Here is a 144,179-nt window from a genome sequence, read left to right as displayed (position 1 = left end):
TTCAACAGCTTCCTAATTTGTTCTACACTACATAAGTTTCCTAAGACGTTCACTTAGACAGGCTTTAAGAACTACTGCTTTTACTGAGGTTACAATGAAAACAATGGCCCCAAAAGTAGTGTTAAAATGCAGCACGTTGTTCTAAAGGTGAGTAGAAAAAAAGAATAAAAAAAACAGCCGTGAAAAGACAGGTGCAGCTTCAAAGCAAAGCGAAATCAAGTGCCTCTATGGAGGCTAATAGCCGCAACGATTAAGCACCCAGCCCCTTCACGGAGCTACAAGTGGTGACGCGTGTTACACGTACCATCAGAGGCTCGAGACAAAAGGGGGGTTCTCGAAAATATTTGGGAAAAAAAGGGAAAACCAGAAACCCCGGGGGTAGCCGAACTGTGGCTCCCTATATCGCGACAGCTTTTCGGCACCAACGCCTTCCTTCCCTTCCGCCCAAAACCACCGTCAATTCCCACAGGCGAAGGGAGTCCGATCTCCCGTTTTCCCCTCTTTTTGCCCAAATTCCCCTTCTTTTCAACGTATTTCTACGTTTACACACCCGACCGTTTCTCACGTTTATTCTCCAGCCAAATGGTTCGCGCGTTCCCTGTCGGATTGCTCCTTTTGCTTTCAGGGTGTTTTTCTTTTGCATTCTTTTCTTACTACTGCACAAGCTGTTCCTTACAGTTGGCATTTCTCTTGTTCGTTTACTTCATGAATTTAAGATCTTTTTATTCTTTTGCTTCCCATCTTTGCCTGCTGCTCACTCCCTAAACTTTTATTTATTACGTACACCTCCACTCTTTTTCCTATCTATTTTATTCCCACGGTTTTTTTTTTCTCCACATTCGAATTAAAACAATAATGAAAGTGACTGCGTCTTGGTTGGGGTCCATTTCAACCCTCCGTCTTTTATTCAAGCGTGGGCTTTTTTTTCCCGTTTACTGGGTAAAAGGGGCAAAAGAGAATAGCAAGGCGAATTACGCATGTAGTACTCACATACGAGTCGTGTGAGGGACGTCGGTTTTTTTTTTCTTTTTTTTTCTTTTGAGCGAGTCTTTCAATAAAGCACAGAATTTCACGCCTTCTTCATCCCGTATACACCCGCCTGCAACTTCTCCCACTCCTCTAAATTTTGGAAGTGTTCTTGCGGCTGTTCAAACACGACGTGGTGTCGTGTTTTATTCGTGCAGATAGACTTGGGAGCCGCAGCTTCCTCCCCTTTTTCCTTCTTATTTATTCGCGGGGATGAAAGATCCTTCCTCGTATTCTAGATTATGTATGCCTCTTCGGTGTGAGCCGCGTGGTGCATTCTGGTTCGTTAGCGAGCCTGGTGTCTGAAGGATATACGGGAACAGTTCGCGGGACAAAGCTTCATGAGGTAAGGCAGCTGTATTTTGAACAAAGCACTGTCCATAGCGTGCGAGTACAGTAGCCAAATACACATACACAGCGTAAGACATGGAACTGCGTACACAAAGCAATGCTTATTTCTGATTAGCCATGCACCAATGTCAAGATGTCCGTCTGGCCATGATGACCAGGATGTTAATCATCTGTACCTCGACTGTTCGAAACACGGTACTCATGAAAGGCGACTCGAACAAGAACTCCACACGCTGGAGTCGGAGCGAACGTTATCGAAAATACTATAGGTCCATGGCCATTTATAGGATAAGCTGCAAAGCAATGGAAGAGCTTCAGCACTTTCAGCTTCAGTGTGTGTGTGTGTGTGTGTGTGTGTGTGTGTGTGTGTGTGTGTGTGTGTGTGTGTGTGTGTGTGTGTGTGCGTGTGTGTGTGTGTGTGTGTGCGTGTGCGTGTGCGTGTGTGTGTGTGTGCGTGTGCGTGTGCGTGTGCGTGTGCGTGTGCGTGTGCGTGTGCGTGTGTGTGTGTGTGTGTGTGTGTGTGTGTGTGTGTGTGTGTGTGTGTGTGTGTGTGTGTTTTAAGACACTGGTATTTCTTATGAATATAGAGAAGGCTACAGTGAAAGAGTCCGCCGAAATTTTATTTGTGGTATATATATATAACACAAATAAAATGGCGGCGGACACCTTCACTGTAGTCTTCTCTATATTCATAAGAAATACCAGTGTCTTACACACACACATACATATAGAGAGAGAGAAGAGACACAACTTAGCTAGCAGTTGTGTTAATTTTATTTCCAATGGTGTCGACCGATGCACCAGTCTTCGTCAAAGTTTGCGACCAAGTGCGGCCAAGCGCGACACATGCGTCGCACTTGTTTGTTTATGACGCGTAGTTCGCTCATGATCATGAAACAAGTCATTGCTGCGCCTAAACCAACGAGAATAAGGCCACAAGGGCACTTTACGTTTCTTTGTTTCCTGATCTATATAGTCTCGTTGGTTCCGCTCCGGAGAAACTTGCTGCGAGGTGATTTCTCCAAGATTGCCCGAGCACATGATAATCGGAGTAAGGCACAGGTAATGTAATACATGCTTGCCAGCACTGCGCACTGCACGATTACCTTCGTCGAGTCTCACTCTCCTTTACCTACCGCCCTCTCCCGGCAGCCTATACAAATGCGCTTCCGAGAAGAATGCAGCGACGCGCACAACAGACCGCAGCACGAACCACGCAGTGTCGTCCGGTAGCGATGCGAAGATGCGCCTGCAACCAACGTTGCTCGAAAGACAATTATGCCAGCCACACGAGCGGCGTGTACGTACACGCTGGCGCGCCTGCTGTTCCTGTCTCTTTCGGCGATACGGCGCGGCACGTTGCATACTATAGCTGGCTGCAAGCGCGAGCAAGCACTTTTCGGGCGTAGACCGAAACTTGCGCGCGAAAAACAAGAGAGATGGTGGCTCGAAAAAGAGAACCGGCGCTGGAGTTCCTCCTGCACAACCCAGCACGCATTGGAGTTGTGCTACGGTGCGTGTCGGCAATGGCCATGCTCCTTTCTGTTCGCTTTTCGCGCGAAAGACACCAAAGAAGAGACCGCTGGAAGGAGAACGCCCGCTCCCGATGTTGTTGTCTGCAGCAAGGGAGGGGGTGGGGGAAAGGATCGTAAAGTGAATGACGCAACAGCTGTTAGGAACCATCTTCGCCAGGAGTGCGCACTTCCCAGGGAGGCAAGTGCGTAACGAGAGAAAAACACTGAGCAAACGATGTGCCTGCTTTGCAGCAAAGAGGGATGGTTACTGAGCGAGAGTGACTGGATGAGCAGGTATGTATATGTATATACGTGTGTGGGTCAGTGAGTGAATAAGGGAGTGAGTAAGCGGGTAATTCGGTGCAGTTGCGCGACAGAGTGAGAAACTGACTTTGTTGGCAAGTCGGCTGAAGATCGAGAGGCTTTCAGTTAGCGCACATATTAGCCAGTGGTCGAGTGAGTGAGTGAGTGAGTGAGTGAATGATTGAGTGTGAGTGAGTGTGAGTAAGTGAGTGTGAGTGAGTGAGTAAGCGAGTGTGTGAGTGAGTGAGTGAGTGTGAGTGAGTGTGAGAGTAAGCGAGTGTGTGAGTGAGTGTGAGAGTGAGTGAGTGTGAGTGAGTAAGTGAGTGAGTGAGTGTAAGTGAGTGAGTAAGTAAGTGTGAGTGAGTGAGTGTGTGTGAGAGAGTGTGTGAGTGAGTGTGAGGTGAGTAAGTGAGTGTGTGAATGAGTGAGTGGGAGAGTGAGTGAGTGAGTGTGTGTGTGTGAGGGAGTGAGCGTGTGAGTGAGTGTGAGTGAGTAAGTGAGTGTGTGAATGAGTGAGTGTTAGTGTAAGTAAGTGTGAGTGAGTGAGTAGGTGAGTGAGTGAGTGAGTTAAATTAACATTGAGCGAGTGCGGCGCAACAATGCCGCAGTAATTAGTCCCTGCAACTCTAGGTTTCGAGATGTAAATGTAAACTCGATATTGAACCAGGTTTCTTTCATTAACTTCATTGTCTTTAATATGACTAATTTTGCTGCATGTTGCTGGTTCGTGTCCCCGATGTGCGACGCCACCAAAGCAGTGGCGTAGCTAAGGGTTGGCAAGCCGAGCACGTGAACCCTCCCTCCATTTTTTTTTTTCTCGCTTTGGCATACATAGTGCAAAATGACCGTCGCCTGCCCGGCACCCTCCTCAAATTTACCCCCTACCCCTAAAAAAACATTCGGCCTCCGCCCCTGCACCGAAGGATTTCCTTGGCTACATGACCGCTTGTGACAATTTCAAGAAAATGAATTAAGGTAGCTTTGCACTAGCTGTTCCAAGTCTTAAGGAAGGGCGGAGCTAGGCAGCCTTCGTTCTTTCTCCTCGGCATTTTTTCAGTTGCTACTCTCTCTCTCTCTTTGCTCTGTCTTCCCAGATTTTTCCGCAGTTTTTTTTTGTCTTTGACTATTCATTTTCTCTTCCCAATATTTTACTACTTTTATTTCTCTTTCTTTTAGTTTCTCGTATGATTCCTTTTTTTTTCAACTTTTATACGCGGTTTTACTTGAAGTCATGCGCATCGTCAAGGTGATCGAAGAGCAAGAGGAAACATGCTTCTCTTTGGTGCGAGCACGCACTACCAACGGCTATGCTAGATGTGATTCTGCCTGCGTTAGGCCAAGCGATCACGACAGCATACGACAACCTGTCCCTTTAAAGGACTCCACACTTAAAGCCTTTGTTGTTGTTTTTTTTTTCAAGTTTGTTGCAAGTGTAATTCATGTGTATCTTCAGCGTGAAGTTATCTCTTTACTCTCACCTTTAAGTTTCCTTAGGAAACTTTAGTGGTCGGGAGCCAACAGCAACAAGTGCGAATGATATCCTCTTTTTTTATCTGTACGTTCCCTCTATCTAAAAGCAATTAGCGAAGCCCTAGTACACACACTTCTGCAAAAAAAAAACACAGTAATTTTTCTATAGTCATGGATTATACCATCCAAAAAATGGCAGGAAAGGAAGGGGGAAGTTTGCGATTAAAAAAAGTTCGTTAACAGTGCAAAAAAATCAGTTGTTGTTTTAAAGATGACAAGTCCACTTGCTGAAACGTCGCCTCGATCCCACAACTCCTGCTTGCGGATTTGTTGTTTAATGCGAAGCATTTCTCAGCGAACTTCGGCGACATTAAGCGTATCTATCTATCTGTCTGTCTGTCTGTCTGTCTGTCTGTCTGTCCGTCTGTCTGTCTGTCCGTCTGTCTGTCTGTCTGTCTATCTATCTGTCTGTCTGTCTGTCTGTCTATCTATCTGTCTGTCTATCTATCTATCTATCTATCTATCTATCTATCTATCTATCTATCTATCTATCTATCTATCTATCTATCTATCTATCTATCTATCTATCTATCTATCTAGCCGCCTACGTCTTTTAGCTCTCCTGGCCATTTTCTTCTCTTTCCTCTCTCTCTCATCTTTATGCCCCCTTCCTATTCCCCCAGCGTAGGGTAGCAAACTGGGCATGTGCCTAGTTAACCACCATGCCTTCCCTCTTGTTGTTTAACCTCCCCCCCCCCTGGCCGTTTTGATAACGGTATCAATACCGAAATTGGTATGGCGTATTATCACTGTATGACGAGCATAAGTGACTAGTCATAACATGAAAATCATGACATGTATGTCATCACTGTCATGATTTACATTTAGTGGTTTTGCTGCTCTTGCGGCGGTATTGTTCACATGCCATAATGCAAAACTTGTATGGTATGACATGACTGCATGGCGAACATAAGTGACGGGCCCTAACGTGGAAATCATGACATGCCTGTCATGTGCGGCATCACTACATGCCACGCTCATGATGTGCTCTAGGTCGTTTCGCTGGCTTCACATATACTAAATTTGGTATTACGTGCCATGAATGGATGACGAAGGTATATGACTGATGCAAATATGATAATCATGAGATGCGTGTCATGTAAGAACATGACTACATGCCACGCTCATGATACGCTCGCGGCCGTTTCGCTAGCTCCATATATGCCAAATTTGGTATCACGTAGCGTGAATAGACGACGAACGTAAAGGACACGTCCAAGCATAATAATCATGACATGGAAGTCATATATGACATAATTTACGTCCGCCTCGTAACGTTTTGCTCATTTTAAACTGACATATCAACCTTTTTCATTCGTGCTTCTCATATCATCGATTCCCACTGTACGCGGTGTCTGCCAATTTTTTTTTTTTTGTTAATCACGTTATATCATTGTTGCACCTTCCCCAGAAAATCGGAGCATTCTTGACAGGACAAATGAGGAAAGACGCTACGGAAGATGGGGGGGGGGGGCGGTGAGGTAAGGGGACATTAGGGCTAGTACAACGCTACTCGGAGCATGAGTCTGTGTGCATATATACCATATGCTACGGTGAATGCCACCAAACGCAATAGCCCTGCCCCAACTTACTGCGATGTTTCATACAAACGGTGGTTCACTCCTCAAAATTTGAACATGTCGAGAGGAGAACCGTCCTCTCCAGGACCCTTTTGTACGAAGCTTCCGAAATGTCATTTGATAAACAAACCCGCCGGGATGTTTTGGCAGTTAGAACGTACCACTCTATCGGGGCGCGTAGCATTTCTTTTGGAATCGTGCGTTGTGCCGCACTGTCTGCCTCTCTCTCTCCCTTTCACTCTATGCACGCTGCGTTAAAAATCAGCGTGAACGTGGTGAAAAGATAGGAGACCTGGCGTGTTGTCGTCAGTTACAGCCGGCCTGCGAGAGTCCTGAGCCGTGATTAATGGTGCCCAAACTCTTGCTTCTCATACCAATCTCGACTCTCATGAACGGACTCGGGACTCTACTGCCGCGCGCAGGCGAGGCGCTGCGGTGTATAGGCAAGAGGCCGGGTTCTGTATGGAAGAAGAGGTGGAACTGGAGAAAGAGTCTGACAGCTGAGAGGAGAAGAAAAAGAGACACGCTAAAAAGGGGGAGTCCGGGAAAACAAAAGGCAGTTCGCGCGTTATAGTCCAGGCTCAGTTTCTCGCAAAGAGCCGTTCGCCCATGTGGGGGCCCAACTAAATTACTCATTTGACTGCGCTGTAAGAGAGAGTCGGGAAGCGACGTGGTGGTCGCTGCTTTTAATTGCGGCTTCACAAAAATAATGACATTTTCCCCCCTACGATCACGCACTCCACCTATTCTCCCGTTTTTTTTTTTTTGCCTTAGGACTGTTTTACTGTTTTTGCAGTGAAATATGCAGTAACACGCTTTCGCAGTTGACCTTTTTGTAGCTGCTGCATATACTTCTTGATTCTATGCATATACCCGGTCGTTTTCTCACCATAGTTAGTCGATACAAGGCTCACTGAGAAAGAGTAAATGAAATACCATTCTTTCAAAAGGTACTTCATAATTCTATGTTTCGCGTGCAAATGTACATACAAAAACGAAAGAACAAATAAGGAAGCCCTGAAATTGACGCAGGTTACACAACGTAGTGTATAAAGGATCATATTCACCGTCTTCGATATTATATTATACGCCATTCGGAATGATGTTAATAAATTAAACTAAAAAGTCATGATAAAAGTAACACAACACAGCAAAGTGAGCGCGGTACCACGAAATAAAGAAGTTCACAGGCGAATGAAAACGTCAGAAGTCACCGGTGAACTACGATGCTTTATTGGAGCTTTATACTCGCCCTTCGAGAATGTATGGAGAGTCCAGTGACTATTTTCTTCTGTTCACGTGGAATTCGCGTGGCGAGACATACCTATAGTACGTCACTTTAATCAGCTTGACTGATTGCAGGTGGTGTTGGACATAAAAAAGCAGGTGGGCAATCTTTAATTCCATAAATTACACATACAGGAGGACCATGAAGAATCTCAGGTGGATTTAGGGTTTGTTCAAGTAATTGTTGTACTTGTTTCTCTAATTATATACCTCATGTAACCACAGTCCTCAGAACTACATTTTCAGTACCGGGGGCAGCATGTTAGGGACTCCAACTCCCTACAGCCACTGCTTTCACAAATGCCCCCTCTGCACAGCGTTTCTGGGGAAACCATTTGAGACTGTTTGAACCAGGAGCATAAAGTTAGAAGCAACTCCTCTTGCTCAAGTTAGCTCACACACAAACACACACACACACACACTCACTCGCACTCGCTCACACTCACTCCCACTCAGCCCCTATACGACGTATGACGCCTCGGCTCGAACGATGTTTATTCGCAGGAGGGAACAAGCACCACGGGTCTAGTCAAGAAGCTCCCACCCAATACCGATGATGATTGTGGCCTCCTGCTCCCAAGGGGATGAAGTTCATAATAGGTGCACTTCGTCCACACTGAGAGAGAGATAGAGAGTGAGGGAGCGAGCGAGAGAGAGAGAGACATCATCACGTGTGTGCTTGTGCGGGCTTGTGTTTTCAAGTATTCATAGGCACGCGCACGCACGTAATGATGTCCCTCTCTCTGGTTCACGTAGCTCTGTGGGTACATCTTGAATATACGTATACCACGGCGCAACCCTTCCACGGCACGCTTTCTTCCTCAACGCGGGCAAGGAGAAAAAGGCGTCGAGTTTCTGGCGGCTCCTTTTCCAAGACACATGACGTTGCAGCAGTCACCGGACGATCAATCTTCTGGAAAGAACCTTTCTCCCTCGGCGTCGAAAGCGCTCTTCAGCGCCACGATGCGGCATCTCTTTTTTGCCGCGTCGCTCACTCAGCGCGAACACTATGTTGACAGTGGTATGTTGACGAACCGGCTCATTGGCACTCGTGATTGACACGGCACTAGGGCGTTGAAATTCACTCAGGGCGTATAAACTATCTTACGTACGAGTTCCGATGCCACCATTTTTTACTGTTAATCTTGCTGCTAAAACATTAAGACACGGGTATTTCCTATGAATATAGAGAAGATTACAGTGAAAGTGCCCTTTGCAATGTTATGTGCGGTATATATATACATATACATATACAAGTATATATATATATATATATATATATATATATATATATATATATATATATATATATATATATATATATATATATATATATATATATATATATATATATATATATATATATATATATATATATATATATATATATATATATAGAGAGAGAGAGAGAGAGAGAGAGAATTGAAAGTTAAGGGGTAGTTGGAATGCTTGCATGATTGATGCAACGAAGTCGTAATGAACAGAGAGTGCACAGGATGAGTGCTGCTCGCAATTGGCAGATCTATTTATAAAAAAAAACGAAACGCAAGAACAGCGCTGGGCATAGCAAGAGATATGGTATTAGCCAAAGCGGTGTTTTCTGCTCCAGAGACGCTATCTAGAATCTGCCCTCTTCATGAGATAAAATAAATGTAGGTAGTGAAGAGAAAACTGAAGGCTATAGAAAATCAAAGGCATGTCCACATATGTACCTTGTAATCGTGGTGCTATGTACCGAATTCCTCTGATATGCGGCAAGCCGTACTTGGAACAAAGCGGCCGATGCATTAACGTTCGCTCAAAGGAGCATTATCAATCCTTGAAAAAGCCTAACACGCCCCATCTAGCATCACACTGTAATACTTGTGGCTGTTCTTTAGTGTTCCTAGATGCGTGAATGCTTTCTAGGCGCCAGTGGCGTAGCTTATAGAGTTTTTTTTTAATTAACAAGAGGGGTGCTCTGGCACTGAGATAATTCAGCCACCATGATAATGATGGGTAGTACACGGATTAGCTATAATGGAATAATTCAGCCACCATGGTAATAATGGGTAGTACACGGATTAGCTATAGTGGGATAATTCAGCCACCATGGTAATGATGGGTAGTACATGGATTAGCTATAGTGGGATAATTCAGCCATCATGGTAATGATTGGTAGTACACGGATTAGCTATAGTGGGATAATTCAGCCACCATGGTAATGATGGGTAGTACACGGATTAGCTATAGTGGGATAATTCAGCCACCATGGTAATGATGGGTAGTACACGGATTAGCTATAGTGGGATAATTCAGCCACCATGGTAATGATGGGTAGTACACGGATAAGCTATAGTCTTCGTGCTTGTGGGCTGCGAACGCACTTGTGACTTTGTGTATTGCTGTGTTTCGCTTCTGTTTGGAATGAAAGAACAGACCGTTGTAAACTTCGTGATCCGATTTGAATTGGCGATTATAAAAGGCTAAGGTGGTGCAGTGCAACTGCTGAATATTGGCTGATTTTCGTTTCGTGACAAAGCTGCTCCAAGCCACGGAGCCAGGAGAACGAAGGTTAGACAAATCCGTGTACTACCTATCATTCCTATGCCCACTGCTGCACCGTGGGTTTCAGCTCCCATAGACACTAGCGCCAGAGTTCTCTCTAGTGTATTTATAGGAAATTCTATGGCCTAGCCAAATGATGGGGCAGGTAGGTGACCTCCTACCCAAAAATATTTCAATTTTGCTTGCGTATACATACACACGCTCGCATACGTACGCATGCACGAGCATACCAAAATTGACCCCCCCCCCCCCCTAACCCCACTAAAAAAAACAAAATCTGGCTACGCCCCTGGTATGGGCACAATGGCAAAACTAATCCATGAATTAATCGAACCTTTTCGCAGTAAATGAACAGGAGATGCATGCGTGAGCCATGCGTTCATTTTCTTGACATAATGGAGTTTGCTTATCTGCTCGACTCACGTAATATGAAGTGACATGTCTGAATTTTATTAAGTATGTACACGTGTCGCTGTTAATGTATTGCTTATGCGCATGTATGCCATGCCCGGCACTGTTTTCACGTTCTTTATTTATATAAGTCCTTCAGTTGCGATACGGCACTCATCCTGTGCCCTCTGGGCGTCTTACGTATTCGTCTTTGGCACTGCAGCAACCATCCAAGTATCACCTGTGTGTGGATCGATATTAGCATGTCAAGGACTCAGGTGTTTCTCTTGTATGAGTGAGTTGCGTACATTTTCAGCAAATTGACTTAATATCACTAACATTTCCCTTCATTTTTGGAGCGTGTGCTTTCTGCTTATGTTGAGCACCTTGCTTTGAAGATGTTTCACAACTCGTCATGAAGAAATATTGAGCTCTCTTTTTTCGCTTTTGCCTTTCCAGCAGAGTCCCTATTTGGGACAGCTGTTACAATGCGTGTGTACGTCATTTAGAGCGTTGCATTTAACGGCCCGATGCTCTCCGCTATAACGCCCACTGCATCTTAAACACCACGGGCACCACCGCCACCAAACACAAAGTCATACTTTTCACTCGGGACGCTTTATTCACTGCACAGACGAAACGAGGGCATGCTCTATCTTAATGCTTCTATAGTTGAGTGGGTAACTGCTGCGACCAAGGTAAAGCTGCGTATAAAAAAATGTTATGGGCCCGTATTCACAAAAACAGTTTTTATGCTCTAAATATTCGCAAGAGAAAATTTTAGCCGGTCGCCATGTTGGGCAAATCATTTACTACAGCAACTGGCCAATGGCAAGCGGGACTTACGAAGAAGAAACTTAATTGTGCATTCAGCCCGAATTGTTCTTGCTCATATCCCGCACAAAAAAAAAACTTCTTAACGAATTGAAGAAAAATAATAACGTAAGGACCAAAGGGTGCCCGTATTGCACGTTAGAAAGTAAGGGGGGGATGCTGAGAGTGGAGGCCATAAGCTATATACAACAAAACGGAACAGGGAAAAATTTCCTCGAGTAAAATCACGCATTCACACATGCGGGTCCATCAGGTCGCGAGGCAATCGAACTTGGTCGCTCTAATTAAAGTTTAATTGCCTTTAATTAATCGCACCCGAGGCCCCACTGCGGAAGCTCGATGCCACCAGTGTTCCGGCAGGCGGAAGGGAATAAATTCCGCGTTAAGCGAGCCGTGCCTCCACTTCCATCCAATGGTCGTTCTCCTGTATCGAGCCTCGTGTCTGAACGTCGCGTGGCGGCAAGTGTGTGTGTGTGTGTGTGTGTGTGTGTGTGTGTGCAGTGTGTGTACGCGCGGGCGTGTAACGACAACACCGTTTGTTTGATTCGTGGACGCATTCGCGCGGTGTCGAGGACTTCGCGGCGAACGCTCATGCTCGCCCCGCTCATTTCACCCGTGTACAGCCACGCCATCACGGGGACATTCCAAACGTTCCCGATAGAATTCCTTCTGCTCGTACGCCCTGCGTGGCGTGGAGTGCAATGGAAACCATTTGGTAAGCTTCATTAACGTGAAAGGGAGAGAAACAGAACTGGATGAAGAAATTAAAAAAAAAATCACACCATACCCACGTGGCGAATGATGATGAGTATAGGGTGAAGCTTCGGATAGTTTTATTGGCAAACCGTGAATCCGTCCATCCGTCCCTCCGTGTGTCTGTTTGTCCGCCCGTCCTTCCGTCTATCTGTATGTCCGCCCGTGCCTCCGTTCCTCCGTCTGCCTGTCTGTCCATCTGTTTGTCCTCCCGTTCCTTCGCCTGTCCGTCTGTCCGTCTGTTTGTCCTCCCGTTCCTCCGCCTGTCCGTCTGTTTGTCCTCCCGTCCCTCCGTCCCTCTGTCTGTCCGTCTGTTTGTCCTCCCGTCTGTCCGTCCGCCCGTCCCTCTGTTCGTCCCTCTGTTTGTCCGCCCGTCCCTTCGTCCCTCTGTTTGTCCGCCCGTCCGTCCGTCCCTCTGTTTGTCCACCCGTCCCTCCGTTTGTCCGCCCGTCCGCCCGTCCGTCCGTCCGTCCGTCCGTCCGTCTGTCTGATTGATTGATTGTTTGTTACTCCCACTAGCGCCACCTGCTGAGTCATCCATGAACTAGGTGGTAACGAACCGGTCACAGTAGAAGGACAAACCCACGGCTTTAGGAGATTCGCCCCTGAAGAGTCGATTGCCTTCCACCAATCAATATTATTGTGCTGTAATATCTACACAAACATGCAACCGTGCGTAAGATGCGGTCTGAACGGTCGCGCTAAGTTTCGTTAGATGTCATTTAAGTGTGACGTCATGAGCTAGTTGGTTGAACATATCACAGAAGAACAGCGCGAAAGGTGAAAAAAACCTACCCCGCCTGGGTGGCCTATAGTGGTTATAGCGCTTGGATGATGACCGAAAGGTCGGGGGATCGAATCCCGAACGTGGCGGCGACATTTGCATGGAGGCGACATGCTAGAGGGTCGGGCTTCTGATGCAGGTGCACGCTAGAAAAACAGTAAATAATATAAATTTGTGAAGCCCTCAACTATGGCGTTCTTTATGATCATATAATGATTTTGGGAAGTAAATACCAACAATTTTATTTATAGATGTGCCTACAAACTACCTACTACTATATTCGCTACAAGTGTATATTTCAGCGCGCATACTAAGTAGATTACAAACCCAGCATAGAAGCATTGTTCTAAAGGACAAGAGTTAAACCTCTTCACACGATCACCTAAACAATTCTTATTCGCATGGTAGAGAGAGATTCTGTACTAGAAAAAGAGATTTTAGCTGCCGTCTATATACGACTGGCATGCTATGTATAGGGATGAACCGCTACGTTGCATGCACCGGCTATGCCAAAGTATGCCAAAATAATGTGCATGTTTGTGAAATTACAGGCTACCAGAAAGGAAACTTGGGCTAGTTGGCAATAGTTCATTTCCTTGCGCTGTGAGATTAAGAAAATTAGAGACTATCACACGTTTCTGTGCCGTTCAATGGAGTCACCTTTCGTACAAGCACAGTCCTCCACGTATTCCCCTATTGAATGCCAACCACTGATGATTTTAAATTACTAAAATGAAGGATTCACTCTATAGTCTACGGGAGTGATCGTCTTTCCCGCTTTTGGTTTTTCCAGAGACTCATGATTGTCGTGAGGAAAAAGAAGCCGCCAGTCTCAGCATTTTCTTATGGTTAAAGCAACACAGATAGTGCAAGGGCAAATTGACGGCCGATATAATGAAGTAGATGAAATGTAAGAGTACACGCGAAATGATTCACTGGGTCAAAGAGCACCCAATAAAAACAGCGAGGCTGAGCATTAGGCAGATTTAATTCCCAAGCCAAAAAGGCCAGCATATCCCGAAATGTATATACTTTGAGACCCTCTAAGAATATTGAACATATAACATTTATCAGACATCAATTTTTTTTTCATCTGGAGCCAGTTTACTTTTCTGCTTTGTTTTTATTACTAGTTTCACGCCATTGGTTTACGTAGGAACGTTATTTTTAAACATGATACTCGGCAGTATGTCCAAATTAGGCGGTGGGCACACACCACAAAAATTCGTTGCATGGCGGCGCGAGCCCTTTGCGTTAAATCATTTACACTTAAATTGAAACTTGTCTAATGACCAACCGTGAATGGAGGAAAAAAAAAAAGTGAGGTATTCAGTTTACAAAAAAGCATCCTAAACAAAACTCGTTGCCACAAGGAATCCCGCATATTCTCAAACAACTGCGGGGTTGAACCAGCCCAACGGCTCAGATTTGGTCTCTCCGTTCTCGACACTAATTCACCTCCGGGCCAGCCGGTGTGGAAGAAAGAAGTGAGCCGGAAATAAAATGTAAAAAAAAAATAACTTGAAAGGCACTAAACAAAAATGAACCTCACGAAACAATGAAGAATTAAGTCTGTTCCGATGACTGAGACGAGACACGACATGGCCATATTCGAAAGAGATTTAAAAAAAACGAACGAATATAGTTCGAAAGCAGAGTAAAGACGTGATATAGTCTACTGATCTGAAAGTATTAAGCATGGTACAAAAGGTCGTCAAGCTCTTTGCCGTGAGTGTGGGGGGAGTGGTTCTACTCGCGCTCCTCCGGAAAGCCATGGCTTCTCACGCAATTTTCCCGCGCGCCTTTTGGTGAAAGAGGGAGAGGAATACGTTGGTACGAGGCTATATAATTAAAATCTAGACCGCAACCATGCATGCACGAAAGTATTTGTATATGCTTCAAACAACGATTAGAAAAAAAGAGGGCTATAGAGAAAAAGAAAAAAATAAAGAGGAGAGAGAGGAGGAAAGAAAGAGCAAGCGAGAGCAAAACACGTGGAAACGGAAGTTACTGAAGACCGTGAACAGGCCCACTAGTAGCGTCTCTTTCTTAAGCTCGTTTCAAAGGTAGAGACGGAAATTTGCATTTTGACAAAGGAAAGTATAGGCTCAATCACGAAGCCGGTATGGTAGAGGAAAGCGGGAGAGGAGGAGAGAAGGACATAGTTCTCTCTACACGTACGGGAACAGCGGCAAAATAGCATCCGCAAGACGGCGCCACTGGAATAATTTACGTAGAAATGACGTCAGGTATCCTAAGAGAACGGTGTAGACCAGTGGAGTCATTATGTACACAAAGATCTTTGGGAAAGGAGGAACTTGCGTTTATTTAAAACCGTGTTTTAAAAATTGAACACCGTAGAGGCATAATAAAGGGGGAGATGGAAGAGAAAGACTTTTTCCCCTAGAATACTCAGTATAAAACGCGGGGCTGATTCGAAGAGTGCGTGGTGAACAACGAAGGGCTAAAATTTAAAAATAAAAAAAACGACACAAAACTATAGGTGAACGAATAACATCGAGGAATTAAAGGGTGGGAAGCGAAACCAAAGGCAAACAGCGAAAAGGAGAGGGTATCGTATTCACTCTTGCAGCTCTCTGGCGGGAACGTGGAACCGGGGTATGCACCGATGAGCGAGAGAGAACGGTAGTGACATCTTTTGTCTTATTTACTGTGCTTTCCAGCGGACGCACTCGCTCTCACTCTGTATTCCGTCTCTCTCTCTCTCTTGCTGCACATCTCGCTCGCGTGAATAACGCAGAGCAGCGCGGGCGTGTGCAGTCCGCCTGCGTCAGTCTTTGCGGGTCCAATCCTTGACAGTGATAAATGACTGTTCATTCGAGAAGGAAACGCTCCGGTTTTGCGCGAGTCTCTCTTTATTCTTCGTCTTCTTCCTTCTTTTTTTTTTTCAAAGTATTCATTCCTCTCTTCCACGCATCGCATCCTGTTCGCGTTTTCTGTTTCTTGGCTTTCGGCGGCTCTGATCTTCTTGCATGCCACGCTTGCCAAGTGAGCATGCGGTGCAGTTGCGTTGTGCGTGTGTGTTCCTGTGCTGGGGGTATGGAGGGGGAGGGAGGAGTGCGCGTTCTCTTTGGCTTTTCGCTTATCTTGTTTAGTTAGTTTTTTTTTTGTTGTTGTTTTCACTCTCTCCCCAAAAATCCCTTCACGTTTCGGCGACGTTCTCTACGTCGTATCCTGTCCATCTCGGCTGAGTGGCAAGTTTCTTTGCCTTTCCCTCCCGTTGCTTCAAATGTGGCCACAAAGGCTTCACGATCGTGCCGTGTAACGACTTCATTTACTGGTCGGCCCTAACGAAGGAGCTTTAAATTATCTCATTATACATGTAAACAGACATGTATTGTCATGAGCAAAATGAGCGGGAGCATCGAATTCGTGTTTATGCGACGATAACTCGCAATGTACAGATATGTATGTGACGCACTGGATTGTCAGATATATCTCTTCGATTGAAAATTTTTTGGCATGAACACTTGCGCATGACAACTGCGTTTAGGTCGTTATAACCTTAAAAAGTAATGTCAATGTTCCAGCTCATATTAATCACGACTGGACATCCTGTTTAGAACTATAACCCCGTTGTGGTGGTCTAGGGGCTAAGGTACTCGGCTGCTGACCCGCAGGTCGCGGGTTCGAATCCCGGCTGCGGCGGCTGCGTTTCCGATGGAGGCGGAAATGTAGGCTCGTGTGCTCAGATTTGGGTGCACGTTTAAGAACCCCAGGTGGTCGAAATTTCCGGAGCCCTCCACTACGGCGTCTCTCATAATCATATGGTGGTTTTGGGACGTTAAACCCCACACATCAATCAATCAAACCTGTTTAGAACTATAACAGCGAATACTCTCCCGTTGGTGCTGTTTCAGCTGTTTTCGCGAGTAGGCTCGAAAGATTCACGCTGCAAGATAACTTCACCACATCGCGCATAATGCCCCACTTATGCATTGGAATCTCCCACTGAACTCCACTCGACGTCCACAGAACCTAGATTGATTACTCCAATTACAGCTGCCATCAAAGACTTCGCGACGTGATACTACAATGCTGTGTCCGTTGTGGGTCAGCGTAGCCTTTACCAATTCATTCAGTTATCGCATTGGTATGGCTGATTCCCCCGTCTGTAATAACTGCGATTGCGCAGAAACTCTCGACCATGTCCTGTGTCATTGCGCAGACTTTGAAGAAGATCGCCGGACTCTCCAGTGTGCCTTGAAGAGACTGGGTGATTGACCTTTCACTCTGGAAAAGATCTTGGGTGCGTGGCTTCCAAGTACTTCGGCCCAGAAAGCCACACGAGCCCTTCTAAAATTCTTGAGGGTAGCATCACTGGGTGAGCGTCTGTGAAACCTGAACTGTGTGTGTGGTGTGTGTTATGTGCAACGTGTATCTCCTCCTCCGCTCTCTTTTACACTCTTTCCCCTCTTCCTATTTGTAGGGTAGCAAACTGGACCTAGTCTAATTAACAAAGATACCTTTCTAATATGCTTTCTATCTGTCCCTTCTTAGTCTCCTTCCCCTGTGTAGGGTAGTAAGCCAGACTCGCCCCTGGCCGACTTGCCTGTGGGTCATTTTTCTCCTCTCTCAGTCAATTATATTCGGAAAGATAGCATCTTCCCTGGGATCCTTCGGTACACATGATTTGTATCTGGCAGCAAGCTCCGATATTGAAACCTCTACGCTTCGCGCACCCAGCATAATCCACATCAGCTAGCTCAGTAGCAAAATATACCAAGTAACGAGATGAAACGGGCAACAAAAAATAAATAAGTAAATGGTTCACTATTGATTGATATGTGGCGTTTACCGTCCCAAAACCACCATATTATTATTAGAGACACCGCAGTGGAGAACCACCTGGTGTTCTTTAACGTGCACCCAAATCTGAGCACATGGGCTTACAGCATTTTTGACTCCTTCGAATATTCAGCTCCCGCAGCCGGGATTCAATCTCGCGACCTGCGGGTCAACAGCCGGGTAGCTTAGCCACTAGACCACCACGGCGGGGGAATAAAAAAATTAAATAAAAGAAAAAAGAAAAAAGAAAGGAGAGAGAGAAAACAAAGCAATAAAACATTGTACTTGTTTTGGTTTTATGGTGTAGAATGCAGCACATAAAGACGACACACAAAAGAAGGAGGACACAGAACAAGCGTTTTAGTTTACAAAAAAAAAAAAATTAATAAAGCCGATGTGTACGCTTTAATGCACACTTTGGAGGAATGGCAAGTAGTCATAGCAGGAGACACCAGCTGACAAAAAAAATAATAATGAAATGGTGCCGGTTTAGGAAATGCTTGCGAAATTCGGAGGCCTTACAGGTAAACATCGAGTGTGTGGGCGTGATGGAGCGTGGTGCAGCGCGACGCTATGAAATAAGCACGCAGAACCAGCAATAAGTCCCGCGTGGTAGAATCTAATTCCTTAATAAAAAAAATTCAATATAAAAAAACAGCCGCAAAGTGATAGCTGTGGGTGCGCGTGCCCGAGGCGACAAGGGCACGTGTCGCAGCGCGTCGTCGAGATTTCGTGATAGGGACGGCGAAATAGCGAAAGCCGACGCAACGCGGTGGCTTGTAGACTGATGGCTGTGATGGTTTTTCCCTTGGGTTTAGCGACGTCAGCGCCGCGTAGCGGACCGCACCTCGATGTCTGCGCACCGCGGATATATGCCACGAGTCGGTGCGTCAGACACACAACCGAGTCTTGAACGACGACGCAAAAAAAGAAAGCTCAGTTTTTTCGCAACACTCATCGGCTCCGTGGCAAAGCAAACAATAAGAAGCAGCATTTCCTGCGCCTCGATTTTCCTCGCAGACCCCACAAAATGCCATGTTGGACCAAAGAACAGGTATGGATACAGTATGGTTGAAGAAAACGTGGTCACCAAATAAAAAAACACAAAAAAATCATTGCATATTCACGGAGTGAATGATGATGAGTGGGGTGAAGCGTCCGTCAGCCCGTCCGTCCGTTCGTTTTTGCTTCCGTCCGTCTGCACAACCATCCGTGCGTCCATCCATCAGTCCATGCGTCCGTCTCCCCGTACGTCCGCGCGTCCGTCCATCTGTCCGTCCGTCTTCTAGTCTGTCTGTCCGTCCGTGCATCCACCTAGTGAACACTCCAAGTACCGCCATCTCCCATCTCGCATTCTGGTGGCTACGTACGACAACGACGGAGGATGGAAGACCCACACCTTCAGGAGCTTCGCCCGTAAAATGAATGCTGGTGATGAAACAAAGCTAGGCGTTACTGTTAAAAATTTTTACGCTGAAGTCGCCGACTGGTGTAAAAGGTGGACAGACGGACGGATGCACAGAAAGAAGAACGTATATGCGGACAGTTACACGGACGCCCGGGCGAAGAGATGTACGGACAGAGTATACGGTCTATTTTTAAAGCATATGCGCGCTATGAACGCTCTATGTATGGTATATGCAACATCTGTGTTTCTGTCCGAAGGGAAGCTACGACAACGGCGCAAACGGACATCGTGAGATACTGAGAAACTTCGCTCCTAGAAACACAAAACAACTTAATGCACATTTCGACGCCTGGTTCCTTGTTCACGAAAACGAATGTATCGGGAGCATTGGGCGCCGAAACATCAATTTCCTTGTGTTGTGTTTCTTTGTGCTTTTAGTTGGCGAAAGCAACTTTTCTTCAGCCATGCTTTCTTCTCGCCATACGACTTTTCGTCAAACCCGTGGCCTTATTCGGAAAGACGTGCATCAACAGCCATCCAGCACGGCAGCCTCAAAGTGGCATTCGCAAGGCGTTTAACGATACGGCAAATAGGGGGAAAGGAAAGGGTGAGTGGGTGAGTCCAACGAACGGGAGAGACAAAAAGAAGAGATGCAGTGAGTGTGGGAGCCGAGTTTGTCAACAAAAACGTCAACAGCACGCACGTGTTTCTTTCCGTTTAACTCGAAAGCTTTTCGCGCGACCGGGCGCCGTTGCTCAACGACAGCAACATGCACGCGATGCAACCCTTGAAGCGTTCCTCGGAGCTCAAAAAGAGGCAAGCGGACGGGGCCCTGCGACACGGAGACGGGTGTGCGGCGACGACAAGGGGAACATTTTGCGAGTCAAAGTGTCTGCGTTCGTGCGTGCGGCATCTAACACTCGTCCTCGCTTGCACAACCAATGTCGCGACGCCGTTTCTAGATCGGAGTCGTTTTTGTTGTTGCTCCGGCAGCTGATGCCAGAGCGCGTCAGCGCTACAGAGGAGACCTCCGTTGGCAGCTGACTATGACAGCCCGCTGTCAGCCCTATGCCTAAAACTGTTCTCGCTGCCAATCTTTTTTTCCTCGTCTTCTTGGTGCCGCCCTAAAGCATTTAGCGTAGCTTGGGAGAGGCTAACACGCTTAAGAAACGTACCAACTCGACTCTCGTCGGCATTTTAACACGAGAGTGTTTTATGCCAGAGTCTACCACGGCTTCGCTGACGTATTTCCGTCACGGACATGACGTTAAAAAATATATACTAACAGACTGCAAGTAAAAAAAAAACAAAAAAAAGATGCTGTCGCGCGGTATCGAACCAGCAACCTCTCGATTCTCAGCACGTGATGCTAATCACTATGCCACGAAGATTTTTTTTCTTTATTGCCTTCTTGACTACAGGTCAAGCTAATGTGACAAACGCCATCACACGTGTTTCGTGTGTGATAATGCACAGATGTTAACGACAAGTCATTCATATACACTATGCACCATTTGGCAGCCTTCAGAGCTCTGAAACTTTAGCACGTTTTGGTTATCCGTAGCAAGTTGGCCCACCGGGCTCGCGTTGGGCGCGCTCGCGTTAGGTGCGTTGGGTTCGCGTCGATGGAGCACCGCCTCCGCAGAGCGTGGTCTCTCCCGCGCGTGCGCGCTTAATTATCAGACTCGTAATTCGGCAGAGGACGAATGTCACTTCGCTCGCTGCCGCTGCCACTGCCGCGTTTACGAAACGAGTGTGCTGCCGACAAACAACAAAGTAAGAATTGTGACAGTTGTTCGCGCTTGTCGTGTGTATACTTGTGCGCTCGATTCGTGGGTCTTTCTTTATGTCTGAGCAGCGCGCTTTAAGTGTCGAGTCGTGTGGAGCAGTTGTTAATCCGCTCTCGTTCTGTGTGTGCTGATTTCGTGTGTGCTTTTTGCTTGAGGTGCGCGCTGCAAGCTTCGAGCTGCTTGCGTTCCTAACGTGACTTCGCAATTTGTTGCTGTTGCTGAAAATGCACAATAAACGTTCAACTACCTCTGTGAAGACACGTTTCACTTTCGTGTTACTCTAATTTTCAGATATAGATATCAGCCACATTTTTTTTTTTCATTTATATAAATGGCCTATCAGCATTCTCTTTCTTTCGCGCCTTTTAAGATGAATGTGCTTAACTGTATAAACATTCCCAGCAACGCCAACTCTTTTTATCAGCGCGAAAATTTCACGAGAATTCTCAACAATAACAGGCTCGTTCTCCTTTCAGAAAAGATCATGTGACGCCGTTACTAGTTTGCAGTTTAACGCCTGGGAGTTTTAACCTGCGGGTGTCAAATCCTTAATGTGCTACACAGAACGCAAGCATTTATTTCAACTTAATAAATAATTGAAATATCATTGTTAGAAAGTTAACGCATAGGAGCACTCTTTTAGCAGCCGCATCGGTGCTTGGCTGCTGATTCTGATGTCTCGTATTACAGTCCCACCCGCGAGGGCCGTATTTTCGATGGATGCAGAAATGCTTAGATTTGGGTGCGCGTTAAATAATTTCCGGCGGTCACAATTTCCTGGGCCCTCCACTACAGTGTGTCTAAAGATCATGTGCATGGTTGTTGCATTCAAATCTTTATAATTTTTATTATTGTTGTTTTAACTGTGTATTGTTTTTTTCCGATTAAATTAAAATCATACCTTCGCCTTGTTAGCAAAGATAGAGCACACCTAGTGTATAAGTTATGAATCGATGTCAGTGTATCGATATTGTGTATCTTTCCTAATTTTTTCAAGATGTTTCCTAAATGCTCTCGTTTCAGATCAAACTTGCTTATGAGAAAGACCACCTCCGTCGGGCCTAGAGCTGCAGAGACACATGTGCTCTCCACCTTAGCTATATTAAAATTTTATATCTTTCTGCTTATAAAAAAAAATTTGGGAATCATCATGACAAATCCACGCATCAAGCAATGGCTCAGTGTTATACTGGATGAATTAAAGAAACCTTTATTTGAAAGAAAAAGACGGCTCTGAGCCACAGTTTGGGAATATGGAAGGAAAACAGTAATATGTGAAAGCCAAGTTTACGCTTCTTAAGCTCTTAGAATAGGTTGTGCAATGGCTCCTGCTGTGCATGTTTACCGATACTCAGTCGTCATACTTGTCGATAGGCGTAAACAGCTTATCTGTATGCCAAATTCAGAAATGCCAGCAAACGGGCTATCCCCTGCAAGCTGACGGATAAGGCAGAACAAACTCACAGTAATGTTGCGTAACAGAAAACTTTTTATCGACTAAAAAGCTAACATATAACAATGGCTCAAAGACGCGAGGTTTGATATCACAATTTTTTTACGATTCGAGGCATGCGTGCCGTTTCGAAGCACTTTTTCGTCTGATGTATCATGTTATACGTCTGAATTAAATGTTTTAGAATTTCCTAAAACTTCTCGCGGTCTCCGAATGAGACCATATTGTGTGAGATAAAGTGCCATAGGACTAGTGCATATGACACTAAGGGTACTCCTGGAAAGGTATCTGCATCGTACATCGTAGAGACGATAAATCCACAAGCCAATCAAACGTCAGCTTCTCCACTTGACTGGGCACAAGGTGCGCGGAACGTCCTCTCCTGAATCTCCAAAGCCAAAACTACGACTCAGTTTTCCGAAAGCTATTAATCAACGCGCGACACACAAGCAAACAAGACGCGCGCACGTGTTGCAGTTACGCCCATCACAAAATTCTCCGCTTGTATTCGAACCCACAAAACACACAATACTCGCCGCGAACTCCATGACATGCAGTAAGAATCTGGCTTTTCTAAGGGGATAAAAAAAAACATGGCCCTAGGGCAAACCTGTGTGCACGTCAGTCGAGGAAGGACGTAATTTATTGGCCTCCTATTGTCAACCCTCCAAAATGTCGCCGCGTCGCGCTGTTCTCATTTTTTTTTCTTCCAAACGTCGACGAAACGCCTGTCTTTCAATTTCAGAAATATACCCTGCTTTCGCACCTCTACTACTTTTTCATTTCTGTTTGTAACTTTCCGACGTGTACAGCGATTCTTTCACTCCTCACGAAGTCGTTTGTTATAGAACACAGAAGCAAACGCTAGTGCCTGTGCCTACGCCCACTGGCACTGTTCTACTTTCTTTTCTTTTTTTTTACTTCGATGCCCGAGGGGGATTCAGCGCTTGCCGATAAGAGCGAGACGACGGTTTTCAATCGAAGCGATGCGTTCCCATTTCCGTGAATGCGAGCGGTTTGCAACGCGACACGAAACATTCGAGAATTTAAAAAAAAATATTGAGAATGCCCCACCATCGTCTCTGGCAACGTCCGTCGAATCGCACCTCGGATGAAGCGATCTGCTAAAGTGTACCGGTGATCACCATCACTGAGAAGGCAGTTCTCCGTACAGCTCGCGTGTGTGCGCTGCTTGCGTAAACTCATGGGCGCTCTACGTGAATCGAGATAGAGTGATGTCGCAACTGCGTTTCGAGTTCCACCTCCGGCTAAAAAGTCATCAGCGCTCGCTCATGTTTGTCGGGTGTAGGAATCGAATGCGATAAAGCGGATCGGGAGGCGAATGTTCTTTCTTATGCGGCTGTGTGTGTGTGTGTGCGTGTGCGTGTGCGTGTGTGCGTGTGCGTGTGTGTGTGTGTGTGTGTGTGTGTGTGTGTGTGTGTGTGTGTGTGTGTGTGTGTGTGTGTGTGTGTGTGTGTGTGTGTGTGTGTGTGTGTGTGTGTGTGTGTGGCGTCGTATTTATTGGCGACTTATGCGATTGAATGTCATCTACGATATAAAGGCGCAAAGTGACACACAAGCGGAAAGGGGAAACGCTACAACAACTGATTGATTGATATGTGGGGTTTAACGGCCCAAAGCCACCAAATGATTATGAGAGACGCCGTAGTGGAGGGGCTCCGGAAATTTCGACCACCTTGGGCTCTTTAACGTACACCCAATTCCGAGCACACGGGCCTACAACATTCCCGCCTCCAATCGGAAATGCAGCCGCCGCAGCCGGGATTCGATCCCGCGACCTGCAGGTCAGCAGTCGAGTACCTTAGTCACTAGACCACTGCAGCGGGGCGCGCTACAACTCCCAACATGGTGTATTTATCGGCTGTTCATTCACTTGAGTATGTTTTCGTGGAGTTCCGAGAACTCGCACAGCGCGCCCTTGCATGCGTTTCTGCGACTGCGCTAATGTGGCGTATCTGCGAGAAGAGTTACTGTTCTTTGCAGACTCGAAACTGAATTTTACGCCATTTTCCATTCCTTGTGGTATACCGCTACTGTGTGCTAATAGCTCGAGTTAATTAGCCTCATAAAATTGTCACCATGTTACTCATAATTGTAAATTTTTTTTGAAGCGAACTAAAGACGGACAGACAGAAGAGGCTGACAAGGACAGCGCTTGCGTCCTCTTCTGTCCTCTTCTGTCCGTCTGTCTTTAGTGCGCTTCAACGAAATTTTCAATTATGAACGTAATCCAACTAGCCCAACTTGCCACCTTCCTACCATGTGACTCAATTTAAAGTGCTCCTGCCACACTTTTTCGCGTGGTCCGAAAAGGCTCGATCCCGCGAACACGTGAGCGAAACATTGCACCAAAACACGTCACATGGGGTTTACATTTACTTCCCCATTCATTAAGTTTCATTAATCTTGCCATGTCAATAACACTTGTGCGAGCCCCCCAAATAATTTAACATGCCAGTCGAAAAATAAAATTCGCTCCTAATGAACTTACGCTCGGAATCAGAAACAGCAACCGTATATTTATTCGCCACCAGAGAAACAAACAGTTCCCGCCAACATGTGTAATTCACGTACTCCCCTCCTTCCACAGTTTCCCGCCCCCAATTTGGCGGTGACAGCTTCCCAAGTCCAAAAAAAAAGCAGAGGAAGAAAAACAAATAAACAAAAGCACCGAAGGGCAACTCACGTTTCACGAAGAATCCAGAAAATACATTATATGAGTCGCTGCCGCGTCCTATAATTACCCAGCGATTAAGGAAGCGGTGACAAAAACGTCCCTAAATTCATTCAAAAAGCAGAGGGTTGCCCTTTTTTCCCTTTTCTGTTTTTCTTCATTCATCTCTCTCTCTCTCGCCGCTAGGCACTGCATGCAACACAACGACGCGCAAAATACCCACGCCGCTTGCGTATAACGACACGAGCATGAAGAGGACGAACAAAAGTAGCGAAAGCTAAGACGCGCGCCGTAATAAAAAAAAAAGGACACACTCGTGCAAAAAAAAAAAAGAAACTACGAAGGCGTAAAGGCGTTCGCGGTGACGTGGAAACAGGGGAGGAACAACTCGTTCTCGAGATAAACACTATGGCGGGCACCTTAGAGGCGCAGCCGTGCCTGATGAGCCGAGTCTGAGCCCGCGGTTGTAGCTCCCACCTGGCTTGAACTCGAAAGCATGAGGGCCCTAATACACACTGAATGCCCGACGCGGCTCCGCTAAATATAGAGGAGCGCGATGGTTGGGCGAGAGCACTTTCGCGTTCTCATCAAAACTAGACGGCGCTGATAGTACTAAAGAGCTAACATCGGTTAGCACGGACGTCAGTGCAGTGAAACAGCATAGTGTTTCACTACAATGTTTGCATTTGCAACTGAAGCTTAAGCCTTCACTAACACTCAGGTATACGCAACACTGTTAACACTTATGAAAAGCTATAGTGAATGTTCTTTGGGTATATGTTGTGAATACGTTTATCACTTCGTTTTTCACCTAACCCATTCATAGTAGCATGCTATAAGCGAGTGGCCAGGAAATTATATAGTTTTCACAGTAGCTCATCTCACCGTGCTTTGGTAATCATCTTTTTCCCGTGTATGATTGTGCGTTCCTTTGAAGTAAGATTCAAATCTGTCTATGCGTTCTGCAGCAGGATTAAGAAGCATTTGATTATAACTAGGGATGGTAGACGAACCACCGATTCTATTTCGTCGCGATATGTCATATCTGCTATGTCCATGAACGCTGTGGCCTGTTTTTCAAGATAAGTATGCGGACAAAGTTAAAGAACTTGCGAGAAAATTAAATTCCATTTTATTTCTTGCTAGTAAGTTTATCAATTACGTGGTGGAGATACACGCAGTAGAAATTAGTACTTATTGGGGACGCTTTACAGTAAATGCTTTGAGCTTGCCTCAAACCTACAGGAACACTGTACACTTTTAGTGAGCCAGAATAAAAATCCAGCCATGTGTTACCTCTTCATGAGCGAATAAAAAATGTTTTGGCGCATTATATATATATATATATATATATATATATATATATATATATATATATATATATATATATATATATATATATATATATATATATATATATATATATATATATATATATATATATATATATATATATATATATATATATATATATATATATATATATATATATATATATATATATATATATATATATATATATATATATATATATATATATATATATATATATATATATATATATATATATATATATATATATATATATATATGAGATATAACAGACAGTAATGCCAAGGAATGTTCAGGGGAAGTTATTAGAACCAATGGAATGTAAATAAGAAGAAAGAAGAAAGAAAAGTGGATGAAAAAATTACCAACTGCTCACAGTTGGTAATTTTTTCATCCACTTTTCTTTCTTCTTTCTTCTTATTTACATTCCATTGGTTCTAATAACTTCCCCTGTACATTCCTTGGCATTACTGTCTGTTATATCTCATTAATATTGTGTTAAAACACGGAAAAACGAGCCCTTAGGTATACACTTCTTTCCCTTATATATATATATATATATATATATATATATATATATATATATATATATATATATATATATATATATATATATATATATATATATATATATATATATATATATATATATATATATATATATATATATATATATATGTAACCTACATCTTCTCATTAGTAAGAGAGTTATAACAGGCATGAAGTGACACAATGCCAAATAACAACAAACCAGGCAGGTTTAGGTGTGTAGCAGATGCGTTACTAGAGCCACCTGACGATAGGTGCCGGGATTACCTCGGGATACGGGTAGATGCACTCTGGCTGGCCTGCATTTGGCCCGCGAAAAAAAAAAACAACTAAAGGAAGCCTTTCTCCCGTCTAAGCTCTACCGCGGCATTAAAAGAGGCAACGCGAGTTCTTAGCGAGAGCGAGGCAAAATAGTCAAGGACTGTTGTACAAGCTTACTTCGAAAATGTCTAAGCAAATCGTGCAGCCTCCGGAACTTCTACAGCTTTCGCATGAAAAACTCCATTGAAAATGAGACTATAAACTTGTGATGGGAAGAGATTCAGGCGAGACGACGTTTTCTTTATTATTTTTTGGTAAGCTACTTACTTATCGTTTTTGTTTTCATTTTAGCTTTTCGTTGCGTTGAAGCTCCCCCTTTGTCCTTAGTAAGATAGTAAGAGCATTGGGAGCAAAACTGTTCGCATGCAGACTTAACGATAATGCTCGAGGGGGATATTTACAGATTAATGCAGCACCCAGCGGAAGAAGAAACCAGTACTCGGCGGCTGTGCAGAAAAGCTCAATATTATACTATGAGTCGAAACAGAAAGTTTGATGAAATAGACTCTGAAAGGAAGAAAAAAAACTAATGGATAACGTAGGTTATTCATTGCTAGAGAAAGAAAGAATGCATGTACTTACGGGGAGAAGTAAATATGTCGCAAGGTGCCCTATGTTAAATAACAAGCACGTCTCTAGTTTGAAACTGTTCGTTTTGTTTTTAATAGGTGGGTTATTATGTGCTGAAGACAACGACGCCACTGCATAAAAGTTGAAGTTTCTTCGTTGAAGCTGGCTTTCCCGCAACATAAAGAGCTGTGAGAAGAAGCCTACTTGGAAGAACCATAACGTTTTAAGTAGACAACTCTCTGCACACGCTGTCATCGCGTCTGGCTAATCACTCTGCCTCTCCTCTCCTTCCCTCTCCTTTTCTCTATTTCGTGCCAACTAACGACGGCTGGCCTACGTGAGCACCATTGACTAAGAGGTTCAGTTCTGTGTGCGCACGCGACTTCACCGCACCTTTAGTACTTCCTTCCTTCTATAAGTTTTATATTCCTCCTTTCTCTCGTCACAGCACATAGTGGCTAACTAGACACATTTATAGTCAACCTACTTACACTCTATAAGCACTTCTTTTCCTCCTTCCTTGAAAGGCCATCAATGACCGCCAACCCAACGAACATCATGTATCCGACATTCTCACCTTCTCAAACCTTCAGAAAAGGCAGCGTATTTCTCTGCTCGCAAAATAGAAGAAATTTCATTTCATCTTACAAATAGCAAAGGAAAGCAAGCGCCCTAGGCCAGCGTTCTATCGCTTGCGAGTCACTGCACACAAATAGTAGAGTACGCCGAGTACAGGAATCATTTTCGTGCTTTTCTATACGACCGTTGTTCCAAGCAGGCCAACAAGACGATAAGGAACGGAACAGAAATCGGAGTATACTGCCGTGGTCGTAATGTCCAACCGACGCTGGTCTCACGGCGGGCGCGCACGCCATCTCCCGGAGGTATCGACACAGTGGGAAGGCGAGTGAGCAGCTTGCTTATATAGTGGAGCCACTACCAGGGCACCCGCCGGATCGTAACCCTAAAGAGGGAGCCCCAAGGTCCGTAAACAAGGCCGCTGTCGAGCAACTCGCACGATCAAGGTGCTCATCCCACCTTTGCAGGTACACACGGGAACTCACGAACGGCCAAAATGGTGGGGAGCAGGTTTTAATGCATTGGTCCATCCCCAAGTCGAGTGCTGCTGACCCATTCGGAAAGTTTGCGAGTTCTGAGACAATGCGGAGAGAGAATTTAGTGTGGTGTACCACTCCGTAGGCACACTGGGCAAAGCAACGCTAAACGTGCTGCGACAGTGGGCCGAGTCGGCCTACGCGCTAAAGGCTAGCTACTGTGGATTTTTTTAGCTCCCTGTTGTCTACAAGTCGACAAGGTAGGCTGTGACAACAAATAGTACCGGCTCAGGCTTGAGCGCACCAATTTACTTTTTCTATCTTCTTTTTTCCTTCACTTTCCGATTTGATGTTTTTCATTGTCACTTTTGATCACGATCGGCCCTGATCCCAATCGAATTCTTTGATCCCGATTCACTCCCGTAAGCAAACTGCAAAATGAACCTAATCAATGCTGAGAAATTTGAACCCCATTAAACTTAATAGCGACATCAGTGCACCGTGTGACAGTGGTAATGACCTGTTTCTCACATGCGGGTTATCTAACCGGATCTCTTTTACAGTTATAACATCTGTCTGCAGGTCTATCTCGTGAGAGAATTAACAACGGGGACAGGCAGGTGAGCAACACTAGTGTTTCCCTCATTCTTCGTATTTTGGGCGAAGGCCGCTGCATCCCCCCTCCCCCGTTTGTATTCGCGGTGCGAGTGCTTTCGCATTGTGAACATAAACCAAGCTTCACACATTTTCACTTAGTTTGCTCTGGCTGCGTTGACAAGTCACGGGTGATGTTTCCCGGCTACTCAGACACGTCGAAGTCAAGTAGCGTCGGTGTTTACGCGCTGAAGCCATTTCTCGTCCGTCGTCCACCACACCCACGCAGTCACTTTCTCGCGATACTCTCCCGTGGAGTATGCCTATCTCGACGGGATGCTGCCAGTGAACGGAGCTCCAGGGAGCCTTCCCGCGCGGCTTCAAGACACGGGACACGTTGGTGGGGAAATCAATATTGTGCCTTACTCCAGTGCACACACCTGCCGCAAGTTCGTTATTGTTTAACAAAATATTCATTTGTCTTTGTACTTATACGTATTGTTTTTCTTCGCACTGGACCCTCACACGTGCGCAGTCAATGGCCATTTCGGGTGGAGGCTGCTGGACGTCCGAACTCATAAGAGCAGAAATCGGAGCGTGCGGTTTATGGCCTGCCGGCTCCGACAGGGTCCCCAGGGGGCAGTGAGAACTCGCACGACTTCGCACCTCCACCTCGCTGATCATCAACGCGCAGGTGTACCCTGCTCCGAAACAATACAAATAAAACAGAGGGAAAAAAGAGTCACTGGAGAAGAAGCGATTAGGGAGAGAAAGCTCTAAAGTGTGAGCACCTTTCAAATAACCTAGGATGGCTTCCAAAAGTAATAATAATAAAGAAGACAGCTTTTATACCCACTGTTTTGGGGCAAAATTCCGACTTATGTGCGATTGTGTTGCAATACAAAATGCGAAAAGCATTCTTAGATACATTCTTTTCCTCGCAAAGCTGCGTAATGCAGTAGCATTCAGGTCCCGCAACCCCTTGATAGAGCCGAGCTCCGGTCTAAAAAGAGAGATTGATTCTTTTACTCCTTCCCTCCGTCTCTGTGTTGAGTATATATCTCAAAACAAAGGAGAAGTCATTTTTCCGTAATCGCTTTCGTTAAATAATTCTTGATGATATTGTTCGTTTTTTGTAAATCTTTTCGCGTGGTCTTTTTCTTTCAATTACAGAAATATATTATTGCTAGACTGCATGCATTTCTGCTCACATTTACGACAACCATTCATATAACCTGTACTAGTGATGAATATTTTGAAATATTAATATTAATAATAATAATTTATAAGTATTGTTGTTGTTGCTATTAATTATTATTATTATTATATTATTATTATTATTATTATTATTATTATTATTATCATTATTATTATTATTATTATTATTATTATTATTATTATTATTATTATTATTATTATTATTATTATTATTATTATTATTATTATTATTATTATTATTATTATTATTATTATTATTATTATTATTATTATTATTATTATTATTATTATTATTATTATTATTATTATTATTATTATTATACGTACTAAATGGCACGGGCTGAGTCCAGATACAGGAACAAAAGTATATAGTACATCAACAGTACTGCACCCTCCAGCACTGGTTTTGTCCCGTGTGCCTTCTTTATCGCACAGACATGCACGCAGTAACAAGAAGTTCCCGTTTCTCGTCTTCATCCGAACCAGCTCGACGCCCAGCACAGATATATTCCTGTCACTTTTGTCTTCGTCTCGACGCCCGAGAAGAACAAGTAGTAAAAGGTCTCATCTTCCCAATGTGTGCCGACACAACACGAGATCAGCTTTATAACCGACGCCCACAGATAACATCAATCGACAGGATCTGGCCTCCAGACGGCTTCCGATGCAGCGCATCAAGCACTGTTAAGACTTTCCCTGTCACCATCTTGGGGGCGACACAAAACTATACGCGAACATCACAGCTCTGGAAACAATGCGGCCGCACGTTTCCAGCGCCCATCAAGCGTGCCGGAGTGTAACAGCACCACCCGCGGCGCGAGCAGCAACGAGCTCCGAGCCCCGGATACGAACCATACCGGCACCAACTCCCTCTTCCGGTATGGCGACGTCTTCCCCATCGCGAGACGACATCTTTTCCAATCAAGTCCGGCCTGGTTCATATCCCGATTATCCCGCTGCCTCTCATTCTTGGTTTTACTTCTCTCGGCGAGTCCCCTCGGTCCTGCCTCGGTTTGTGCGTCTTGGGTCCGGCATCCCTGACCGGTGCTAGATGGCACCTTTGCCTGGAGATGCTGGCTTAGGCCCAAAGCCCAGTTCACCCCCTTCTGTGTCCGAGTCGCAGCATTTAGCGTTGTGTGGAAGAACGTTTGTGGTAGCGGCAGTAACGTTATTACAACAAAGGGAAAGTTTGTGCCTAATCCAACATAAACTATCATTACCTTACAGTGCAAAACTATATGAGTATGTTCATGAAACCACAGAACGACAGCATGAATGTCTTTCGTCTTTCTTGTGCTCAGAGTACGCCCAGCTTCTACTCATAGCCTCCATAGATTGCGAGAAGGCGTTTGATTCATTAGATGTATCAGCAGTCATGCAGACACTGCGAAATCAGGGCGTCGACGAAGCAGACATAAACGTCCTGGAAGAAATCTACAGCGAATCAACTGCCACCATAGTGCTCTATAAAGAAAGCGACAAAATACCAATACAAAAGGGTGTAAGACAAGGAGATACGATCTCCCCAACGCTACTTACCACGTGCTTACAGAAGGTTTACAAAGGCCTATAGAATGGGAGGAGTTAAATATACGAGTCAAAGGGAAGTATGTTAGTAACCTGTGCTTTGCTGAATGAATTTCTGAGTGATTCAGGGGATGAATAGCAACTCATGATTACTGAATTAGACAAGTAAAGAAGAAAGGTAGGTCTTAAAATTATTCTGCAGAAAACGAAAGTAATGTATAACAACCTCGGAAGAAAACAGCGCTACGAAATAGGTATACCAGTGCACTTGAAGTTGTAAAAAGGTACGTCTACTTAGGACAGGTAGTAACCACGGAGCTGAGCTACGATGTTGAAGTAAGAGAAAAAATAAGGATGGGGTGAAGACCATTCGGCAAGCATAATCAAATCATGACAGGCAGACTGCCACTATCCCTCAAGAGGAAGTTATATAACAGCTACATCTCACCGTATACTTAGCCTCCAGGTTTCTGCTCCGTAGTTAACAGGGTTCACTTAAATTGAGGACGACGCAGCGAGCGATGGAAAGTAATATGATATGTGTAACCTTAGTGTACAAGAATAGAGCAAAGTGGGCCAAGAAACAAACCGGGGTTAAGCCTATCACAGTTGAGATCAAGAAAAAATGGACATGGGCCGGGCAAGTAGTGCGTAGGCAGGATAGCCGTTAGTTATTAAGGGTAACTGACTAGGCTCCCAGAGAAGGCAAACGGGTGAAGCGGAGACAGAAAGTTAGGTGGACAAATGAAATTAGGAAGTTTGCGGGTATAACGGGGTAGCATCATGCACAGAACCAATTAAGTGTACTGGTGAAACATGGGATAAACATTTGTCTGGCAGTGGGCGTAGTCAGGATAATAATAATAATAATAATAATAATAATAATAATAATAATAATAATAATAATAATAATAATAATAATAATAATAATAATAATAATAATAATAATAATAATTGATAACGTAGCGCTGAAACTAGGAGGAAAGAGAAAGCGGCACAGAAACTTGGACATTGTTTTCGCTGTCATATGGTATGTCGTTGTTTGGTTTGCGCTTCTGAATCAGGCTGCATGTCAATCAGGCTGTTCTATCAATAAGGCTGTACGTATTTCAACAACGTGCAAGAATATTGTTCATTTGCTTGCCGGATATGTGGCGTTTCAATGTTCTTTCCGTCGCACCAAGCAGAAGCTGAACCATCGAAGCGAGATGAATTTTATAGTTAAGTATGTATGTTAGCGCGACAGATTCTTCAGAATGTGATCGAACTATGATTTTTAAACTTCATATGTATCCACTCTTTAAAATAAGCTTGTAATAGTGTTCTTTGGTGAACGTCCACGGAGCTTTGACTTTTGACGCTGGAAACTGTAGTTTACGGTGAGAATTTGCAATTTTTCATCTTACGACAGTGATGACTCTGCTGCAGTGGTCTATAGTAGTTACGATTTTTAAAAGCAGACCTGAAGGTCGCGGGTTCGAATCTTAGCTGCGGCGGCTGCATTTTCGATAGATGCGAAAATGCATTAGGCCCCCGTAGCTCTATTTAGGTGCGCGTTAAAGAACGCTATAGGTGGTCGAAATTTCCGTAGACTTCCATTATGGCGTCTCCCATAACCACATCCTGGTTTCGGAACGTAAAACACTAAATAATATTACGTTTTTGCTACCTCCACACCATTGTGCTGTTTTCACGTGCCCCGCATTTCACAACGCATCCGATGTATATACCTCACATCCCTCCACAAGTCTTTTCTACATCCGCTTTCCTCTCTTTCTCGACCAAAGTCAATATGGCTTATATACGTATATATATATGGCTTATACGACTCGACGGCTGACAAGCCTCATTCCGGTCACTTCCTTCTTTTCGCGAAGCATCGGTCTCTATCTCACCGTTTTCCTTCGGCATAATTCGGTCTTAACCCGTTCGGTTACGACCAACGCCGCCGTTTCACATAACGCGCGTTCCCACAGAGGAACCGAAACGACTGGCGTCATGACCCTGCGCGACATTCGGGCAGTAATTCGGAGCGCATTCAATCCACGGAGCACGCATGGTCATATTCCTCCGCGCTATGGCAGCGTCGTGATGCGAGTTCACCACCGCAACTCGCTGTCCACGAGAGAAAGATAAAGAACCATAGATGCGTGTTCGGTTGCGGAAGGCATCTGCCGAAGACACAACACATACGACACGCCGAGGCTCCGTTTACTACTTCCCGTTTCTCGGCATTGATAATCCCCACCGACGGAGCAACCCCGTACGTATACTTGCGCATACTTACGCGCATGCACACAAACAATGCATTCGCATCGCACGTCTCCACGGGGTCTTCACCTTTGTGGGAAGCGATATTATGTGAGCACGGTCGGCACGTTTATGACGGCCTCTTTCCGTCTGCTCGGTGCCTTTTATATACATATAGCCTTGGTGACCGCCGTTTACATAAGGCGTTGCTCTGTGTATCTTTGCACCTGTGTCGCTATAGGTGGTATATTTACCCAGTTGTTTGTTTGTTGGTTCGTTTTTGTGTAAATGTTTTGAAGCTGTTTACATGAAATTCACTTTCGCGGCGAGTTCCACGTATAGTCTATCTCGAAATTGCTACAGTGTGATATGACAAAGCGAGATATTTGAATTGGTGGATGGAGAATTTTAGTGGAAGTCCTGAAGAGTGCACTCAGTGCACCTCAGAAGTTTTTTTTTCTTCTTCTCAGGTGGGATGGTGAGTTCGTGACAGACAAGACGCTCAATTAACAAAACACTGGTTTATTACGGGAATGTTGCAGCTAGTAAACAGAGCTTCAATACATAACAAAAAAAAACTCCCACCCACATCAAAATGTGCGTCGCAATCAATTCGATGGCGGTTCTACTTCAGCCGAAGTAGCGTTATCTTTTGTTGTTTGTTGGCCCTCTGCACTGAACCTGTTCAGCAGGCACGTTGGATTCACCGATATAATCTATTCGTTGGTAGCTCGACACCTTGCTGTCGGGATATCACCGTACTGTCTTAAGCACTGTCTCTTCCCGTTCATAAGATTTTCCTGGCAAACAAGTCTGGCACACTCCTGCAGTTTCCTTCCCTGTTGGTCAACATCACATGAAGCTGAAAGTAAATAATTTTTTTCTATGATAACAATAGTAAAACTTCGCTTGAATAACAATGAAATAACCATTTACTTTTCTGCGTTAAGGAATAAAACGTAAAAAGTGTTGAAGACTCCATTACAAAGGCACCTGAATCGCATAATTTTGTTTTGATGAACGCTCCTGTTACTATCTGTTTTTTTTATATATTTTTTGCTCGTTCTCATCGAGCAAGCCTTTTTTATATGTCCCACTATGACAGATTATAATTAAGAACAGTACTCATCATGAAAGAGTAAACTTGATCACATTGTTACTGGTGTCGGTCATACAAGTTCTCAAGTACACTGCGTGCCAAGCTTAGAATCACGTGAACCACCTAACTTTCACCCCATTGCACAGAATTAGTCACTGCACTCTTTGATAAATGCAAAACTACATGTCCCGCACACATTCTCGGTTTTCAGCCGGACTCGACGTGGCAAAGCAATGTGTTGCAAAACGTGGCCAGTGTATGCGTGACTCATGGCGGCGCATATAGCGCATCGAGCTGAAACATCAGCAGTGGGCGAAGAAAATCTTACTCGCCCGCAAGTAATAAACACGTAATGCGAGACGGGACATTTTCATTCGCCCGTTCAGACTGCAATAATTTATTTCGCTAATGGGAAACGCGAACCGCGGGCCGCGATTAGTCAACACCTCGACAGAGCGCGAACAGAACGCCGAGCCGGCGCCTCCACACACCGATAGGTTCCGAGCAGCATTGGAAAAGCAGAGCAAGCCACTGACTGAACAACTCGTGCGTCTTTGCTGACGTGGCTCGCACCAAATAAACACTGTGAATGACCCAAGCCGCGGTGGTCGAGTGTCTAATGTACACGGCTGCTGACTTGCAGGTAACGGGATCGAATGCCAGCTGCGGCAGCTGCATTTTCGATGGAGGAGAAAATGCTGTAGGCCCATCTGCTTAGATTGGCGTGTGCGTTAAAGAGCCCCAAGTGGTCAAAATTGCCGAAACTCTCCACTATGGCGTCTCATAATCATGTGGTCATTTTGGGACGTTAAACCCCATGACATATATCAACACTGTGAATGGGCTAATAGTTCATCAATTGTTTTGTTTTCTCAGCTAGGAAATTAATCGCTAACTTAAGTCACATGCGCTATGTTTGCGCATAAGTAGACGTAGGAACAGGTAGACAGGTAGATTGCCACTATCCCTCAAGAGGAAGGTATATAACAGCTGTATCTTACCGGTACTTAACTACGGAGCAGAAACCTGGAGACTTACAAAGAGGGTTCAGCTTAAATTGAAGACGACGCAGTGAGCAATGGAAAGAAAGAAAATTGGTAGGTATAACCTTAAGAGACAGGAAGAGAGCTGAGTGGATTAGGAAACAAACGGGGGTTAAGGATATCACAGTTGAAATCAAGAAGAGGAAATGGACATGGGCCGGGCATGTAGCACGTAGATAGTATAACCACTGGTCATTAAGGGTAACTAACTGGATTCCCAGAGAAGGCAATTAAGCGGGTTAGGGGGAGACAGAAGGTTAGGTGGGCAGATGAGATTAAGAAGTTTGCGGGTATAAATTGGCAGCAGCAAGCACGGGACCAGGTTAACTGGCGGAACATAGGAGAGTCCTTTGTCCTGCAGTGGAGGTAGTCAGGCTGATGATGATGATGATGATGATGATGATGATGATGATGGTGATGGTGATGATGATGATGATGGTGGTGATGGTGGTGATGATGATGATTATTATTATTATTATTATTATTATTATTATTATTATTATGATGATGATGATGAGACGTAGGAATATATTTATTATTACCGAAACATTTTAGATGCCATATTATCACCTAATGTATCAAAATACACCTCTCTCTAGGCTGAGTTACAGGACCTTGAAATCAAGCCGCTGTGGGTCACACTCGTTGACAAACGAACCGCTGTTCTATATCTAGAGGGGGCTTGCGACTACGTGACAATGTGCACCTGTAAGACGCTATCCGCCGCAGTGGTGAAGCTGTTACTGTGCTCAGCAGCTGACCTGAAGGTTGCAGGTTCGATCCTGGTTGTGGCACTCACCTTTTGATGGGGGCGAAATGGTAGAGAACCGTGCACTGTGTGAAGTCAGTGCTCGCTAAAGAACATCAGATGGTCGAAATTCCGGAGATCTCCACCGCGGCGTCTTACCTAATCGCGTCTTGCTCTTGGAACGCTAAACTCCAGATATTATTTCTCTAAGGCGCCGTACATTTTGTGTGCGATACAGCATCACTGAAAGTGCAACTCTATGATGCTTCAACCGATTAGATGTGAAATTGTTTACGCAGCCTCAAACAGTTCCTTTGTGTTCTGGTTTAGTTTTATTTTTCGCACCACTTTCGTCCAATCAACTATAGGCCGAATCGCAGTTTTGCTTCAGAAGTGAGGGCCGGTATTTATTCTGGCTACCTCGCTCTCGATTGATATTTGGGGCACAATGTCCCAAAACCACCATATAATTGTGAGAGACGCCGTAGTGCAGGGCTGCGGAAATTTAGACCACCTGGGGTTCTTTAACGTGCACCCAAATCTGAGCACGGGCCTACAGCATTTCCGTCTCCATCGGAAATGCAGCCGCCGCAGCCGGGATTTGATCCCGCAACCTGTGGGTTAGCAGCAGAGTACCTCAGCAACTAGACCATCACACGCAGGGGACCTCGCTCTCTGTTATACAACATCGGACAGTGGGAAATAAGCATAGAAACTAAAGTATTACAGAGCCACACACTACGTGCGCGATTCATCACTCCTGCCATGCAAGCTTTATGACTAAAGCATTGCGTTTTCCTGATAAGTCTAGAACACGTGATAACTGGTGAAATATGCGATGCGGAAGCAACTGTGCACAGTTTCTCACGACGCATGCGCCCTTCCCCTGGCGGAAAAGTCGCGAAACGCGTTTTGATCTCGAGGGCTTTCGTTCTGATCCCGCTTGCCCCGCCGCGGTGGTCTATAGTAGCTATAGGTACTCGGCTGCTGAGCCGAGTACCTTAGCCACTAGAGCATCCCGGTTGTAGGCCCGTGTTGTAGGCCCGTGTGCTCAGATTTGGGCGCATGTTAAAGAACCCCGGGTGGTTGAAATTTCCGGAGCCCTCCACTACGGCGTCTCTCATAATCATATGGTGGTTTTGGGACGTTACACCCCACATATCAATCAATCAATCGTTCTGGTCCCAAATCTTACCAGAATGGAAAAACACGGCGCAGGAAAATGTTCAAGGCACATTTCCGGTAATTTCTGCGAGGCGACATCATCTAGCAGCGACGTCGTCACCACCGATGACACATCTGTTCGAAACGAAACTGCATGCTTCACTTCCGTCACGTTCTGTTCGGCCTCGAGTGCCTTGCAATGACGAATACAGCAAGTTGGGACAGTTGCGCCAAACGAATCCTATTAATTGCGGAGCACTTCACGGGGAGCGGGCTTACGCTGTAGTGTGCTGTCGTCATGGCACACGATAGCTGTGGTCGTCGCTTGGCGTAGCGCTTCAAGTATAACGTATTGAGCGCGCGCTCGCGTCAAGGACAAGCTTTCTGCCTCTCCTTCATCGAACGCCTTGAAGCTCATCGCTATATCATGAGTAAAAAAAAAGCAAGCGCTTGGCATAACGCAGGCAAAACCACGTATATATATATATATATATATATATATATATATATATTGTAAGAATTTATTGGACGTCATCCTCATCTGTCAATAACCATCATCAGTCTTCGCCCGTTCCTCATCATCATCGGCGCCATTTTCGCTGTTGCTTGAATAAAGCGTCAGCTGAACCCGTGGTATTTCAAGTGGTGGAGGTGCTTCCCGATCTCTTCGACCTCTCTCCATCCAAAGCCATTTCCTGGAGCTCCGTTAGGGACGTCGCTTACGCCAGCAGAGCACCACGGCGCAAGAGCAAGCCCAATCGAACCACCCACCGTCTCAACCACCCACCGCAAACCCTAGCCCGGTCAACAACCCTCCTCGGGAGCCTCCAATCTTCTCCGGTCTGCCTGGCGAAGATGTCGAAGAGTGGCTCGACAACTATGACCACGTAGGTGTCTACAACAACTGGAACGAGGCATCGAAATTAGCACGCGTCAAGTTTTACGTCTCTGAGGTTGCCAAGACGTGGTTCCTAAATCATGAGAGCGACTTCCGCGATTGGTCTTCCTTCAAAAACCAGCTCCAACGCATTTTCAGCACACCGACCGTCCGTTCAGAAGTTGCTCGGAAGAAATTGGCAGAACGTGTTCAACACTGCGGTGAGTCCTACACTTCCTACATTGAGGATGTGCTTGCACTTTGCCGCCGTGTCGACGACACCATGCCAGAAGGTGATCGCGTCCGGCACCTTTTGAAGGGTATCGGACTTACCGCTTTCAACGCCCTCGTCGCGCACAACCCTTCGACGGTTTCCGACGACATCTCTGTATGCCAGCGGCTTGATACCTTGCAGTCAATCCGCCTGCGACCCGACTTCTCTGAGAACCCCCTGGCAAACAGTATGGAGCTCCGGTCCATCATTCGAACCATAATTCGTGAGGAACTGCAAGCCTACAGTTTACCTCCTTCTCACAACGTTCCCGCTCAACCCGCTTCTAGCGATCTGCGTGGCATTATTAGGGAAGAAATGTCAGCGTTTCAAAGCACCCACCGTGCTCCACCATGCACCCAACCCGCTTCGTATGCACAGATCTCTTCAATACAACCCTCGCCGTCTCAAGTACCACCACCTGTGCCTGATCACGAACATCTCGCACCTCTAGTCGCCCGTCCACCGAACCCTAGCTACCATTCTTCCTGGCGGGCCCCACGGCCTATTTGCTACTACTGCGGAATTCGAGGACACATTTCCCGGGTCTGTCGACGTCGGCAGCAAGATGAACGCCATGCTTATGCCGCTTTTGAACGAGACGACACATGTGCACGAGGTTACTACCGTTATGGCGACAGTCCTGCCAACCACCGACCCCCGTCTCCTATGCGCATTTACAACACGACCAACAAGACACGTGCCTCCCGACCACGCTGCCCTTCGCCACGCCGACGTTCTGTTTCACCCCTTCGACTTGCCTCTCAACTGGCTGCCCAGCAATCGGAAAACTAAACAGTGCAGTTTTTAGAGGGAAAACTGCATCGCGGCGAAATGTCACAAGTCCTCCTGAACGACCATCAAACATGTTATTGGTAACTGTGCAAGGTGTACGGGTGTTGGCTTTGGTGGACACGGGAGCAACTATTTCAGTTATGCGTGCCGACTTGTGTTCTCGATTGCGGAAAGTGAACACACCCTACCTTGAATCATCTTTGATTGGGGCCAATGGAGCAATAATTAGACCATCAGCCCAATGTACAGCGCGTGTCTTCATTGATGGTATTCGTCACCACATCACCTTCGCTGTCTTAATTTCATGTGCTCATGAACTAATTTTAGGTTGGGACTTTCTCTCATCAGCATCTGCATTAATTTCTTGCCGTCAACGTGTAGTCGAGATGACCGAGACCGATCACTGCAGCGAACGTGTCGACGAGAAACCATTGCGTTTTTCACAGCTTCCGATACCATACTGCTCCCGGGTCAGGAGCAACTCATCGCCATCACTTCTCCGAATACTGCCAATGGGGACGTCCTTATCACCCCTTCCAGCCACTGTCTAGCTCGCGGCGTTGTAGTCCTCCAGCCTGGTGCGGTTCAAAGACAGCGCTGCGATAATCCTTGGCCGGAACCCTACCCCGGAGCCTGTCCTCCTACCTCAAGGTTCTGCACTGTCGTGTTATGTGGACATCTTTGCTCCACCAGCATCTTTGGTCTCTCTTGATACCTTGACAGCTCAGCCACAACAGGCCCGGTCTGTTACTTCCTCCTCCTTTGCTCCCGGTATAAATCCTGAACTTTCGGCTTCCCAACGTGAGGCGTTGCTAAATTTGCTAACAAAACACCAGGCCTCCTTTGACGCCAAGGCTTCGGCTCTAGGACAGACCACAGTTGCACATCATCGCATCGACACTGGAGGTCAGACTGTTGTACGCCGTCGTCCCTACCGAGTCTCCTTGGCCGAGCGCAAAATCATCGACGAGAACGTGACCGATATGCTGAAAAGAAACATCATACGACCCTCTACCAGTTCTTGGTCATCACCCGTTGTCTTGGTACAAAAGAAGGATGGATCGGTACGTTTTTGTGTTGATTACCGCGCGCTCAACAAGATTACCCGAAAGGATGTATATTCGATGCCCCGTATAGATGATGCACTTGACTCATTGCAAGGCGCCCAATACTTCTCCACCCTTGACCTTCGGTCCGGGTATTGGCAAATACCAATGAACGAAGCAGACAAAGAAAAGATCGCCTTTTCTACGCCGGACGGTCTTTACGAGTTTAACGTAATGCCATTCGGCTTATGTAATGCTCCCGCCACATTTGAAAGGATGATCGACACTGTTCTTCGTGGCCTCAAGTGGAAAACTTGTCTATGCTACCTCGATGATATTGTCGTGTTTTCTTCCACTTTTGCTGATCATCTGCAACGCCTAGATCAAGTGCTCACATGTCTCTCCAATGCTGGACTTCAATTAAACACAAAGAAGTGCCATTTTGGCAACACAGCTATAAGAGTTCTGGGACATCTCGTTAGTAAAGATGGCATCCAGCCCGATCCGGACAAAATTTCCGCAGTCCTCAACTTTCCGCGACCCTTTCGTTCCAAAGAACTACGCAGTTTCCTTGGACTCGCATCGTACTTTCGCCGCTTCATTCACAACTTTGCCACAATTGCCCCGCCTCTCCACAAGCTCCTTGCTAGTACCGGTTCCTTCGATTGGAATGATCAATGTGAAGCCTCGTTTCAAGAGCTCAAGCAGGCACTCACATCCCCACCGGTGCTTTGTTATTTCGATGACAAGGCACCTACGATATTACACACTGACGCTAGTGGACAAGGAATCGGCGCCGTACTCCTCCAGCGCGACCATGCCTTTCGCGAGAAAGTTGTCACGTATGCAAGCCGCACTCTGACCTCTGCAGAGAAAAGGTACTCGATAACCGAACAAGAGTGCTTGGCTGTTGTCTGGTCCATCCAAAAATTTCGTCCGTATCTACATGGTCGACATTTTACTGTTGTGACAGACCACCATGCTCTTTGCTGGTTGTCCACAAGCAAAAACTTGTTGGGACGACTTGGCCGCTGGATTCTCCGGTTACAATCGTATGACTTCGACTTCATCTACAAGACTGGAAGACAACACCAAGATGCCGACGCTTTGTCACGATGCCCTTTGCCGCAGTCTTCGGCGCACGTCACATCCCCTTGTCAAATCGGCTATACGGAGGACGCCTCGTCGATATCATCAATTTCTTCTCTACCATCATCCCCCCGTCCATCAGTACTTACCATGGCCCTCACCAGCGAGCCGATTCTTATTGCACTGAAATCATCGGTCGGCTCACCGGCGCTTCATCTTCCCCAAATGCCAGACTCCGGAAACAACTTCGACTATTCAAGTTGGAGGACGATGTGCTACATCGATACATTTTTCACCCGGAAGGCCACCGATGGGTTCCCGTCGTACCACGCGCACTACGCACTGAAGTTCTGCGCGCTTCCCACGACGACCCAACGTCAGGACACTTGGGTTACTACAAAACATACGAGCGCATCCGCAATCGATTCTTCTGGCCAGGTCTTTCCACGACGGTAGCTAAATATATCGCCTCGTGCGCACTTTGCCAACACCGCAAGCGGTCCACTACTGCTCCAGTCGGGACCCTACAACCACTTCCTTGTCCATCAGAGCCGTTCTCTGTCGTCGAAATTGACCTCTTCGGGCCCCTCCCAACTACATCAGACGGCAAGAGATGGATCGTCACCGCGGTTGATCACTTGACCCGGTACGCTGAGACGGCCTCGATCACTTTAGGAACTGCTTCGGAAGTAGCAACTTTCTTCTTGCATTCTATTTACTTACGTCACGGAGCCCCTCGTGTTCTTTTGAGCGACCGGGGCAAGGCATTTCTTTCGAGCACGCTCAGTGAAGTTATTCAAGCATCAAAAACAGTTCATAAAACAACATCTAGCTATCACCCGCAAACCAATGGCTTAACGGAAAGATTTCATCGCACGCTGTGGGACATGCTGTCCATGTATATCCGACCGGACCATCGCAATTGGGATGCCATACTTCCCTTTGTCACGTATGCGTATAATATGTCAGTTCAACGAACCACAGGCTATTCTCCATTTTTTCTTGTATACGGACGCCAACCGACATCACCACTAGACGTTTCATTCTTTTCTGGCCTCGTCAACTCTTCACCATTCGTTTGCGACCAGTTTCTGTCCCGTGTTGCTCGATGCCGTCGTCTTGCCCGTGTAAGCACCAAAGCTAGCCAAGAAGATCGCAAACATCGTTACGATGCCACTCGCCGTGTCGTTCTCTACCGCCCTGGCGACGATGTGCTTCTGTGGACTCCTGCGCGAACGCCTGGCTTATGCGAGAAGCTTGAGTCACGCTATCTTGGCCCCTACAAAGTTATCGAACAGACCTGACCGGTGAACTACCTTGTCACACCTGTTCATGTCCCCACTGACCAACGCTGCCGCGGGACAGAGATTGTTCACGTTTCGCGTCTCAAGCCCTATCGTATGCGTTCCCCAGCGTGATTCGCGGCCAGGCTGGCCGCTTCCGTCGACGGGGGAAATTAGTGTAAGAATTCATTGGACGTCATCTTCCTCATCTATCAATAACCATCATCAGTCTTCGCCCGTTCCTTATCATCATCGTCGCCATTTTCGCTGTTGCTTGAATAAAGCGTCAGCTGAACACGTGGTATTTCAATATAGACAAAAGACGGAGGAAGCAAGCGCGAAATAGATGAAACGAAAAAGTAAAAAATAAAAATAAAAAGAAAAGTAAAAAAATAGTAAGAAATAGATAACAAGTGATGAAGAAATGAATAGAAATAAAGAGAAAAACTAAAGAACAACGACAAGAGAGAAAAGGAAAAATAGAGCGGAGGAAAGCAAAGAAAAATTGAAGAGAAGCAAAGAAGGCTGCATGTCTTCCTACGCAGTTCATTCAGGCTTGGCGCCACTAGTGTAAAGATGGCTTAATCTTCCTTGTTTCGTTCTTAGAAAACACAAACCGTATCTCCCATCGACGTTGCTACTCCTCGTCCCCCGTAGGAAGAAAAAGGGGGATAGGGGTGATGTCTTAGGAACCGTAGGTGTGCTCCCCGTTCACACAGACCCGCGGTCCATTTTCATCGAAAACTCGTTATAGCCGGCCAAAACCAACCGACCGAAAACCGAAGGTGCATATACGGCGACGAGAGAAGAGTGTGAAAAGAGCGGGCTCAAGCAAACTAATTAGCGCATAATTAATTGATGGGCTCTACCTCTTCCCACCCGCACGGCGACCCTGCATGTGTGCACGCCGCCACACATTGAATCCTGCGCGCTGCATGCATTGCTCTTCTTCCGTTTTTTTTTTTTTTTCTCGAAAATCCTTCAAGTGTGCGGGGCCTTCACTGCATTTTTCTCTCGTACGGTTTGCATCACGCTCCTGGGGTGGTTGCCATGGTTCGAATATGTGCGTGCTTACTATATCGCGCGTGACATGCTTCATATGGATGCGTGCAACCGGGCTCGTAAGTAAAAAATCGTGCCCCTGCACGTGTCGAGAGGGTTTTACGCCAGGATGTGAGATCCCAAAACCAACCGAGCTTCCGGAGCTGGAGTCTTCGAGTTCTTGTAACTTTTCTGTTTTGTTGAAACTGTTTTGCTATCTCGTAAATCAATGTTATCGTAAGTTTTTATCTTCTTCTTCTTTGTAGGACGTGTGAGTGGCAGCCCCATGTGGCATATATGCTAAGATTGCTGGTCCCCTATTGTGTATCAATTTTTTTCTTCCAATGCTTCACGTCACTGGTCACAGGCATGGTCTGCCCACGATATGGACGAAATTAGCGGGCCCTGAAAGGTAGGTAATAGAGCTGAAGGCGTCGTTACAGAACAGGGCCCTGGGCCTTAATACCTAAAATGTCGCACATAGACATGCCATTGGACAAGGAATGAATTCTCCATAAAAACAGCAGCACTTGTCATAACGAATAATACGAGTTCTTTCTGGCAAGGCAACGCCACAGATATAACATCATGAAGGCATGGCATAGGCTCACGGAATCATGGCTTATTTTGCGTAGTACTACGCGCAGAAACGTCGCTGTGGTTTTTAAAGAACACTTAGCATCATCGAGCATTCGCTTTGTCACCGAACAATTGGCTGTCAGAACACGTTTTTAATGCGCCCGCATTCGAAAAACGTGAGCGCCTGGCAGGCTAAAAAAATTAACTTTGTCGGTGTTTTGGTACGTGCCAAAACCATGGTATGATTATGACTCTCACCGGGGGTCTGTGAATAACTTGAGGTACCCGGGGTTCTTTTGCGTGAACCTAAATCTAGGTAGACGCGCGTTTTTGTACTTCGCCCTACTCTAAATGCAGCCGCCATGGTTCGAAATTCAACAGCGCCAACGATTTTAGCTGTCACGTTTATGGAAGTGCCTGGGTGTCTTGCATTTGCGCTTGAAGGGAAATGTGGTCACCTTTCCCGATTCACACCCTTGAGCTTAGCAGTGGCAACACCTTAGCTGCTAGACTGTCACGTTATCACCAGTACATCTTTTTGGTTGAGTCGATTCATCATGGAGGTAGGAATTATTTGCGCGAAATTACACCCGCAGAAAAAAACGAAAAAAAAAAACGAGACACACACAAGCGTTGTGTGCAAGCGTCGCTTCTCTTGCGGGTGTCTGTCCGCACCGCTACTCCCTTGCTCAATTGCCACGGCAGGTGCGAATCAGTGTACCTCTCCTCCGTACCCGTGTGCAGTATTCTTTTTTTTACATTTTATTGAGGTTGTTATGACCGCATTTCAAGAAATGCACAACACTGATTAGACCCATAGCCATAGGCTAGTGAGGGGTCTAACGGGAGAAAGTATACAAGCAGAATACAATTTGTATATAAGAAAAAATCAAAACATCAAAAAACGATGATTTTTCAACAAACGAACAAATATAAAAGAAGATACACATTGTTGTACTTTGTTCATAATTAATGAAATAATCAAGTATAGACAAAACATCAAACTATGTGCAAGGCTTAGTACATGGTCATTACTATTGATCTACATGTAGCAAATATTTTTTGAGTGCGCTCGAGAAAACCCTGGAATCTTTAATCTGAAGTGGTATGTTATTCCACACTTTCCTTCTTTCCTTCTTCTGTTATTCCACACTTTCACTCTCCTTCTTGGGATCCGATAGCCGCGGGGGAACAAGGAAGGGTTAAAGGCCTGTCCAAGTGTAACCTGGACCCAGCAGCAGCGCGACGAGCCCTTTCGCTCGACCTCACTCACCCGGGGCGACCCGTAAACAAGAAACGCCTTCGGAGGCTGCTGCTGCATTCGGGAATGGGAAGACTTGGAGCGTGCGTGCTGTGCATCCGCGCCTGACGACGCCGCGGCATCTTTCCAAAAAGCGGGAGACGCCTCACGAGAGACGCGCCGCGTCAGCACTTAGGAACCCACACTTCGTGCGTCATTAGACGCGCATGCGTGTCGCACGCTTTGAAGTTTTTTTCTCGAACGACGAAGCTAGCTGTGAACGGCGATATACCGGCGTGCTCGGCCAGGCGGTTGCGTCTTCCTATCGAAGTTCACCCCCTTAAGGAGCTGGTTTTGTTATCGCGCTGGCATTTTTGTGCGGTAGTTCGCCTTATTATTTGCTATACCGCGCACGCACGAAAAAGTGGTCAGGTTTAAAATATAAGGCTGGTAGCGTCGTTGAATCAAGCGTAGAATAAGCGCTATTAGTGCATCGGTAATTCAGCTCGAATACCCTGCAGTGATCGTCGACCTGGAAGCCGCAAATGATTGGGAAAAGGGCTCAGAGCGCGAGCGCTTGGAGGCGCGCTAAAACATGAACGAGATGCGCTGTAAGAACGAGAAAGACGCGCGATACGCATAATTGTGTAATGAATTTCGACAATATAACACCGCATAAAGATCTAGCGATTTTAATAAAATAAATGGATACATTTATACATTCAGGTGTGGACACCCCCCACCTCCCCCCCCCCCAAAAAAAAAAGCAAGCTAAGCGTTTATACGCATGGATTATACGTTCGTGTATATGACTTAATTCAAGCGTATACCCCATAAGGGGTCCTGAACCACTATTCGTTCTTGGTGAAAAAAAAAACATACAGCGGAAAGCAGAAGCTAGGGTGAATACCTTTGCCTAATCTTGAATTCGTGCATGGCGACGAGAATTAACAAGTGCAATGCGAAGTTGCGCATACTCCCGCTCCCCTCTTTTCATAGCGACAATACGGTAAGGAGCAATTAACCTTCAGGATACTAATTGAAATTAATTTTACGAGTTCCGTAAAAAATTGGCCCGAATCTACATGTTACACTGTAAATGTCGTCGAAAGACGATAGTCTTGCGTCTGGAGAGAGTGAACAAAACGTTTATTTGATGTTCTGCGGAAGAAAATTGGTGAATGGTAGTCTGCAGGCGCTGCGTTAGAGTGTCTCGAACGTGTGGCGGAGGCGAACGAGCGCATCTAGGCGGTAGGTGTTCTGTGTCTAGGCACGTTAGACACAAGTGACATCTGGCAGTTGTCTTCGAAAACGAAGGCCGCGGAGAAAGATGCGCGCCAGTCTCGGAGGTGATAAGGTGTAGAACGCAAAGCGACGGGCAGGTGCCAACCACCGTGACGTCGTAGCAAAGCGTTGGAAACACGTTTTTGAGCATCGCGTTCCACTGTCAGCGCAGCGCGATTAAACGCTATATTCCTTAGAGTTACTTGTGTGTGCCTCTTCTAGTATAAAGGCAGACATAGGAAACGTCAAAGCGTGGTTGTGACACCTCATATATGCGCAATAACTGCTTTTTAATTGACAATCGCACAACTATGAACGCTAAATCTTGAGCAATATTGGTCGGCGCTGCGGATGGGGTTGGCCGTTTGGCGTCGTTTGAGGTATCGTTAGGGCAGACAAACAGACAAATGTACAGACAGACAGGCCAAAATTTTTTGTCGAAGGTTCCCAAGAAATACTATCGTCTTTAAAAGCACACGCTTTCCTTGTGAGCAGCTTATGGGAGCATGGAGCCATGGACATGAAAGCTCTCTAGAGCAGCTGGGATCGTGGCGGCACCTGACGGAGCAGATTTTTACTACGCTCTTCTTTCTGCCTGGCCTCTGAGCTCTACCTCGGCCGCGCGTGAAACCCAATCCTAAGTCGTGTAATACACCCAGGACAAACGACTGCCGACGTATGAGTACCATTACCACACACCTAAGTCAAAGTCAAGGGCTGCCAACAATTTTTTTCTTCAATTACAGTCAGTATCTCTCTCTCTCTCTCTCTCTCTCTCTCTCTCTCTATATATATATATATATATATATATATATATATATATATATATATATATATATATATATATATATATATATATATATATATATATATATATATATCAGTGTCAGTAACACGCTTTGTATCCAGATGGTAGCATTGCCTCCGGGACATCCATCGCACGACCCGTTCTCGACGGGAGACTAAGAGAGAAGGTGGGCGCGCGAGAGAGAGGGGTGCGCGCGCAGCTGCAGCGAGCGAGGAGAGCGGAGGAGCGAGCGAAGGGGGATATCAGCGTCGCCTCCGTGGCTTATTCGGTAGAGCGTCGCGCTGCGGCCCGCCAAGTCCTCTTTCTTTTAAAGATAGAGAGAAGACTGCGGACGCCGCCGACAGTGGTGGATGGTTTGGGGTCGCTTATAAAGTGTATTCACACTTAAAACCGTCAGCTATCTCAGCGAAAGCGCTACGGAAGTTGATGTGTGTAATGAATTGAAATGCAAAAATTATCATGCAAATGCAAACTAGAAGGCGAAAAAAATAACGTGCTACATAAGGAAGAGCGCATCACGTTCACATTTAAGTGAGTCGTACTTTGTTATAGTATAGGCTACTCCGGCGTCCGTCCTCACTTCGGAAACCCCTTTATCTGTAACTTGCGCATGCGTAAGTATTATAATCCTGGAAGCGTCAGCCAGAGCCGCTTACGTAAGTGCGTGTATTTCACGTTAACATATCAGTCTTTTTTCCTCCTCCTTCTTCTCACCATCATCATCATCATCCATCAAGATTACCTACTACTTCTGGATCGTCCCTGAAAAGAAAGAAAAATAAACAAACGTCCCCTAACCACAAATTTGTTCCGAAAAAGTGTTGCGAGTAAGTACGAATCAAATCAACGATAACACAAAAGCATACTGTCATTGAGATGCCACCCGACATCTTCATTCACATCTTCATTCATCAAACACATCTTCATTGAATCTTTGTAACATCAATTAACCAATCGTAATCCATTATACCTCAAGCTCGTTTGTTCTGACGAGTAAGAATCAGACTAAGTACAAATGCTCGCGCAGACTATACAAAAACGATTGCGTATCACGTCGGCTATAGTTTAAAATCGGGCGGTACTTGCTTCCGGACGTAAGTAACGTGTATGTGTAACGTGAGTCACGTGAACAACTGTATATGGGTAGCATTCAAACAAACGAAAGTTGAGCCATTTGGCAAGGGCTCCAGTAGCAGGAATGACACAACTTCACGCGATTCGGCTGAATCAATAAAAAAAGCATATGTGAGCCACTTAGAGATAGATACAAAGATTTGAAAAGTAAAGGCAGAGAAAGCAGTCTGTTGCTAGTCACCACTTTGCTACCCGGCGGAGAGGTGGGGATCTTTTACTTAAGGTTTTGTCTACGTGTAATGTATACTTCGCATTCAGACGGGAACCTTGGACATCGAGCGTCTCTGCAGTCAAGGGGACTCCGACATACGGCAATGGACAAACTATAGCTGAGATGAAACAAATGAGAGAATATGACAGGCAAGTAACAAAGAAAAAAAGCTCTAGAAGTGTTCTTTCAGCATTTCAGAAGAGACAGGCCTGCGGGGTAAGAGAGGGTTCCCATAAAGGGCACGCAATGGCGTTGCACACCGAAAGGGAGGCGGCAGCGATGGAGTTTTAGGCGCGCCTCGAAACGACCCGCGGTTTTTTTCTAACTGGAAGTGTCCACAGTGGGAAACGAGCGGTGTTTGCGCTCCACTCAGCACGTGACGCGCGGATATGCACGCACCGGAGTGGCGGCTCTCTGAAATGCACGGCGTCGAAATGGAGGGCCTGCACGGCGAAGATAAACGCATACAACTGAATCCACCGGCAGCTGGTTGTGTGTATGGAGACTGACGTTTTCCTTCCGAGTGTCGCTGGAGGGGGGTGGGGGGTGCAAAAGTTTGGTAGATGTCAAAACGACACACAGTCACAGAGTTTGAACACAGGAACACCCGCACACACAAACGCACGCACACGCACAGGGACGTGGAAGTACAAGTGAAAGAACTCGTGGTACGTGCCGACTTCAAAGTAAAACAAAAGGTCTTCGATACAAAATATGGAAACGAAACTTGTCCCCAAAAGAAATGTAAGCTATTTAAATCACCTGTTTACATTTCATTATGATTGCAATGCCTCCGCAGAATTTTCGTTTTTTTTTTTTGCTTGTGCGTTTACTCTTACAATGTCTTTCTCGCGCAATAGCTGCAAACCGGACTTCAGCTTAGCAGGGCGTGCCCTGCATTAACAAATTACCCGGAATGACCACCTGATAATCCGCAAGAAAATGTTCCGCATGCTCTTGTAGCTACTGTGCGAGTCAGTTATTCAAGGCGAAAACCTTACATCCCCCCTCAAGCGTGAAATTTAACCAGCGGCGTCAGCGTCCCGTGGCGTCGGGGACCAGTGATGCCAAAAATCACGTGATCACGTCACCATATGGCGTCATGAAGACGTCACAGATGGCCAAACTTTGCGACGCCTTCTTGACGTGACACGACGTAAAGTTGCGTGACGTCATTACAAGACATTGTTTGGTCTAAGGCGATTCAATCCCGGAGGCAATGCAAAACCAGGTGAAGTGACTCAGATCTTGGAGGCAGTGCAAAACCGCGTTAGGTGCAGAACGCTTTCGAAGAGTGGCAGGGCGATATGAGTATATCTAAAGCCCCTGAATAAAATTCAGGGGCTTTAAGCATATTGACGGAGAAGCAAAAAGTATGGCGTTCTCTTTCGAGTAGCCTTAAAGGGCCTTTATAGCATTTTTCACGACCTCATTGTTTTACATGTTTTCCTAGCTGGTTGCGTCAAGTGATAAGTGCTGCAAGAACGGCTGCGATAGGGGCGCGCAGTTTGAAGTTATTCAACGTATACAGATATCAAAATACAATAAAATGAATGCCCACCCTCAACTCAATTTTCGCGGGCTCACCTGACCGTGTTTCTCTCGCCCTGTGACGTCGAATGGCTGCCCAATGAAATGAAGTCAAGGCCATAGCATAGAGAAAGATTCCATGCCATATTTCACGTTATTTCCGACGTAGTGAGGATGCCGTTGCGATGGTACCAAATAACGTGGTACTTGAAAAGTGAACGGCACGTGTGAAACGAAGCAGCTCGCGAACGCTTCTATAATGTTTTGTAGCTTTACTGATCTTTTTCTTTTTGCAATGACCAATATATATATGTCAATGCTCTTACATTTTTTTCTTTTAGTTTCTTCAAATAATGGCGCCCTGAGCATCATCGGCGCATTCTTTGACAAGCTTTACGGTCTTCAAGCTGGAAAAGTTGGAGAGCTCTATTCTTTGTCGCTTTGAGTGAATAATCATGCTAATGAAAAAATTAAATCCAATAGTAATCCCTATTTTGGTGCAATTCTGCGATCACATTTAACGTTACATTTATCCAATCACATGGCGGCAACCTTCCGGCATCATTTCTGCTCGCAGTAGTTCTGGTAAGCGCCACTGCGAGTTATGCAGTTGGTACCGATGTTTTCAAGCCTTAGAGGGCCCCTTTAAGTGCATGAATGCATAAGGCACCCTGTTAGTTTTAAATGCGAAGCATTTCTTAAAGAACTTCGGTGACTTTGAGCGCATCCATCCATCCATCCATCCATCCATCCATCCATCCATCCATCCATCCATCCATCAATCCATCCGTCAATCCATCCGTCCATCCGTCAATCCATCCGTCAATCCATCCGTCAATCCATCCGTCAATCCATCCGTCAATCCGTCAATCCATCCATCCGTCCGTCCATCCGTCCGTCCGTCCGTCCGTCCATCCATCCATCCATCCATCCATCCATCCGTCCGTCCGTCCGTCCGTCCGTCCGTCCGTCAGTCCGTCCGTCCGTCCGTCCATCCATCCATCCATCCATCCATCCATCCATCCATCCATCCATCCACCCGTCCGTCCGTCCATCCATCCATCCATCCATGGCGTCTGCCATATACTCGCAAGCGCGCGCCACGCTGCGTTGCTTTGACACATGCGCATTTCAGCGCCTCCGGCATACCTCCGTCACGAAAAGAGGGAAACGCAGTGTTGTCCTGGTAACGCATCCGCATGAAATGCAGCATGTCGCATTTCGCGCCGGTTGCCCTCGGGCCGCGCCGAGAGACGCTGGTCGCGCCTGGCGTCAGACTATAGAGTGCTCGCGTTTTTGCTAACGTAGCGTTGCTATGCCCAGCATGCGCCCGTCAACGCTACATTGGAGTATATTGGGCCCTTCATGATGCGCACGCGGCCGTTTTGCTAGCTCCACAAATAACCAATTTGGTGTTACGTGACGTCAATGGATGACAAAAGATATGACTGATGCAAACATGATAATCCTGACACGCGCGTCATGTAAGAACATGCCAACATACCACGCTCATACCATGCTCGCGGCAGTTTCGCTAGCTCCTTACTGAACTTGGCATCACGTGACGTGAACAGATGACGAAGGTATACACGACACATCCAAACATGATAATCATGACGCGGAAGTCATGTACACCATCATTTACCTCCACCTCGTAACACCGTGCTTGTTTTAAAGTGACATATCAACCTTTATCTTTCGTGCTTCGCAAATCATCGATTCCCACTGTATGTGAGATCTGCCAATTTTTGTTTATTCAATAATTCGTTGATTCATTCATTCGTTATAGCTTCTTCAAGGACAGCCTTGAAGTCTGCCTGAAAGATGTACGTCAAAGTATTTATGAGCTGTGAGTATGACGCAATTTGAGACATAATTGTACAAGAACGTTTACCAGCTTCCAGTTAAAGCCAAAGATGCAGAGATAAAGGATACATAATAAGAAATCACCACTCTATATACTTTATTAAGACGAAATCTTTCGGTGCCTTACCACACTCTAAAATTGACCATGAACAGCGGCGGCGTCGGTGTCAACATGAAGTATAGAGAAAATATGACGTCACCGTATGCCGTCATAACAGCGTCACACGCTGCCGAAATAACCCTGACATTACCATGACAGTGCACAAAGACGTCATGACATGACATTGTCGCTTGGTCAAAAGTGGGCCTATCACGGAGCCAGTGCCTCTCTGATCTTGGAGGCAACGCAAAGCCACGTTTGATGCAGAAAACTTTCGGACGGTGGTGGGGCACGATCAATACGTTTACAAAGAACAAATCTTTGGTGTTCCTCTTCGAATTGCCTTAGCGGAATACATAAAGTACCGTGTGAGTTCTTTTTTTTTTCAGTTTTAATCTCGAGTTGTACGCATGCCTCGAGAGTGAACAAGCACGACAGTAGGCGTTGTCATACCTTCGTACATCCGGTTACCCACGATACCCTCAGGCCTTACCGTCGTGGAATGAGTCGGCTCAGCCGTATTACTCTCCATTACAGCAGCAACCTGGACCAAGCCGATCCAGCGCAGAGCTCTCCGCTTCAGCGGTCACCACTCGACGAGGCCGACGAGTGCAATCGTAAAAGAGTGGGTCGCAAAAAAAAAATAAAACGTCACTCGTTTTTCTCGCTACAAGCCAGACGCGCCCTCCCCATACCACGCGCACTTCTCCTCAGCCGGATCCCCCGCTCATGATTCTCGTCATAAAGGTCCAAGCTTTGCGGCACGAGTGGCAGCCATCGCAGTAAACTTGAAAAGGGAGAACCCAGCTCATTTAGTTTAACAACGGAATCTATGACCGCCATCTTACACTCCCCGTCTGTGTTTCCGGCCAGTAATTTATTCTTTACATTCTCCACTTTACTTGGAGTTCAGGAAATCGGTGTCCTTCCTTCTTCGTCTAAAAGGTATATCTTCTCAATGTTGAGTCTGAAATGTTCTCTTGTGGTCCGAGTTCTGAGCCTTACTGCGAAGGCCTTGACGATTTTTTATATATTTCTTTGGGGATCTCTTTTCTATCAAAGAATACGCATTTTACACTGGCCTGAATGTCAAACTTCAAGAGGACCCTCGCGGTCGTGATTTTCAGGTGACTGCGCTTTAGGGAGGAACGCACGATATTACATATACACTCGGTCGTCGTGGGTATACGTTCTTGAAGCAGCATAATACTGCAATCAGTATACTGCATTCAAAAAGAATACTCAGGTAATAGGAACACAACAGGACCTTCTTTCACTTCTTAATGATAAGCATTTGAGTGATCTGAGGGTACCTCTGTACTCTGGTGTTCTAACGCGATAGTGCTAAAGAGCTCGTTTTGCTGGAATTTCGATGTCGGCGGCGGCGTCGGCAGCGGCGTCGTTGGTTGTGAGGGAAAAAAATCGTCATCTTATGCGTGACCAAAAAATTGAGAACGATGCACGTAAAATAAATAATGAAAAAGCTTCAGAAAGAGGGAAGATCGAACGCGGTTTGTTTGCGTGGTAAGCGGGTGTTTTAGGTGGCAGTTGCCAGCTTGCTCTCTTCCTCTTTCCTCTGTGTCTGTGTATGCAAATCAAATAATAATAATAATAATAATAATAATAATAATAATAATAATAATAATAATAATAATAATAATAATAATAATAATAATAATAATAATAATAAAATAATAATAATAATAATAATAATAATAATAATAATAATAATAATAATAATAATAAAGATCCACGTGTCTGCTCGGAAGCACAGTGAAAATAACTCTGCTTGTAAATGCAGTGAAAGTAACTTGCACGCTTTGCAACCTAACGACTCCCGTATACATGCTCCACTACACCACATGTACTATCGCAGTGATAATGCGTGGTATACAAGCGCCTACATCGTGATCGGGCGTCGGAACATGCGATTTCGACGACTTCATGAATTAAAGCGGGCCACCCACTACAAAAGGCACACACGTTACTGCGTCTTTGCCCTTGAGCCCACGTAATGGGTGCATAGCAAGCGCCAAATGATTTCACGCGCACAAATTGCCCGTGGTTTAAAGCGTGCCACCCATTACACAGAATGCAGCCGTATGCGAAAGCCTCACCGACACGAGCCATTTTGAACTCAGTACGCACTATAGGGACAGGATATCGCTATCGTGTTCAACTCTTGAAGGCGAAGCTTGGGGGTCTCTCAGTTTTTTTATGTCTCGGGGAAGCTTTAAAGCGCTTTTTTTTTTAAACCACATTTTTTTCTTAACTAATCTATAGATGTGGTTCACAGAGATAGATAATAGAATAAGAGAAAAACATGGAGGTTCACCAGGATACGGTTTGCTACGCTGCACCATCATATGAGATGCAAACAATTGTTTGTATCCTACACCGTGCCGTGCACTAAGGGGACGGGGAAAGAAAACGAAGGATGGGAAGGAAAGCCAAGAGAAAAGTAGACGCCCGAAAAAACACATGACCAAGAGGAAAGGGTAGGGTGGGAACACTATCCCCTATTAAATAGGCCACTGCCTCGCGAAAAGTTCAATAAAGCTTTGATTAATTGTCAAGGCGAAGAGTGTTTGTGTTTATTCCAGGACTGACTGTTCTGATAAGGGCTTGTCGTCAAGGCGATCCAACTATATAGCAACTATATAGTAACAGACTATGTATGCTCATCGAGGATAGCGACAAACAACGTGGCCTATCGTCTCATCGCTGCCACAGTGGTCTCAAGCAGCACTGTATGCCATGCCGATTCCGAAGGCAGAATGTTTGGTCGGAACGACACCATGCATGTCACAGTCGGCATAGCACCATTGTCTCGAGTCGAGAGGGTACGGAGGCCGAAGTCGACCAGACGGGTCCAGCCTATGCAGTTGTGTTCAGGAAGAAAAAAAATGGTAGATAAGGAAATGTAGGGAGGTTAACCACTCTACAGAAAAACCAGTTTGTTCAACCTGTTGTAGCAGTATAGACGCTACCAAAGTTCATTATCGCAGATAGATTTACATTCACCCTCATCATCAGCCTGACTGCGCCCACTTCATGACAAAGGCATCTCCCATCAGGCCTGTGCTTGCTGCTGCCACTTTATACCCGCAAGCTTCCTAATCTAATCAGTTCACCTAACTTTCTGTGTCGCCCTCACCGTCTTGCCTTCTCGGGGAATCCAGTCATTTACCCTTACTGACCAGCGGTTATCCTGCGTGCGCGCTAAGTGCCTGGCCCATGTCCATTTCTTCTTCTTGATTTCAACTATGATATTCATAACCCCGGTTTGTTTCCCGACCCACTCTACTCTCTTCCTGTCTCTTAAAGGTACCCCTATCATTTTCCTTTCCATCGCTCGCTGCATCGTTCTCAATTTAAGCTGAACCCTCTTTGTAAGCCTCCAGGTTTTTGCTCCATAGGTAAGTACCGGAAAGATACGGCTATTATAGACTTTCCCGATGAGGGATACTGGTAATCTACTATTCATGATTTGAGAATACTTGCTGAATAGGCTCCACCCCATTCTTACTCTCCAAGTTACTTCAATCTGGTGGGTCGGCTCTACGGTTACTACCTGCCTTAAGTAGACGTACTCTTTTACAACTTCAAGTGTCCTGCTACATATCTCGAATCGCATAGCAAGGAAACCATAGCATAGCGAGAAAACCAGCCTTAGCGTTGATGCAATGAATGATAACCTGACGAGTATCGTTACGGAGGGGCCAGTGGAAGTTGGAGGTACGGTAGTTAGATGAGACACTAGCAAGCTGTCCCTGGAGAAGAAGAACCTCATTAAGAAACGTCACAGCATGAAAGCTTCAAACGCAACAGACAAAATAGAACTGGCGGAGCTTTCGACGTTGGTTAGTGAGCGTAAGGTATCCGATGTAAGAAGTTATAGCATGCAGAGAATTGGACATGGTCTAAAGAACAGAGGAAGGGTCAAAGCGGGGAAGAGAAAACTTGGGATATAGGTAAAGACCAGATGTATGCACTAAGGGACAACGAAAGCAAAGTAACTATGTATGGATAGGATATAGTTAAAGTAGCGGAGGAGTTTTACAGAGATCTTTACAGTATTAGGGTCAACCATGACCACAATGTAAGAACTAGCAGTAACTCAGATGGCATCCCACCAGTAATGACAGAAGAAGTCAAGAATTCGTAGGAGGTATTGCAAAGAGGCAACGCTGCTGGTGAGAATCAGGTAACATCAGATCTGCTGAAAGACGGAAGACAGATTGTGTTAGAAAAACTGGCCACCCTGTTTACGAAGTCTCTACTGACGGGGAGGGTACCAAAATCTTGGAAGAATGCTAACATCATCTTATTACATGAGAAAGGAGATGACAAGGACTTGAAGAATTACAGGCCGATTATCTTGCTCTCCGTTGTATACAAGCTATTCACAAAGGTAATTGCTAAGAGAATTAATAAAATATTCGAATTAAATCAACGAAAGGAGCAAGCAGAATTTCAAACAGGCTACTCAACAATCGACCCTATTCATACTATGAATTAGGTGATCGAGAAATGCTCAGAATACACCCAACCACTATACAAAGCATTCATAGATTACGAGAAGGCTTTTTATTTAGTCACACAGACACTGCTGAGATATCTGCAGTCAAGCAGACACTGCGGAATCAGGGCGTCGACGAAGCATAGATAAACATGCTGGAAGAAATCTACAGAGGATCAACTGCTACCTTAATGCTCCATAAAAAAAGTGAGATAATACCAATAAAGAAGGCTGTAAGGGAAGGAAATATGATCTCCCCAACGCTATTTATCGCGTGCTTATAACAGGAGTTTTTCAGAGGCCTAAAATGGGAAGAGTTACGGATACGGGTTGATGGAGAATACCTTATAGAAACAATTGCGCTTCGCCGATGGCATTGCATTGCGAAGTAACTCAGGGGATGAATTGCAATTCAAAATTACTGAATTAGACAGGTAGAGTACAAAGGTAGGTCCTAAACTGAATCTTCAGAAAACGAAAGTGATCTATGTACAACAATCTCGGAAGATCGGAAGAGAATAGATTTACTGTAATAACCGTTGAATAACTTCACTTCCAATACACCTGCACTGATAGATAGATAGATAGATAGATAGATAGATAGATAGATAGATAGATAGATAGATAGATAGATAGATAGATAGATAGATAGATAGATAGATAGATAGATAGATAGATAGATAGATAGATAGATAGATAGATAGATAGATAGATAGATAGATAGATAGATAGGTAGATAGATAGATAGATAGATACACAGTGAAGTTACACTGATGCCAATGGATTTCAGATATGATTGCGCAATGTCTGTGTTGCTTTGTAAGCCTGCCAATAAGTACATGAAGCCTGCTGTATAACATGATATTCCACCCTTCGTTCTTTCTTTCCCTCCTGTCACAATCGCCTCTGTGCAGGGAAACAAACTGGAGATACTTAGGGCTGACCACCCATGCCTTTCTTTTATCATTCCTCTTTCTCTCTCTCCGGCACTGCTTCGGCGGGGAGTCCATCCACAACGCAGCGTGGCTTTTGAAAAACAAGGCCATCGACGGTCTCCCCTACCGGACAGGCGACCGAATTTCGAAGATTCGTGTGTATTTTTTTTTTTTTTGTCATTCTCGACTTCTTTCCTTGTCTCCGTGTCGCTATCGACGGCTGTCAGTTCGGGGAAGGAGTGTGTCATCACGCCCGTCGCTTGTTGGCGGTTACTTCCTACTACGTTTCGATCAATAAAAGAGGGCGACGCCGCCACGTCACTTTGTGTGCGTGTGCGCGCGCGAATATATACGTGTGTTTCTCGCGTGTTTGTTTTCTCGCGAGCTTGTTTTATGGAATGATATTCTTCTGGACCTGTTGGCTTCCTTTTGTGTTTCTTGTTGTTCGAGCCTCTTTTTTTTTCTCTACCTCTCTCTATCCTTTCTTTCCTTGGTATTAATATACATATTTTTTTTATTGGACGAGCGAGAGAAGATGCAGGAAGTGGTCGACTTGTTTCGGTGAGGCTGCGAAAATAAAATATCGCGTTAGTGCGGAGCTTATAAACGCTGCTGCAGTCCAGACAGGAACGATGATGCTGCGTTCCTGCTTTGCACAGTGTTTTGTTTAGTGTTTGTTCGCTTCTATTTGAACGTTTCTTCCCCCCGATGATACGTCAGTGGTTAAAGTGACTGCCTGCCTTTTTTTTACCATCCCGTTAGACTGGAGTGGGGTGGTGGATAACAACATGAAGCAATCGATTTAAACGAAATGATACGTTCCACTGATTCACGTTTCAACTCGTCAACATTATCCGACGGGTTTTTATGGCTGTTCCGACGGGTGTTCATCGGCGTATTATAAAGGACTCAGAGCGTACGGAATCATGACGAGCTTTGTTGGTGCAACTGCTCGAGCCCCATGTGTGTTTTATTCTTTATCTCTCTCTGTGCGAAAGGGATACATACGTGCATTTAATAGCACCTTCCGGCCAACATACCATACACGTCAAGCTAGATGCCTATATAGAATCGTGCGAAGAGCCACAGCGCAACTAAGACCTTTTTTTTTATTGCATCACTCTCTTCAGTCATAATAAAGAAAATGTTTCATATGACTGTTTCGTAAACCCCGTAAGCAAACGTACGTATTGTTATTGCAAACTTTCATTCACGTCTTGATGACATTTCGGATTGGCTAAACTTTGGACAGACGTACGAACAAAGCGGAAGTGCATGGTACCAGAAAAAAATACGAAAGAATGTTATTGAAAGCTATCTTTCATTCACACTTGCCGAAATTGTGGTAATTATAACCACCTAAGATCCCATTATTACTACTGGTGGAGCAAAATTAATCGACAGCGAGTACACTACACTTAACCTAAGTTATGGTGTCTTATTAGTCCCGCATGTGGCACGGTAAAAAATATGTACGAACCTATTGCACTCAAATGATGCTTTTTTTTTATATTCCGCATAAAATATGAATTTATAGAACGGTAAAGGCATATGTACGAAGTTACACTCCTCATGCATATGCCTATCACGAGATATTGGGAATTTTATGAGTAACGGGAAATTTTCCCAAATAGGCAGGCAGTGGCAATGTCGGTTTTTACAAATTCAATTTCCACTCGCCAGGCCTATAACTACACATGGTCTGTTTGTTACAGCACGAATATGTGCTTTCACTTTTTTCTGTGCTTTCAAATGTCATATATATTTTGCTTCCTGTCTAATTTTATATTTTTATCGTGCGGTCTGAGGATTGGTTTTCCTACCTCACAATAAATAATTTCAGCTTTGTCTAAAGGGTAAAAGACGATGTAGCCGGCTCGAAAGGCCGCATAAAAAGGGGCTGAAGTTCCTTCTTGTCGTTTCCTTTCTTTTTCCTCTTTGAAGCAGTCAGTTCAGCAACTCAATATACCGACGTTGGCGTTTGTAACTGCGGCACGTTTTGAAAAAAATCGCCGTATCGGACAACTTCGAAAAGTCTGCGTTGTCAGTTTCTGAATTCCCTCACCTCAATTATTGTTGGAAGAATCGATGGTGTCCCTCCAGAAGGACCGAGATCGCAGTTACCAAAATACGATGTCGAGTCCCCCCACTGAAGTTTTACCTACGCAGGTATGGTCTGGTACAGTTACCTTTATGCCTCCTTTGCAATGAGTGTGAATCTCTTGATCATTTATTTCTAACGTGCAGATTATTCACCAATCAGAGGAAAAGACTTCCGGACGAACCGCTTTAAAAGTTGAGATTAAATTTATCCCTTCCGGTTCTTCTTTCCTTTGGGGCTACCGGGCTGGGCTTTAGCCACAGGAGTGTTTGCGAAGCCATTTGCGATTTCCTTCCGGAGACGAGAAGTATAGAATGCTAAATTCATCGTTAAAAAAAATCAAAATCAAGCATATTCTTTAAAAAAAATTAACATTTGATATTACGAACTCTTCCTTTTAAACAGCCAGACACCGATCGTTTCATGGCCGGTCCCCCATGGTGGGTTGTGCCAGGATAAAAAAAAAGGACAAACAAACAAACTCAATATGTTCTCACAAGAGCTCAGCTCTGTGGGCTCGACATGGAAAGATACGAGAGAACGTTAACACGGTAGTGTAAGTGTATCTCATCCCGTCCTTCACGTTTACTCGTAAGCAAGACTCCAGCTCAATCGCAGCGATCATCAGAAATCTAAAGTCTCTCGCTCCGTTGGCAACGCGTTACGTAGTGGTTGTTGCCGTTTATTTACGCAGACCAGTGCTGAAGAAAACGAGACACAACGTAACATAAAATAAATTTCACCGCCGTACTAGCATTGCGTTGCGTCCCGCGTCCAAGCCAGCTATTTAGGCGTTCCTTGCTCATTGTTATTGATTAGTTGAATCAACAACTTTACGGTGAACTTTTGTAACAATTTCAGCTAATTCTCTGTTGCAGAACGCAGTACGCCTCCGCGTACCCTATTCAGATGCGGCAGTCCGCCCCGCTCTTCGCGTAGCCTGCCCTTCGCTAACACTCGCGCGACAGGGTCCACGGGCCGGTCGACTGTCTGCCACTGGCTTCTCGCCAATGAGGAGGATACCGGCACAACCGCTTTCACGTCGTTCCTAAACGTCGCCAGGCGGCGCCACTCTCCGGACAGCCCCTCGCGCTCTCCGGAGTCGCAAATGGCCCTCTCTCTCTCTCCCACCGGGGGCCCGATCCGTCGCCGCACGCATCGCGCTCGTGCGATTCACTCGCGGGCCGCTTAGTCGAGTGCGGCACTTTCGCGCGTAGTCCTCTCCGAAGAAGAGAGCATGGCATCGACCGACGCTGCCTCGCTGCTTCCCGAGAACCTCTCGCTGGGCGGCGGGCACGCCGCGCCGCAGTCGGTCTCTTCGTACATGGGGGGCGACAGCCGGGGCTCGTCCCCCTGCGGTCCGGACCTGCCGCCGCCCCTGCCACCCGCGTTCAACGCGGCCGCGCTCTGCGACCAGTTCTGCTCGGTGATCAACGGCTTCCGCGGCGGCCTCGACCCGCTGTCGTCGGCGGCCGCCGCGGCGCGACTCAAGAGTCCGTCCCGGTCGGTGGCCGCGGACGCCACCGACTGCCGCCTCATCGAGTACCGCGGCGAGAAGGTGGCCGCGTTCGCGTACCGCGGCGAGTACCTGCTGTGCCTGCCGCAGGCGTTCGAGCTGTTCCTCAAGCACCTGGTTGGAGGCCTGCACACCGTTTACACCAAGCTCAAGCGGCTGGGCATCAGCCCCATCGTGTGCAACGTGGAGCAGGTGCGCGTGCTGCGCGGACTGGGCGCCATCCAGCCCGGCGTGAACCGGTGCAAGCTGTTGTCGTGCAAGGACTTCGACTCGCTGTACAAGGACTGCACCACTGCCAGGTCAGCACGCTACCTTACGCTCGGGTTGGTTGCCGTCGAGAACCCACTTCTTTATTGTTGTTCTCTTCACTGTCCCTCCTTCCCACAGTCACACCGTGCATCCCGTTAGAATGTGCGTGCGTGTGTATCTTGCGAGGACGTGCCACTTTCATTGATTTGCTCATCAAGCCATTCTTATTCACCCCATCACCCCCCTCCGTCCTTTTTCTGCGGGTCGTTTTATCCCTTCCTGCATGTCCGTGGTGAAGTAGAGCCTCGCATCCCGATATCTTTTTTTGTGATGCAAACATACTTGCATCCTTGCCGTACCATTCATGCATACCAAACTAAATGCTCGTAAGTGGGGCTGTATCAAGGAGATTTTAAAAAAAATCCTTGGGCTGTATATTCTTGTCGCAGTGTTTATATGAGCTTCAATATGAATCTGCTAGTCAAGTCGAGTGAAACCGAGCTTATAGTTGAACTTCCTGAAGTTTCGGAACCAGATAACAAAGTGATGTACGTGTTTATTTCTCGTACGCCTACCCCTCCTTCCAAGCAAAGAAAAAAAGTAAATCAAGCAGTACCTTCTTGGCATTCCTCTCTGCGTAACCTTCCTTCGCTAATCTATAACGCATGTTTCATTGTATTGCCACCAACCATAATTTTCTTTCGATGTCAAGGTTCATGCGAGACTGAATTGGCAAGCTTAGCCACGTCAGACTCACCGCGTTTAGGTTCAGAAATCAGTCCATATCAATATTCGCACATTAAAATCACGATCTTTCAGAACCATTGCCTCACTAAATCCTCATCTGAAGCGAGGAGGGAATCCCATTTTTCTTTCTTTATTTATTTTTTATCGGCTATCTTGGTTGGCTGGTATCCAAATAACTTTCGTTACAAAGTATCGAATAAAGAAATCCTCAATATAGAACCAACACTTCTATAGAGAATATGGTTTCCGCTGCTGGATTAGGTAAAAGCTATAACTCTGTAAATTTAATGAACGCCTTCTCTCAGAAATCCCCGTTATACATATTAACCGTAAACCCCGTTATATCACTACGACCTTATTTATGACGTAATGCTGGCGTTGCCGCTCCATCAATAAGCGACATCTCTATCTGATTGTGTGCAGCTATGCAAGATCGAATTAATAGTCGCTAAAAAAAACTCACAGCTAAAAGGCTGTCACGATAATGTACGGCGTGACACGCTCTTCAGTGTGAACATAAAATTAGCGTTCAATCCGACAGAACTTCAACATATTACGAGCTTCATTAACAAACTTTTTGTTGTGGTTTGTTAGATGTATCTGTATTGGTTGAAAGTCGCACTCAACAGTATAAAAGCTTTACTCAGCACCCAAATATATATTTAGTATGCTCTTCCATAGGTGCACTAAACCATGCGATTCACAAAAGGGCGTTCATTATTGCGTGCTTGTATAATTACAAACTTTCTCACCTTGCTTACTTCCGATCTCACATTGCGTACTACTCGTGCTCCAAAAAAGAGGTTGTTTCTGTTTGGTCACATTTATTAGGTTGTGTGCTACTACACTCCTAATCGGGTCTTGATTGCCGCTGGCTATATCCAGAACTTGTAGAAGAACCTGATTCAGGGTGAGGTGCAAGTTTTTCCATAGTCCGGCATATTACTAACAATTGCTCGAGCTCGCACTTAACATAAGCTCCGTTAATATATAGCTTGGTTGTTCTAGAAACACCCAATATATTTATTCTACGCTCAATCACGAGAAAAACCGGAACTGGTTTGTTTCATCTCGGCCCCTTATTTCATGAGGTCCTTAAATACCGTAAGCTTTATATTTTCAATTCAATTCAGTTCGGTTTTATTTTCCAGTATGTACATGCTGGATGGTTGGGTTAGGTTAAAAGCAGTGTACGTAGCAATTTTATGGGGCCCAACGACAAGACTGTATGATGCAGTAACAACAAACAGACTTAACGACACTGTCTGCAAGCGCGAAAAATAATTTCTTTGAACAGCAATATCACACTGCCCTCTGTTTCATCTATAGGCCTAACATTAAGCACCAGGAATTTCTTTTCGTAACTATCACAAACTTCATTGAGCTCCAGCGAGGTTATTCTAGAACATGACGACTGAGCTTATTATTTTTTTAATCAATCAGTGGCTGCTTTCTATCTTATTAACCTTTCAAGACAAAAAAGCAATCAGGGTATCTCGTCTAGTCTTCCTTTCTGTTGCTCACCATCAATTAGGAGATGCCTACCTCTACTGGCTCCTGTCAGTCTTCTTTCAATATTCATTACTTTGGTCGAGCTTGGTCCATTCCATTTTATACCACGGCCGTTACACCCTGACAGGGTCCTTAATTCCTCCGCATCCACGGGAAGTTACTTCCGTCATCACAGTACGCATTTCTTCCGTCATCCGGAATTACACGAAGGATGACGCATCGACCTAACGCGGGTGTTATAAGGTGCTACGTGTGTCGCGCACACCAACAGTGTACGGTTAAAGATATGTATACACTGCGGACGTTGAAAGTTTACGTAGCTCCATGTCTTACTTTTCTTTCCAGTCATTAGTGCTGTGAAATGCATGCCACTCATGAGTACACGTGTATAACGGGTATATCTATCAACAAAACTTATTATGTGCTGCTTCGATTTTCCTTTCCATTACGTGAAATTCGCGCATTCATTATATTCTCCTCTTTCTTTCTATAATGTATTGAAGTCGTGTACAAACCTTACTCTCCGGCATAAGGTAAAAACAAATAATGAAATGGCTTGTTTATTTACGGACAGTGAGTCCGTAACATCCATATTCATACATGCGAGGTATATGTTTGCGTGAATAGCTGATAAGGGGAAAAAGTTAAGGTCATGCCCCGAAAGAACGTGTGTATTCCTATTTGCTCACCCTAATGCAATAAGTGAAATAGGATACGATTCCGCTTTTCCTTCAAACAGTAAAACAGCCCATTTAAGCGAGGAGCCGAAAAGGAAAAAGAAATAACGCAGTTTCAACTCCCCCACGTACTTTAATTATACGAGGTTATAATAAAATATTATATAACCGCGCTAACCGCTTTCGGTACGTTAATGTTTATTTTTCATGGTTGAGAGTCTATAGCTTTTCATTACATTCTATAGGAACGTTTATTAGTCAATCGATAAGTTCATGGCGCAGCGTACTCGGTGGAGCTGTGAAAGCGGAAAGATATACGTGCGTCGCCATTACTGATCTTTTTATTTCGAGTGCAACGTGGAAATTAAAACCGTAAAATTCGCATTGCCTTTCAGGTTAAAATGAACTTGACGCAGATGAAAACCGCGGAGATCGTTAACAATTAAGTGTAAAACTGTCAGTGCAATGTAGCGATGATATATCACGATGTCGCTTTTGAGAACTTGCGCGTTTCTTGTTCAGATGGAGCTTCCAGAGAATAGTGTGTCTACGTTTCATGACAAAAAAATTAATGTTCACTCAAAACGAATCGTTGATGCATATATTTCGTACAATGGTGTGGGTCATTATAAATTTCCAACCTTGTCATCCGCGGATGGCTCAGTTAGAAACGATTGGAATAGTACTCATGTCGCTAAGGTTTGTTTTTCTGTTGTTGTTTTTTTAATATATTTGTCGGATTTTTCCCGCGGCATTGACACAAAAGCTATTTACAAATATTTTGGTTATCAAGTGCGATTGCACAGTGAGTGTCAGCATTCGATCAGGGCATAATCAGTTTAGCTGTATATTGAACGTCACAATTGTCCAACAGCTAATCTCGTGAATAAACAGTGTACGAATGGTTTTCTGTGAATATGACAATCTGTTCAACGAAAAAAGTATCTTGAGCTAGAATTATTCGTGAGATTAAATTGCAGCCAATCTATTCAGAGAAAAAAATATCTTGAGCTAGAATTACTCGTAAGATTAAATTGCAGCCAATCACAATGCTTAGCAGGATATTACCAAAGGCCTATAGCAAGTGGCATCTGCATGCGAAAGAAAAGCTTTGCAAATACGCTGCTTGCATGGGCACTACCGAAAAAACTCTTCGGCCGGAACATTTCTTACGAAAAAAATTGCAGCGTATAATCTTGATTCTTGACCTTTTACTAGCGAAAGTGGTCTATAATCATAAAAAAGCCAGTGTAAATGAAAGCCTGTGAATTAGGCTCATACTTGATAAGGCATATGCTTACTGCATTCTTCACGATTTGCGGGCAAGATGACGCAAGGTTCTCGTTCATTCGTCAATACTGATAACCATTGTCCGACCACCTTTGCTAATAACATGTCCGTTACTGTGATTGGCTGGAGTAAACGCTATTACTTTGTCATCAGAAACATGGTGTCATTGCAAGCGTTGAACGCGTAAAAACTGAACTGCTTTGAATACGTACGTGAGCTCTCGGTTCGTATTATGCTTGTCGCTGGTTTCATTGCGCTGTTTATTCTTTAGTATACCTTGATGAATTTGCAAATAGTAGCGTAAACAAGGAATCCACGGTCATTTTTTTTTTAAGGAGTAGAAGTCTTCGATGATAAATACACCAGAGAGACATTCGTTCGTATAATGAGCCAACACGAATAGTCTTTCAAATTTTAAGCTTGTGAAAATGAGGTTATTACTAGCAATAATTAACCAACCGCAAGGCGTATCTCGTTCTTGCCTCTATTTTCTTTCTTTTTTCGTGCCATAACGTTAAAGTTGCGTGATTAATGTGATTGCACGAATCGGCATACATTAATATTTTGTGAGGTTATTTCATATATATATATATATATATATATATATATATATATATATATATATATATATACGTGTGTGTGTTTGTGTGAACGAGAGAGTGAGAGAGAGAAAACCATCGCAGTCTCATAAATATCAGCTCATCAAAGACGGTTCCACGAACTGGCGTTATGCATAATCAGAAAAATCCGACACCTCACCGGTATTAAGCCTGCACAACCCAACGTATACAGTCTTATGCTGGATAATTAACTACACAAACAAAAAAAGACGCGGTTCTTTACTATTACTGTTCAACAGTGCGAACTCTTCGCGCAAGCTCACGTGATTTACTGCGATAACTATGGGTTGACATTTTTAGGACTATCGCGTTACCCAAAACCATACATATTTCATTTCTGTAAATCATACATGTGCAGCGCGTATTATATATCCTAGCCGCTAATTTGTGATGAACGATCCCACGCATTTCGACTACCTTATAACTCAGCACTAAAAATCACAGTTTTGCGCCTACAAAAAAACTGCTTATTCATACCTACAAGTATAGCCAACGCACATGCACCAAGGTGTAATCATTCTCTGAGCGTTGGGTGTGCATGCATATATACGCAGTATACGTAACACGGGAAGAAACGCTCCCCATGCGCGCTGCTGAGAACGCCTCCCAGCTAGCCGAAACGTCACTCATCCCAACCCACAAACCGCCACCGTCTTTACGAAGGGGAAAAAAAATGCACTTGACAGGTATACTGGCCGCATCCCTTCTCTCACGTCAGTCAAGCTTCACGCCTCCGGTTTTTGCCCGCTTGGACGCTCTAATTTATGGACACCCCATGTCTTGGAACACAACGGCGAAGATTAGGTATACCGGCAGAAAAGCAGAACCTCCCGATATTTTTTTTTTCATTTTATTAGTTGTGTTTCGTTGCCCGTTGTTAGGCGTTGAGTTGCATTGTTCCTTAAGGTGCTCTTTCATGTTGCTTCTGTCGGTGTGAATAAGCATAAAGAAATGCTGATCGACGCGATACACAGCCTGTTGCGCGAACAACGCATGCGCACTGGACATCCAACAAACGCCGGCGTGGAAATCGTGAGCAGGCGCAATCGAAACCGCACAAAAAGAACGAGTTGTTGCGAAACATTCCTTCTCGGTTCACGCTCCAACAACGGTGGGGAAACAATACGTTTTGTTTCTAGCGTACACGAAAAAGAATCGTTTGGTTTGTAAAGAACAATGATGCTTTGTTATACGTGAAGCTGCAAACGCGGAGCTGCAGATCAGGACTGAATGATATAACCGTGAACGGACCTATTGAAGGAGAGGGGGAGGGGGGAGGGGAACGCGGCCGTGGGGATGTGTGACCCAATTTAATCTTGTTAGCGCGAGCGCCGCTGACGTAATGAATGATCCTCAAGTGCAGCCGAATAGAGAGATGTGGAGTGCTGACGGCCGCCGTTGTATATCACGACCTTTTACTACGTTATGCCCTATTGCCGAACTTGGCTAAACTCTTAAGCCTACAGTTGTTTGTGATTATGCGTTGATAAATAGCTCCGTTCTAACGCAGAGTGATTCCGCATCTTCTGAAGTCACAGAGGTCGCGCGTGCTCTGTCAGTGGTCATAGTGAATGCTGCATAACGAACTAAAGTTAAAGGGAAAGAAAAATATGAGACCATAGTTTTCTTTTCCTGGCTTTCTTTTGCGTTATTGAGGAAACTCGGTGTTCAGAGTGGCATGAAAACTTTGCTGTCGCTCGTTTCTTGGGTTACACTCGACATCTCTCAAGCCGTCGCTCACAACTGCGCTTGTTGCTGTCTACTTTCTTCCACACTTTCCTCCCCGTATGGGACATTTCACGACACGTAAAGCCACGAAGAGATTTCTCCCACTTTTGAGAACTTCGCGTTTCGAAACGGCTTCCTTTGAGAAACCTGTTTAGCCTTCAAAGGAGTCCGTCTATATACCTCGCCTCACGAAGAGTCTATATTACAAGGCGCTTTTCTCCGCCGAGAAGCATTTTCGAGCCACCATGGATTCAGCTGTCCCGTGTTCAACGGAGCGCATTAATGCACTCGAGTTGTAAGTACCCGTGTATATGAGACGGCTGTCTCAGTTTGAGGCCTCTTTTCTTCGCGAAGAACATTCGCCTCTTTCTCTCTCTTTTTTTTTTTTTTTTCGTGCCGTCTTTCTCAAACCAACGAAAAAAAAAATTCAAGAATCGCATCTGGGAGGGTTATATACCCCGGCGTCATTACACTCGCGCGCCTTTCATTCTCACGCATGTTGCATCCGCCGGCTTACAACCGAGACTTGAATGAACGGACCCCGCGTGTGTAGCACGCACCGCACGCAACAACGCACGTATGCCAGGCCGCGTCACGCATTGACACCGCGCTGTCGCCGAGTTCTCGGTGCCGTCGTGAGCGGCGGAGTGGACGTCCAATAATCTTTCCCCCCCAACGCGGCTCTTTTGTCGCAAAGCGTAGTACATGGTGCGTGTGACCGTATGTGCGTACGCATCATATCCACGCGTCCGAACCGCTCGACCGTGTTGCAGCCGCGGCGCGCGAGAGAGATCCAGCGACAGCGGCCTGCGCGGTCGCCGTTGCGTTGTTGTTGCATCTCCCTCACCTCTGCGGTGTCGAAGTGAGTACACAATAGCTTGCGCGAGCGCCAGCGCTGAGAAAGAAAGAAAGAAAGAAAGAAGGAAAGATCGAGAGCGAAGACTTCTTTCCGGCCAGCCAGTCGCCGCCCGCGGTGGGGCACAACACAATGGAGCGGGGCCCGAGGCTTGCGCATTTCTCCTGCTCGGGCACCGAGTGATCGCTCCAGCGACGACGAACGACGTCTTGCGAGGAGCCAAGCCTTTCGCGGCCGTCGCAGTCCCCACTCGGGACTACACAAGAACGGACTCACACTATCAACTCCACCTCGGGCACGCCTGCTCAGAGTGCATAACCAGGCCAGCGTGCGTCTTCGTCTCCCCGCGCCCTACGTTATACCATGACTTGACGCGCGCTTTTGTTTCGCCGCAATCTGGCATCTCGCTCACGTTATCACACACTTCCTCCCCCCCTCCCTCTTTCTCTCTCTTTTCTTCCTTTGCAGATCTGTTCCGTTACTGCTGGGAATTGTTGGGGAGAGGCGCTTTTCTCTGTTCTTCCCTGCCGGTTCTTGTCACCTTTAGTGGAGTCTTGATATTGAATGAAGCGCTTTTTTGCTTCCGTTAAAATGGTCCCTCAGAGGTAGTGAGAAACCCGCCTGCGGAGCGCGTCAACGTAGAACGATCAGGGTGCACAAAGAGCGCGTGCGCACAGAGAAGGACAACCATACATCGAGCCTGCCTCGGTGTCTTCAATCACTTACTCGGCTCGTCGTTTTCGTTTAACTTTTCGTGCGCAGTATTTTCCGTTCATCCTGTAGTGACGTCCCTTCGTCAGGTTATGCTATAATACTCGTGACGCCAGCCTTGAAAGCGCGAAAGTTCATGAGATCGTTTTTCATTCTTTTTCTTGTTTTGTTTTGCTGTATGATCGTGCACAGTTTGTTTTTATCCAGTGTGTGAGCTGCTTTCATGGAGATTCCTCCGTGGCAAGCTACGTAGTGTTTGTTCTTCTATAGTTTCAATGAGAAAATACGAGTATGCTCTTTAACTTTTTAAAACTATATGGCTTGGGGAACAAAAATACACGAAAGATCAAATGGTATAGAAGGGACAAGAAGAGACATACACTTATACGAGTGTCAGTGACAACTGAATCCAGATTAAGGATGTAATTTCTCAAACCTATTACTGATATCTCGGCTTATGCCAAAACTAAACTGCTTCTTTTCTAGTACTGATGTTAGGCTTATACAAAAATTAAACTGGTTCTTCGCTGATATATCAGCGAAGAAGCAGCAGTGTATCCCAGAAAAAATAGTTAAATCGGTGAAACTGTTAATTAGCTAACATATCACAGTGATTTGTCGGGCATGTTTAATCTCTGCTTTTTCAAGGGGCCCATCTACTTAAAAAGGTGTCATGCACCTACGCTGACGAGGTTTTAATTGTTGCTGTTTTGTACAGATAAGCAAGAAAGCATCTTCATTTTCTCCTTGCTCTCAATTATGCGATAAAAGTTCGTGGTGATTCCATATCAGTTTTCGATCGCGACATAGCCTATAGTGGCACATTAGTTCGACTCGTTCATCCTGTTCTCAGAGTCGAAACACGATTATCAAAAAAAATTCTTCGTTGTGATTGTGTGTAGGGCGCTAACTCACAGAAGCCTTTGTCGTGGATGTATAGTGGTAAGTACGAGATGGAACACTAAATTTACATTTTGAAGGCGATAACGTCTAAACGCAATTGGCAGGGGCAAAAATGTTCGTAGCACCGATTTCTCAAGCGGAAAGGTATCCCTGGGAATTTCATATGTCACGTTCATATCGCTGCTTCACAAGCAATCATTGAATAAACATGTGCTCCAGCTCATACAATTCACGACAGTATATACATACAATCCCATGCATAGGTGCAGCCTAAACAGGGGCACGCTTATTCTGAGGTGTGTCTCCTCCGCGTGCTGCCGAAAACAAAACTTTCAACAAACTGTTATACGGGCTACTACGTCACAAGACCGTGTCTATACAGAATTTGCATGTATTCGTTGCGATCCGAATACTGCGGGAATGACAGATAGCCCACCTGTTCTCTTCTTTCCTAGATATCCCTCTTGTGGATTTGTAGATCGATGGTGATTAACAAAGATTCTTCATATCGATTTGAAGTGATTATGTGTGGGTGTAGAAGTTATCCCCTCCATGTGTCTCGGAAGGAAAAGGACACGTTTTGCTTCAATCTTAGATAACCAGCGATAAATAACCAAACTGAAAATTTCTGAGACAACAAGTACGAGTGTTTGAGAAATATAGCGTTATACATCTACATTTTATATGTGTCTATTGATAAAGCAATTTTTTTTATCTGGGGACTTTACTGGTATGGTTACCGAAGCGTGAACCTCGGGAGTTTTCCCCAATCAGGGTTGATTCTTATGCAAGCTGTAAATTACTTTGCTTCAAGTTTCAAGCAAGCAATAACCCTTTCTTTTGTCTAACCGAGGGTTGCAAAAATAAGGGTGCAAGGGTGTTTTCCTTCTACAGATAGTCTTTAAAGGTTTATGTTGTAGATGATGTAGAACACTCTTCGGTAGTTCAACAGCGTTCCAGGGGATAGCTGGGACTCGTTTAGTAAAAAGAAAAAGTCGTTAGATCTTGGGCGAGTTAAGATTACAAGATGTGGCTTTTTAAGGCTGTTTACAAGCATATTATTATATATATATATATATATATAAATATATAATATAAATTATATATATATATATATATATATATATATATATATATATATATATATATATATATATATATATATATATATATATATATATATATATATATATATATATATATATATATATATATATATATATATATATATATATATATATATGCCAGCTGGTCACACTTAAAGGCGGTGAAGCACGAGTGACCTGTCTGTCCTTGGGTATTTTACAATGACGCTCAGTTGTGTGTGTATACGGCTTGCAGCGTTCGTGTACCTTCTATGTTAAAGTAATGTGTGAATCCCTAACATGTATGTTCTAGTTTTTTTTTTTTTTCAGTGATAACGGTATTTAGGCCACTGGAAATACCACATAATAAGGGTGCTAGGCCATTGACAACGCCCATTGGTATGGGTGCATTGGTACGTGAAAACACCGTTTTTCTCGGGGTGTAAGAGTATGAGATACACACAGCAAAAACCCCTTAAGGGTGTACACTGGTGTAGAGTGCACACACTTTCCCTTTCCCGAGTACAGGCTAGCCAACCGCATATTTCCTTATAGTTTCGATGGTTTCTTTACCTTTATTTTTTTATTTCTATCGAAGTTTTTTTCCACTGTAGGGGCAACTCGAATGTCGTTTTGTAATTTTAACTCTTTGCCCACATGGATCCAAGAACAGAACGAGCACATGTCACGATTATTTCGTGCTGCGTTGTTTTCTTGCTCGGCGTCTATACTATAGACGGTCGTGCAAGTGAGACTCGGTGCCAGAAGCACCTTTTTTATCCGGCGGCCGGGCCAGGGGTCAGCACGGGAGCAATGGGATCACTTCTAATCAGCGTGGCTTCCGTTGCACGACGGGTGTTGAGAGGGGCGAGGTCGGATTTCTTCGCGTATTGCAGGGGTGGCTGGCCGCCACCGGAGCGTGGCAGGCAGCCCGCTGCGCAGTCCAGGTCTCTCGCGTCGTTCTTCGCCTCGAGGCAATCACGATACACGCCAGGCATCTCGGCCCTTTTAGCCGCGATACAGCGCGGTAATCTTTCTCTCTCTCGCACACGTGCGACTGAACGCTTGCTCCATCTGGCGCAACGCGGGACCACCTGAGCTGCTTCTCGGCCGCATGAATCACGTGCAACATTTCGACATGCTATGAAAGATTTTTTTTTTCATATATGTATACCTTCTCGCGACTTCGGCAAACGGAGGCTCGATCGGAGCTTTGACATGGGCGGTTCTTCGCGTGTCTTGACAGAAAAACGCGTATAGTATGGTGTGCTTTGATGAACCACGGCGCAACTACCGAGACGAGCCCGATACGCAGAGGGAGGAACAAGGCTTTGACAAAGGAGCTGAACAAAGCGTCCTTTCTGGAGGAATCAGAAATAGCTCAAAAGTACTAAACACAAAAATGTACTTCGTCACTGTTAACCGGTATGTTTCAAAACAGTATTTCCGTGTTTTCTCTACGATATTTGTTTTTTTTTTTTTGGGGGGGGGGGACCTTTCTGAAAACAGTTCAGTACTTAAGCGACAAGATCACCTTAGACATTTTATTGAACTTTCATGTTTTGTGTGAACACTTAAATTGGCGTGATTTACTTGTGTTTTTTTTACAAACTCCGTGTGGTGTGGACACATTTCTATTTAGTCCGGACTCATTTCTGTGTGGTGTGGACACTCAGTATCGAAAAACGTTGACTCATTGTGTAAGCGCCGTGCTATGTACATATGTATAGCCTTGTGTTTGCTACAAAATATGCGATGTCGACGATTGTGCAAGAGGAGTAGCCGGCGCCACGCATTGGCACCAACCTCTCCTTATATACATCTAATTAAAACAAAAAAGCGGCCTCGTCTCGGTATACCTGCAATGTGGTTCATCGTGCATCACCGAATCACCCAAGCTGTCACTTTATACGAAGTGGTATTTGAGACTGGGCCGTTCCCTCGACGTGGCAGGGTGATGCTCAACACATAAAAGGACAGTACGTGCATGCGTCACTCGTACAAATTAAACTAACGTGGCATGCGGGGCGTGCTTCGATGCCTGCAATTCGTCACAGGCGTATACCATGTGGCTCGTTAGTTTTCCCCATTCCACCTTCGTAAAACAGTGCTCGATGTGAATGTACTGCACCGCTTTAAGAATCGGCCTACTTCGTCAAATACAGTATGTCTTTAGTGCAAATCTATATCGGTTTCAAGACAAAGCGTTTGCTGCAATACTGACGCATGGCGTGGCGTACGTATATCGTTGTAATTTGTTGTATTAAATGTGAAATTTGGCGGAGTAGGCTGTCATTCGTAGCTCCTACCGCGATAGAGAGAGTATAAAAAGTCTTCGAAATGATAAAACGGAACGACGGAGTCTTTCAGCGAACATTGTAGATTCAGGCGTACCGTTGGCGCAAGGTAGCGATGCTATGCTTATATAGGTTGGTTCCAGTAGTACATCGGCATCATGTGCATTTGACAGAAGTGCATTACCAAGGCAAACATGTGCTTAAATTAGGGACGTATATCGAGTCAGGGTAATAAAAACAGCACTACTTTCACCAGACGGGAGTTTTCGCTTCAAGTCGTGGAGCATCAAGAACCCCAAATATGCCACGAATCTGCGTGACCGAGCAACTTGTTCTTTTAATTCTACCTGCTTAATCTTCGTACTCTTTAGATTCGCTTTGGCACTCCGCCTACGCAGGCCAACGCTTGCCCTCGGCAACAATCGCGGTCCGCTCTTCGAAAAAAGTTTTTGACGCATCATCGTTTTTTTTTTCTCTCTCACTCTATTTCACTTTGCTGCACAGGCGTTCCTTTCTTTCACGCACGTTCGCCCAGAACATTACCGTCGAAGAGGCACAGCCTTTGGCCACGCAAAAGAGCCTATGACCCCGCCCCGCTCGGCAAACCATTGGTCGACAGTCGGGCGACTTTACAAATGCCGCCCATTACAAGGGCACGTATACACGAGTGTATAATGTGCGTTCGCATATGTGCGTCTGCGGGCTCGGCTCACCGAAGCCTTGGCTTCGCGCAGGCGTGGAAGAACCACACCCTAGAATGGCAACTCGTGCGGCCTCCGGTCGCGTTACAATCGAAACAGAGCTGGCCTGCAATTCCGTCTGTCTCTCTCTCTCTCTCCTCTGGGTCTTGCTCTCACTCCCGAAATCGGCCGGCTGGAACGACTATTCTGCGACTCTCGCAAATTGGCAAATTGCTCGCCGGGTCCAGGTGCTCATCCCTTCCTACACCGCTCTTTCCACTCAGCACAGGCGTCGCCCTCGGGAGCGTTTCTTTTCGTCTCGGTTTCTGCGTTGTATCTTTGTTTCCTCTTTCTGAAGAGACATGTAAGACGATAGAGAGAGAGGGAGAAGTGAACACGAGCGCGCGCAGTAGCAAACAGAAATGACCCTTCGCGCGGTGTGCAATTCGCGCAGACCAGTCATTATACTGCAGCGGCGGTGGTGCGTGTGTACAGGCCTCCGGGACGACTGCTGTTTCTGTTGCCGCTGCTGCTTTCGAAATGACCGTGTTCATATATCTGCGCAACGACTCTCGCCGGCACAGAGTTATACACTCACGTCATCTACGGAGAGGGAGAAGGCCCCACTCCGGCTTCGAAATTCTGCGGGTCACGTAGTACGTGCATCGTGTCCGGTGTGCTGCACGTCGTTCGGGTTGGACACGTCCGCAACATTCCGCTCACGGCGCGTCGGTCGCTTGTACCGTACAGAACCCCCCTCGCAGTGCCAGCATCGTTTTGGCCGATGCGCGTGTCTGTGTTGTTTGTGCCGGAACAGAATGGGCCAATCGGTGTCTGTGGACGGGCATTTGGGGGCCTAGTGTGGCCCAAAGGTGGAGGAGTATAGGTGAATAGCTTTTAGCTGAGCTTCGACGAAACAAAGAAGCGAAAACTACCCGAGTCCAAGTGAGCTGTGTCATTGGCTGCAACGCAGTCATTCCCCTCCGTCTCCGCACAAGCCGCACACGCAATACGAAATCTGTCATTATGCTTATGGCTCAAAGCGGCCTCGGTAGCCAGTTTAGCGACGTGTCTCTGTGGCCGGCGGGCAACAGCAAGGCGATGCTCGAGCACACGACGTGGCATGACATATAGTCAGGCAATAAAGAGAAGCGTCAGGGTCCTAGGGAACACGCTTGACAATAACAGTGGTCCCAGTAATAATCTCGCGAGTCGCACTGTGCTGCTGTTGCGCGCAATCCCGCCGCGCCGTTGGCAGCTGGAAATGCCGGATAATTGTGGGGCTTGATGAATGAAGACTCGTTCTGGCCGCGCGCTTCGGCGATGTTTCGATGTGTATTTGTGCGTACGTACTAGATGCCCGTCTCGTTAATGTTCCTGCATGTGTACATACATCGCGAGTACCAAAGTAAACTACTGGCTGCACACGCACATACAGGCAAACACGCGTTCAATTCGCTCTCTCCTCTCACTGGCGCGGCAGTTAGCGCTGTCGTATTGAAGGCTTTTCTGAGCAAACGTTTTTTTTTTTCCTTTTTTCCTAGGTGCGCGGCGTGGAGATAGCTTCGAGCGAAACAGGTACGACGTACAAGCTGTGGAGAGGCCATTGCGGGCGGAATAGGACTTGGCGTACATTACTCATCTCAAGTTGACAGCGTTGTCTCTGCGTTGCGTAATTATTATAATGCGAAGAGCGAGCGCTGGTTTTTTTGCTCCAGCGAGCCGAGATAGGAGGGGTGCCGGCGCGTGTAATATATAACGTTACGAAATTCTCAGTCCCTCGCGGTCCGTGCATTGGGACCTCCCCTGAGCGATTTCGCAAAAGTGCCCTTTCGCTCGCGTTTGCGAATTCCCTGTCACAAGCACTCGTGTGCGTGTACGCTTCCCAGAAAGCAATCAATGACGGTATGATTGCGCTTCTATAATCTAGAATACAAATCTAGAATCTTTAGAATATAAATATTACACTCATACAATCTTCTAGAATACAAATATTACACTCATTCCTGCTGGAAAAATGGTTCGGAAAATGCGCCCTTGCACGTGTATTTCAATCAAAATATATCTGACGTGCCCCCGCAGACTTAAAGGCGGTATCAAGCAATAGTGTTTGCGGCACTGGGCTGTCTTGGACCCCACGCGTAAACTATATGTATACGTGAAACATTGGCTGACTGTCATTTGTCGCTTGTTCCGGTTCCTTGCCGGAAGAATTAGAGGAGTGTCCGTCGAGTTTATGTTACATCTGTATACAAGGTATTATTTATTGCACTCCTGCGGTACAGCCTACCTGTTATATCTAACACGCGCAAAACTAACCTGCGCACACTCCAAAACATTCAAGCCCAGTCAGGATACACCTTGGTTTACCCCGCTGCGCATCGACAGCTGAAACCATTGCCAATGCGCAGTACTACTGCACATCACCATTGAAACGGTGCGTATATTTACTTCAGGCAATATGCTATCCTTCTCCCCACTTGGCGAGTCTCGCTATATTGAGAGGCCCCGCATGAAATTAAGCGCGATTGTCTGTGCGCATGGCGCATCGTTTACGTCAGGCTATAAATCCTACGTGGTGCCGGACCCTTCCACAAGTACGTCCTACAATTCCAGGAATGCAGAAGAAATCAAATTTGCCTTCGTCAGCCCCAAAACAATTGAGCCTGCTCTTTTTGTAAGAAACGTAGAGTAACCATGTGCACATATACACCGATAATTCAACCACAGCGTCTATATAGTTCTGGCGGTGCGGATGGTGATACCAGCTTGAGGAATAACTCTGCGAATCAAGCTGTCGCACGTCACTACGTCTACAGTGGCAGAAGTTGCGGCTCTGCGTGGTGCCCTGTACATCACATCCCAGAGACCGAGTAAATGGGCTGTGTTTTCCCACCCGAAACGGACCTTATAGAGCATGCAGTCAGTTTTTCGACGAGTTTGCCATGAACAGCTATACCGTATACGAGGTTGTCAAGCTTCTTCACCACGTCACAAAAACAGGCCACGAAGTCAATTTTCAGTAGCTACCTGGTCATTGTGGGATAAATTGCACAACATTTCTTTCCAGTGTTCGTGCCTGATTTTTTATTCATTTATATATGTTAAACATATTTTTTAAATTCTCTCATCACACCTGGACGGCAATGTCGATCACGGAATAACGCCATCGTGGCCTCCATACTGTTCCCAATGTAGTCGTGATATTTGCTGCACCTCAATACACCTGTAGCAAGCAGCGCAGTCTATGCATGGAAGCGCTGAATAACAACACGAAATGACGTAGATAACGGATCGCCGACACTTCCTACAGTTTCGCTTCGCTATCTGAAAGCCAGTAAAGACGTGATATTGCTTTTTTTTTTACCACAGTTTATCTGTGGCAGCTCAGAACATGGAAGCACTCAGTAACAATACAGAATGGCGTGTAGATGGCGCCACCTGAATACTTGCTATAGTTTTGCCATGTTATAACCAAGCAAACATTCAAACCTGCGCGTAACCAGCCTCCGGAGAAGCACCTGCCACCGCCTGCACTGCCACATACAGGTGGCAAGGAGAGACTTGAATACGAAAATTGCTAAGCGGAACAGAAGAAGAAGAAAAAATCCGACTCCGAATCGGCAGAACGTCGGCACACATAGCCTCCCATTGCCTGGAGCACTCGTCGAGGCTGTACATAATCGTTCCCATGCAAGGCTGCTGCGCCGGATGATAATCGTCGGTTTGGGGAGTCGCGCAATATTTCTGCTGCCCAGTCGTACGCCCAGTCTCACTCTCTGCTTCTTATTTTTCGCTATGCGCCCCCCGTGTGCAACGCCCTGCGCTTGCTATATAGCTGTGTATGCAGCACCCGTGGAGATGGCAGTGGAACTCGCGTCCGCAGAACTGCGGAGATGGCACGCAACCTCCTGCCGTCGAACAAATTGTCCTCTCGTCTTCGTCGGCCTTGTTTATTACACTGCATACGTACGCGAGATGATTGCGCTGCCCCTTGTGAGAAACGACGTGGCCTTTGCGATTCGCTTCTGTCGTGTGCTGCGAGCCGCCTCCCAGCTCTCTCTCTCTCTCTCTCTCTCTCTCTCTTGTGATATGCGCTCGGCTTGTTTTGCGACACGGTCTTCCTAGAAATCGGCCGTCTTATTCGCCTACCAAGTGAAGAGCGCCCAACTTCACGCTATGTCTGTAGGGTGTGCAGGCTGCGGACATACTTGCATTTTTTTACTTCCCTCACATCGCGTCACCTTGTCTTCGAGGTGACGAGGTGACTCCACATCTTACTGACGGCGTGAAACACGGCGAGAGGTGTCCTATTCAAATGCCAACGTTCCCCACGAAATTTCCTCGAAGTAGGTATTCGGACAGAGAAATTGCCGCCAAGATGAGGCATAGTGTTTGGCCTAAGAGAGAGGGATGGGTACGAGGTCTTCTGGGTCGCAACCCCCCCCCCCCCGACAAAATTCTGTCTATGAATCTGCATGCCCCCCTCCTGTATACCTAATGGAAGTTTCCTCGATACTTCGGTATTCATGTTCGCAAATTTAAGTATGCATGGCTCATTATTTATGCACGTCCCAGAAGACTACGCTGCAGCTCATTAGAGGAGCTGCCTAAAGTTCTTTTGTGGCCCATAAGCCAAATATGGCACGGCCAAACATTACGTAAGGAATCAGTGAATAGTAATTTCGGATAACGAATCGAATGTGAATAAAAGATAGTGCTATGGTGAATGGAATCAAATACTCGTCGAATAAAGGACGTTCGTTTGTCTCAATTCATATAGCATGAATCTGTCATTCTTGCGTTCGCAACCGGGGCAATATTTGTAGTAACAATGTGCGAATCGATGAATATATAGCCTATCAAAAAGGACTAACTGACGTCAATGCACGTAATAAACTTCATGCATAAAGCACTGAGGGATAAACTTTTGCAAGAGCAAAAGCGACCTTGTGGAAGTGCATCACAACACCGTATACTGCGAGCATCCAACACATACACGCGGGCGCGCTAAATTTTGCTCAGCCGTCATACTTCAGCCATGGAGCCTAGGACCGTGTTTCGAATTAACTCCACGTGCGCACTTAACGCTTGGAGCATCTTTCTGATTTATTCGCTTTGATTTTTTGTGTCCTTTTTTTTCTGCAACGGGATTGCAAGGGGTGGTGGTTCGAGTTATACTTATATATCTGCCGAGCTATATTTTCAGACATGCTATAGCGCTACTCGGCGCAATAAAAAGCATTAGTATTGGCACGTTCTTCCTGTAATATGCAGAGCACGCCGGGGCAACGATTTTCTCGTAGCGAATATAAATGACTACATGGATCGCCTCTGGCTACTTGCAATTATGCATGAACGAATGTATACGATGTCCATGGCTTGTTTACGGGCTGCCCACACAGTGCCATGTTTCTTAACTAAACATCCTGGCTATGTTTTAACGGTCGATAGAGGTCGTACGCGGGTATTCGGCATTTCCGTGAGAGCCTCCAGAGGTAATAGCGTGCTTCAAGTCAGAGATATACAAAGTATCTTATTGATTCGGTGCACTTCATCAAAACATGCTCAAGTCAAAGCGTGTGGGTGCCGTATGCGTGACTCACGCTTACGACCTGAAGTGTATGTATAAAGTCTGTTGGGTTGTATACAATCAACGCCTATAAACATTAATATGAGCCTTGTGCACCTCTTGCAGTTGAGCATTTAAGGTGCCAATGACATGTTGTTGATATTCTACTCCCGCGGCATGCACCACATAACATAACCCATTTCAACGTTCGTCTAACTTTTTTTTTATTCGATATCCCCTTTCTATGCAAGGTCGCCAACAAAGACTTTGTATAGAACATAACTAAGCCGTTTGAATTCGTTTACTCTTCACTATAGCTAAGAGAAAGTTTATGGAACGTTATTCCTCATACGCTGAAGTCTCTTTGTGTGATTGGGCAATGAAAAACGTTCACTTATCACTGCTGACCGCGTTGCACGCATTCAGCCACACGTGCTGTGCATCATTTGCACGCACCGAAAACGTTGTGGTGTTCGAGTACTTGCGTGCGGGAGATGTGTCGACAACGTTGTTGCTATTTAAAGGGTCCATGCAACACTTCTTGAGCATGGTCGATCAGGAAGCTATGCTGATCGGTAGTAAAGGCTCCCGACAACACGCGAGCCGAATACTATAGCGCAGCACATGACCTAGAAATCACAATAAATGATCGAAGTCAGCTAAAAATTGTTTTCTCTTCTCTCGACAAATCACGGAAGACGCTCAAAAATCACTCGTAAAAAGCCCATCTATCAGCCATTGGCCGATTTGAACACGGCGCGCTCGCTCGTTACAGAGATCGCCACAAGAGGCCGCGACTTGTTCACGCGTGCGCGCGCGATCACACTGAGAAGCCGCGCATTCGAAAAATAAAATGAAAAAAAAAATGCTCAAGGTCACGAGGCGCGCGTGACGTGTTTCTTTACCCTTGCCAACCCTCCCTGCTTAGCTTCCAGCGCTTTCGTCGAAACGAGAGAAGAGAGAATGCAATCGCAGCATGCGACAAATCTTTGTAACTCCACCCGCACTGGACGAATTCCTAAAAATTTTGCAGTGTTCAATTCGTGAGGCAATAAGCTCTTCCAGTGAATCCATTCCATGGTTACTTGTAAAAGTGTTTCAGGGCCCCTTTAAGGAGTGACTTTACAAGGTTCTGTTTAAAAGGGAGCCTCTTCAAGCTGGAAGTCATGGTTTCGGGCTCGGTATACACAGTGGGGCGTCGTGTCTCAAATCTTTCGTCCTGTTAGCTACATACACCGTTCTAACGTCTTGTCTCTCGCATATGTCGTTGTTTAGCCTATCTGTTGCGCTCTTTGCTATAAAGCTATATAATCGACGAATCGGGAAATATCAGGCGTATCTTAAACATACAAGCGTGTTCCTCAAGTTTGCTGTCCGCATGTTCCTTTCATTTCAGCGCGCCGTTGTAACAGCTTTTCTACGGGAGGCTAAAAGTATCTACCGTATTTTGTCTTTGCAGACAACAGACGGGAGAAGGACGAAGAACATCACTGTAAGCAAACACGCTTTCCTATAATAGCATTTCGTTTCTGTTGGAAAGACGTGTCTTTTTTTTTAATTTTTAGCCGTCTGTTTGGTGTCGTTGTGTGTCGGCTCGCTATATATTCTATTGCATGCTATGCACAAGCACGATTTTGACAGCCGGCGTATAAGGATGGTATTGAAATATCGTCTTTGTGTGTTTCTATATAGTACACGGAGCGAAACGGAAATTGATACTCGTAAACTACGTATAGTCCTGAAATTGAGTTGACCGGGCCATTTGCTCTATATAATTTGCATACAGACCTTTTACAATCGCTTTATATCAAGATTAGCTGAAAATTGCTTATTATACGAGAATTTCTGTAGTGTGAGAACCCCTCCATGTGTGCCAATCCAGGAACATGCATCAAAGAGAGCTGAACAGAGATGACCGAACTAAAAAGGACAACATAACACGCACTGCACGAGAATCGTTAAATGTGCCTGCCGGAACGAGTATAGTTCTCAGCCCACGTCACGAGAAGACTAACCAGGTGAATGCACGCGGTTCACAAACATATAAACAGAAGGCACTTCAGACGATTCACAAAGGTGCGCTGCATATATCGTGCCGGCGCGAGCTTCTACGCAGTCCGCGATCGCAACCAAAGCGCAGAGCAAACGCATTCGTACACTCCCGTGGATGCGAAACAAACCATATTGCGGCGCACGGCCATATACAAATCTGCTTTCGGCGAAAGAAACGAGATCCGAGCGAACCTTCCAGGTTCCGAACATGCATCTCTCTCGCGATGCTCGCGTCCATCCCTCAGAAGACCGAGATAGCTATAGACCGACAAAGCGAAAGGGGAAGCTAGAAAATGAGATCCAATTTCACGAAGGCCCACTCAATCTAGTTTCGGTGCCGACTGCATGGGACGCTTGTACAGCGTGCACGTGCACTCTCCATTTTCCGTGCATTTCCGTCCCCGAGGCCATCCATGGCTCGCGTTTACGAACAAGCATACACGCACACATATACAACGTGGAAACACGCCCTTCGGCAGAGAAGGTTCCAGCGTGTGCAGACAATGGAGTTGGGGCGCATCACCGCGATCGGGAGCGTAGTTAGCAGTGACACCGCAACGGGACACGACGACAAATCGAATACCGTCGCGGCTGGCCCCTTTGGGATCGTCCTCCAGGAAGTTAGACGTGCGTGCGGGATGGCGTGGAGAGGAGGGTATGCATGCATCGGTCTTCATGCGAGCGTGACTCAGGTCGGGCCATGTACGTCCGCACCCCGGCTCGCCTCACCTTTCGAGACCCTCGTCGCGTCGGCGGATCATCGAAAATTGCGCTCTTCTCCTTTCCCTCTTCAACGAAGCGGCTTTAATGGCTTTTAGCCCGAAGGGGGAAAAAAAGCGGAGGATGAGCCATCTGTTGGGAGGGCCGAGCACTGCCCGCCAAGCCTCCGGGTTTGGAGATATAAAAGGAAAAAAAAATGTAGCACCGCAACTCACATTGACGCTAAAGCGCCAAAGCTGTTGTACCATAGAAATAAATAAATAAAATAAAAATAAGTCTTCACTGCTCTGAAAATGAGGTTTGGTTCAAATTAAAGAATTACCCAGAAATGTAGAAACTATAGAAGCAGCAGACTAATATGTGTACAAAGTGCGAGAAGTCGCATTCATGGACAACTGAAATTAGCGCCGTATTTTTTTTTTTTGGACTGAATATAACAACAATCAGTCACGCCTGAATCCTGTATATAGTGCTGGCAGAATTTATTTAGTCATTTTCTTTGGCCATAGATCTTTTACCACAGGCCAAGCTCTTTGTACATGCGTAAATTACTTCTCAATAATTTGAAATTACCTATAATCAGAATTTCTTGCTGGAAGGTGCGCATGGGTGCTGGAATCAGCTTGCGCACCCGAAATGTATTAAGAGGAGAGCCATCCAAACTGGCGTTCCTATTTGTGTTTACTACCAAAGAAATTGTTTTATATATAGGTTCGGATTTCGACTAAGATTGCAAAATACATGTTAGTCGAAATCAAGAATAAGAAGCCAATAAGGGCAGGGCATGTATATAGCACGACGGTAAGATAACTGCCAGTTTTAAGAGTAATTGACTGGATTCCAAGAGAAGCCAAGTGCTGGAGCGGGAGGCAGAAAGCTATAGGGTGGACGGATGAGATTAACTGAGAAATTTGCGCGGATAACTTGCCCGCAAAAAGCACAGGGCCCAGTTAACTGGAGAACCATGGGAGTGGTCTTTGCCGTGCAGGGGATGATGTTCGGCTGATGTAGATGATATGGTTCGGTGAGCTCACGAAAACTGGAATATTCAAATACCAGCACGTACAGAGGGGAAAAAAAGAAGGAAGGAAAGGCGGAAGGCAGGAAGGTTAAGCATGAAGCTTCCGGTTGGCTACCCTACACAGAGGGATTAGGGAAGGAGAATGTAAAGATGGGAAACGGTAAAAGGCTCCCAGGCCACGCTGTCGTATCAATATATACGTATAAAAGCTTGGCACCTCTTGACATCCTCTGTACATCACGAAAGCGCACAACTTATGCTACCCAACAGAGTTACGCGTCTATTTTACTGAACGCCGCTAGCAACCACGCATTGCGGAGAAACTGACGCCGAGGTCTGCAAATTATTACGCATAAAAATAACGTATTCTGCCACACTCTCGGCCGAAAACAGTGCTTTGTGATAGGTGGAGAGGGGGTGGAAGTTGTAAAGGGATGTGTCTACTTAAGACAGGTAGTAACCGCGGAGCCGAACCACGAGAGTGAACTAACTAGAATAATAAGGATGGGGTGCATCACATTCGGGCAACCATTCTCAAATCATGAGCGGTAATTACCACTAACCCTCAAGAGGAAGGTGTATAACAGCTACATCTTGCCGTTACTTACCTATACGGAGCAGAAACCTGGAGACTTACAAAGAGCGTTCTGCTTAAATTGAGGACGATGGAGCGAGCGATGGAAAGGAAAATGATAGGTGTTTAAGAGACAAGAACAGAACAGAGGGGGTCAGGGAAAAAACCGGGGTTAATGATATCATAGTTGAAATCAAGAAGAAATGGACATGGGGCCGTGCACGTAGTGCATAGGCAGGATAACCGCAGGTTATTAAAGTGAACTGACTGGATTCCCAGAGAAGGCAAACGCACGAAGGGGATACGAAAAGTTAGGTGGACCGATGAGTTTAAAAAGTCCCGCAGGTATAACGTGGCAGCAGAAAACACAAGATCGGGTTGATTGGCGGATCATGGCCGAGGCATTTTTCCTGCAGTGGGCGCAGTCTGGCTGATGCTGACGATGATGTCGAACCCAAGTTCTGTATTTCCCAACGCCGCCGCTGTAGTGAACTGGATTAATACTGGTTATTGCCTGTAAAGTTCATCGCCTGTCAATGACACGCCAGACATGTCACTTGCGAAAATGGAGTGCAGCGCCGCCGCATAGCTGTGGTTGCTAGCCGGACTTATGCGTAACTCTGCTAGCTAAATAAAGGTAACATATAGTAACTCCCGCGGACATTTGCTGCCATCTGGCGACCGAGCAGGTTCGCTCGAAGGAGTGGAGCGAGTCATCGACGATGTGGAGGGAGAGACGGGAGGGAGGGGGGATGCGAAGCGGGAGAGCGAGGCAATCGCAACGGCGGTGGCGATGGGTCCCGCCGACGCTGACGACGTCTCCGTTTCCGCAGCCGGCTGCGGAGGCGGGTTTGCCAAGGAAAGAAGGCCGTCCCACTGCGGGAAGTCCGAATCGAAATGCGGAGTCTGCGCCGGCGCGCCGCGGAACGCTGCAGAACGCCGGTAGGCGTGCCGACCGAAGACGTGCGACAAGCGCGTCGACGGTCCGCCCCCGACGGCACCTGCGCGTCAGAGACACACACGAAAGACAGACGAAGCGCGACGACTCGGCGACCAAGAGAGGCGTGCTTTCTTCTTCGCCACGAAAGAGAAAAGTTTCACGCAAAAAGTGAATAAAGCGCCAGAAAACCTCGGAGCCTCCCACTCACTCTGGCGCCTCAGCGGCGGCGCCCGGTATCCCTTTCTACCTCTACCTCTACTCTGCTTTCTTACATTTTCCCCCCAGGACCACCGGGACAGAAGACAGGGCCCCGGGCCCGAGAAAAAAAACTCGACGTAATGTCGTGCGCGCACGCGCTTCCATGGGTGGGGTGGGCCGCTTCCTTCCTTCTCACGGGTCGCGCGCTCGCCCGTAGATCGTTCAACCTACTACTCTTCCCCCTCTTCTGTTCTGCGGGCTTCCTCTGCACGCACTTTACCGAGTTTTTCTCTCTGGCCTACGCTTCCTGGAGGCCCCATCGCATCGTTCGGTCGTCCTCCCTGCGCACCAGCCTCCACTTATATTCGCTCGCTTTGCCGGTTGCGTTCTCATCGCACGTACTGTACAACGTAAGGAGCGCCCCTGCTGGTATGGAGCGCTTACATGCTGTGGTCCTAAGTGCGATGCATCTCGAGGGGCTGCCTACCTTTTTCTTGGCAGTCTCACGTGAATTCCCGGTGCACTTACTCTCCTCCGCCCGTTTCTCTTTTTGTTCGTGTCCGCCGATGGTCTGAGGTTTTCTATTTATATTCGGGGAGCCCGACGAGTGTGTTTTATTGCATTATAGACGAGACCAGGCCTCGTCTCCTCAGGACTGAATGACATGGACTTTTTTTTTTTTTTTCATCCGACGTACGCGATCTTTGGTTCAGGTAATGCACGGAAGCTTCCACGGGAAAATATCCACGCTTTGCCACGAACCTTAATGCATTCCAAGACGTATAGAGTCGACTTCCGGAGGCAGCCTTGTGCGGTGAATGATTGCCTTCAATTTCAATTAGAAACAACAGGCAATGAAGGCTTGATTCTCTGATGGTTCTCACTAACGTTGTGTGTAACAAACAAAACGAGCTCTTGAAGTTCCTTGACTTTCGTGGTTTCAATTTCAATGTAATAGATACGAGATATTAGACAGTTGAATAGAGCAGGGTGCTCAAAGCTTTCCGGTAGAGTTTGTCGGTGCTGCGCATACGTCATATGCAATCCCCCTTCGGTACTCACGTTAAGCTTCGGAAATAGCGTATTGTACCCAACGAGCGCTAACGCTATGCGAACCCTTTTTCTAAATCTGTCTACTAAGTAAGCCGACTAGTATACACAGATATGGGCCGGGATTCGTGGCATCCCTTGCAGAGACAACGCAAATAGAAATAAACTTCCCCCTGATGCTGAACCCTTATAGGTGCTATACACAGTACGTTTTATTAGTTCGTCCAGTGCGGCAAAACGGCTATTGTTGCACGTTTACGTTGAACGTGCTGCATCTTTCGGTATACATTATGCTGTCATAGGACCACATTTTACGGCCTGTAAGTTTGATTGATATGTGGGGTTTAACGTCCCAAAGCCACCATATGATTATGACAGATGCCGTAGTAGACGGCTTTTGAAATTTCGACCACCTGGGGTTCTTTAACGTGCACCCAAATCTGAGCACACAGGCCTACCGAATTTTCGCTTCCATTGAAAATGCAGCCGCCGCAGCCTGGATTCGATCCCGCGACCTGCGGCTCAGCAGCCCAGTACCTTAGCCAGTAGACCACTGCGGGGAGGCTACGGTCTGTAAGTTAGTCTGGCAGTATCTAAAGTGAATGAATGGTGCTGTAGAAAAACACAGAGTGCACCTCTTTGTCAACTGTGCCAATAAATGGGCGTGCCTTTCTATCGATATGATCAAGGCTAAACAGCAGTGACATCGGCCTTCTTGAATATAATACACTTCCTCGCGAGCGCCTCGCTGCCTGCAGGCTAACGCTTCACTTTCCGTTTGTTTTCAACTGGTATCATTAGTGCCGTTTTAGGGGCGAACCTCCTTATGGCGTGGGTCTGTCACTCCTCCTCCTCCGTATGTATGTATGTATGTATGTATGTATGTATGTATGTATGTATGCATGTGTGTACGTATGCATTTGTGTGTGTGTGTATGTATATATGTATGTATGTATGTATGTATGTATGTATGTATGTATGTATGTATGTATGTATGTATGTATGTATGTATGTATGTATGTATGTATGTATGTAGCCACCGGTGGTACATACCCGCTCTAGAGCGGGTATGCGCCACAGGGGTTGCGAGGTGGGAGATGGTGGTACTTCGAGTGTTCACTAGATGGACCTACGTACGGACAGATGGACAGTCTAGCAGACGGACGGACGGATGAATGGACGCGCGGACGTGCGGACGGATGGATGGACTCACGGATAGACGCACGGACAGATTGACGGACGCATGGATTGACGCATGGATGGTCGCGCGGACGGACGAAAGCAAGAAGGAACGGATGGACGCAAGCACGGACGGGTTGACGAACGCTTCGCCCCACTCCTCATCATTCACTCCGTGGATATGCTGTGATTTTTTCACGTATGCTTCTACATACATACATACATACATACATACATACATACATACATACATACATACATACATACATACATACATACATACATACATACATACATACATACATACATACATACATACATACATACATACATACATACATACATACATACATACATACATACATACATACATACATACATACATACATACATACACATATACACACAGATAGATAGATAGATAGATAGATAGATAGATAGATAGATAGATAGATAGATAGATAGATAGATAGATAGATAGATAGATAGATAGATAGATAGATAGATAGATAGATAGATAGATAGATAGATAGATAGATATAAAAGCGTTTCTGCTCCCCATGCATTAGTCGGCTGCCAACTGCCTTTCCATCCGGCTCCGCGCACTTTTGTCATCACGGCTTTCTCCCCCTTTCCCACCGTTCTTCGTAATCGACAGATCCAAAAACGCGGACAGGGTGGTCGCATATTTCGTGGGCTCGTCGAGGTCATATCGCGTGCGCCCCATAAATATACCGCCCCTAACTACAAACAAACCTTTTCTTTCCTTCTCTCCTCTTCCATCCCCACCGGCGCTTCCGTCGCGATACCCGATCCCTTCAACCGAACGCGACGTGAGCGTTGAAAAGGGAAAGCCGAGCCGCGGGACATAACGCCGGTATAACCAGAACCCACTCCACCTCCACCCACGGTCACATTTAGGCATTTTCTTTTCTTTTCTTTTTTTCAAGAAATTTGAGTGAAAAGGCAACCCCGCATACGCCCCAAAAACAGACCTCCTCGATCATACTTTCTCTTTCCCCCTTGGACATTTTCTTATCTTTTTATTGGTACTAATATTTTCACCATATCGTGGATTTAGCTTTACACTTGGTTATTTGTCTCGCCTTTCTCTTTCTTCTGTATAGACTCCGCCGCTGCAGTATGAACTAAACGCGAAAAAAACCGCAATCAACTAAAAAGTACTAATCATTTTAATTCGTAATGTTAATTGAAAAGGAGAGGGAAACGGGGTCACTTGAATGAGAAACGCATGAGAGTGTCCTGCGGAGCGTGTTTGCTCTTTCCGACACCAGATGGCGAAACTAGATCTCGGGGCCTCTCCGAGCGGCATCGATCGGACGAGACCTAAGTTTCACTATGATCGCCCCCGAACGAAAGTCCTAATACAGAGAGATAGAACAGAAAGGCAGGCAAGTTAACCAGACGCACGTCCGGTTTGCTAACCTGCAATGAAGAGAAAAGTGTACTGAAAAAACGCAAGGTGTGAGGTTAGTCCGTTTAGGGAAAAGAAAATGATTCGAGATGGAATGCTTGTTGACTTCACAATATCTGAAAATGCGTGCGGTGTAACTTTATATCGTTCTTCCGGTTTTCTTTTTTTTTTGTACGTCACTATTTCATTCTTGTTTCCTTTTTTCTGTACATTTCGCATGAATCTATCTATCTATCTATCTATCTATCTATCTATCTATCTATCTATCTATCTATCTGTCTGTCTGTCTGTCTGTCTGTCTGTCTGTCTGTCTGTCTGTCTGTCTGTCTGTCTGTCTGTCTGTCTGTCTGTCTGTCTGTGCAGTGAATATAAACACCACATAGATCAACAAATTACAGCACGTTCACGAAAGGAAAACGCACCGCTTCGTAGAAATGAATAAAGCTTTAAATTTGAGCGATACAACAATTTTACGATGCTACCTGGTATTTTTAGTAATCTAGGCCATCATCATCATCATCATCATCATCATCAGCCTGACTATACGCCTACTGCATTACAAAGGCCACTCTCATGCTCCGCCTGTCAACTGGGTCTTGTGCTTGCTGCTGCCGCTTCATACCCGCCAACTTCGTAATCTCATCTGCCTACCCACCTTCCTGCCCCCCCCCCCCTTCACCCGCTTGTCTTCCGGTTTGTGATTCTTAATCACCAGCGGGTATCTTGCCTTCGCGCTATACCTGCCTTCCCACGACCATTTCTTCTTCTTGATTTCAACTATGATGTCCTTAACACCCGCTTGTCCCCTGATACACTCTGCTCTCTTCTTGTCCCTTAGAGTTACACATATCATTTTCCTTTCCGGTAATTTATAGGTATCTAAGTGCAAATGGTATTGCAGTAAACCCTCTCAACGATGAACAACAGTAAATCTATGAACTCGTCTCGTGTTAATTAAATAATAAATTCAGTGAAATTGTGCACGTGTATTATACTGCTTGAGACGACTTTATTGCATGGTACTCTACAACCCCCCCCCCCCTCCTTTTCCAACCCCACATTTTTTGCTGTTTTATTTTTTTTTTCACTCGTGTTTTAGCGCTCAATTTAATTTCGAACGCTATTTACACATCAAGTGAAAAGGAAGGCTATCAGTGCCCACACAAATACATCTAACAATCTAGTTTGTATATGAAAAGTATACATTTATTGGATATACAAGCTCAAAACCCGGTGATGAGTGTACAAAGTATACTTCTAAAGTAAGAAAAAAAAGCAAAATCTTGGCGATAAACGAACCGTATACTCAGCTGTATACTCGCTTTTCACGCTTCAAGTGACACATCGAGCGAAAGAAGAGAGCGAAAGTGTGTACATGCGTGCGCGGGTGAGGGGAGAGCATTGACTGTGTGGAAGAGAAACCGACCTCCAGATGTCAATCATCTGTCCCGCATACGGGGCACTTTTTTGGTCCGAGTTTTCGGGTTTGGCCGTCGAATTAGCTTTGGCTCCTGACTCTGTGCGGACACGTTTAGGACTGCTAACGCGCACCAAAAAAGAGAACAGAACGACCCCAATATTGCACACCCCTCCTTTTTCTCTCCTCTTCAAGCACCACTCTCTCTCTCTCTTTCCCTCTCTGCATGCGGACACCGTATCCACGTGAGTACAGGCGGGCAAAAGCGGAATGCAGCCGAAATTAGAGAAGGGAAAGCTTTTTTTTTTTTTCTTTTCTTATCTCGATCATACCCGTGATTCTTTCTGTGTGCGCGCATATTTGAACTCGCTTTAACGCGGCGGACGTTGGATGGCGGGCATCTCGGGTGGGGGCCACTTTCGACGACAGCTCGTGCACCGACGGACAGATGGCGCGCGCGGGTGTGTTTGCTCGACCCGGAAAAAAATACATACAAATTGTAATGACAGCGTTTCCATTTGCTTTCACATGCATATGCGTATAGGTGCACGGTTGCCGAGGCAATCAGATACGCCGGTTCGGAGACTCGGTATCGCCGAAAAGCACCTCTCTCTCTCTCTCTCTCTCTCTCTCTCTCTCTCTCTCTCTCTCTCTATTCGCTTCGCTAGAATCTCAGCGTCGCGCGTGTTTTCCCGCGTGGTCGATTGTGCTAGCCGGCCGATGTGGCTGTCACAGTTTCTCGACGATCGTGCTGTCCATGTCGGGCCGGCTGTGAGCTGTCAACGCGGACTCTGGCTCACCGGTGTAAGAATCGTTACGCATCGACAGTTCCGATGTGTCGAGTTTGACAGGCCGCATTGAATTTGTTCTGGTGTAAACGCTGGTAGGCAGATGTTGGCAAGGGAATATATTGTGTACATTCTTGCGGAGCACTGCGATAATTAATAGCTCTGGTTCTATTCGACGTATTCTTATATTATACTTGTAGTAATTAAGACCTACATAACTACGGTTGCCGTTTTTACCTTAAGATCTTTCATGCTTTTTAGTGTCAATATACAAGCAGGATTTGTCTGTGCCGCTCCTTGTATACGTGATGTTTCAGTGAAGAACTTCGCACTTTGAATTGATCGGCGATGCGTACATCGGGAATCTGGTCTCTTCCATTGCGTATCTGAGTTCAAGAACGGGCAGGAAGTGTTGCGATACGTCTGGGTCTTCTCTGTATACCTCATTCAAAATTGGTGCGCCATAATAAAAGGTTTTAAAACACAGCTGATCTGCTATATTTATTAAAGGAACACATACAACTCATAGCATGAATTGAGTCGACCTCGTCTATAAGCTGTAATAACTTTATGAACCTACAGTACACAAAATGATTCATGAAGTTTTCCTATATAACAGCTATTCAATGTGTGAATGGATGAGAACTCCCAAGTAAAGAGGCGTGATCAATTTGTAGCCCCAGAACTAGCACGCACCGTTCTTGTGCTAACCTGTTCTTGAATATACGAGACGACACCCAGTCAAGCCAGCCAGCGGGAACATTGCCGCTGTATCGAGAACATCGCCATGCAAAGGACCTTCCATGTCGATGTCAAAAGCTGTATTTTTCAACGCTCGCGCCGCGCCGCGGCAGACGCGCCCATCACCGCTGTTGGTACAGCCTCCCTAGAGACATCAGCCCCGTGCGGGACGACATTAAAATGGGGGCGAAAAAAAAAACAATAAGCGGGGGACGGTGTTCACAGCGTACACCCTCGCAGACTGCCGACAGGCGGCGCGGCTTGCCTATGACGAAGCGAGGTTCTTCGTGTCCTCCGGACGGCACACGAGCCAACGACGCGCCGACAACTAGCCGACACGAGCCGATAACATACGACGTTCGCTTTATATGCTATGTGCCCTCTCCCCCGCCACCATTTCCACAGCTTCTTCCTCCATTGCTCACGAACGCTCGTCGCGAACGCCAGTTTCACCGCTAGGTGGACGACACCGTCGTGTGCCGCGCGTTTAGCGAGGAAACGGAAGAGTGCATGTGCCGAGAGGGCGCTGACAGAAAGCGGAAATATATCCGGCGCTTTCTAAAATAGCCAGCCCTCTCCCTTTTCGTATACTCCCTAAAAACCTTTTGTTCCTCGGAGGTTTTTTTCTCTCCCTCTTTTTTAAGCAGCCTTCGCTTCCCATGGCTCCCCGTGTACAGTACAAACGTGACCTATACGCCGCTTTCAGATCACCCAGATGTGCAGAGCCATACAAAAACAAACACGACTGCCGACGGGAGAGAGCTGCAGCAGTGTAGAGGGAAAACTGGGAGGAGTGGCGGCTACCAACACTGGATGGCCCGATGCAGTGAAGGGAGAAATCCCGACGAAACAATCACCTCTTCGTCGTCGTTGACAGGGGAAGGCCATGGCAGCGGGCAGGGCGGCGTGTGTACACATATGAGTGAGAAAGACGGTGAACTATTTGGTCAAGGAGGGGGATCCGAAACTGCCTGCTGCGCGCCGCGTATATACACTTTAGTGCCAACAGTGAATTGGGTTAAAGAGAAGTGAAAAAAGTCAGGCTGCAAACGCGTTCCACCCGCTCTTGAAAACTGCCCCGAAAACGTGCAAAAAAAAGCGGCTCCCGTATATCCACGCACAATTAAACGAAACGGACGCGCCCTCTCTCTGCGTAACGGTTCAGATATAGGAGTTTTGGGAAAGGGAGGCGAGAATTTATACGGCAACCGCCCACTGCTGTGTGCAAACCGTGGGGAAACGTTTTTAAAGAAAGGAAGCAATACTGACCGCGCGCCACAGACTTTATGCTAATCCCTTGCGGCCCGCATAGATATATATGTGGGATTTCCACGTCCTACAGGGCTTCAGCAACGAGGAAACCTGTTTCTCAGCTCCTCCTGTCGGCCTGCCCTGTTGAATGGGCCGGCCGCCCATTGCGCCGGCTTCTCATAAAACGAACAATGAGAAAGAGTCAAGAACGCAATGCGTGGATCACAATGAGCCCGAGTCACGGCTGTATATCTCTTTTCTGACTGCTAAAATGTCAGCGCTGTCCACGCGCTCTGACGTCCGTGGCGTCGCATTAAATCTCCCGTGAGTGCGCGGTGTGAGAGAGTATTTTGCCCGGTTAAACGGCTATTCGCCACTCGACCGAGAAAAGCGCGACTTCTGAATGCACGCTTCAATTCAAGGCTTTCCTTTGTTGCGTGTCTCATTATTGGCATCTTTTTTTCCAAGGTTTCGCACGCAAGCACAGATGATAGACTCGAAGCCGAATAGTATATACGTGCTCTAAATCGGGAGTGTTTATTAAGGCATGTTCAATTCGTTATGATGATTACTTTGAGATACGTGATCCAGACCTCTGTTTCTTCTTGTTTTGCTTTGTTTGTCTTTCGTTTTAATATCTGATATACTTACGATATCCTCGAGGATAAAGGTTTAAAATCCAAGCAATGAAGCCACTAGGTTCATGAAATTCTCAGAAAATGTCACTATCTACAATTCTAACGTTTAATGCAGAGAAACTGTTGATATGTACAAGATCAAATGATATAGACGACAACAAGTGCAGTCAAGCGCAATTAGCTTAAGCTGGGTAGGTGACTGTTTGCTTCCGTTCCGTATCAAATTGGATGCTGTTGGAAATCATTATTCCCAACACACAAAAAAAACAACATAATGCTTCGACAGAAATTTGGCTCTTACGTTCAGCTGAATGTACCTGATATGGCACGACTCTCTCGTGCAGTATTTAGGCCGACACAATGCAAATCACACGTTTCTTCCGTTTTCTTGCCTTAGCTTCGGCATAAAGCCTGCGGGGTCGCTGCCAGCCGTACAATTTCCCACGGGCCTTTCCCCGTGTCCCCCAAAATACAGAACTCTTCACAAATAAGTTGCCTTGGCTAGACGGTTTACAATCTTGTGAGGAAATTTTGCAAAATTAATGTTCGTGAATTCAGGCTGTATACATGTACGGAAATATGACAACGTGCCAATAGCCAAGTCAAACACCGGAAAATCAGGGGCCCAGTGATCCAGACTAATCTGCATATCAGACCCGTTGAGAAAAAAGAGAGAGAGAGAGAGAGAGAACATTCTGAATGAAACAGACGATCTCGATGGCACAGGCTTTCCCGTTGCATGCTGCTAAAAATGCGACCAGCATGTATACTTACTTCGCACGTTTTCATTAGAATATCTGAAACACCCCCTTTCTCATCTCTTCCGCTTCAATTTTCCTTTTCTGCCTCACTCTCCGTTTCGCAGACGCACAATGCAAGCCGTGCCGTCCCGCCTCACGCGGTTTACAAACAATGAGCGTTTAGTAAACTTCGCTGGTTCCCGAAAAAAAGGAGCATTCCGAACAGAGAAGTTGGGTATACACAAGAAGAGGGGACCTGTTTCGACGGAAGAAAAGCAGGGACGATTTGCATACGTCACAATGGGGAAACCTCGTGCACTCTGTGTGTGTGTGTGTGTGTGTTCGCTTCTTCCCGCAAAGGTTGCCTCCGCGAGGTTTTCTTGTCCGTTTTCATGAAGTGCCGCAGCAAGTACACACACCGAGTCCCACTCTGTGGGAGTCCGTTTTTCGGCGAGAAGTTTGTCGTTTACGCGAAGAAAAGGGGTGGGGCACAAAAAGAAAATTGAGTCTTCGCTTACGAGTCTGTTTACGCCGGTGGACTTCATTTTCTCATGAAAAGAGGGGGGGAGATGAGGAGAGTTTGCAGTTGATTTTTCGTCGGGCTTGGCACACAGCATCGCTTGCACTTCAGTGCACCCTGTTAGACCCGTGCCAATGCGCTTTGCTTTATTATTTTTTCTTGCCGACTTCCTTTTCGGCACTTCGCAGGATTTGGGAGTACACGTTTTGGACAGGATTCGCTAGCCGTTGAAAAAAAACGACTGCGGGGTCCCTTCTTTCGTCGCGCTGTTGAGACTGAAAGATGTTGCGCCTGATAAATGGTAAAGAATATTCTAGAAACATTTTCCTTTCTGTCCGCCGCTTTTCCCACACTAAATGCAACCTGCCTAGAGCTTGTGGTTTATCTTCGTATTTTAGGTTTGAGCGCTGTGTCGGTTCTAAAGCGTTGCATATTGTATGCGTGTACAGGAAATTTTCGTTTATCCGTAATACTTCTTTGATTTCAACGAGTCGCATAACGAGCTCAGTGGATTTCTGCGTTAACGTGTGCTTTATTGTACACAAGAACAAAACACACGTATCTGCTCTTCCATATGCTGAATATGTACAGTCACGCTCAATACGAGTAGTACGTGCCACCGAAGCGCATGGCCTCACGAGCTCAAAGATTTCCCGTGACTTCAAGTTGCCTTTTTTTTTTTTCAGGTCTCGTTGTGGAAACAAGGGCTACTAAGAAGTAACGCGCTATCTTTGTGCTCGTGAGGCCACGCGCGTGCTACAAATCACACTGAGTTCGACTGTGCAAGCAGGAGCACGAGGGAAGATACAGCACTTGTCGTTTCATTGAGGTATCTGCATGGCCTATATGCCTACTTGAGACGGATCAAGGCGATCACGCCCCGTTAAAGTTTGTTCCGCCAAATTCGTTGAAAGTGTCGTTAAACATTACGCGTGACAGGCATAAAGCTATACGCGACAGGCACTTGCGCGCCAAATACAAAGCCGTACATACCTCGCTGAAGAGCGTGCCACAGAGCGAGTGTCTTCAGCGATTCATCTGTCACAGAAACAGCGTGATTTGCTATCGCGAGCAATATGAGCTCGAACATGCGAGCGCAAGTCGAATATCCTCGAACCATACATCGGCAGATTCGCAGCGGCCGCTGTTGGAAACAAAGTGGAAAGGGTGGTGCGCTTCCGCTATCCTTGTTGGCACTCCCTCCTCGATATCGTTGCTGCAAGACGCAGCTTACAGTGTGTCAGTGGCTGCTATCGGTGATATAAGCGCACATCAACGCACACTGCCACAACCAGTTGATCGAGCAGGCTATGCAGCTACAAAGATATCGGCTCTGACGTAGCCGGTCGCGATGCACAGGCCATGTTTTTATTACATCTATATAGTGTTCGCTGAGAATTTTCATACGCATCCTTGTTTTCATAAGCAGTAGTGATTTTGGGATGTTAAACACCACATATCAATCAATCATCGATCAATCCTTGTCTTCAGTGAATTTTATTTTCGTGCACATGTCTTCATTGCTATAGCGGCCGATGGCACGCGATAAACTGCCATTTCACAGCAACGATCTATGATGATTCGGGAGTGCCCTGCAGTCGGCGGAAGAGCGCCCTCCTTTCCTCTCCAGTTTCAGCAGCGCCATCCTCGTATCACGTTATCTGTATTTTGAGGCTCTTGGCCATGCACTCGCGCCTTCGAACTTATTCTGATCAAGATAGTTCATCGGGACACAACGCACACCGTACGTGTCGCGTTACGACCGCCTAAAATATATCTGTTACCAGCTACCGCTCTAAACTGGCCCATTTTATCTCAGAACTCGTCCTAGTGACGTAACGATCAAAAGAAAAAGAAGAAGAGTAGAATACAGTTATCACCTCGCACCATGCAGTGTCTATCGCTCAGAGATATACCGAGTAAAAAAACAATGGCAGCATATCCACGGAGTGAATGATGGAGAGTGGGGCGAAGCATCCGTCCGTCCATTCGATCTTGCTTCCGTCTGTCCATGCGTCCGTCTGTGTGACCGTCCGTGCGTCTATCCGCCCGTCCGTGCGTGCATCTGTTCGTGCGTCCGCACGTCCATCTGTGCGTCCGTCCCTGCGTTCGTCCATGCATCCGCCCATGCGTCCATCCGTCCGTGCAGCCATCCGTGCGTCCATCCATGCATCTGTCTGTGTGTCCGCTCGTCCATCTATTCAACACACCAAGTACCACCATCTCGCATCTTTTCATCATATATTCCCCATATAGAAGCACCGCCATCCAGCGGACATTCCAAGGACTAAACGACAGGTGGCGCACGCAAACTTTCTTACGACTTGCGCTTCGGCTCTACTTCCCACCTTTAACCAGTTAACCTCGAGTTCATGGTATATGCTAGTTCACTGTATTCATGGCACTGCGGCCCAACGCCTAAACCTTTCTAAAACCAAGGAGGTTACGCCCAGCGAAAATAACTTAGCAACCCTTTCTTGTCAGATAGTGCTCAATCTACATGCCAATGGCTGCTAATGGGGAATGAGAGACAGGAGAATTCGGCTTCTAGTTAACGCGCACGCTGCGAATTTTTGTATTGTTCAACAACGCACACGAGAAATCGCCTACCGGCACCACCTTGGAGGTCAGAACGTAAGGCTATTTACACACTACGACTACGACTGCTTCGAGGGACGAACGGGTTCCGCTTTAAGGAGCTTTCGCTCTTAAAAAGAAGCAAAAAGTGACCAATTCTTATATCTTTCTCACGCTAGAAATGAAGTCAAGCAGCGCGCGTGCAGTTTCGTAATAAGCTCCCAAATGACAGCCCGAAGACGTTCGTCACTTACACTCAAGTCATGCGCGTCCCGTCGTTCCAAAAGTGTCTTTCCGAATGTACACCGAGTCGACTGCGAACGTGACTGCGCATAAACCTTCCGACGGCAGAGGGCCATACTGGACACGATGTCCGACTCAAGCTCATTCCCCTTCGAGCGAGTCGTGCAAGGAAGCGAGTCGTCCGGGGGCTTTGTTAGTGCGTTGCGGCGAAGACCAATGGAACGGTTCGGTGGAGGAACGGTTCGCGCGCTCAATGATTACTCGCGTTTTCTTTAAAAAAATAATAATAAAACAACTGGATTCATCTTGTTAGATTAGCAGGGCTGTACTTGCAGTGACCTGTACAGTATACAGCGTACATCCGCGAAACGGTGCTTCAAGGATGCGTGGTACTGAACGTGCTAGTGCGCTCGAGATTAAAATCAGAACCTTAAACGCTCGTGCACGGCTTACTGGCGCCGCGTGAACGCGAAAGACGCGGAAAGCTGGTGATGTATGTTGCAATTTCGCACTGCCTTGTCGTCACGTTGTCAAGCGTTACACTTGCTGGTTATACGAAGACCTTACGCGTACGCCAAGGCTCGGAACGTATGTGCATGCCTGTTGCGTTGCAACCGCGCTATCATCTGCTGATTATAGTGCTCTTTTAATCTGCGCACTGCGTAGGAAATTTGCCGCTTAGCTCTAAATTGCCTGTGGCACGGGCAAACTAGTGCAAAGTAGGGACCGCAAAACTAGTCCTGGCTTGTTTGGCTGCGATGACGCACAACCGGCGCCCGTGATGACATGGACGAATGGTTATTATAACGCATTCAATTTACCTTTGCTACTTCTTCAATAACAAAAAGAAATAGAGAGCTAAAAATAATATCCGACTGTTATTCTGCTATGCAATCTTACGATGCATGTACTCTTTGCAATATGCATGCATCACTCTCTGTCTTAAAACGACTACTCATTATGTTCACTGACTGCTGTGTAACGCGCTCTTTTACTATGCGTTCGTTAAAACGGACAGTTCGGCAAACAAAAAAAAATGTACGAGGTTGCACGAAGGTTTCCGTATCTGCTCACATAATGCGATGTACCGTGGGCTACTGTACATAATCGTATAATACCAACACTGTTGGCTATTGATGAATGGCGTCCGTTTTCGAGCTTTTAGTCTAACAATAATTACGCCCCTAAAAGTGCCCGTTGTCCCAAGGTAAACAGGAGTACCTGTACAGCTATTGAAAGTATTTATTGCGCTTAAGATTGTGCTTAACAGCATATACGATGAGAAGAGACCTAATTAGAACCTTCGGAATATGACCTCTTGGTACGTGTATAAACATCTGATACGAAAAGTGTAGACAGTGGAAACTATGAAAATTTATTTATTTCACTCTTTCAGTCGTCTGTTGCACCAACCACAATATTTGCTTGCAATAGGAAGGCGGCCAGCAAGAAAACTGTTATTACCTTCAATTCGTGTTTACTCATTATACGCCAGGTTTCTAGCTATGGGACAGCCAAAATCTTTTTTTTTTTGCACCCATGAAAATGTAAAGTTATAATTGTTTAGTTTTTACTGTGTAGCCTTTTGTTTTGACATTTTGGGTTCAAGTCTATTTTAAGATGACCATAGAGAAACCGGTCTTAATATTCCTCGGTTTTGACTCTCTCTCTGTGTGTGTGTGTGGTCTACGCTGATATGTGTGTGCACCTATCACTTTTTCTCTCTTGCTTTTTATAATATTTTCCTCACCTTCTTCCTCCCCTATTTTAGGGTAAGGAACCGCGTACAACTTAGTTGCCTTTTCCGACTTTACTTTGCCCTTTTCTCTCTCTAATGCGTAGTTAATGAAGCTAATGAAGTTAATTTTGACACATTTTTCCCACACTTACCGCTAAATCATCATTAACTTTTCTTTTTTTGTGTTGTTTGCAGACCGGGTCGACCCCCGAAGCGCGCCTCCCTGGTGGGCCTCGGCGGCCGCTCGGGCTACCCTCCGCTGCTCAAACCTGGAGCCGAGATGGACTACGACGCGGTCATTAAGTCTGGTAGGTGCTCTAATACAGAATAAGAAGAAAAAAACGCTCATGCCCTGTCGTTACCTCGTTCCGCTGCATGCTTTGTTCTGAAACGTGTAAAGACACCCGTCCCTGCAGATGGCAGCGGTAACAATAAATGAAACGCCAAACGTAAACAGGAAGTAAAGATATAAGTCCGTTCTTATTTAGGTGAAGCGTTAAGATGTGAGCTACTCATATAAGGTGGCTTAATCTTGGGATCTAGAGAGAGTACTTATCCGAGCAATATGTCTTTCGACCTCTTCTCTTCTTTTCGGAAGCATACAGCGCGGCGTTTCAAGCAATCTGTGAGAATACCATTAAAGGAGCAAGAAAACACTTCCAAGCAATCTCGCTCAATCGCTATACGTCCAAAAACAAATACCCACATTTGTCAGCTGTAGGGGTGACTTTCAGCTTTTCTGCCTGTGCATCGCCATCGATGCACTGCAACATTATAGACTTGTCATTGTCCTCGAGTACGGGATAGGTACGTGAGTGAGCACCATGCAAAAGAAAAAAACAATCTTTTTAAACAAGTATTTTGTACGCTCTTAAAATAAATATACCTGACTTATTATAGGCTGTAGTTGTTGCTGCAGCGCTTCTGTTTAAAACTAACAGGACCTGCCTGTCGTTCTGAAATTTCTTGACGAAAAGTATATCTCTTGCTATAACTTTAGTACAGTGCCACCGCTAATCATTTGTGTTTATATATGTACCGCAGATGGTTCTCTGTCTACGTTCACGTTATAGCAGTGAACTGTTTCCATTTCGAAGAATGTAATTTCTTGAGTGGCGAATATGCTAGCTAGAACAATTGCAGTTAAGACGGACGATGATCATAACCGTTAAAATAGGAAACAGACGACATAATTTATGGTTCTGTGTACTTCGCCTCGTTTAACTTTATTCAGACGCTACTGTACTATGTGATAGGGCATCCTACATCCTTGCTAACGCTGCCACTGCCCATAATTGCTGAACGGAAATAATCTCGGCAAGCAATGTTTAATTACAATCATCATAGATATGGTCAGCCCGTACGGGCAAACAGCAGCTATCACCTTGAGGACCTCATTTCAGGGATATTAAGGGCCTCAACATGCCAGTGGCCTCAGTTACAAGTATGTATGGGAGCATATGTTTGACCGTTGGTGAAATATTTGAACTCTACTGCGCCCACATATTTATAGCGCCGTATGCAATGGCGCTCACGTCGCAGACAAAAGAATGGGAAACTGCCGCATAGGCTGTTGAATAGTCCGTTTATGTACATGCGTAATGACACCTAACCGACGCTTCCAGTGCAGAGTGTGGAAGGAACCGAAATGAGATTCACCTAAACGTTTCTTTTCTTTCTTTTGTCAATGAGCGCATCCTCACGTCATTGAAGAAGTAAAAAGCGGGGAGTCATGGGCGTCATAAAATCGGCATCTGCGTGAAGCCTTATGGTCGGCACGTTGCTACAGTGAGCGCATAACAAGCGGGATCACCTCGCGCGGTGCCCAACGAATACGGCGGCTGACAGAGACGCATTGTTGAGGATGCGCCCGGGATTCAATGGGCCGCGAGCCGGCTTGTCGAAGAACTGCGTTGACACTGGATTACATCTTGCCCGTCGACAACCCCCCCCCCCCCTCCCCGCTATTATCTCGGCTGTTTGAGGTGGTGAGGCCCCGTCCCCCGTGTGAGAGAATATACCGGACGACGCTACTGTATATGGAGCGCCCATGCATGACGGTAAGATGGCGCCTGCTATTAGGATGGAGATTTTTTTTTTTTTTTGCTCTTCCTTTTCTAAGTCTCCCCGTCTTCGCCTTTCGTCAACTCTTCTTGCTTCTTCCTTCGTCAACGCGGCTCTCTTTGCGGGAAAACGACCGCAGCCGTATATTAGTGATGAGCGGGGACTGTTGGGCCACGTTTATTCTAGCTGCTCCATATCGTGTGGTTAATTGATATGTGGGGTTTAACGTCCCAAAACCACCATATGATTATGAGAGACGCCGTAGTGGAGGGCTCCGGAGATTTCGACCTCCTGAGGTTCTTTAACGTGCACCCATATCTGAGCACACGGGCCTACAATATTTCCGCCTCCATCGGAAATGCAGCCGCCGCCGCCGGGAATCGAACCCGCGATCTGCGGGTCAACAGCCGAGTACCGTAGCCACTAGACCACCGTGGCGGGGCTTATACATCGTTTGGTTAGTTGACCCATTTGTGTGAATAGTTGGTCTACTCGGGGGATGTCGAGACTGTGTGCAGGCGCACATGCCACATCGACTTATCAAAAGGGCGGCACCTGCAAGCGCCCGTGTGAGCGCTTACGTGGAACACCCAGAGAAGCGTTAAGGTACAATGCGGTACAATGCACATTTTGGTCCATCTGCTTAGCGTGACCACAACATCGCAACTACTTCGAGAAGAGTGAAGCACAAGAGGGAAAGGAAAGGCAGGGACGTTAACCGGTCTGGAACGACCGGTTTGCTGCCCTACACTGCGGATAGGGGTGAGGGAGTCGGAAAGGTAGAAACTGGGGAGAGAGAGAGGAGAGCACGCACACGCGTTGGGCTCACAAATGCTGATGACTTGGAACGCGTTCACGCGCACCAATTGACGAAAGTCCAAAAAGACGCGGTTTCAGTCCGCTGGCGTTCCACTGAGTGGTGGATGCTTCCTTCACTTCTCAGAAATGATGGCGATTGTTAGCCATATTTCCACTCGAGCGATTCTAGTACTGCGCTTAAGGCGTCCAATACTTTGAGAGCGCTTCGAGCAGACGTTGTCCCCGTGCCCAACAAGACCTCTCGGATGGCATTCATGAGAGAACGAAGCTTATTTATCACTTTACCATCTTTCTTATGTGTTTCATCAGCGGTTGGTGAAGACCCCTGAGTGGGCGTGCTCTTCTGACGTTCTGTGGTTAGCGGACGACTTGGAAGAATAGGTCATTCCTCGGTAGCGATATTTCTGTCCGCAGTGCTACTACTTCGAAGTGCCACATGTGTGCAGTATATGCATAAACACAAACACTTTGCAAACCAGGATTCCGCAAAAAGTAATAGTAATAACTTTGTCTAATCCTTTGTGAGCGTTTAGTGAAACTAAAGCCTGCAGACTTGAAAACATATTAAAAAGTACTCCTCAACTATCGGTTACAAAGGTCAGTCGCGCAGAAGTACTTCTGTTTTTTTTTTTTTTACCGTAACAGTTTCAGGTATCTATCACCTTTTCTCTGAATAATTATGAGCTTCGGTAGTATCTTAAATGACGCCAAGCCACATAAAATACAAAGAACGAGGGTGTTAATCTATATATACTGGTGGTTCCCTACTTTTTGGCTCAATTTGTGACGCCTGCAGCCTGTTCCCGTAGCGTCACAAGAAAACAAGCTTTCGACTTGTCCGCATACGACGTCTGTCCTAGCCTGTTTTGACGTGCATTCGCACGCCCGTTATGCCTCTTCTTGCGTTGCTGTCGGGTGTGGTGAAAAAATTCCACCTCGTGTTGCACGTTTGCGCGCAATCGCTGGTAACAGCGTGCAGTCGAAAACAGTGAAATCACGACAGGCTGAACGCTCAGTGGTAAAATTTTTCTACGCGTTTTATGAGGGCATAAGCGGCGAGGAGGAGATAACAGCTGTGCGAAGTGTACATAAAGGTGAGACCGAAACCACCACTATCTGGTCTTTGAAGTAAGAGTGGTTTAGGGGCCCTTTAACAATAAAGCAAAATCTGCCTATATACCAACACGACGCGAATGAGTCGCTCAGTTGCTAGTGAAGCACGTTCAAGAACAGAGCGATGCTATATAAATAGCAGACTTTGCGTGCATGGAGTAAATTTTCATTGCTTTTTTGCCGTTGTTGTTATGTGCCTGCCGTTCAAGAAATTTCGTGTCGTTTTTTTTTTAAGAATATTGATACCTCGAGTAGTAAGGAAACCTGAGGTTGTATGAAAGTATTGTAGGATAGCACGAAAAATTCAGAGACAGAGGTTATACATACGATACAGTTCCCTCAACAAAAAAAAAAAAAAACATTGCAAACATGCGTATATGTGTGCTAGTAATATTCTCCTCAAAGTGGGACGCTTCGCCTCCCATCTGATATAGTTTGCTTCACTGCGATTGTATCTGGGAAATTGTATGACATCCAAACTTAAACCCCAAGGACAGGCAAGTGAAAGTGGGGTTTTTGAATAAAGATAGTGTACTGAAGAGGGAAGCAATGCCCAGCGCATATGCGAGTGGCAAACAAGGGGGCCCGTTTCACTGCGGTCAGGGACGGTGTGCGTGATTAGCATATAAAGAGTCCTCCGCACCCGTTTCGGACAAAAAAGTAAAGCGGAGAGAAGTAAATATCCAACGTGAGAGTTGAAAGCACGAACGCCGCAATTTTTTCAGCTCTCCTGTCTCTTTGCGCGTGATACATGGTCCGCATAGATGATCGGGCACCGCTGCCACATTTTTCACGCGCAAACAACGAACACCTATACGTCCTCTAGTGTGCACGTATAGGGACCGGGCTCGGCCACATGTGGCGCCCTCTCGCGGCTTTCAACGTCGCTAGTGGAGAAGAGCGGGGTATTCCCCAAGTTTGGGGAAAGAAGGGTGGCAAAAGAGACAACTGTCTCACACAAAGGCAGCGAAATCGGGAAAGGGAGAAGCGGGATGGCGCTGGGGAATAGTAATGCCGCTCACGAAGAGGATCCGGGACGATCACAATGGGAGCTCCCAAGTTTGGTTTTCGGTTTCACGTGTCATCCCATTCATGGGACGCCCCTAGAAAACTTCTGCTCCTGGATCCCGTTTCTTTCTTTCTTTTTTTTTTTTTTGTTCGACTTGTCGTGCGAGGCTGCAGCTCCCCACGAGGCACGTCATTGTGTCCCGGTAACCGACGCGTCACAATTTGTCTGACCTCGCTGCCGTTTTTGTCGCGGTGTGCATTTGCCCAATGCGTGTGCAGTATTCCCGCGCAAACACGCATGCGCACGCGGATGCCTTTTCTTGCTCGAAATCGCTTCGGCCGCTTGCTTGCAAGGCGATGTATTTCGCGACGAATATTTTAATAATGCTTCCGGGTCGCTAGCACGCCGAAGGTGCTATTGTCGTGGTGCACCGGTAATGTGTGCAGGCAAAAACATTACTAAAGGAGAGAGAACGCTTTAGCTGGCGAAGCAGGATGCTCAAGATGATGCGCAAGACGGTGGGAATATCTCGTGAACGATGCGCGAGAATGTACGGAAGCAAGCGTTCAGCGATGGAGGAGAAAGTGGTAAAATTAGAATAGGGAAACAGGCCCCCTCGACTTAGGAACTGTAACGGCTGGGAATTCGAGCAACTCGCTGAAAAAAAAGGCATTGCATTACGCTACGTACTTTCACTGCGAGACGCCTTTCTTTATATCTTTCTGTTTTTCTTCCTTCGAACCTTGTTCAGCGGAAGCACACGCGCGCTACCTCGCGGCACAAAATGGCGATCGCTCATGCTACAGCTTTCGAACAAAGTTTCCCGATTACTACAATGCAAATGCGCGCACAGAGAGGTCTTGTGTTGTTTCCGCGGAAGCAAGCGAGCTTTGGCTCTTCGCCAGCTGACCGTAATATCCCTTCCCCCCCCCCCCCCAAAAAAAAGGAAAAGTTATCTACCGAAGTTCCAAGCGTTTTCGGCTTCCTCCAGTGGCATGAGCCAAGGCACGGGCGGAAACAGTGATTTTCTATTGCGGCGGGAAAGGAGAGACCTTTTTTTTGCTGAGAAAAGGGGCAAATTCCGAACGGGTTCTCCTCGAGCGTAGAAAAAAAAAAAGAACAGGGGGCGGTGAATATAAGGATAACAAGGAGGCGAAGCTCAGGAAGTTCCGTAAATGCAAACTGGCAGCGTTGGGAGCGTAGCTGTGGCTGTTCCGAATCTGCAATGCAGAACACACTGCGGCAGGCCCCTCTGGAAAGGGGCACGAGTGATTCGTTTGCATCTCCATAATGCCCGCAACGATATACATACGCCCACACCTCCCGCGCGCAACGGAGAAGTGCAGAGATTTCTCGCGTAACCTCTTCTCCCTGGTGCTCTTTCCCTTTTATTTTTGTTGTTTATTCACGAGTAGCGTTAAATTTCTCCTCCGGAATTCCGGCCGACCAGCTGTAAGCGAGAGAGGTGCAGCACCGTTTAAGATCGGGTTCTTTCGAAAATTTCGGCGGCACTCTTCCATGTACACCTTCGGCTCTGCGTGTACCGTCGAACCGTTCTTTCACTCCCGACAGTCGCCGAACCATCGACGACGACGCTTGATTTTTTTTTTTTTTTCGTCAAAGGGTCCCTCCATTGTTCGCGTTTGCAGCTTTCCTGCCGGCGCGTGTTCCTTTTGGGAAACCGGGGCTTGATGGATCGCTCCGTGCCCGCAACTCTTTCTTTAAATTATTTCATTCAGTTTTTCGTTGCGTTTTGTTTTACATGCGATAGCGAGCTATACTTTTGGTTTGAATTGGTTCCCGAAGCCTCTTGTGTATCGTGTGAGCCAGCCGCTTGTATGTGTGTAATTACGATCAATTTCGCTTGCTGTATAGCATGATACGGTTCATGTTTGCCTTCTCTTGTGTCGTTTCCGAAGCATTTGGCGCTTGTCATGTGAAAAACAATGAAACACTCAAAGAAAAACAACTGCGTAAATTAAAAAAAAAACTAATGCATGGAAAAGAGGCGTAAGTGTAAACCTAGATATCCAAGGAGCAGCCGGCATTCGTCGTGCGCATGCTACATAGCGCCATGATATTTTACTCGTATGCCGCGAAAATCTCAGTTCCAGTAAAAAAAAAAGAAAAATGTCAATTGCAATACTTTCTATTTCAAGAATAATTCTTCGTAAATAAAATTAGGCGTGTTTTTTTTTAATTTGTTTGCTTCACTATTCTACGTCAAATCTGTTTTTTTTTTTTTAAGTATGGTGCACTTTCAGAGCGATTCCCCGGCCTTTTTTTTTTTTTTTTTTGTCTAGGAAATACTCGAATTCGGTGTCCGTGTATTCGGCACGCTTCGGTTGCAAACCTTAGGCCACGTGATCTTGCTGCGCGTGGATCGTAAGGGTGGATTTGGTGTCTTTGTGCCGCCGCGGTTGTCCCACTCCCGTGCCCGAACTGTCCTCCCAATCTGAGTCTTCCCTCTCCCTTCCCCCATCCTCTGCTTCCTCCTCAGAGAACATTCGTTGCGCCGAGGAAGCTGATCTGAACATCCCAGCCGTGTTATTCAAGATGTGGAGCCAAGGTAAATCACAACGTTACGCAACACCTCCGACTATTATACATTATACTTTATATATACCCTTTCTCTCCGTATCCCACTTTCTCTAACAGTCCTGCTCAGTGAAATGGCAAACGCTGTTTCTCATTTATAAAGGTGACCAGCGCAGCTGTACGAAGTCAGTACGATACTAAAACTTGTCTGGGGCATCATTAATTGGAAGAAAGCAAACGTGCAGGGGCAGTTTAGCGGTGAATGCGAAAAAAGAGGGAGGGGGCGTTAGTATTGGCCTCAATTACCTTTAGTTAGCTCGATAACTATTGCTAGCATGCATGCATGAGGCAGTATAGTTCTGGTATTGTTCCAGCATAGTGTGGTATAGGCCAGCCGCAATAATGGAGCCAGCCTCACGTTGATTCGGATGCTCTTTCATAACAATTCGTTATTCTAGCACATTAAAGAAAGGAATAAAGAAAGAAAGAAAGAAAGAAAGAAAGAGAGAGAGAGAGAGAGAGAAAGAAAGAAAGAAAGAAAGAAAGAAAGATGTGGGATGTGTTGGATTAACTTCGTCGAGTAGATTATGAATGAAGACGAGAAAGTTTGAACAAAGTGAATAAGGGTTACCTAAGCTTGTTAGGAAAGCATGTGCTTGTCCTCTGCCTCTTCGTTGTTTTCTTATGTTATTTTTTTCTCATTCTAGAACATATGAATGCTTGATTTCTTCCCTAATGCTCAGTGATTGTGTGAGCTCAAATTTGTGACCTTCATAGAAATTCAGTGGCCGCATTGAATCTCCTTCATTCTGGTTCGTATGTCGTTTGGCTCACAGTCGAGGCCGATTCATTATATAATTAGAACCAGTTTTTGCTGAGACATGCCGCTCAGTGCGTCGCGCTAATACGGGATCTCCGCTGTTTTAACGGCTATTCAGTCTCAATGAAATGTGCAGCTGCCTACTTTTTTTTTCTTTTTGCTTTATTATATGTGTGGTAGATCACTTCTGCTCACTCAGGCAAGACTAAAATAACAATTATTTCTATTACAACCACGTCCGAATGCTCGATAATTTCGGACAGATTAGCAAGCGGATAGCATTTTTTCTTTTTCAATCTTTCCGTTAAGTAACGACCTGCGTTCTTCGCCTGCACTGCTAACCAATGATACGACGTTAATGGGTTTGTACAGCTCCCATCGCGAAAACTTGGCTCCAGTGGCCTGGCTCGATTAGGCGAGAGAGGAATCGCCGAGCTCCGCGTATAAGCGTTGCGCCCGCCATCTCGCTTTACGGCCTTCATTAAGCGACATTAAGGAATGGAAGGAAGACCGTAAAAAAAAAAAAGAAATGATGGTTGAACTGTGAGACCTCGCTTCCAAAAGGGGTGGGCGATTAAATAGCGCGGCGTTCGCCAGAAAGAATTTCTTTCCGCCTTATAAAGTCGCATCATGCTCGTCGCAGCCCATTGTTCGTACGATGAGCAGGATCCGAGAACAAGATAAAACGCCCTGGGTTTTTAAGAAAGCGAAAGGGTCCGGCCACCGAGAAAAAGGGACATTGATTGCGAACAGGGTGGAAAAGGTGAAGGAATGGAACGGAAACACGGCGCTGGTTTGTACGTGTGCGACCGCTTGCGTAGGAAGGGGGCTGAGACGGTATAGAGGAGGGCATCTTTATCGCGGAGCTCCACCCAGCCGAGAAACGTTATTAGCGGAATTATTGGGCATCAGCAACAGCGGCAGAGGGAAAAGAGCCCCCGAACCAAACGACCGGTGACGGACAGTGCTCCGGGGCGGCGCATAATAGAATTTTTATTACGGAGTCGCATAAATATCCTCGCTTATCTCTCTAAGCCCGAGCGAGCGCTGGCCGCCGAAGCTATACACAGGCCTGCAGGAAAGGGGAGAGCCGGGAAGGTCTTTGAATATCGAAGTGGGACAAGATGAATTCCGGCGCGCGCCGCCGTAGCACTCCGTGGCGCTGTATTCTTTTCCTCCCCAAACTCTCGGCTCGCGAGCGTTCTTTTCTTGCGACGGCCGAGCCAAGCCAAGCTGGTAGTATGCAACTCGGAAAGTTATGACTCTGCTGTGCTTTGCGTTCTCTCTTTATCCACTTTTTTTTTTTCTATCCTGTCCGAGTGCCTGCCAAATCGACCTTTTTGATTTATCCTTAGGGTGCCGTCGCTTCGAAATTTTCGTCCGCCGTCCTTTTTAAAGGCGCGTGATGCTCCGCATCGCTGGCGGGGTTCTTCGAAGAGGCTAATTTGATTCACCCTGGCGAGCCCGTGGCTGCGGCAGCGCGCCGGTGGTTTAGAAATTAAAATTGCCTGAAAAATTTCAGAGTCGTCACTGCTCAATTATTGGATGAGCGGAACTGCGCCTCTCTCTTCGATTTCTTATCAGCGCTGATTTCAGCGTTTCTTCTTAGATCTGCGCTGGTTTTTTTTTTTGTTGTTGTTAGTCTTCCTACGTAAGAAATGAAACTTATGCGCCTTGTGCCTGGCGAAAGAAAAAAATAATGGTTTTCCGCATGTTCGAAATAAGTATAGTACTGTTCTTGCGTTCGTCTGCCTTGAGTGCCTGTGCATGCTTGCGACAGGCGCTTGGAAAATTGCGTGACCGCGTGTTTGTATGCCAGCATGCAAGCACGTGTGGAATGAACTTCTAACATGATTTCGTCACTGCTTAATGTGTCTCAATATGACGGTTAATTTCGACCACGTGTCTTCAACCGTATTAGGCAAGGCGCGGATAGTTCATTTGAAACAATATTATCACAAATCCTAAAGCAGCGCAAGATTGAGAAGAAAGTTAATCAGAAAGAAGCTTCACCGGCAAACAAAAGGTAATATGCACGAAAGCTGTGGGATTATTCTTTTCTTTTTTTTCACTATTGTCAAGAAGCTTTTTTTTTTTGTAGGGTCGACTGTGAGTTATTGGTTAACGTTGTATGATGAGGCCAAGTTTCCTTCCAAGGCTAACGTAGTTGGGAGTGTTCAAGTTAAGCCAAATAACTTAATCGGGGAATCACAAAAGACCAACTCTTGCGTGCCTGATAAGACGAAGGGTTGCCCCGCCGCGGTGGTCTAGTGGCTAAGGTACTCGGCTGCTGACCCGCAGGTCGCGGGTTCGAATCTCGGCTGTGGCGGCTGCATTTCCGGTGGAGGCGGAAATGTTGTAGGCCCGTGCCAGTGCTCAGATTTGGGTGCACGTTAAAGAACCCCAGGTGGTAGAAATTTCCGGAGCCCTCCACTACGGCGTCTCTCATAATCATATGGCGGTTTTGGGACGTTAAACCCCACATATCAATCAATCAATCAATCAAGACCAAGGGTTAACTATGGCTCGCATGCAGCTTGCGATGCAGTACAACGGCAGCAGCAATCCATGAAAGTGAACTCGCACTGAAATTTATAGTGAAGAAATTTTGATAGTTATATAGGCGGCAGTAATGTGATAACGGCGCTTGTCAAAAAGAAGAAAAATAAGGTGATATCCGTGAATATATACAGCACGTAACTAATTACGACCTGTCTATGTGAGCAAGTATAGTGCACCTCTAGACTACCATTAGGTTATATAGTTGTGCGCGCACCGAGATTTGTTGGTCTGTTTGCTGTGAGCGCTCTTGTATACAGAAAAATATGGGCCATAATGGCGATAGTACGACCCGCGCTCTGCATGATCTGCCTAATCTGCATATTTCCTTCTTTTTTTTTCTTTTATTGCATTAAATCTGTCGTTACTGTCTCTGTACTTGAAGAAGTTACACAGCCACATCGCTACGTTACGTTAAAGTTTTTTTTACATATTTGAGTGCGCTGTTTCGTCCTGTCGCTGGTGTTCATTGAGTATGAGAAGTGAGATTTTGACAGTGGTAACTATCAATGTCAGTGCAAGACAGGTTTACTGACTATCGATCCTATCATTCGCATTTTTTGTTCTGTTCTGTTCTATCTATTTTTCTGTGGAGAAGTTGAGCTCCATATTAACTCAGATACTCCATATCAATGAGTTCTGCTGTGAAAAAAAAATGAGAATGAATGGTACCCAAAATGAAAAAAAGAAAAAAAAACGTAACAGCACACTGAGTCCAGGTGAATTAACATGTCAATGTGCAGTTTGCTTTCAGCAGCTCGCACTAGCATAATACGTTCACACGCACACTTTTTTATTTCTACCTACAGTGTATGTACTAATGCACAATTATATATCTCAACCACTATATGGCTGCGGCGGCTGCTATTTCGGTGGAGGCGACAAAGCTGTAGGCCTGTTTGCTCAAATTTGGGTGCACGTTAAAGAACTCCAGGTGGTCGAAATTTCCGGAGCTCTTCACTACGGCGTCTCTCATAATCATATGGTGGTTTTGGGACGTTAAACCCCACATATCTATGAATCAATCAATTTTCCGTACTGCTACTACTATACTTTTATCACTACTACTACTACTAATGTAATAATGATAATAACAATATTAATAATAATATATTATTGTTAATATTTATAATAATGATAATAATATCGTCGTGGTGCAACGCGAACAAAAGAGAGGTAGACGTTGACACAGCGATAACAGCGTGTTCTGAGCAGCTGAACTGCAAGATCGCCTTCTTTGTCCTCGAATAACCAAAGGCACGGTGTTCGCTAAATCCTCTCACCATCATTTTTGTCCACATCTGTACACGTTCACGTGTCCACGTGATGATCATGATGATTAGGGAGAATTCATCCGTTAGTTAACATTCTGTATCAACAATCAACCCACCTGGGTGCGAATTTTCCGAAGGAACGTCAGAGTCACGCAGGCTCACATACATACATACATACACACATACACACATACATACATACATACATACATACAAACATACATACATACAAACATACATACATACATACATACATACATTCATACATACATGCATGCATACATACATACGTATGTACATACATACATACATGCATGCATACATACATACACACACACACACATACATACATGCATACATACATACATACATACATACATACATACATACATACATACATACATACATACATACATACATACATACATACATACATACATACATACATACATACACACACACATACATACATACATACATACAAACATACATACATACAAACATACATACATACATACATACATACATTCATACATACATGCATGCATACATACATACGTATGTACATACATACATACATGCATGCATACATACATACACACACACACATACATACATGCATACATACATACATACATACATACATACATACATACATACATACATACATACATACATACATACATACATACATACATACATGCATACATACATACATACATACATGCGTTGAGCATATGTCCCGCTTTCCTTGGCAGGTGCCCGTCCAACGATGACCTCGGACAAGCTGTCCGCGAGCAGCGCGGCGGCCGCGTACCAGGCTGCCCTTGGTGTGTCCCCAATGGAGCAGCAGGCGCTAAGCATGCTGGGCCTGGGAGCCCACAGCGCCAACCACCCGTCGGCCACTGCCGCTGCCGCAGCAGCCGCTGCCTACCAGAGGCACCTGCTAGCCGGAGGACTGGCGCTGCCATTGGCAGCGGCCGGCATGGCCCAACTGGGACGTCCTGTCGGCGGACACGACAAGCTCAGGCAACAACAGCACCAGCAACAGCAACAGCACCAGCAGCAGCAACAGCACCAGCAGCAACAACAAGCCGCGGCACACGGGCTGGACCTGTGCAGTCCCAGGTCTGCTAACCGACCTTCTTTTTTTTTTTTCGAATATTATAACACTGAGAGTAACCCGGCGTCCTGTGTTATTCGAGCGAAACAGAGTTCATTTAATCAAGGTACAGTTCCTAAATTTAAAGCTCCGGTCGTGCTACGGGTTATTTGTGGGAAAGAGTTTTTCCGGCCTATAGTTGGTGCTTGGCAAAATGCATAGTGTAAAAGTAATGGTGAAATGACAATTTTAAACGTATAGGTGCAGGCGTCTCAGGTGCTGCTACTGACTACGTCACGTTCGAAATATTTATTTCACAGGCAAGAATGTTTACCAATCAGCAGACCTTCACGCATCAATGTGGCCGGGCTCTCAAGCATGCGCCGTTATAATGTTTCGCGTGTATCGTTGGTGGCTGGGGAGCCGCGGTGCTACCCATAAACTCTCAATTCCATTGACGTAGCACGAGAGCATTGAGGGTCGTATAACCGCGATCACGAGAAATACACGTGTCCTCGCCCTGCCTGTATTCCCTGCCCTTATTCGGGGACACACTCGAACTGCACAACTCTCACTTCTCTTTCATTCTTTCACACCCCCTTTTCCCTACCTCAAGTATACTAAGTAGTAAACCGGAGTCTTCCTTTGGTTAACCTTCCTTCCTTTCCTTTACCTTTCTCTCTCAAATAGTAAGACAGAAAACTCACAGGTTCTGTTATGCATTCACCTTAGACTGCTTGACGGCGAAAGCTGGCTTTTATTTCTTCTCAGTCGCGACATTAATTTTCCCTCGCCCCTTTCTGATATCTCCTGCACTTAACGTCGTTTCACACTGCCTTTTCTGATATCTCCTGCACTTAACGTCGTTTCACACTGCCTCCAGGACCGCGGAGGCAACGCAAGCTTTCCGCACTTCACTAACCTGGTTTCTGCTCGGCCCCTGAGATGGTCAGCCCACCTTCGTCGAAGCCATGATGTCATGTGATGACGTTATCATGCGAGACGTCACCTTATAAGTGACGCCATGGTGATGTCACTGATTTTGGCTATTTCTGACTCCCTAATCACGTCCTATGATAACGTCATCACGTGATTATGTATACACATTTTTTTTTTCATCACTCGTGTAGACGCCTTCGCCGTGGGACCACAGTCGACACGGACGGTCAGTTTTCGCGCTTAAAGAAACATCTCTCAGGCCGCGTTCACACTGAGCATTCCGGCCTCCGAAAGTGCTCCGAATCCGGTTCGGCGGCGGCGAGATCCGCCGAAAGGGCCCTTTCCGCACCGATCGCTCTCGGACCGATTTTTGCGGCGTCTGCCGCCGAATCCGTCACCGCGGACCAATAGGAGCGCTAGTCAAGGAATTTTGAAAAATGGCGGCCAAGCCCTACTCACTTGTTATGCCGCAGTGCACGTAACTGAATGTTGAAACCAACGGGAGTTTAACTTACTCTGTGCCTACTTCGCCTCCGTATTTCTTGGAAGAGGTGACCGAGCTTGCTGTTGGCGTGACCGAGCTTGTTGAGGTCTTGCAGAGCAAAACGAACCCACCAACGCCGCTGGCGTCGGTGGTTTTTCTGCTCTTCATGCATTACAAAACAGCCACTCGCCAGCAAAGTAAGCAGTACTGTCTTTTCTTGCTTCTTGCGTACGAGAATCGTCGAAGTATGCACCACTGGATAGCGTAGTAGCGTTTGCGAGCCGCGACAACAACCGGGTGACAGCGCATCCATCCCGCGTTCGCCCCGTAGTAGATGGCATATTCGGCGGCGCGGGGCGCGTCCAGTGCGAACGACGCTGCGTTTCGGCGGCAGTGGAATTTCGGTTGCTGTAGAAAGCGGATGTTTCAGTGTGAACTAGGCATAAGGCTGTCGTTTTAATATCCCGAAACTTGCATAGCATGACGCCCTTTTTTCTAGTGGCGTTCCGATGGTGGGCGCCGGTTCTCAGGTTCGACTGCCGCGGCTGCACCAGCTATAAATCTGCGCAAACCTTCAGACTGCGCTGCTCGGACGGTTTTTTTTTTCTCTTCTTATCGACCTCGCAGTTCCTTGATGAATTTATTACCGGACGCGCGCGCACGTCTCTTTTCCCACCGCGCAAATCGACCCTGCACCTCTGTCGAGCTGAAACAACGGCCCATCTGTTGCGTATTTTAGACCCCAGCCATCTGGTCTGCCGAATCGCGCTGACGGGGACGTGCACAGCTAATGAACGTGGCTCTCTCGCTTCTCGAAACTGCAGCAGCCGAGACCGACCCTGACGTATGCTCTCAGCCAGCCACTCCCAGAACACCCCTCCCCCCACCCGATGATTTCTTGATTTTTTTCATTCCTTTCAGTTCTCTCACTCAATGCGATCATATTTCCGTAGGCATAACCATGACATCGGGAGGCACGGTAAAACAGATAGTTGTCGAACAGAAATAAAAAAAGCCGAATAAACATAAAAATGAATGCTTCCCTATTTCGTAGTAAAGCTCCTGTTTTAAATCAGCTTAACACGCACTACCTATAAAGCATTCACCGTGGCATCTATCTATCTAAGCAGGAAATGGTTCCAAATGGCACTCGAATGCAAGAGGGGAAAAAATTACGTGTTAGCATTAGCACACAACAGTATAAGCTCAAATTAATTCTCTCCCTCTCTTCATTTCTCTGCTGTTAACAGAAACCATAGCACAGTTTAGGCTGATTACGTGTTTTTTAGTAATATTTATATTGAAGGTATGGTAAAGTTTTGAAATAATAACGTAAAGATTTCGCGCCTAATCCTCAACTATATCTGCATTAAGTCAATTTGTCAATCCAAATTCAGTATTTTAAAACATTGTCTCGATCCCCGCCACGGCAGTCGCATTTCAGTGGAGGCAAAATACTAGGGGTTCGTGTGCGCGTTGATAGTTAAAGAATACCGGATGGGGGAAATTTCCGGAGCCCTTTACTACCACGTCTCTCATAACCATGTTGGGTTTTAGGACGTAAAACTCCCGGTATTAAAATGAAAAGTAGTGTCTTTTTTATTTCTATGTAAGGTGTAGTGCAGCAGGGGCGTAGCCAGCGAGTGGTATATCGGGCCCGTACCCCCCCCCCCCCGAATTTTTGTTTCCATGGCACAGATAGAGTAAATTATCATTTTAAGAGGGTGCCCTCCCCAAAATCATAAACTCCCCCCCCCCCTCAAAAAAAAAAGTTCTGGGTACGGCCCTGTGGTGCAGTAACAGCTGCCAAAACTTGTCACGTTTGCTCACTGCAGGCCACTTCAGAATGCAATGTAATGCATGTTTACTGGTGAATGCATCTTTGCTTATAGTCGCGAGCACACGCCGTCATAATGTGCGATGTTACGGACACGGCAGACTATCATCGCGTATCTACGTGGGCAGTCCAGAGTTCGATGTCATTGACATGTAAAGAAAAAAAAAACTAATTCTACTCCTGCTCGTTCAGATAAACTTCTAATCTGGGCATCGTGGCCTCCAATGCGCGTGAGATTACCCGGCGTTGCTGTGCCGAGTCAGTGATATGCAGAAGGGACTCCCATGTATCTTCTGTGTGAGAAGCGTCAGTGTACTGTGGGCACGTCCATGCCCTGTGTATGAGGGTGGCCAATTGAGAGCAGTATTTACAGTTTGGTGTCAAGCAGCGTAACTGACCTCTCGGCCGGTCCCCTCTTTTGGGAGTAATAAAGCTTTAATCTGGACAGTTTTGAATTTAGCATAATTTGTCTTACAACCTCAACGTGGTGTACTTGAGCACCCGCATTGTCTATGAGCACCCCTTCCTGCTTTGCGTTCCTGCGTGGCCGTGCTATTGTCGCCGTTTACTATCATCAAAATATTAGAGTACAACTAGTTTACCATTAGGATACTATATAGTACTGATCATGCGCCAACTAGCCGAACAGTGAGTAATATAATATACTTACAGCATGTCTGTTGGAGCCGAGCATCCATATCAAAAGTGCGTTTCCTGCCCACACTGTTACATAACTTCATTACGCACGCTCGATTAGGCATATACATACCATCCAGCTTCCGCTATTCCCTCCTCGTTTTCATAAAGGCAACACCCGTGTCGTCGTCATCGACGAATACAGCACCGCGATCAACTGCGCGCAGTATATCGCGTACACACAAACCCATAGCCGAAAGGCTTCACGACCTGGACCGCCACCCACGTCCGTCCAATATATGCATCCTCTCACGTTTCCGTCCTCAATATCACTTGCAACCGTGACTCGCCGCAACATGAGAAAAAAAAAAGAGCCCAGGGAGATTCAACAGCGCCATCACCGCTCGATCGACAGGACACTATAGGATGGACTTGGCTTTTTCGCTGCGGGAAACGGGTGACCGGAAATCGCCGCGAGATTAATATAAGAACAACCCTGGCCGGTCAGTATCCGACGGAGACCGGCCCTGCCTTCCGCGATGACCGAGGCGCAGCGTAACGGGAAAACGTGTAGCGAGAGTGTAGAGAGGAAATATGACGCGATCGCGCTTTTCTGGATGCGTGTGTTTATATAGCGCGTGGGCAGCTTATTACAACACCTCAGGCCGCGAGACTGGAAGAGAGGATGAGAGAGAGAGAGAGACCAGCCAACAAACGGCAGGTGTTCGTAACCGGCTTTCGTTCTCCTCCTCGATGTGTTTTTCTTTTTCTTTATTAGTAGTATAGCAGGCTGTTTGCCTCGCGTTAGATCTCCCTTCGTAAGTTCGCTTTTGTTGCGCTAACTTCAGCCTCGGTAGTTCGTGAATGAAGCTGGTGATGCCGTGTATAGCACAAGAGTGCCGGACTGTGCCACTGTGCGTGTGCGCGTGCGCGTCTGTATGTGCGCGCGCGCGTGTGTGTGTGCGTAGGTGTGTGTGCGCGCGCGTGTGTGTGTAGGTGTGTGTGCGTGCGCGTGTGTGTGTGTGTGTGTAGGTGTGTGTAAGAGTGTGTGTGTAGGTGTGTGTGCGTGCGTGTGTGTGTAGGTGTGTGTGTGTGTGTTTGCGCGTGCTCATCCTCTCCCCCTCTCTTTATCTCTCTTTATTGACTGTTATTTCCATAAAGAGAGATAAAGAAACTTATTTCAACTGTTTGACTGTTATTTCAGCTATTTCCATTCATTTGCCCTCTTTCATTTTTTCCTCCTTTTTCTAAAACGTGGTGCGATGATTTCTCTCCCTTTTTTTTTTCTTTAACACATCTGACTGGTGGGCAGCTTCCACTTTCTCTCTTTAAATGATTATTACGTCTACGATGTCGAACCTGATTTCTCCTAATGCTACTGTACCGCTTTCCGTAAAGCCTTTCCATACACAGCTACCGCATTTACTCGCTTGCTACAAGTACTGTTGGCTGTAGTGTTGGATAGTTGATGGGCGGTCTTGGCAATCATCGGTGTAAAAAAAAACTTATTTTTTCTTTTGTATTTTTTTGCAGAAACAGTGACGAGTATGGAGAGAAAGAGAAGATGCGTGCGACGGACCCTAATAGAAGATCAATGAGTCCTGGATGTAAGTGCGAGTTATATTTGGTCTTTGTTTTGCAGACTATTTTTTTGCTCGCCGTGCTCATACAAAACTTTCGTAATTAACCCCCTGAGGCGGAAAGCATTTGATGCGCTTTATGCGTGTTCACTGCATACTTAGTATGAGACTATCCACTGTATGAGCTCCCGCTTAACGTGATGCAAATCTAGCATATCGCTTAATGCACGGAATAAGCACTTTGATCTCTTCGGAAAACCTTTTTGTCCCGCTATCGTCATCTGGCTTGCTCGCATGCCTTTTATTTAAAGATAGGTGCTATATCTATAAAGAATTTTTTATCACTCTGTTCTGTTCTGTTCTGTTTTAACTGTTTTGCTGTGGGGAGGTTGAGGTGCCTATTGCCTCGGCTACTCCATATCGCAAAGTTCTGCAGCGAAAAACAAAATAATAATACAGAACGGTACCCAAAATTTAACAATACGGAAAAGAAAAAAACATATTAGCACACTGAAACCAGTTCAAATATCATGCCAATACACAGTTTTCTTAGCACAGTTCACACAGTCATAAACTATTTACACGCACACCTTACTATTCTACTGCCAGTATATACATGACCACATTTTATATATACCCATCTCTGGCTGTCTGTCATAAGCGCTTGTCCAGTCCGGTCTCCACTAAAAAGTCTGTCAGGAAGATTATTGCCTTTTTCTGGAGATGCATCTCAGGCCATGGTCCAAGTAGTTTCTTTATTGTGAGGGGCCGTCTGTCCAAACTTGCTAATTTGTTCTTTAATCTTTATCTGTCATTCGCGTATTTAACGCACTCTAATAGCGTCTGCGTCGTTCTTGACCAGAAACTTTCGAGTGTCGTGCGTCAGAGCAAAGAAAGGTGTGCAAAACAGATGACGATTACTTATTGCTCAGAATGCATGTATGAAACATGCTAATGGTTGTTGACAGGTGCCATTAATTATGCATATAACTGCTGTTATAACACTGCCGATCTTCTAGGTGACATTTAAGGTACCTTATTGTGCTCTTAATTTATATTACTATTTCATTGGCATAGCCGGAGAAAAGCACTCGAATTGTCCCTATATTTTTTTCATTTTATGGTGTGTATATGTGGGCGCGCACACGAATATATTCACGAAAATACATAAAAGAAGTGGTCGAAAGCGCCCCCCCCCCTCAAAAAAGAAAAGAGGAAGCTGGCCCCGCCTCTGTCCAATCCCTACTCCAGACCTTATCTTTTGACGTTCCCTCTCATCACCATTACTGGTTGATCACTTAGGCTTGCAGTTGACCAACCATCGGTCTATATATATAACCTATAATCACTCTATAGCCTATACGCTACTTATATATTGTTCATGTAACCTCTAACAGCTTAACCACGATCACACCCACAGATGCACTTCGACACTCCTCATGGCTTCCCGATGCGCTATAATAAAGTGAAAGGCGAGGTCTTCACGCTTCACCAAAACTTTCTTAATCCTTTCCTATTGGATTCTCAGGGCCTGTGGGAGAACACGAGCTCGCTTCGGCGCTCAACCTGTCTCAAAACGGCGGTGGTGGAGGCATGCCGCCGCGTGACAGAGACTACGTCGACAGTCACCAGAGGGCGAGGGACGACGATGAGATGCAGGCGGAGTCCGATTACGCCGACGACCGGGAGCAAGGTGAAATATTTATGCGGACGCCCTTAATGTGGTATTGTGAGACGACTTTGAAGGCAAAATTCATCTCTTCGGTCGATTGATTGACATTATCACCCCCCCCCCCCCGGTATCTCTAAAGTTTTGAGCCCAAGGTGATTTCGTGATGCCTCTGAGGTAGGAGGCATTGGAAGCTTTCCGCCCCTCACGTTGTTTTGCAGTGCCTCCGTGATTGAGTGACCTGTGACTACGTGACCATTTTATGTGACGTCATAGGAACGTCGTCATGACGTCACAAGTAGTAACGCCTTGTGGCGCCATGTTGAGATCATATATTGATGTTGTCACGTGATCAGTGTTTGCATCACTCGTATTGGTGCTGACGCCAACGCTCACCTTTCGTGCTTGACGAACCTTCATGGAATTTCCCGAGGCCATATAGTGAAAAAACTGGGATACTATCATGTTCGTGTTATTATCATCGAAGTGGCCGCGAGAGCTTACGAGCGCTGTCTCTGTTCCACGACGGCGTAGGTGACCTTAGCGGTGACGACTCGGAAGCGAGCCTGTCGAGTTCCGGCGGTGGCGAGAAGCGCACCTCTTCGCAGGACGGCGAGGCCCAACTCTTTATGGAGCGGGCGGGTCTGCTCGCAGCTAGGGGCATGGGCTCCGTGGAGACCCTCCTGCAGAACATCCTCGGTTTGCTCAAGGTGGCCGAGGAGAACGCCAGGCAACAGGAGCAGCAGGTTCACATGGAGAGGGGTGAGCACCGCCATGTCAACTATCGTCATCATTTTAGCCTATTTAAGTGAACTGCGGGATGAACGTTTGATCTCCAGTTTACCCTACTCAGTGCGACGTGATTCCAGTTCATGTCTGAGAATTTCTTAACGTCAACAACTGGCATGACTGCTTTTTGCCTAACTAGAATCAAGGTCATATTCCTCAGCCGAAACTCTGGGACCACAGCCTCGACGGCGCAGAGGCAACGCAAGCGTTACTAACGTAGTTTAAATCAACAAGTTTGTGTGACCACTTGTAAACTTGGTATGCTCCCACAAGTGTGGGCGGCTCTAGGTCAACATCTCTCCCTTTTTCTGGCTCTCCTCTTTTTTGTGCCTTTCCCAAGTGCAGGGTGCTAAACCTTTCGGGCGTCTGGTTAACCTCCCTTCCTTTCATTGCCTCTCTCTTTCTCTCTCATTTCCTCAACTATGTTTCTCATCCGTTGGTAACTATTCCTCTGATCTTACGTCCACCGATTGTATGTCCTACGCATCGCATGGTCATCTAACGTCCCCTTGTTTTGTTTGATGTCCGCTATCTTCTCATCATAACCGACATAACATTCAAGCGCAGAATATAGGGAGATGACACAATTACACAGCGCAAAATGAACGAGGACATATGAAAGAACACAACACTTAGTGCCTCTGTTGTGTTCTTTCATGTGTCCTCGTTCATCTGATGATGTGCTAATAAGTCAATTCCAAATCACCAGCTAGGCTAAGCTACCATTCTGCCCCGCCGCGGTGGTCTAGTGGCTAAGGTACTCGGCTGCTGACCCGCCGGTCGCGGGTTCGAATCCCGGCTGCGGCGGCTGCATTTCCGATGGAGGCGGAAATGTTGTAGGCCCGTGTGCTCAGATTTGGGTGCACGTTAAAGAACCCCAGGTGGTCTAAATTTCCGGAGTCCTCCACTACGGCGTCTCTCATAATCATATGGTGGTTTTGGGACGTTAAACCCCACATATCATCATTAAGCTACCATTCTATTATATAGGGAGATTTTCAAAGACGATGTTCTTCCATACATTTTCTCTGGTGGGTTATGACGATGTTTGTGATGTTCACGATATCTTTAGTCTAAAACTAGTAGCCGTGACAGACTTTTTTTCTAGCACTGACTAACGTTCTCTCATTGCTTAATAATTTAATATGTTGTGGTATAGTTGCACTGATATGCACTTTCCTTTTCGTTCTCTCTTTCGCAGCGGAACTAAAAGTGGAAATTCTGCGGGAGCGCGAACTTAGAGAAGGTCTTGAGAAAAAGCTTCAGGAGGAACAGACCAAAAGAGGTCAGTAGTCGCTGCCCAAATTGTAGTGAAGAATTATTACCAGTTTTTAACGCACAAAGGCTTTTCACAAGTCAGTCAATGCATTTGACAAATTAAATAAGTCACAAAACCTAAGGGGAACTTCCTTTTCATTAAGATCCAAGGTGGGACTTCACATTAACAGGTTTGTTCTTACATTTAACACATACCAAAGAACAAAAAGGCGGGAAAATGTTTGCGTTTGCGCATTCTCGTGTAAGCTCGTTCATGTGGTTTAATATTTGCAAAGTCACCGCGTGCGACTTTACATAGCTTCCGTACTTGCAACTTTGACTGACTACAGAAAGTTGGCTTCTCCTGCTATAGCATTATTGTGCGGTGAAGCACTCTTTAAGTTTTGCACTGACAAAATTGCGGCGATTCTGAATGTAGCTGTGTCCATATCCTCAGTTGGTTACTTTCAATGACGTATTGACTCTTCTGTGATGTATCAACCGAGTTATACTTGTCATCGCCGTGCATGAATACTTTCACGGTAGAACACGACATTGAAAGGTGGTCGGCGAACGCTTTTGAACACAGCCACATCGGCAAACCACAACTTTTCAGTGCTTTGTTAAGGCGGCGCAGCCAAATGTTGTCAGTGGATGAAAAGACCACAAAAATTACTTTTCCACATTTTTACATCCAAAAACTCTGAAGGGAAAATTGATACTTACTGGTTCTGAGTGACCGAACCGTCACATCTTCTACGCTGTCTCCCTCGGTCGCAGTGTTCTACCAGAAAAGACTTCGACGCGAGAAGCGCTGCCGGCGACAGGTGCAAGACCAGCTTGAAGGCGAAGTCAAGAAGAGGGCACGGTGCGAGGAAGCTCTTCGCTCTACTCTCGTGGAGTCGCAGCAGACGCCCAAAGGTAAGGGACACTCAGCGCTTACGGAAATTGACGCACATTCACTGGTCACTAGTCGAGGTATGCGTGTGGAGGCGAAAATGCTGTAGGCTCGTATGCTCAGGCTTCAGTGCACGTTAAAGAACCCCAGCTGGTAGAAATTTCTGGAGCCCTCCACTACGGCGTCTCTTATAATCATATGGCCGTTTCGGGACACTAAACCCCACATATCAATCAGGGTATGCGTGAAATACAAGGTGTATCAGCGAGAAAAAGTGCAGAATATCTACGTATAAAAATTGAGTCATTACAGGCGTAACTAACAATACAATACCGAAATAGACACTTTAATGTACGGGAAAATAATCAGGATGAGATAGCCGCAACAACACGGCTATTATATATGTAATGAAGATATATTGTATCAAATGGGCTAGGCAACTATTTGTTGTCACCATTATTCCAAAAATATGCCAGTAAAGATGATCATCATACTCATTGAGTACATGTCTCTATTAGGTTACACGAAAGTGGGATTGACGGCTTCAGGCATATTTTTGCGAGTGCTCGAGAGTCGCCGTTGCACTGGACATGTCGAAACAGTGAACACAGTGAACAGTTGTGCAGTTCTGAGTTTTATCATAGCTGTAGCTGCCTTTTCCATGGCATTGAGTGCAGAATTTCGTGCGTAAATGTATCTTTGAGAGTGGAGAATAGATCTGGCTAGAAAGATACCTCGTTGTAACAGCATTCGGGCTGGAAGAGAATGACGCTGAATGACAACTAGTGTTCCACGACCTTGATTAAGAAGAAATACAGGATGCGGGCAAAATAGGCACACCTATATGTGCACATTCCGTATAATTCATACCGTACGATTTATACTGCAAGTGGTTTTATTGTATGTGATTGGGACAGTATTGCGACTTATGTTCCTTGAATCATTTCAGAAACATTACAAGAAGAAATCAAGAGCGAGGACACTATCGCCATGGAGTCAGACAACAGCGTTAAGAGTAAGTGCACAGTCTTATTTATACCTCGAATATATCTACTGATCCTAATAGTTTAGCCTGTTAAAATAGTAAACAGTACGTTTAATAGGTGTTCACTTGCAAAAATTGCACATGTAAACAGCATTTATTTTCTTTTATGATTATGCTGCAGCCATTTCATTATTATTTTAGGAGGACGAAAAAGCTTTATTTTGATAATTCGGTGGCTTTACTGGTGCAAATCCAATGCCTAAGTGTAAACCAGGAGCCCTTGGGTTGATCAAAATTTTTCGCTTCACACGTTTGCGTAGAAAACCAAACAATGCATCCTCCCCCATCTCCCCCATTCACCTCTACAAAGCTCTGACTGGTCCTTGCCCACTTCCATAATTATGCTTTAGGCCCTTTAGCTATCCTAGCTATAATGGTTCATTCATTCATTCATGTACATACACACATACACACATATGTACATTGTTTATTTATTAGTTTAGTTAGTTAGTTAGTTAGTCAGTCAGTCAGTTAGTTAGTTAGTTAGTTAGTTAGCTAGTTAGTTAGTTAGTTAGTTAGTTAGTTAGTTAGTTAGTTAGTTAGTTAGTTAGTTAGTTAGTTAGTTAGTTAGTTAGTTAGTTAGTTAGTTAGTTAGTTAGTTAGTTAGTTAGTTAGTTAGTTAGTTAGTTAGTTAGTTAGTTAGTTAGTTAGTTAGTTAGTTAGTTAGTTAGTTAGTTAGTTAGTTGTGTGAGCTTGTCCTAGTGCCGCTCTCTTGTTGCGACACGGTATCCTTCACCGTGCCAAGGAACAGAAATTGTCGCTGGGGTGAGCGTTTCTAAATGTGCATGTCTGCCTTTCTTAGCAGCGGGTTTATGTACGCCTTGCTCACCCTTCCGCTACCGCAAAAGCGAAGCAGGAGAACAGCAAGCCTGGGCGTGAGCAAAGGAGTAAGGGACAGAATGGTGAGGAAAAAGGCAGGGATGTTAGCTACTCTTGTAAAACTGGCATGCTACTCTACACTGAAGAAAGAAATAGGGTAAATGTGGAAGTTAGATGCAGAGAGAATGAAAGAGAAGGTACAGATGCACACAAAGTTACAGCTGTCACAATCACAATGATGCTATTGGTCTATAACCGATGCTGCAATTCCCTTGTCTTCAAGAATATTGGCAATTCCTCCGTCCCCAGCATCCGAGAAGAAACAAAGTAGAGGAAATGGGGATATTGTGGAAGGCGAGATTGGTGTGACACTGTGAAAATGTTTTCTTGTACTATAAAGTAAGGGATGTACAAAAATGAGGAACGGGATGTGAATAGTGAATGCCTATTTCGATCTGTTTGACAGAGAGGCAACAATGGCGCGAGGCAGCTATTCCATCAAGGTTGTGGTAAATGCCACCATTCTAGTTTTAACTGCAAACAGAAAGAAAGAAATGCTGGTTTAAGGATATCGTGTGAACGCTAGTTTAGTTGCATTGAAATTTGACTATTTGCTCATCTTCGTCTTTTTTTTTCTAGGCCGGTAGGTCTAGCGACACCGTCGTGCATCCGCAACCCGAAAGCTCGCTATGGACACCAAGCTAGCCGGAGGCCCGTGGCTCATCGAGTGCGAGGAACAGCGTCGACAAACGTACACCACGCGTCCTTCGAAGCGACGCCAGGTCTCCGGTCTCGTCGACATATCCACCGGACAGTATAGTGCGTGCAGCCATATCAAGACTGGTTATTGTGCGGACACCAGCCGGTGTGCAATTGTGCGTGTGTGATTATTTTTCCTTTCTCTTGTTTGTTTTGTTTTTTTCTTGTGCGATGGTGGTATGGACAATGCGAGCTGCGTATCGCTCGCCTCGCTGCAGCAATTATCACCAGAGCGGACACTCTCTGCACGTACGTTGCGCACTGAGATCATCCAAGTTCACACCGCATAACGAGTTCGCTGGACCAAACTCTGTCATCCCCGCTTGATGACTGACTGACCGTGTTGCTGTTCGAACACCACAGCGAAGAGCTATATCTGGAACCCTTCATGTGTTTGTGTGTGTCATCTTGCGAAAAGCTTCACGTCGCTTTGTTAAGAAAGGCTGAAAAGCTTGAATAGTTGACAATAGATAGCGTCGTTCACGATTGTGAGCGTAGGTCACCTACAATAACGCTTGCTGGAGACGCGAAAGACGCGCGATGAGCTAAGTTGTATACATTGTCGCATTTTGTCGCTTCGCGTTAGAAGGTTTCAACAACGCAAACAAATTCTGGTCGCTTGACAACGAGCGCATACTCTCAAAGACCGTGTCACTTTGGGACGTCCCACCGATTTCTGGACTATTATCACTTATTACTTAACATACGAATGGTATAAGACACGCGGAGCATGAGCGCGGCACAATGACATGCAGTATTTGACCGCAGAGTACCCAGTTGCAGGTCACATGTTCGTGTGTGTGTGTATGTGCTGTAATGATGCTTGATTGTGTCTGCACGATGTCACTCTGGTCGTGAAACTTAACGAGGGCTTAACAAAGACAAAGAAGTAGAGTAGTATTTACCACACACGTGTTTCGACGAAGAGGCATTTCTTTTTCGCCACAACGGCACACTAGCCGTAAAGAGGCGTGTGCATTCTTTCTGCCGGTGACCCAAGCGAAATATTTAGCTTGGACAATAATTTGTATATTTATTCTCTGCGTAATTCCTCGCTGGATTCTAAGAGCGAGTGCTCTGAGTCACCTATAGAACTTCGAGATGTTCAATGTTGCGCTGGCATCGCTGGAGTGCATAGTAGGGCCTACTGGTTTTCATGTGTATGTCTGTTTTGTTTGTGTTCAGTGCACGATAAACTATGAGAATCTGAAACACGGACTCGAGTTCATTGCCAACTGTTTTGTACTCAAAAAAAAAAAAGAAAGAACAAGAGAGAGAAAGTGCTGATGCTCATTTCTAGTCGAAAAGTCTCACTTCCAGATTCTAAGACAGCAGCAATGTTGCGGGAATTCCCAGCCCCATTTTCACATCTGAACACTGAAGCGTTTACTAACAAGAACATCGGTCATTGAACTACCTGTACATGAGTGGTCACCTCTACAAGATTCAGGCCCGAGCTGCTAATGAGGATGTATTCTCTCATGTTCCCTTCATAACACGCAGTAGATCAAGACCCAGTCGCCAGACCATCATTGCGATTTCCTTATATATGAACCGAGTCTAGAAACCATCAGACTCCGGCAAATACCTCCCGCTACGTGTGCAGGGAAGAAATCCTAACAGAGACTCTCGTTGTTCAAACGCGGGAGCAGTGAGCATCAGTCTTGGACTGATCCTCAGGACCATGATAAAATTATTCATACCGTACCCGGCTGCTTACCCGAAGGTTGTGGTTTGTATCTCGGCCACGGTGGTCACATTTTGGTGCAGTCGAAATAGTAAAGACACGTGTATTGTACGGACGCCAGTACACGTTTAAAAATACGAGATGGTCAAAATTTCCGGAGCACTCCACTATGGCATTCTTCATAATCATAGTGTGGGCCGTAAAATCTTAGATAATAACATATTTTATATTATTATTATTATTATTATTATTATTTCTGTAACTGAGATATATATTTTCCTCATTAGAGCACCCAACCAACACTAGATGATCATAATTATATTGGCTTGCAACGGAGCTACATTCTATTTACTATTCTGCAATGTGTCTTATGAATTGTGGCACAATATGTAAACACTTGTGTTATTAACGTCACAGTTTTAGAATACGGTATGCAAAGACTTCCTTTTGCGTTAGTCACCACAGCGCATGCCTCATGTGCTGTTTTCATAAGTACCTACGTTGAGTGTTGAAAACAGCGTGCGAACCTAATGAATGTCATACTTTCGTACGCTATTATAAAGCTGTCTACGAAGTTTGTGGTGATTACGACGGTTATCTCTGTCACACACTTGCTCTATTTCTTGGCCTATCATGGCTTACCTACAAAGATGGATAACGTATGATTTGTAGCAAACAAGATTTATTGGCGTATAAAATGATGTTGCCAAACAAAAACATCCAACAGACAATGAGAACTAACCTACTCTGAGCGAACGCGAACTATTGCACACGAGCAACTTGAAAATCGTACTCGCTGATTATCACGTTCCGGAGCCTAAATGTCTTCAGTGAGCTTCCAGAAGACTTCCATTCATGCTGGGCGAGCGAGTTTGGCTTTGATTCAACCGTCCCTGGAGAGTCTCCGAGCCTGAAAGGTATCATTAAATGTTGACTGCATTATGAAAATCTCACTTCAGGCTGTTAAAGAAGCAACATATAAGCAATATTCATTCAACTGTCTATGGTTTATCAGCACTCCCCATCGAGAGCACTCTCTAAAATAGAAGAGAAGGACAGTGCAAGAGTATGAACACATCTGATGCTTCGCCTACAAGTTACAGGAATGCAAAACACGAGAGCACAAATGATGCACACTGTCATGAGCACGTCTTTGGAAAGTTCAAAGTCCGTACGAGAGGCCGAGGTATCCTGAGAGCTACGTGTGACGGCTGATCTGTAATAACAGTGAATTAAACAAAAACAGGTACTCTAGACAAGTCACACTAATAATGAGGAGAAGGATAACATGTCGAAGCATATTTTGACACAAATAGCAATTTTGTTTTACGTTTCTTAGCTGCAGGATGAAAGAAAGAAAACAAGAGAGGAGGCTGTGAGGTAAACGAGATGCATACCCAGCCGGCAACCCTACGATCAAAAAGGGGGAACATAACTATGAAGGAAAGGAATAAATGGAGGAAAAGGAAATAAGGAAATGATTAGCGGAAACACTCACGTGTATATGCAATGGTGGCATTATATAATAGTCAAAGGCATTCGCATAGGCCTGTAGTCCTGACTTGGTTGTATGGGTTGACTTTAAAAAACCGGAATAAAAGGCTCATCAAACGGCTTTTTCCATGCGATGTATTGTAAAACGCGAACAGTGAGAACAACAAAAAAACTGATACAGGTGCGAACATGCCCACATTAAATGCACCTAATAAGACAACTATTTCGGAACATTAGCATCTGTATAAAACCGGGACAAATGAATGAATGAATGAATGAATGAATGAATGAATGAATGAATGAATGAATGAATGAATAGACTTTATTTAAAGTCCGGCAGTGTTACCGGGCGAGGTCGGGGAAGAGGGGATAAACCCCTGTTCTTCCCACTCTCTGTTGATTATGATGGCGGTACGTCAGGTGACCGCTCGAAGTCCTTGCACCCGGCCGGCATCTTTAGCTTGCCGGATTGCCCAAAACTGCTCGGCCAGCTCATCACTTGTGAAAAAAAGGGGCCCCGCCCCTTTTTTCTGCTATATTGAGGGGAGGGGAAAGTGGAGTACTACTGTCTTGCCTGTTCCTCTCGTGCGCATGCTTATGTATACGAAGCTGTTTCGTATCGCTAAACAAGCTGAATGATGTACGCCAGGCCCCTATAGGGTGGTGCAGTGTGCCTCGCCCCCGAGGGTTTTGTAGGGAAGGAGGTTACAAAAAAATAATGCTTTTCCCGATATTTTATTATTTTATTTATTGTGGAATACTGCAGGCCAAAAAGGCCCAAGCAGGAGGGGCACAAACACAACCACAAGATCAGTACATGAGTGACACAGCTTCACTAAAATACATCTGTGTAGGAGAAGAGCGAGTAGAAGAGAAACATAAAAAAAAAAATCAAGCGATATTGGGAGGGGGGGGGGTCAAGATTCACAGAATTAAACATTGGGTTCATCAAGATCGAAGGTTTGGAGGAAATCAGAAGGCAAGTTATTCCATTCTGTTACAGTTTTCGGAAAAAAGGAAAACCTAAATAAATCTGTCCGCGCAAAATACGGAGTTAAAGATCGGACATGAGAATGACGAGTTTGCCTGGTCGAAACTGGGGTAACGTAATGTGATGGGTCTAGCCCAAGGTTATTGTTAATTAGTGAGTCCAAGAATTTTAGACGGAGAAGCTGGCGCCGCGATTGTAGCGTCTGGAATTTGTTATCTCGCATTAGTTCAGTAACTGATGTACCACGACCACACTTCGAGTAAATAAAACGCACTGCTCGTCTTTGAATCTTTTCGAGGGAATATATGTTAGACTTAGTATACGGATCCCATACAATACAAGCGTATTCAAGCTTTGGACGTATTAAAGTGTTATAAGCTAATAGTTTCACTTGCGACGGGGCGTCTCTGAGTTTGTGGCTTAAAAGACACAGTTTACGGAAAGCCTTAAATCTCAGTTTATCTCAAAGCCTTAAACAAATGCCCCCTCCCCACCCCCAGAAAAAAGATCCTGTCTACGGGTCTGGTGCACAATGTTCTGGACCACTCACCCACGTCTGTTGGGGCAGCATCACATCACAGCTTCACTGTTGGCCCCAGGGCCAATGCAGACTTGCTGTTGTAAGCCGCAGGCCATGCAGAGGCAGCAGCGTCGGGGAAGGCCCAGGCACCGCCCTGTCCGACACCAGCGGAGAAGCCAGTGGACGCCCCAAAGTTGAGGCCAGTCGGAGTCGGGTTCGCCGCGAGTGACTTTCCGAATTCGAAAGAGCCGGAGTTGAATGGGACAGCCTGCTTGACGGTCTCGGCGTACCTCGAGTAGAATTCCGGAACTGCCTTCGAAACTGTCGCCGCTGAGGCAGCCTGAAAACTGGTGGGTGCCGCCGCCAGAGAATCCAAAGAGAAAGTCGGCACCTTGGCTGGGCTGAAGCTACCGCCGTATGAAAGGTCACCGTATACGCTGCCTCCAAAACCCGCGGAGGCTCCGAAGGCGGGCGAGGCGGAGGGCCATTGCCACTCGGCAGAAGCTGGCCAGGCGGACGAGGGCCACTCAGATGGCCACTTTTCCACCGGGGGGCTCTTGATCACGGTCGTTTTGTAGACGGTGGGCGCGGCGTAAACTTGTGGGGCCGATGCGGGAATGGGAATGGGCACGAAGTTGCCATGCTTGCCAAACTTGCCGAGTTTACCGAATTTACCGAGCTTGCCAAGCTTGCCGAGCTTGCCTGACTTGGCGGCCACAAGAAGCACGGGCTTGACGGCCTTCTTGGTGAGAATGGGAGCGATCAGCGATGCCTTGATCAGCTTGGCGCCTCCGATGCCGACGACAGCCTTGGTCGCCAGCAGTTTGCCGCCGATCAGCGCGGTAGCCAGGCCGGTCGACGGAAAGGTGGCCAGACCGGCAAACAGGGGTGGCGTGGCGTGAGTGCTACGCATTGAGCTCCAAGCGATGAGCGCGATCACTGCAAATGTAGATAGGCGAGCCATCCTGTGCGAAGAAGCCAGGGGTCACGGGATGGGGAAAGATCAGTTGTGGAAGCACGCGATCACTTTCTAATAGTTTTGCGGCTCCTGGGAGAATAAAGAACGCATGTGAGGCTATCAAAAATATTAATTGGCCACATACAGTTAAACACTTCTATCTAAGCAGAATAGCGTATCCGCACCCTCACTCAAACTTCAAGAGTGATGAAGTCACAACGCCAAGAAAACTACCAACACAGTCGTACTACTCACCGGTTCAAATTAGGGAGTGGTACGGAGCAGAAAACATAGAAATGACGTTATTTGCAAAGAAAACACCTACTCGATAGTACGCATTCTCTGGTACTGCGGGTCACTGACACCCGATATTAGGTGAGACCGCTATGAAAGACTAATCAAATCACTAACATCACAATCAAAGCTGAGATGTCCAGTTCACCCATGGTACGGCCAGGAGGCTTGACCTCCCGGTCCCGTCGTTTGAGATAGCTCGATTAGGGATCGAATAAAAAGCCACCAAAGCTTGCCCACGTTGCCAGACATCATTTTGGTGCCATCACTGGGAAATTCTTAGCGAGATGTACTTAGCCCAGTCCCGCTGCTCTACGGGCGTGAGAGACTTCTTGAACGTGTGATGAATTGAATCACAGGAATGCTTGAGTTAATGGGCGCACGTGCAATGGTGCATACTTGCCGCTTTTCTAGCAAGGGCCACTTTTGACTGAAGGGCGCACTGTTCGGAAAGAGGGGGAATCAGTTTTGTGACCACACGTATTTTCGTGCTTTTCCTTTTCGTATTGAAGACATAAATATTGCACTCTGTGAGTGCGGGCATGGCAGCACTATACATTAAATTTTATTTTTGTGCTAACCTTGCTGACGTATTGAGCGCATTATTCTACGAGCCTAATTGTTTTCGAGCGACAAAATTTGAGACACGATCAGAAGAGCTAGTATGTTCAACGCTGTATACAAGCTGACGTTCGGGCCTTGTTTCTTGCTAATGTGGATGTTTGGGCGTGTTGGGGCGACTTATAAGAAACGAAACAGCGCAGAAGGCAGAGCACAAGCAATATAAGTAAATATTACTTGTGTCCTCCTTTTTCTTGTGCTCCATCTTTCGCGCTGTTTTTGTTGTTGTTTGTTTCCGGCTTCTTTTTTCGTTCTAGAAAAGCCAGCTTTTCTCAAAAGGTAACTGTAGCTTGAAAAAACGCACAACTCCAGTATTCCGCCGCAGTAGAGTCACCACGAGAACGAGCATGACGGCGAAGCCGACTTCGTTATTGGGGACGCAGCATGTGAGTACTAGAAGACGCAGCGACGAAAAGCAGTCTGCTTATTTTTTCATATCAGATCTGTGGAGTTCATGGTGTCTACCGAACACATCGCGGTGATGTATTTAGGCCTTCCTAAGCAGATCTCACTTATGCATGCGTGGCGCCAATGCATGCGTGCGGTATCAAGCAGATGTGGAACATCGTTGTGAATAAATGTTTCTGTGGTGTAGAGAAAAAAGGGTTTCTTTACGCCGAGCAAATTAATGTTTCTCACCGCATATTGCTTCGCTGGATAAAAAAAATCTGTTTCGAATAGGCGCACCATCATCTAAGTGTGTATACAGTAACACACGAGTACATCAGACCCGAAGGGCGTCGCTATAAATAATTTGACATGCCCGAGATTAAATATGCGTAATATCACTGCCTGAAGCATATTTATGCGTGTTGTACTGCCCGTCGAGACGATTGTTGACTCTAAACCTGCTTCTAAGACGTAAAAGTTTGCCTATTACTTATTTCTAATCTACAACTTCATGTGAAACGTACGCATAGGAATAGAGAACACACTGCGCTTTCGAAGCAATATGGCGATACTCTTCCCGGTAACAGTCACAGGTAGCCCGCTTCACAGCATGGCATTTAGTTTTCGTCGCATTGTGTGTGTGTGTGTGCGTGTGTGTGTGTGTGTGTGTGTGTGTGTGTGTGCGTGCGTGCGTGTGTGTGTGTGTGTGTGTGTGTGTGTGTGTGTGTGTGTGTGTGTGTGTGTGTGTGTGTGTGTGTGTGTGTGTGTGTGTGTGTGTGTGTGTGTGTGTGTGTGCTGCGCACGCCGTCCATATTTTCACTCCCACTCTGTGCTTGTTTACTGCCTTGCTTACAGTGCCCTTTGGATATAATGCACTATTTGTTTACATTATTTACACGTGCTGCAAGATGACCAATTTGTTATAGTCAGCTTTGTGGCGGTGCAGTCATGCTATGCCGCAAAGCATAAACAACCCGGCGAAGCCCACCAGCAAGAAGAAGTGTAACTGTCACGTGTATTGTCTGATAATTAGTACGTTTGCCTTCTTTAATTATAAAATAAACGCCCACACAGTCTCCAGTCAATATATAAGCACTAAATCGCCTAATAAATGCACAAGTGATAACGGAGGTTTTTGCAGTTCTTATAACTACCACACAAACGCTTAGCACAAGCACTTGATTGGAGAACAGACAAGGAAGTCCTCATTCCTGGAACAGCCTTACGGAGAAACTTCATTATGCCAACAGACATTATGACAAGATACCAATTGATCAGATGGCCTGCAGCACGCCGGTGGTCTAAAGCATGATCGCATGGTAAACTTGTTGCACGATTGCGACGAGCCTACAACGGTGTGTACTTCAGAAATCAGCTGCTACACTTTAGATGAAATAAAGAAGGCGCCGATGATGAATTTTGTTATCATTGTTGAGAACCTTGGCAATCTGTATCAATTCAAACAAACTATCGTCAGTCAACTTAAGAAAACAGGACCCACCAAAACTTTAACGCAACGCACGCTCACGATTGCCTCAAGTTTCACCTCTCTTGGCGACTTCCGCAGGAAGTTTCTCTGGGTACACGAAAGCGCTAATTTTGCTGAAAGGTAAGCAGTAGCAACCATTAAACGCGCTTACACCGCTAACATTGGGCGATGTTCTGGGGGCTTTTGAGCTTCATGAGCCAATCTGGCTCATTCGCTTCACGTACAGGACAGACAATGAAGTTTTAAAAAATTGACTTTTGCATCACTAACATATGTATGCGCGCAAAATATACTCCGAAGTAGAAACAGCATTAAGTAATTCATGACGTTAATGTAGTATGTTTACCCGCCGCTAAAAGTTCGTGAAATATGTTCAATACGATCTTCTTTCATGATGTCGCTGGCAAAAACATAGTAAACTGTTAAAAACATAGTTTACGTAGTTATTTGGAAAGTTTGGACAACAAGAAATGCTGAAGATTTTTTTGTGAACATTGTCGCTGCCGCTTCCTCTAAGCTGCAGTTGCTGAAGTCCAGCGTAAGACCACTCTTTATTATTTTTTTCTGAGGTTGCGAGGTGCGTCATGCTCAATTAGTCTCTACGATTTTGCCTGTATATACAAAGGACTTCACATACCCATGACATTAGGTCGCGGGATCGAATCCCGGCCACGACAGCCGAATTTCCGATCGAGGGGAAAATGCCTGTGGTTCGTGTGTTTAGAATTAGGTGCACGTTAAAGAACCCCAGGTGGTCGAAATTTTAAGAGTCCTCCACTATATATAGCGGCGTCTCTAATAATCGCACGGTAGTTTTGGGACGTTAAACTTAACCATCATTATTAACCATAACATTGTTCGTGGCTTTAATGCGAAATCATGCACGAAAATTCTTTGTTGAAGGTCGCAAAGGTTTTATGCATTAATTTATTTTTTAATAAGGAATGTAAAATGTTTTTCACTAAGTACCTCAGAGCCTGGCACAGCAAAGCACGAGCCTGTCGCCACTCGCAGGACAAGCTATTTTCATATTCATTTGCATATTTGTCCATACAACTTGGTGACCTCATCTGTTTCTGTATGGTTTTCTTTGTCGTTTCTTTTTTATTTTTCTTCTTTTCTTTCAGTTTTTTTCTCTTTCCTATCCTTGTCTCACTCTCTCCATTTCTCGCTTGCTTCCTCTTATCCTCCTTTTTTTTTCTCTGTTACTTCTTTCCTTTTTCTTTGATTATCTCTTTTTCTCTTTCTACATTTATTTCTCTGAATTTTATTTCTGGTTCCTTATATGCTAGCCTAAACTTTACCTCCTCTTCTCTCCCTCTTCCTCACACGCACTTCCCTTCCCTTTCAATGCTATGCTAGTTCTGTTAGAGTGCCGAAATAGCCAAGTGGTAAAGTGAAAGTGAAAAAAGGCACGCATAACAAATCCTTATAGTGTCCTGCGTGATACTGTGTGTAGGTGTTCGACGAAAGACCACGCTTTGAGGAGCCAGACAGTGATGAAAACTTCCCGCATAAATCCCCACAAACACCGAAATCTGAAGAAACAATCAAGACGGGTAATTCTATATAAAAGAAAACGAGTGGCTGGAACGCTCGCTTTCGGTTCGTGAATACGCGGGTTCGAATCCACCGCAGCAGGTTTTTTTTCACTAAGATTTCCTAATTGTTATATTTTTACGTCTCTTTGTTTATTTCCCTCTCTATTTATTCGCCCTCACCTTCACACTTCTTCGTTTTGCGCTTTCGCCTTACTACAGACTATATGTCTTATATGTCATATGTCTTATGAAAAATATTCTGTAAGCCGAACAAACCGGTGCGCGTGTTCTGGGAACGCGGATGAAGAGAAGGATAAAGAGGACGAAGAAAGCACGCGCCATTTGATGATGATGATGATAATTGTGGGTCATGAATCTTTACGTTGAGCTGAACGTCTTTGCTGTTAAAATTCATTGAATCAATTTTTTCTAAAAATTATATTTAAATAAGCCAATTATTTTATACAATTACGTTGAAACATTCAAAGAAAACTCGATGCACAACCTTATCATAAACCTGCATACAATGACCATACGTAATGTCTTCTGACGCGCAATGTCAGGACTCTAATATTTATTTATTTATTTATGCTTTGATACTGCAAACTATCAGTTATATTGAAGGACTGAAAAGGCACACAATTGAAAAAAAAACTATGAACCATCTCTCTGAAGAGAACTCTGATGAGATGCGAAGCAGCAGCGGTGCGCATGGCGTTGACCCGGTTGAAACGGTTGTCGACGCGGGTGCTGGAAGAGCAGTTTGAAACGAAGCTCGGTGTAGCGTTTACTCGAGTAAGCGTTTGTTTGAAACGCAAAGACACGGGAGATGGTATATTAGCTAGATGGGACTCTGGCGCTGCTATCGTTTAGCGACCATGGGTATTATGGGTAGTACACAAACTTGCTTAGTCATCGTACTTGCGGGCGGCGAATCATACTTGTGTGGCTTTGTTTACGACTGTGTCGGTTTTGTTTTGAAAGAAAGAACGAACCATTTTGAACTTTGTCCCCCGATTTCAAATGGCAATCCTTCAAATGGCAAAGCGGTGAAGTGCAACCACTGAAAACTTGCTGATTTTTTTTAGGAAACAGCTCCAAGCCACACGAACACACACGGAGCCAAAAGAACAAAGACCAGACAAATCCGTGTACTGCCCATCATTGCCATGTCCACTGAAGCGCCGTGCATGCAGCTCCCATAGGCACTACCGCCAGAGTTCCCTCTAGCGTATGTTTAGGAAACTATGGGAGGTGGGACGCGTTGAAGATGCTTGCGCTCGGCTTCCTTGGCTCGCGTCTCGGCGGTGTTACCGGCGCGCCGTCTGTATTCCCGAACGCGATCGGTGTTCTTGACTCGCACCTTGTCGGTGTCGCTGGTCTTCCACTGCCGCCGCTTGCGTTCGGCTTCCCTGCTCACGCCTCGTCGGTGTTGACGTCGTCATTCGCGAACGCGATCGGCTTCCTTAACTCTCGCAACGCCGACGACAGCCGGGAAAGGTACGCGCACATTAGCGGGAAGCATGCCGCGACGGCGTCCCACCCGGTGGCGCGATCGCGCGGTAAGGAGCGGCGCTGTCCACATTGTCGGCGCCGCGAGATTCTCGAGGCGAGTGCAGCGCGCGCACCCGCCGGCTCGCAGCGTCTTCTCGCCGACAGACGGAGGGAGGTGGCGAGGGTGAGATGATGGAGAGGGTGGCGAGGGTGAGGAGTGGACTGCGAGCAGTGGAGAGGGTGAAGCGAGAGAGAACTTACGCTTGGCGAGCGCGCGGCAGGCGAGGGGGAGAGAGACGTCACCGCGCCCTGCTAGGAGGGCGTGAGCCACGACACCGCTTAAAACACCTGCGGCGAGGGGAGCGGTGCGGATGGAGGGACAGCGTTACACAGGCTAGTCAAAGAGCTGCTTCGCAACTAAAAGGAGCAACAACACAAGCGCACCTTACACAGAGACTATGAGATGACAAACAAGCGCTCTATGCGCTTGACGTACAGTTGTCAAATAAAAAAAAAAGAAAAGCCATTACGAACAAAGAGACAAAACACCCAATGTGGCATAAGATATTTTTCAAAGCGAGCCATTGCATTTCATTTTGGCACTGTCACGTGGTTCTGGAGTTGCAATTCGAAAGAAAAAAATACATTTGAACCATAGGTGTAACCAGGGGTAGGCGGGTGTTCAACCATCCAAAAGCACTTTGACTTAGGCGAGTTGGTACATAATTGAATAGGCTTCAGCGCAATTTAATAAGTCAGCGCTCGTCTGTTTTCCGTGCGTCTTCATTTGTCTTCGTCTAAATTGCGCTGAGGCCCATTCAATTATGTTCAAACATCACCACCCGGAAGTTTCCAGCTTTGCATGTATACATATACACGCACACATACAAATGTACGCACGAACATACCAAAAAGTATGGTAAAAACACACCCCAAAATATTTCTGGCAACGCCCCTGACGTTGAACGAACACGTTTTTGAGTTGATAGCACCGTTACAGGTAGTAGTGGTTCTTTTTGTTTTGTTTTGCAATATGCATGATGCTTTTAAGTGGCTAAAGAAAGGCATTTAGTTTACGCTGAAGCACCGCAACGACAGGAAAGTATAGCGAGCCCGAAATAATCTACGCGAGAATAAGCTGCCTTCCTGACAACCACTGCTGACAAAATCGCTGTCACTGCGCATTCCTCTATGTAGACCCCTGGCGTGTGCCAGACCTTTTCGGTGGATTAACATGTTAAGAGAAAGTTGCTCTCAGAAGCCATGAACACTGTCTTGACCCCTGCGACCCGGACTACGGGAAAGTTCGGTGCACAGCTTCTTTTAATGACCTCTCCTGTCTTGATATGAAGGAAAAGCTAAATAATCTCCTAGAAACCTGTCTGTTATTGCGACTTAGTAAAACTTGTAGTTGGGCTAGTTGTTACATGCTTACTCAAATAAAAAAATGGCGCCTAGGATCAAGACAAGTAATCAAGACAGAACAGGATACGCGTTCTTTTTTTTTTATTTCTGTAACTATGTCATTTTTCTCACGTGATTTGCAGCTACGTTACCTAGGCTACAGAAGCTTTTAAGGGAGGGGGGTGGGATTCTTTGACATGGTCATTTCTTGCTCGGTATGCCATGACGAAAAAAGTTGAGGGGTTGGGGGGGGGGGGGGGGCACGAACCTGGTGTAGTAACTACGCGGCTCACTCTGGGTTATTATCGGACGTGAGGCAATTGGCATATGAACCCCGTACCAGCCTATACTTTCGCAGTCATGCCTACGCTATCGTTAAGTAATGAAGCATTCCGTACTCGCCCTCAATGAAAAATGCGAGTTTTTTTGTCACGACTATATAACAGTTAAAAAATGCCGGAAACAGCTTTTCCTTAACTGACTCTACACGTATCTCTCTATGTATATAGGCATCTATCTATCTGCAACGAAATCGAAGCTTGCAGCTCTTGCATATTGCCCTCATCATATTGCAGCCACCGTAGCCCATTATCGACCTCGTGCTTGACACCTCAGCGGGTAAACTACCATGGCAGGTCTGAAAAAATTGTTTCCTGGCATTCATCATTGGCCCACTATGATTTGCGGTCGCAGTAACGAGTAACTTGTAACTAAGCTTTTTTTTTTTTTAACCTCTCTCCCGTTCTTTGTGTCCGCTGCTAAGACAAATGCGCATGACTGTAAGAATTACATGCGACTAACGGAACAAAATGGTTGAGCTTTCAGCTTTATGGCGTCCTGGTCAGTAGCATCTGTACCGGCTCGCATTGAGCGCATTTTGAGAAAACGCCGTTTTGCATTCAAAGAATGTCACGCGGATAGAGCCATCATTGTTACAACCATGGAAACGGTTCTGCTGGACGTACCTGGTGTCACCTGGAGTCTGGTCGGAGGCGAAGTGTGAGGATGCTCCCGCGAAAATGAAACTCACTGACCAGTTTTCGAAGGCTCCTCCTCTTTCTTGTCAGCGAGATGCATTGTGGGACTCTTTCCATTGGTCATTTCGTGGCTGGCCCGAAGCGGAGACCGACGCCTAACGGGCGAGGGGTCGTGTGCAACCGGGTCGCGCGAAATTGTGTGCAGCGTTGGCAGGTCCTGACGTGCAATTTCACCCTTTGCAGGTGCAGCAGATTATGGTCCGCGCTGCGTTTACAAACAAACATCGCAGTCTTGCATTTTTATTTCAATTTGAAGAGACCACTTTGTGTCTCGTTTGAACGGAATTTTTAACGGCGAACGCTTTTGTGAAGCTAGACTGGAACGCTGGCTGCAAAATAAAAAACAGAAGAAATAGGCATATACGTATATACAGCTGACACCACAACCGCGCGACTCATAAAAAACAAAACTAAATTATTTATGATGCCCCGAAATGCATTTTTCCTTCAAAGAACCTTCATGAGACGTAAGGTTGCAAACAAGAGACACGTAACGTTTAACCCAGTATAAAGTCAGTGTCAGAATTTTAGGAACCACGATGCAAAACAAGCAGGTGATCACTGCTTCGACAGGCACTCATAAAATCGGATTTGCAGCCTGTTCTAAAATGCTCCAACAACGCGTACTGTGCAGTTTGACCGAATCAGTTAAACAATCGGTGAGAAATGAGAAGTTTTCACAATTCTTTTAGTCACGATACTTTTGCCGCCGACAGTACTTTATTCAAACTAAAAGCTCTTTTTTGCGTTTTCTGCATCGCTATTTACACGGTTCACTTGCTTCCGCTCAAGGACATGTCACCAATTACGGAAGAGCCCAAGGAAAACTATGGGTCTATGAACCACGACTCGAACGCTTACCTGTTCACAAACTATCAAATACATCACCTGTGCATAATACTTCTTGAACAGTATGAGTAGCATTCCATAATCCCAGACAAGATTATGAAGTAGGCACTTTTGAACTAGTTCCGACGCGTTAACTGCGAAAAAAAAAAGAAAACATAAGTAAGCATGGCTAATAAACTGGACACACATTAAAGGAGACGGTGACGACTGCGTAGCGCCTATTGTCGTATGCGTTGTGTATCCGAGTTTAATAATGATCATATCTAGTGGTTTACATGTTAGGGTGTGACTTTAACAAACGCGATCATGGTGGGTTGCATTCAAATCGGTTGTTATAAAGAAAGCTAACAAATTAGAAGTTAAGCATTTGCGGTACATTCAAAGTGCATTTGTTACTGAATAGTTGCCTACATAACAAACCAGAATTAGGAAGAAAAATAAAGGGCGAATAAGGGGGAGCAAAGAATGCTTACGGGAGTTCAGGCTATTACCAGAGTCCCTCGGAAAGTATCAAGGAACTCTGCTGTAACTATAACGCAACTGAAAGTTGTTCGGGAGCGATACATGCAGTGAACCATAAGAACCTGGTGCCGTAAGCGCGACTTGGCATTCACTTACCTTCGTGCGCAGTCGAGATCGGACTGGACGTGAGTTGGCCGTCCACCACATTCGGAGGACATGCGTTTCGATGAGAAACCACATCAAACCGAGGCATCCGAGTGGCTTCGCTTTGCTCACAAAACTAAACATGGAAACGTAAAAAAAAAAAAAGAGGAAAGTACTTGGGAGGGAGTACTTGGGAGGGAGGAAAGTGTCGTTGTCTGTTTACGTCGTACATGGTTGGCGCCTTCGACGAAGATGGCGAAGCCCCGCAGTGGGGCGGGAGCTGCTTCTAAAATGCCAGGTTGAAAGGTGTCAGTTCTTCAAAGGTTAGAAAGGCATTGCCAGGCTTGTTTCTATATTTAGAAACGGGCAAAGGCTCGATCAGAGAAGGGGAGGAAGACAAAGGAAAGAAAGGGAGGTTGGACGGAGGAGGTCCCCAGCTTACTGCCGTGTATTTCGAAAGGAAAAAAAAAACGGATGTGAACGAATGAAAGAGAGTTTATGAATTTTGACGCCAAGAATTAGAGCATTTGATTTTCTCTGATTCAAGATAAAGAGTGAAATTTCCTGACAAGGGGAAGAACACCAAAGGAAACGTCAAGTACGAGCGCTCTGTTTTAAGTTCACGCATGTTGAAGAAAGAAAGAAGTAAAAGTTAGCATACATAAAAAAGCACTGTTCTGTTGTTGATTTTGTTTTAAATCACGCTGTTCACTATGAATTTATGTTGGCGCTGCGAAGTCACTACGAGAGTCGGTGCTACAAAATCATTACGAGAATCTCGATCGGAGACAGCAACAGAGGCATTAATAACGACTCCAACCACATTAAGTGTCCCCCCCCCTGCTTTCTCCTTCCCCCTACCCGGCGCATCGTGCTAGCGTCAGCAGTCGATGTGCTGCAACAGAAATTGTTGCTGGGATAGTTTGTAAACCATTCCGGAAATTATTTTAATACAAACACGTGGTGAATTCACACACGCACACAAGCACGTTTGGTGCCTGCATGTGTGGGTGTTTGCGTGTGTGCGCAGAAATAATTTTTTGGGGAAAAAAAGACCGATGTGCTGTTCGCGGGGTCTCTCAGAACAAGTTCCTGAAATAAAGGTTAAAGAGGTGCCCGGCTTCCCTTTGGTGGCGACCAGACAAGCACTACTGGATGGAAACGAGCTTCCGTGCAGTGGCCGTGACAGTACAAGCCACGCGTGCATACATACCACAACAAGTAAGCGGTCTTCGCCACCCCTCCCCCAACTCACCTCCCCCCCCCCACTCCATACAGCCTGAAACAAGGTCG

General features: G+C 45.9%; 2 protein-coding genes across 6 annotated transcripts; one reads left to right on the top strand and one right to left on the bottom strand.

The window, feature by feature from the left end:
* The first annotated feature begins 62,428 nt into the window (after positions 1-62,428).
* On the top strand, positions 62,429-128,311 carry LOC119169230 (dachshund homolog 1). Of its 5 annotated transcripts, none has more exons than XM_037420343.2 (12): positions 62,429-63,051; positions 83,139-83,171; positions 101,697-101,809; positions 109,007-109,075; positions 114,456-114,825; positions 120,229-120,302; positions 121,804-121,968; positions 122,479-122,706; positions 123,935-124,018; positions 124,771-124,911; positions 125,838-125,903; positions 127,392-128,311. In XM_037420343.2, the coding sequence occupies exons 1-12, from the start codon at positions 62,474-62,476 to the stop codon at positions 127,397-127,399; spliced, it is 1,929 nt and encodes a 642-aa protein (XP_037276240.1). In that variant the 5' UTR covers positions 62,429-62,473; the 3' UTR covers positions 127,400-128,311. The 5 variants fall into 5 exon arrangements, with proteins under 5 accessions (XP_037276240.1, XP_075737623.1, XP_075737633.1 ...); XM_075881508.1 differs by having other exon boundaries at positions 62,429-63,075; XM_075881518.1 differs by lacking the exon at positions 83,139-83,171.
* A 1,549-nt stretch (positions 128,312-129,860) lies between these two features.
* Positions 129,861-133,259, bottom strand: LOC119169328 (uncharacterized). The gene is made up of 2 exons (XM_075884769.1): positions 132,234-133,259; positions 129,861-130,108 (listed from the first exon to the last, which is right to left on the bottom strand). The coding sequence occupies exon 1, from the start codon at positions 133,165-133,167 to the stop codon at positions 132,259-132,261; it is 909 nt and encodes a 302-aa protein (XP_075740884.1). The 5' UTR covers positions 133,168-133,259; the 3' UTR covers positions 129,861-130,108; positions 132,234-132,258.
* Between the last annotated feature and the right edge of the window lie 10,920 nt (positions 133,260-144,179).

Source organism: Rhipicephalus microplus, chromosome 2 (assembly GCF_043290135.1).
Source record: "Rhipicephalus microplus isolate Deutch F79 chromosome 2, USDA_Rmic, whole genome shotgun sequence".
NCBI lineage: Eukaryota > Metazoa > Arthropoda > Arachnida > Ixodida > Ixodidae > Rhipicephalus > Rhipicephalus microplus.
This window is presented reverse-complemented; position numbering and strand designations above follow the sequence as displayed.

Bases quoted from the DNA above. Each gene is read 5' to 3' on its own strand.
- LOC119169230 (XM_075881508.1), top strand. From the start codon at position 62,474: ATGGCATCGACCGACGCTGCCTCGCTGCTTCCCGAGAACCTCTCGCTG. The intron at 121,969-122,478 runs GTGAAATATTTA...ACGACGGCGTAG, and splicing joins CGCCGACGACCGGGAGCAAG to GTGACCTTAGCGGTGACGAC. The intron at 122,707-123,934 runs GTGAGCACCGCC...TCTCTTTCGCAG, and splicing joins GCAGGTTCACATGGAGAGGG to CGGAACTAAAAGTGGAAATT.
- LOC119169328 (XM_075884769.1), bottom strand. From the start codon at position 133,167: ATGGCTCGCCTATCTACATTTGCAGTGATCGCGCTCATCGCTTGGAGC.